This window comes from Pyrus communis, chromosome 16 (genome assembly GCF_041283825.1).
Source record: "Pyrus communis isolate YQ-2024b chromosome 16, ASM4128382v1, whole genome shotgun sequence".
In the NCBI taxonomy this organism is placed as follows: domain Eukaryota; kingdom Viridiplantae; phylum Streptophyta; class Magnoliopsida; order Rosales; family Rosaceae; genus Pyrus; species Pyrus communis.
Genome location: NC_142580.1, coordinates 29,663,275 through 29,773,400, shown reverse-complemented (window position 1 = coordinate 29,773,400; position 110,126 = coordinate 29,663,275). Strand labels below are relative to the sequence as shown.

Below are 110,126 nucleotides of genomic sequence, written 5' to 3'. Positions count from 1 at the left end.
ACTATTGATATTATGTTCAGAATTTTATCGTTAGTGAAAATATTGCTCGGAGTCTATAAAGTCTCTAGAAACTACATAACATCACTCATATTTTAGTTAACCGCATGTAGACATGTAAATTTCGTTGCATACAAATGATGCATGACAAAATTCCGCGTGGCATATGACCCATCACAAATAGACAAGTCATCAATGACATATGGCACAAATCAAACAAATGAAGCTCAAAAACATTCCCAAAATGCAGCAAAGGGGAAGAAATCTCCTTGAAATCAACAAGGGACCCAAATTGCTCCCAAAACCGGAAAGAAAACTAAAGCATCTTCACAAATAGACAAGTCATCAATGACATATGGCATAAATCAAGCAAAGGAAACTCAAAAGCATTCCCAAAACTAGGCAAATGGGAGAAAATCCCTCTTAAAATCAGCAAAGGGTCCAAGTTGCTCCCAAAACCGGAATGAAAGCTAAAGCATATTCACAAAACAAGCAAGAATTGAAGATTGTTCATAAAATAGGCAAGAAAGCATTGTTCACACAATAGGCAAGAAAGCCCTATAATTCGGCCAAGCAAGGGAAAATGGCTGAAATTAAGACACAAAACATGCCTAAATTCTCCCATGGACGAATCAAGACATAAATCAAAGCCAAATCCACCCAAAGGCATGGCTTTGGAAGTTTATAAATACAAGGTCCCAAGATAAGCATAAGGTCGACAATTTCTACATTCAAGGTCGACAATTTCTACATTGAAGGTCCAAAATTCTCACAAAAGGAGAACTTATGCCAAATCTTTGAAGTCTAATACGCTGCCAAAGCTCTCTTTGAAGAACGCATAACCAAAGCCGAAGCTTTCTTTCTACCAAAGCCGAAGAATCAAGAAGCTCAAAACTTGCAACGACATTTGATTCAAGATCAAGTCACCAAGACCCTTGAATCAACGAAATCCTACATCAACATCACCTTTGCCGCAACTTTGAGGTGAAGACTATCCAAGCATCGTTTCAAGCTCAAAAGTTGAAGCAATCATTCAATCGTTTGTCTGAGATCAAGTTATCGCAGCCCTTGGATGAACAACTTATGCATCTACATCAAATTTGAAGATTGAATCAGAGGAAAATTGTAAACAGAGATTGTAACCCTACAAATTCATCAATACAAGTCTACTTTATACATGTGTTCTCGTTTCATTCGTTACAGAATTTTTGTGTTTACATATACTTTGAAAACAACACACAACAGGCACATGCAGAATATTTTTTCACACAAAGTACATGTAGAATCATGTTTTACATAAACGTGTATGCAATATCAGCTTTACCTCCAAATTTTCATTTGCTTCTTTATAGATTTTTTCATGCAAAACTGCCAAATCCCACTTCACTATTGTTGGCAAGCATTTATCCTTTCCTTTTATTGGTTTGATGATTGGGGTGTGATCACAAAACCAATGTTGTAGACAAAATAAAAGTTAAAGATTTGTATATTTTTGTAAAATAAGACAAAACTGATTTTTTTTTTTTATTAGTTTTTGTTTGCTTACTAGTAAAAGCACAATAGCGCCACTGAAGGTTGGTTGTTTGTCTATTTTCCTTTTCTGTGTTCTATCAATTGATTCCATCAAGTATCTTACCGTTTCCTTGGCCCAGTTGTACTAATTTATGTTATTGATGGAGTTACAATTCTTGGCCAAACTACAAGGGAGTTTCCCTGCTGAGCTCCCAAGCAAATTTGTGTTGAGCAAATATAGAATTATAAGGCAGGCTGCATCTTAATTCCCTTATGTTGTCCCAGTATCAAATGCAACTTGAATTGCTTGTGCAATTTCTCTTCTACCGATTATTGTCATTGCTGAGAAGTATTTATCAACAAATCTGTTTTCTTTCGGCTTTGGGATTCTTGAGTCTCTTGTTGACAGATGGGCTTCTCTGCCTCGATTTGGGATCCTAAATATGCATTGGGCATCATCAGCATTTGCTTTGCAATATCCATTTTTGAATTTGAACATCCCTGTTCAATGTCATACCAGTTCACTATATGTATAACATCGCAATCTGATTTCTTCATTTGTAATTCACCTTTTACGTAAGCTTTCACAAGTTTGCAAAAAGGTGACTTATATATGAATGCCAAAACTTCTGGTTTTTCATCAAGTTTTGGCTTGAGCTCTTGTAATAATTCTGCAAAGGCCATGAGATTCAGTCTTATTTGAACATATCATCTGTCGCCCGACGCTTTACGATAGGAGGTTTTTGAGTTGATTTCTTTTTTGTTGCAAAATATTTTACTTTTGGCGACATCTTCATAAAAAAATGAAACGATAATGAGTATAATTTTTAATTAAATAATATGAAGTCATGTAAATGACAAACTAAATGCAAAGGGCAGATGCTTAGCACACAAGCTAGATGCAGCATCACTTAGCACATAAGCTATATGCAACATCACTTAGCGCACAAGTCCATGTAGCATCAATTAGCAAACAAGGTAGATGCAGAATTGGTTGTTAACGCACAATGTAGATGCATACTTGTTTTTAACACAAGCTTGATGCAGATTCCTTTTTTCTTTTTCTACAACATATTTATGTGCAGAACCAATTTACAAACTGAAAGTAGAACCATAATTAATTTACAAAGTGCAGCATCAGTACAAAGTACAGCATCAAACTAGACGGTTAATGTTTTTACTCACAAAATTTAGAAGCATATTCATTTTTTTTTTCAAATGTTGTTGAAGAATCAGTATACATATAAACTAAAAAAGTGAAACCAAAACACTGAAATTGTTTTTTCTCGAATTGGAACACTGAATTTTTTGTAAAATCAAGTGCAAAAACACTTGATAATGCATGCATTTTTGACAGTTTTCCAAAAGTATTTGCAAAAACAAGTGCAAAAACGCTTGATAATGCAACCAAAACTTTGATAATGCATTCATTTTTTACAGAGTTTGAAATATAATCATGCAAACGATTTTGAGTAATAGAAAAACCTTTAAAACACTAATCTTCTAGAAATCTGGCTAAACGTGTGTACCACTTACTGAAAATCCGGCTTGAAAGTATCGCAATCTATGGAGATTTTAGGGTTTTTTTTGCGAAAGTATCTTTTGCATGATAGTGTTTGAAATGATAGGTTTGAGGAAGATGAAGCCATTAGTTTAAGGTATTGAATAAGGGAAACCGGTTCGTTTTTATGGTTTTTTGTCATGTAATGGTTAACATGTATGTTTATTAAAGGTTCGTTTTTATGGTTTTTTTATGTTGGGCTTGGATTTCTGTTATTGGATCTTTTGTCCCTCCTTGAAATGTTTTAAAAGTTGTGGAATTGTGCAAAATATAGTATATATTTGGGACAAGGACCCTCTCCGAATCCTTTTTGTGGGAATTAAGGGGATCAATCAATCGTGTTCGTTCATCATACATCGTGCGGTTAGTTTTTGTTGAGTACTATTTATATTTAATTTTAAAATTAAAATTTAAAATTCACACGATGTATGATGAACAAACATGATTGATTGATTTCTCGGATCCCCACAAAGAGGATCCGGAGAGGATCCTATTCCATATATTTGTGTCTCTTAAAAGGCTCCCAAAAAAAAATATTAATTAATAATTAATTTCTTTGTCAACATTTGAGATATCAAAGAAGCAACATTGCACTGTTAATATCGAACCGATTAATTCCTTACTCTCCCGACAGTCTTTACATTGGAGACTCTCTTTGTTGGTGTGGCGTGCGAAATCCAGACCTCAAAGCATTAAGCATGGCTGCTGTTTCCAATTCGCTGGCTCTTACAGGTAAGTTCCTCCCCCATCATCTAATTAAACTAGAACTCGATTCGTTGTTTTGTTGGATTCTTTTCTCTTTTTTTTTTCCCTAAAAAATCTTTTCTCGATTTACGAGACCCATGATCTTATAGATGCTAGGCTTAGATTTTTCGATGCGATATTCTGTAATCTGGGAGTAAACTGTTGTAGCTTACAGGTGTGCAAGTGGTTCTAGTTTATTCAAAATATCCCCTGCTGATTTAAGGGTTTTACATACATATCGATTTCCATCATCTAAGTCGTGAGTGTTAGAACTCGTTTAACATTCTTGTGACATTTTCCATGTCAGAAAGTAATTGATTTGTGCACTATGTCTGTTTTTGAGCTCGATTTGGAATAATGGTTCGTTTTCTGTTCCTCTGAAATTCTTCGCCAGGATCTTCTCTGAACCCACCACAACAGTATCTTGGGAGTGTGGCCCCGACAAACTTTTCGCTCACTTCAAAACGTATTGGGAAAATTCAACTTTCTAACTCCAAGAGGTCTATCTCAGTTCAGGCTGCATATAGGTATTCCGTTTGGTCTTGCGTTGTGATCACGACTGTTTTTCAGGGCACATGCTACTAGTTTAATGCAAAATCCATGGTTGCTGCTGATTTTCCTTAAGCATGACTTTCTCAGTGGAGTTCTGTTGTGTTGGATTTGTGTCGTTCCCGACAATATGTATATGATGATTATAATTGATCAGATTTCTGGACATGTTAGTTATCATAACTCAAACTATTAAATCGGTAAATGATATAAATGAGATCAAAATTTCGTTTTCTGTAAGATATATTTGCCTAATTACTCGTTGCGGGACTTAAACCAACACCTCACGGCACGAGCTACACATTCCTGTTTCACAAATTGGTTGAAGGATTGGAAAATATATTTTCATGTGTCTTGTCTTCTCCTGTGATGAAAGAATGAGAAATGAGAGAGAATTACAATCTCTCCATTTTGAAATAAAGGAGATAATGGTGACAGACCTTTGAAGTGATGAGAGTATTATTATATGTCACATTGTGTCTCCTCTCCTACACAATGCCCTGTTTAATTTCTCTTTCTCACCATCCAGTGTTGTGTTCAGTAATGAATGGTAATAATTTCATTTTCCCAGCTGTCAGTTGGTGGTGTTTTGACAATCTTACAATATCGTTGATATCAGATATGGTCTTTCGTAATTCAATTTTGTATTTTGGCCATTATATGTCATTTTCAGTTTCACCACATGTTATTTCAGTAATATTGTAATGTCAATCCCTACTTGTGCAATTACAGTGATGGTGGTAGGTCAAACAGTTCGGGTATCTTTGTTAGTGGCTTTGTTTTGGGAGGACTTATAGTTGGCACACTGGGCGCTGTCTATGCACCTCAGGTTGCTGTTCTTATTTTATATTAATTACCTTTTTTCCTCCCCGCAAATTCTCATATGATTGTTATTTTGTTCCGTGCTACTTTGTGTCCATCTTGTTCATCAGTCAATTATTTTAATTTCCTTAATGTTTATATTTTGTTAGTAATGAGTTATCCACTTTAACAAAGCGTTAAGTGTATACTCTGTACCGCACAACTGTTGTGGATTGTGTTCTGTGATATATAAATCTTGCAGTTTGTGGGCTATAGAGTTTTCTTTACTTGGTGCACCCTTGCATTAAGCTAATGAAACCATTTTTCCCACTGAGCGTTTTCCTTTTTAATCAACAGATCAGTAAAGCACTGGCTGGAGCTGACCGAAAGGATCTGATGAGAAAATTGCCTAAGTTCATATATGATGAAGACAAAGCTTTGGAGGTGAGAAGTTTCCCTTGAATGGTTGTCCCGATCTTTACATAATCAATTACGAGGATTATTTGAAATGGCCTTTGCTGCTTTCCGTTTGTTAATTTTCTTTGTTTTTCCCTATATTTACGCATTCTTTGGAGATGCTGAAATGCTATTTTGTTGTTGTTGTTGTGGTTTTGGTCATTTGTTTCAAATTTTATCAATTATCTTCAATAACCATTACTTGCCAAAATGTTAGGTTTATTGTTGACTATAGGGAGAGAGAGACCATTGTGATTCTAATTCCGTAATCTTGTCTCTTTTCTTTCTTTATTTGCAAATTCACATTATTCATCTGTTTTTGCACCAAAATGTTTGGTTATATGTTGACTAGAGGGAGAGAGACCATTGTGATTCTAATCCCATAATCTTCCATCTCTTTTCTTTCTTTATTTGCAAATTCACATTGTTCATCTGTTTTTGCAAATTCAATTATCTTCAATAACCTTTACTTGCCAAAATGTTCCGTTATATGTTGACTATAGGGAGAGAGACCATTGTGATTCTAATCCCGTAATCTTCTGTCTCTTTTCTTTCTTTATTTGCAAATTCACATTATTCATATGTTTTTGCATCGCAGAAAACACGAAAAATACTGGCTGAGAAGATAGCACAGCTGAACTCTGCGATTGATGATGTTTCTGGTCAGCTCCGATCAGAGGACGACCCAGATGAAGTATCTGTGAACTCAGAAGAAGTTGAGGCTGTTGTATGAGTCGCTCTAAATTTCATGAATTTCAGTGTTTCGATATCAATAATCAGTGTAGTATTTCTTTTCTGTGGAATCTCAAAATTTCTAATATTTGGACGATGCAAAATATAGGATTTTTCGCCTTTTCAGCTGTATTTTTTTCTCTAGTAATTTGTACCGTAAAATAATACCATATACTTTATACAAAAACAAAAGGAACAAAATAATACCATATCCATGCTTTGTGGTTGAGATCTTCAGTCCTTAGAGTTGTGGCTATTACATGCCTTTTTTGATATAAGCAAGATTGTTTAAACAACGGAGAGGGGGATTTAAACTCGGGTGCAAAGGAGAGCATACTCTTCTAACTTCTAATAAACTTTGTTGTTGCATGCCTTTTTCTTTCTTTTCTTTTCCTGGAAATAATTTTTCTTGTATTTTTGTTTGTTTTTGGGTCGGATTTCTATATTTGTCTCGAAAGAAATTCGACGAAAGGGCATTCTAGGAAGGGAGGGGTGGAAATAATCCGCCCATAGACATTAGACATGATCTTATCTCCTATGTCTTCATTTACCATGCTATAACCACAGGTTCCTTTAATCCAGTTGCAACCATAATTTAAAATAAGGTAACGTCCACAATGCCAATGGCAAGCATTTCAACTGTGTATAAATAAATAAATATATATATATATATATATATATATGTTGGCAAGTCAGTCCCTTAGCTCTAGTTGCTTGCAGCCATGGCCTCACACGCAGCTCTCACCTCTTTAAGAGTCCCGGCTAATACCAGGCTTCCCTCCAAGCCCTCCCACTCATTTCCCATCCAATGCTTCTCCAAGGTCTCTCTCTTTCTCCTGAGCAGGGTTCATTGCGTCGTGTTATTTATTGGCTTTGCTCGTTTGGTATAATTTGCTTACTCTTTTTTATCTGTGCAGAGGCTTGAAGTTGGTGAGTTTTCAGGACTAAGATCGAGTTCATGTGTGACCTATGCAAGCAATGGCAGAGAACAATCCTTCTTTGATGCTGTGGCTGCCCAGCTTACTCCCAAGGTTTTATCTTCCCATTTTTATTCATTTCATTAGGCAATATATGCAATCTGTTTTACATTTCTTTAGAACATCTCGTATAGATATGATTCACTCGAATTCTGAGCATGCTTCTAAGCTTCAGTTGATTGACTGAACCAGTACCACAAGCACAATAAAGCCATGTCTGAAAACCGTAACTCATATCTGCACTTAACAAACTGAAATGGTGTCGTGTTGCCTCACAACTATTAAGTGCTACATCTACCATGCTTACGATATCGGCTATAACACATTGATTCAGTACAAAGGGTTACATTTCCATTTCCAGAAAATATTTTTGTGGACTCTCGGCAATGGCCAATATGATCCAAGGACGCTAACTTTTGATCGACATTATGCATTGGGTGGTTTTTCTGCTATATTGATTTTGTACTTATAACGTTTGTTTTGTTTGATTCATAGCAGACTGCAGGACCAGCTCCTGTCAAGGGTGAAACAGTGGCCAAATTGAAGGTGGCAATCAATGGATTTGGACGCATTGGCAGGAACTTCCTCCGATGCTGGCATGGCCGCAAGGACTCACCCCTAGAAGTCATTGTTGTTAATGACAGCGGTGGTGTCAAGAATGTAAGGGAACTTAAGAGTATTATTTTCATTTAATATACTTTTGGAGAACCAAATTATTGGAATTATATTAGCTTAAATTAATATGGTTTTGGAAAATGTATATATACTGAAATTTAATTTAATCTGAATGCAGGCTTCGCACTTGCTGAAATATGACTCAATGCTGGGTACTTTCAAAGCAGACGTGAAAATCGTGGACAATGAGACCATCAGTGTTGATGGCAAGCCCGTCAAGGTTGTCTCTAACAGAGATCCCCTGAAGCTTCCATGGACTGAGATGGGCATTGACATTGTTATCGAGGTAACTGAATGCTGTTCTTAATACTGGAATATCAAGACTGAGGTTGCCCAGATATCTATTACAAAATAAGTCTAGTCTTTACTTAGCACGGAGCCTTGGATAGTATTGTAAATAGCACCTTATATAACAGAATTTGAAACCATACAGGGAACAGGAGTCTTTGTCGATGGCCCTGGTGCTGGCAAACATATCCAAGCAGGTGCCAAGAAAGTCATCATTACAGCTCCAGCAAAAGGTGCTGACATTCCTACCTATGTTATGGGGGTGAATGAAAAAGACTATGACCACAACGTTGCCAACATTGTAAGGTCAGTGTTCTCAGATAGAGAGGGGGAAAAGCAAAAAGAAAACAGTTACTGAGCTCGGAGTAAATTCACTTCATGTTGTAGAGGTATGAAAGTTTTATTTGTGTGTGTATCTGCAGCAACGCTTCTTGCACAACAAACTGCCTGGCTCCTTTCGTAAAGGTCCTGGATGAAGAATTCGGTAAGGCGTCATTTGTATGTTCAGCATGAATCGAACGGTACACCTTCGAGGACTAATCATTTCTTACTTATGAAAATTTGCAGGCATTGTCAAGGGAACCATGACAACTACTCATTCCTACACTGGAGACCAGGTAATGAATGGCGCCTACATTCTCCTCTGCATACAGATTTCATTCTTTCGTTTACGATCAAGCATTGACATTGGTGATATATGTAGTTCAATCTTATTGTATATTGGAATTATAATTTTATTCATGGCCTATTCCAGAGGCTTTTGGATGCTTCTCATCGGGACTTAAGGAGAGCTAGAGCGGCAGCGCTAAACATAGTCCCTACAAGCACTGGTGCAGCAAAGGCTGTGTCCCTTGTGCTGCCTCAACTTAAGGGCAAGCTCAACGGCATTGCCCTCCGTGTGCCAACACCTAATGTATCGGTGGTTGACCTTGTGATCAACGTTGCAAAGAAGGGTATTTCAGCAGAAGATGTCAATGCAGCCTTCAGAAAGGCAGCGGACGGGCCACTTAAGGGAATATTGGCAGTCTGCGACGTTCCTCTTGTGTCTGTGGACTTCAGGTGCACGGATGTTTCCTCCACCATAGACTCCTCCTTGACCATGGTCATGGGTGATGATATGGTCAAGGTGGTGGCCTGGTACGACAACGAATGGGGATACAGGTGAGATCAGTCATTACAAATCTACGAAGAGTTGTCCACTAAACAAAGTTAATGTTGCGTCGAATGCTAAGTCACTATCTATGCGATTGAGTGTTGATCTTCCTGTGGATCATTATGTTTTGCAGTCAAAGGGTTGTGGATTTGGCACATTTGATGGCAAGCAAGTGGCCAGGCACGGCACAAGCGGGAAGCGGAGACCCATTGGAGGATTTCTGCAAGACAAACCCGGCTGACGAGGAGTGCAAAGTCTATGAAGCATAGGCTATCTTTTCGGCTAATTGTAGAGGAGCTAGGGTTTAGCAGTATTTGTTATCAGCAAATGCTTGTTTTGTAATGACAATTGTGTTATAACCAATCAAATGTCAAGTGTATATTATATAACAATTTGCACAGTTTTATTTCAAATGGAAAAACTCAACGACAAACACAATATATTAGAACATAAACACTTAATGAGATTATATATAAAATCACAAATCACTGACTTGTTTCTTGAAAATAGAGGCTTGCAGAAGCAATCTCCTAAGACAGAAATTCGTCCCTACACGAGTGCAGCAGTCCTTGGACGTCTATCTTGCAGGATACAACTATCTAATCCAAGTTCTTGCACTCGAACTCGGATTCTTGGCGAATTAGTTGTGGTGTTTCTCTGTAAACTGTGAAGAATTTGATGGAAGATTTGTATCTTGTTTCTGATCCGACAGCCATATATAATGGCATAAACGAGCAGTTGAAACTGTTCATAAACGAGCAGTTGAAACCGTTCATAAACGAGTAGTTGAAACCGTTCATAAATGATCGGTTTTATCATTTCAAAAAAAAAAAAAACTGAATGAAAAGATCAAAAACGTAAAAATGATACTTGGGTTTTTCGTCCATCCGAGCCCATGATCGGTTTTATCATTTCAAAAAAAAAAAAACTGAATGAAAAGATCAAAAACGTAAAAATGATACTTGGGTTTTTCGTCCATCCGAGCCCATGATCGGTTTTATCATTTCAAAAAAAAAAAACTGAATGAAAAGATCAAAAACGTAAAAATGATACTTGGGTTTTTCGTCCATCCGAGCCCATGATCGGTTTTATCATTTCAAAAAAAAAAAAAAACTGAATGAAAAGATCAAAAACGTAAAAATGATACTTGGGTTTTCGAGCCCATGATCGGTTTTATCATTTCAAAAAAAAAAAAACTGAATGAAAAGATCAAAAACGTAAAAATGATACTTGGGTTTTTCGTCCATCCGAGCCCATGATCGGTTTTATCATTTCAAAAAAAAAAAACTGAATGAAAAGATCAAAAACGTAAAAATGATACTTGGGTTTTTCGTCCATCCGAGCCCATGATCGGTTTTATCATTTCAAAAAAAAAAAAAAAACTGAATGAAAAGATCAAAAACGTAAAAATGATACTTGGGTTTTTCGTCCATCCGAGCCCATGATCGGTTTTATCATTTCAAAAAAAAAAAAAACTGAATGAAAAGATCAAAAACGTAAAAATGATATTTGCGTTTTTCGTCCATCCGAGCCCATGATCGGTTTTATCATTTCAAAAAAAAAAAACTGAATGAAAAGATCAAAAACGTAAAAATGATACTTGGGTTTTTCGTCCATCCGAGCCCATGATCGGTTTTATCATTTCAAAAAAAAAAAAAACTGAATGAAAAGATCAAAAACGTAAAAATGATACTTGGGTTTTTCGTCCATCCGAGCCCATGATCGGTTTTATCATTTCAAAAAAAAAAAGACTGAATGAAAAGATCAAAAACGTAAAAATGATACTTGGGTTTTTCGTCCATCCGAGCCCATGATCGGTTTTATCATTTCAAAAAAAAAAAAAACTGAATGAAAAGATCAAAAACGTAAAAATGATACTTGGATTTTTCGTCCATCCGAGCCCATGATCGGTTTTATCATTTCAAAAAAAAAAAAACTGAATGAAAAGATCAAAAACGTAAAAATGATACTTGGGTTTTTCGTCCATCCGAGCCCATGATCGGTTTTATCATTTCAAAAAAAAAAAAAACTGAATGAAAAGATCAAAAACGTAAAAATGATACTTGGATTTTTCGTCCATCCGAGCCCATGATCGGTTTTATCATTTCAAAAAAAAAAAAAACCGAATGAAAAGATCAAAAACGTAAAAATGATACTTGGGTTTTTCGTCCATCCGAGCCCATGATCGGTTGAAAAGATCAAAAACGTAAAAATGATACTTGGGTTTTTCGTCCATCCGAGCCCATGATCGGTTTTATCATTTCAAAAAAAAACACTGAATGAAAAGATCAAAAACGTAAAAATGATACTTGGGTTTTTCGTCCATCCGAGCCCATGATCGGTTTTATCATTTCAAAAAAAAAAAGACTGAATGAAAAGATCAAAAACGTAAAAATGATACTTGGGTTTTTCGTCCATCCGAGCCCATGATCGGTTTTATCATTTCAAAAAAAAAAAAAACTGAATGAAAAGATCAAAAACGTAAAAATGATACTTGGATTTTTCGTCCATCCGAGCCCATGATCGGTTTTATCATTTCAAAAAAAAAAAAACTGAATGAAAAGATCAAAAACGTAAAAATGATACTTGGGTTTTTCGTCCATCCGAGCCCATGATCGGTTTTATCATTTCAAAAAAAAAAAAACTGAATGAAAAGATCAAAAACGTAAAAATGATACTTGGGTTTTTCGTCCATCCGAGCCCATGATCGGTTTTATCATTTCAAAAAAAAAAAAACTGAATGAAAAGATCAAAAACGTAAAAATGATACTTGGATTTTTCGTCCATCCGAGCCCATGATCGGTTTTATCATTTCAAAAAAAAAAAACTGAATGAAAATATCAAAAACGTAAAAATGATACTTGGGTTTTTCGTCCATCCGAGCCCCAAGGCCCAAGGCCCATCTTTGACATTTAATATATGCATCCAAACTCTCCAAGTCTAAGGCCCAAGATCCATGGCTTTAGCCCAAATCAATTCAAACTGTAAGTGAGTCCATTCACTTATAAAGGTGATGTTCAAGGAGTGTTTGGGCAATGTGGGACTCCAAGTCCCACATAAAACACAAGTTCCAACAAATTGAATGACAATTGAGGAGGGGGAACAAAATCATCAAGTAAATTACAAATTAAGACAATTCTCTGAATGATTATCTTTTGAAATAATTATTATCATCAGAGTTTTCTGTGCAAAATTTGAATCAGATTTTGTCCAATCCAACCGCTGCTGTTCAATTTTGTCACATCCTGACTCGGGGCGGATCACTTCCCGGGCCCGCTCCACCACCGTAGCACGATATTGTCCGCTTTGGGCTTACCATTCCCTCACGGTTTTGTTTTTAGGAACTCACGAGCAACTTCCCAGTGGGTCACCCATCATGGGATTGCTCTAGCCCCTTTCTCGCTTAACTTCGGAGTTCCTACGGAACCCGAAGCCAGTGAGCTCCCAAAAGGCCTCGTGCTAGGTAGGGATGAGAATATACATTTGAGGATCACTCCCCTGGGCGATGTGGGATGTCACAATCCACCCCCTTTAAGGGCCCGACGTCCTCGTCGGCACACACGCGACCAGAGTTAGGCTCTGATGCCAATTGTCACATCCTGGCCTTAGGCGGATCACTTCCCGAGCCCGCTCCACCACCGTAGCACGATATTGTCCGCTTTGGGCTTACCATTCCCTCACGGTTTTGTTTTTGGGAACTCACGAGCAACTTCCCAGTGGGTCACCCATCATGGGATTGCTCTAGCCCCCTTCTCGCTTAACTTCGGAGTTCCTACGGAACCCGAAGCCAGTGAGCTCCCAAAAGGCCTCGTGCTAGGTAGGGATGGGAATATACATTTAAGGATCGCTCCCCTGGGCGATGTGGGATGTCACAAATTTAATACAGTTTCCTCACATCTAAAGGTCTTCTTCGCTTAACTCTTCTTGAGCACCCTAAATTGATGGGAGCAAATTGAGCGCAAGCAGTCTACAACGCATAGGCTACCTATTTTGCCTTTTTTAATAGACTATTCATTCGACTCGAATTTAAAACCTTCTATATATAAAATATTGTAACTGGAATAAAAATGATACATCACGTGTTTTTATATAAATGATGAAAAGTATCTCCTACTTCTCTAGCCGCCACATCACCATACTCTCTCTCTCTCTCTCTCTCCCTCCCTTCCTTCATCATGCCACCCCTCATCGCCGCCGCCGCCAAAATTCATCGTGCCACCCCCTCACCGCCGCCGCCACCAAAATTCATCGTGCCACCCCAGTATAGTCATCACCACTCCTGCATTTCAACCACCAACAATTATTCCTTCCCCCCATCTTAATATTCAAACCTCTCTTTACGATTCTCATCAAACAACCCACTTGCAGATCAAGTCTCTCTCTCCCACCACCACGGCCCCACGACCTCCATCTCCATCTCCATACCTCCCTCTTGCACTACGACCTCCAAGCCACCATAGCACCACAATCTGCTCGATTTACCAAAAATGGGTACCCACTTTGTTGATATCAGTTTTGAAATAGCCATTCCGAATTAAACTGAATTATTCCATAAACAACTATGGAGGGTAATTTATCACAAGATCATTCATTCTCCTTATGCAAATGATGTATTGATACTTAAGGGGTTGTATCCAATTGTAATTTTGAGAGATTTTAATTCTTTTAATGAATCTAGGGGTATTCGATTAGAATTTTAAGTGATTCTCTTAAATTTAAGGTGTATTCAATTAGAATTTTAAGATAGTTTATTAAAATCTTTAGAAATCCGGTGTATTCAATTAGGATTTTAAAGAAGTTTATATAACATTATAGGTGTATTCAATTAGAAATTGATTTTAAAGAATTTGAGAAAATTGAAGAATTAGAGGGAATTGGAGATATTTCGTAGTGTATTTTAAGCATTTACAAATCTCACCTCTCCCCATGAGATTTCGAGGGAATCGAATCAAAATTTTATATGGAATCTCAACAAATCAATTAAACTCTATAAAAATCCATGGATTTATAAATCCATTAAAATCTCTCAAATTTTCAATTGAATACACTCTCTTTAATCTAGAAGTAACATATATTAGTGAAAAATGTGCCTTACTATATTTAACACAATATATTAAATCAAATGTTACATTTTTTATGAATATATAGACATGTGCTTGTTCTATTTCAATTAACTTACTAATATCCATGATCTTAGGGCATAATCTGAATATATTTAGCCTGCATAAAGATCACTTACAAAAATGATTTGCATTTACCAATGGAAATAGATCTGGTTGTACAATGCTCAAAGAGGCAAACATTTGTTGCTACAGTTTCAAATGTTTTAGAAATACATATCCTCAGCTAGTCATGAATGTCTTTGATTAAGACCAATGTTCCATTCATATTTGCAAGCCATGTGGTCTACCGTAAAAAACAAACACTCCAACTATCATTTATGAAAATAATGCAACTTGTATTGCTCAAATGAAGAAAATATTCATCAAGGGTGATAAAACTAAATGTATATCTTCAAAGCTTTTCAATACACATAAGCTTAGAAAGGCCAAAGTAATTGAAGTTAAGATAAATTCCAATACCCACTGTAACGATTGGTTCGTTAAACTTATTATAATCAGGAGGAGATATCGATGAGGAGGAGTTTCCACTCCAAAAGTACGCAACTTCAAACATATCGTACGTGTACTATTTTATCACATTGGTCATTTTTCTAACAATGTTGCATTAATGTGATTATCAATAATATGTAGGCATACAAAGAAGAGTGTTGTAATAATATGAATGCGCACACATTGAAAGGAGAAGAAGAAACAAGTGGTGGATGACAAAGCCACCCACAATTCACCTACAAATCACTAACAAAGCCATTTTGTTCGTACTTCACATCATCTACTTAAATAGGTGTGGAGACCTTATTTGTAAACACGTCACCAAGTCCTTTGCCAAAATAAAAATAAAACATAAAAAAAAATAAAAAAAAACACGTCACCAAGTGTTATCATTTCTATGAGAGAACAAGAGGTCTACGCAAGCCAAAGAGGAGAGAAAAATAGTTAGCTACTTTAGTGAGAGTATATCTTTGGACTTGTATTATTTTAGATGATGAAAAAAACTAGTGATCTTGCTTAGAAGGCGTAGGTACACTAACTAAATCTTATAATCGATCATTTTACAACAAATAATACATTTTAATCTGTGAAAAATTCTATAAGAAGCAAATTTTAGACCATCTTTCATGATCATTTGATATGAGAATTAATATTAGACCAAATCATACTATTTACAAAATATAATTTAAAAATTAATCATTTCGGGTCACCGTTAATCTTTCGGACCTCTTTTGATTAAAAAATTCCAAGTATTCAATTTTTATAACAATACTTGCAGCTGAATTTTAAAAATCGGAGAATGTCATCCCCTTTTTTCTTTCTTCGTCGCTTTATCTTCTTTTCCATCATTCAACCCCATTTCATAGCTCTCAGATCGCTCACTCCAACTCAACAGTGCTGCCCTCAGTTGCTCCCTCTGCTTTTCCAACTCTTTTCCTTTCCCTTTTTTATTTTCTCCATTTCTTTTTATTTTCTTTTCAATTCATTCCATATCAATCGTTTCAAATTCGAAATTACTCCTCTCCTCTCGTTTCTCGCCAGCCAAACACGTTCCGTGTCTGGAAATGTCGATCTCATCGACGTATGGTGATTTTGACTGAATATGGTATTCTGTGTTGGGTTGCCCAGAAAACTGAAGGGAAAGGGAAAACCCCGGAAACCAAAAAAAAGGTAAATTCTTAATTTGAATGTTTGTTCTGTGCTTGTTTTCTCATTTTTGTGCAAGTTTAAGTACCTGTCTTTTATCGGTTAATGAGATGTTAATGAATTTAGGAGCCACAAAGATTTGCGAGGTTGTAAAGTCAACCGAGTTTTGTTTGAGTAATCAAATTTCTTTTCTTGTGATTAGACAACGGAATGCTTCAATTTATCTCTTTTTTTTTCGAGGGCATATAGTTTTAAACAACCTAACCAAATGCTAAGTATGCTGCTGCACATGATTTCACCGCTCGTGTTCTATATGAATTTTTGGGAGTGTCAAACGTATGTGCAAGTACGTGCTGAAGTTTACTCAACTCTTGATCAGTATCTTATGTTTGTGGTTTTATTTCATCTTTTAGGGTTGATGACTCTTGCAAGAGAGTGCGTTCTTTTGCTTGCTAATGATTACAGAACAGAATGTACTCTGGGAGACCATCCGGTGAAGAATCTCTTCGTCAAGATGTTGAAGCTTTGAGTGTGTCAAAGCGTCTCATGAGAAGTGTTAGCCAGAAGTTGAGGAAGAAGAATCAGAGATCTGTAGGAGATGAGGATGATGATGATGATGATGATGATGTGAGGGGAATATCTTTGAGATGTCTTACTCTGTATGGTAGGGGTGGAGGTTGCAGAGTAGGCGCTGACACAGGTGACGATTTTGGGGATACCAGTAACAGGAGGAGGCCTTCCAGTGCCAGGGATGATGGCAAAGGATACAGGCCAATATGTGGTACCGATAATTCTGGAGTTGATTGCTTCTCGTATGGGGTGAGGGAGAGATTTTTGAAGAAACATAACAGAAAGGATTTTGAGCTTGAAGAATCAATAAGAAATAGTAGGATGCACATTTTTCTTCCAGATGACATACTGGAAATGTGCTTGGTGAGGCTCCCACTAACCAGTCTCATGACTGCACGCCTCGTGTGCAAGAAATGGAAACACTTGACTACTACAACTCGTTTCCTGCAGATGAGACGGGAAGGCTCACATCAGAACCCATGGTTGTTTCTTTTTGGTGCTGTTAAAGATGGTTATTGCTCTGGGGAGATACATGCATTGGATGTGTCTCTAAACCAATGGCATGGTATAGATGCTGGCATTCTAAAGGGAAGGTTCATGTTTTCTGTTGCTAGTGTCCAGGATGATATTTACATTGTTGGAGGTTGTTCTAGCTTGAACAACTTTGGGAGGGTGGATAGGAGCTCATTTAAGACACACAAAGGGGTGATACTGTTTAGTCCCCTAACAAAATCTTGGCGCAAAGTTGCTCCAATGAAGTATGCAAGATCAATGCCTATTTTAGGAGTTTCGGAGGTAACTTCAGATTTTTCCACCAGTCAAAGTTATCAAAGTCGCCAAGATAGACGTATTTCCAGATCACGGGTAGGTGGAGTGTCAGAGGTTTATGAAGATCCTCACAGGCTTTCTCTTAGGCGTCAACACAGACATTCTGCTGACGACAATGAGTCTTTGGTGTTGCCCAATAGAAAGTCGTATAAATTTTTGAAACAAAAAAGTGATCACTCATCCATGAAGGGTTGTAGAAGGTTTGTGCTCATTGCTGTAGGTGGTCTTGGATCCTGGGATGAACCTTTGGATTCTGGAGAAATATATGATTCCGTTTCAAAGAAATGGACAGAAATTCGAGGGTTGCCTGTGGACTTTGGGTTTGCTTGTTCTGGGGTTGTTTGTAATGGGATGTTTTATGTTTATTCTGAAACTGACAAGCTCGCAGGATATGACATAGAAAGGGGTTTCTGGATTGGAATCCAAACCACTCCTTTCCCACCCCGCGTTCATGAATATTACCCAAAACTGGTATCTTGTAATGGCCGGCTCTTCATGCTTTCTGTCTTCTGGTGCGAAGGGGATGGTCAGATAGGCCGGAGAAACAAGGCCGTTAGAAAAGTATGGGAGCTGGATCTCATGCACCTTAACTGGACCGAGGTCTCAGTACATCCTGACGCTCCAATGGACTGGAATGCTGCGTTTGTGGCAGACAGAAACGTGATATTCGGTATTGAGATGTTCAAAATATTTGGTCAAGTATTGGATTTTTTGACTGCATGTGATGTGTCTGATATGGGGATGAAGTGGAGTCATATCTCAAGGAACTTTGTAACTCGCGAGCTGGATGCTTCTTCGTGCTTGTCCAAGTCAATGGCTGTGCTACATCTGTAAGGTAAAGACTGTAAAGTCCTCTCTACATTGTAAATCACAGAAACAAAATATTACACGCATGATCATCAACGCTGTTGTTCTCTCTTTCTTCTCAAGAGCATTGTGGGCGTACCTGCTACTGGCAATTTCAGTGTTGAACGGTTTGAATGGATGTTCTTGATAAAAACCCCGACCAGTAGGGAAATATATGGTATGCTCGCTCGCTCGCTCATGTAGTCGCGGATGTAATTTGTTCACCAACATTCATGAAATTGATTCTGTAATAATTATTCCCCCCGCATCATGTTCATATGTTGCAATTATATTGAATTGAATTGAATTTTGTTGATTTTATTTTTATTTAACAAGCTTTAATTTGGGGTAAAATTCGGAATATAATTTAAGTTTCAAGGGTATCCCAAAAAAACTTGTAAATTTAAACATAAGCGTCCAAAGACGAAACTCGAGCGTAAACACAACTTTCCTTGGGAATTTCTACGCAAAAAGCAGTTCATTAACAGACCCAAGTCGATGGACACACCACCATGAACCATCCTTAAAAACAAATGAAAAAATCTGTATACAACAAATATATACCCTCCTCCAATTGCACCTTCGCAAACTATAACAATAAAAACCACCGGAAAGATGCCTATCCTGCGTTCGGAAAGACACCAGAGAAGTTCGGTAACCTGTCAACGTGCTTCAGGGCATGTTCAGCAATCTGCCGCGTTTGATAGTCACCATGCTGGAAGGCATCAACAAGTGCGGTGCTCACGTTCGGATCCCCAGAAACTTCATAGGCTATCTCATCACTCCGCAATAGTCTTTCAACTACCCAGACTGCCCTCCTCCTCAGATTCTCTGTCCGTTTCTCTAACAACACGTCAAGAATAGGCTTCACACCCTCTGCTTCACACAACACCATAACCCCTTGTTCAATATCAACCCCATCATCCAACAAAGTAGAGAGTGCTGCAAGTGCTGCTTCGACCACCTTCTCATTTGTGTGGTCGAGAAGAGCTACCAACTTTTCCACAGCATGTCCCTCCAGGAGACAAAAACTTTCTCTAAGTGAACACGTCCCACGATGAAGCCGACACAATCCATTTATGGCAGGTTGTTTGCTAAAACATGGAAAAACTGAAGCACAGAAACTTGGTGTGGGCAACTCGGGCAATCTTGTCAAATTTTTGGATTCTTGTGATAAGTTCTCCAATGCTGCTGCCGAACTCATCTGCACATTCTCCAGTCCATTGGCCTGTACAAGTTCAATGAAAAGTGCAGCAAGATTAAGTTCACGGCACAGAGCAACTGCATCTTGCTCATCAGCCAACACAAGCGTAACCCTTGCTAGAACTCGTACAAGTCCTTCTAAAAATGGCGTCACAAAGCGGCCACCCTTACTCCCCCCTTGGCGGATCTTAACTACTCTAGAATGTATCAGCTTAAAGGCACCATCATCTAGCATTTGCCTGGCAAGGCCTAGATCCCTCTCCGGAAGTTCAGCTACGAGGCCAATGGCTGCTGCTTGCTCTTCAGTGATTGAAATATCTTCTGATATGACTTTAATTAGGCTTCCAAGTTGGCCCACTGTGCCACGTAGGGCATCAGCTAGCTCCTGACCCACATGTGGGGAGAGGTTCTGGAGAAGTTTAATGGAAGCCACACGCAATTCCTTTTGTGGAGCCTCAATAAACTGCACCAAACTAATAATGGCACCGGAGCTTTTAATGGCGGCAACAACACTCAGAACAGCTGAAGGAGAGCAAGTGAGTCCAACAAGAACCTGGAGAAGCTTGCTCTCGATTGCTGGTCCAGTGTTGCTAATGAGATGTAGTAGGTTATGGACAATGTCTTCAGAGACTAGCGTTTGCTGATCAGGTCCAACCAAGATCGAATCAAAATCATAGTCCGAGCTAACAACATTAGCAAGAATTGTTGCAGCAACCTCTTTCAATCGCATAGGAAGCTGGTTAGTCCCAACGGTAAAGAGATCTTTGACCAGAGACGGAAGTATTCCTGCTTCTATCAGCACCTTGGCACTCGCCTCACAAGATGAAATTTGGTTGAGAGCTTTCAAAGCTGCTTCTCTTGACTGCATATTACCACTTCTCATGATATTGATCAAAGCTGAACCAACACTTTTAGCCACTAGGACCTTTACATCATTGTCCAAAACTAATTCACCAAGGAAATTAGCCATCGAAAGTTGGGTTTCTGGAGGGCCTGCAATCATGTCAACAAGGAAATTTGAGTTATGCTCAACATAGTTTTTTTAAGAGAGATAAAACTTAAATATCTTAGTTTAAAACAATAAAAGAAAAGTATAGCTCAAACTAATACCAACAGTCCACCATACAGCAAAACCCCCCCATGAACTACAATATCAGAGGTGGAAATAGAGGAAATTAATGTGTACTCGAGTTTAGACCAAGAAGTCATAGGCTGGACAGCAACATTAATTATTACAAAAAATAAAAAATGGATAGTTGTCTCATAAGTAGGAAAACTCATCTTGGGTCAAATACTCATCAGAATCGTGCAAGCTATGGTGGACTGGAGACGATAGGCAAGGTGCAGAAATTACGATAGTTCAGTTCAGCACGGTTTTTTGTATTGTCTTTGAAAAAAGCATATATATAAAAATAAATGTTTCTTTACCATATTTGCAGGCCTTGTAGCCCATCACTAAGTGCGAAATAAATTGTCCAAAGAGTATTGGCTGTTTGGTTGCCCTACTTCTAGCAACATACTGAGAAAAGTGTAAAGATAAGAGAAAGTACAAGTACCTTCACGAATTTGTGTCAGAAGAGGCTGCAGTCTACCATTTTCAGCCATCTGTCTCACATTGTTCTCATACTTCTCCAGATTCTCCAGTGTTTTGTCAGCGTTCTCAACAGTCAAAATGTTATCTGATTTGCTACTTGTCATTCCAACCAAAATAAGAATCGCTCCATTAATTGAACCAATCTTCTCACATAAGGCTTCAGATTTGGATAGTTCATACAGCAAAGATACAGCTTCCTCCCTCTCTTTGGATTGCTCGTGAGACAAGAACTTCACTATAGTTCGTACTGTGTCCCCATCAGCCAATACTTCCTATAACCAAAACCAAACAGATATTAATATGAGTCCCTACAAAACATCCATGTTTACAATTTCATGGAAAACGAAAAGAGAACCAGAAAAATCTAGGATTACCTTATTATCGGAATCCTCCTCCACCACAGTTTTAAGGGTTTCCAAGGCTTTACACCTTACTTTACGACTGCTGCTCTTCAACATGTCAACTATCATAGGTATCAGCCCTGCATTGCGGGCATCGTGCTTATTTGATCTGCTTTTTTGGCAGATTTGCTGGACAAACTTCAAGGCCAAAAGAACTTCACTTTCTGAGCTGCTCAGATTCATCGACTGTCGAGCCATATCAAGCTGAGCAGATTCATTTCTAGCATTCCACTCTTCAATGGTGTTCCTCAGCGCTATGCTAGGCTTTAGCTCAGCGCTTTGCAATTCTTGTAGTGTCAGTGGGCAGACCAACTTCCTTCCACTCTGCTTGCATTCCCTAAACCACTTTTCAATTGCTTCTCGCTCAAATGTTTGACCGTTTTCTAAGGTAACAGGATTGCGCATAACTTGCTTCGTTAAAGGACAAAAAAATGCATCATAAATAGGCTCTATGTGCATTCTCTCAAATTTATGGCTGTCATCTGACTGACTGCCAGTATCATAGTTTCCATGCCAACTGTCAGCCATCTGACCTAAATCCTCCTACTGCACCAAAGTAAGATAGCACACGGTTAGAACAGCACACCAACAATCACAAACTAGCGGTAAAACTGAATCAGCCCTAAAATCAAAAGAAAACCAAAATGAACGGGTGCAAAGTGTATAGGAAATGAACTGAACTGTTTTCTAACTACACATGTGTAGTATACTGCAAGTGTTGGCATTGCACGAATGTTGTAGACAAACTACACTAGATTGGGTCAGTAAGATACACTAGAGCAGCAAAAATTATCACGTTCGACTAAGAACTGGAAATTAGAATCAAACATTCCAACTTTCCTATATCTTGCGGATCAACAAAACTAATATGTGGAATCACTGAACTCTAGGTGTTGCCAACAGCTTGATGTCAGCTTTTAAGGAAGAAGCTACAAAATGCAATATTTGCATTTCCCACTTGAACTACAAGCAGTAGAAATAGGGAGCAGAGTAAAGTGAAAAAGACACAATCAGAGCATTGGATCGGTAAGATAAAGCACAACAACACCTAACCCAGAAACAATGCGTTCTAAGAAACTGCAAATTCATCATCTTTATGAAGTGTCTTCCACGGGGCCGAGGTGGATCCAGATTGATCACCGCACAGATCAGGGTTTCGATTAGATTAGATTAATCTGGTAATTCAGACAGATTCAACAAAAAGTTGAGTAAATTACATAGTTGTGAATGAAAACCATGCCCAATTATTAAGTTTAGTAAAAGGTTTATGCTTTTTTAAACTAAATTACCAGAAAAGAAAGAAAAAAAAGAAACAAGTGCATACCTAATGCTTTGAGTAGTTATAGAGTTGTGGTGGTCAAGGTCCAAGGATGCTTTGATTTGAGAGAGACCCCTAATCCCTATTCTAATTTAGGTCTAAGAATTTCTTTTTCTTTTTTCTTTTTTCTTTTTTGTAATACGTGGTTGTTGATGATCAAGTATGAAGTTTGATGATCTGAGAAAAAGGAAGAGGGATAGAGAGAGCCAAAAGCCCAAAGGCAAGAACCTAAACAGAAACACAACAGCAGCAGCAATACCAAGTACCAACACGAACAAAATAAAGAAAAGCAGGAGAAAAATTAATTTTGGATATTTGTATGCAACAATTCAAGAGTGAGAGAGAAGGTTGACTTGATGAGAATAGTCATCTCTGCCCTCCCTGCTTCTCTGTGTGCGACGCAGAGCAGAGCGGGCCATAGCTTCACCCGCCTACCACCGATTATTTAACCGCCGATTAAAAAATGATTAAAAACTCTCAAAACACTGCCGTTGGTTACGTCATTTTTTTTCCTTCTGTATAAATCATATATTCATAAAATAAATTGAAATCGAATTTGGCATTCACAATAATTAAATTCAAAACATTTTATTTACAAATTAAAAGAAATATCACTATCGTGTAATATCAAGTGTCACTTACATTTGTGTGTTTCAAATTTAAAAATTAACATATATTTGTTTGTTTGTGAAAGATTTTCCTTATTATTTTCACCACATTTCAGGAGAGAGCTCAAAAGGACTATTAGGTACGTGAATTGGTTTCGAATTGAAGGAGAGTGGGTGAATGGAAATGGAAGGAAGATAAAACTTTAACATTGACACGTCCCGATCTCGATATTCCCCGAATACCAAGGTAAGCACGTGCTGACTGACACTCGAAGGTGATGCAACCCATTTAGAATGCATGAGAACATGAACGTATTAAGAGCATAGAACTAAACTAGAGCTCCAAAAGAATGATATAAAATTGAATGAATGAAAGAGTGGAGACTCTTCTGCATCGGCATCTTCAAGTCATCTCGGTGTAGGACTCATTCCTTGTTCATTCAATTTCTATATTATTTCTTTTAGTGTTCTACATTAGATGTGTATTCTGAACATATTCTTTAAATGCATAGTAATTATATTTAAATTTATAAGTCTTATTTATTCCTTATTCTTAGTATTTGCATTCAATAAATGACTTTCGTCACTCTCAAATATCGACCAGCACGTGCCTATTTTGATGTTCGGAGAATATTAGTATTAGGATGTGTCAAACTTGGTTGTCAGATGACACACCCCGACCGAGATCGGAGCGTGCTGGCCGTCACACGAAGGTGACATAGCCATGTGCACGTGCGGAAGCTGATAAGGTAGTAATATAAAAGTACGAATAATTAAAAACTAGCATACAAAGTCCTAGAACAATTGCTAGCGTAGGTGAAATACAAATTCAGAGCAGGTCTATAGCAGTCCAAACGAAGATTTCAACAATAGTACACCCGAAGGTGACCCTAAAATGGTGAGTGTCTGTCAGAAATGTCGGGAAAAGCCCTCTGGGGAAACCACCGCAACTGCTAAGCAACTAGAACCTGGAGGGGCGCAAAACAAAAGCGTGAGTGGGCAAAAACAAAGCTCTTTGAAAACCATTTAGCAAAATACTTTCTAACCCCTCTCCATAAAACCTGTATACTTCCCAGAAAATAAACATATATACGTATGTATAAATATGCCAAACATGCTCAAGGGTATACCAATCATGCTCAATAATATGCCATGTCGGAACCTCATAATGATATGCAAGTGCTCAGGTATATCTCATAACGATAACATATAATCTGGCAGCCGAAGTCACCTAACGTGACCTGTACGGCTGCATATAGAGCTCAAATCTCAACTCAATAACTGAACCTGCCCACGAGTTGGAACCACTTAAAGTGGTCTGTACGACAGGCCTGGGTGTAATACATATGTACGTTCTAGTGCTACGATCACGTGAAGGCTGTGCGAATAATCGCGGGTCACCTACGAGTCGGAACCACCTAATGTGGTCTGTACGACAAGACTGTGCACCTAACTTGGATCCAAGCTGAGCGTGTGGTGCGGAAGGTGAACATCATGTGAAGGACTGTGCCCTACTCTGGGCGGGAGCACTAACACCGGGGGGTGCAGGTTATGAGCTCTCTAAGCATCTCAAACTACTGCTGAATGTAAATATGAATACCACTTACCTGGCACTTACCTGCGCGTCCACAGCACCCAATATGCATATGTATATATATGCCACTACTAATGCACGTGATGATGCATAAACAATAATAATATGGTGCATGGCATAACGTAAATAACCCTTTTTAATCAATTTCTGGGAATATAAATGTATATAGGTATATACGGAAAACAAAAGCCCACTCACTGATACGTGGAAGGGTCGTAGCCCCCCTACCTTGAGTGACCACGCTCGTCCTCGGGGTACGTGTCACCTATATGCGAAACAACTATAAAAATGTTAACTTTAAAGCACATAACCAACTTCTCGTAACAACTTCTCATACATTGCTCAAAATGGACAAATGAATATACCAACGTGCTCTACACAACCTCAGGATCACAACCATATTTTTAGAAAAATTTTCCTCCGCCGCACGCGCCCCCACGCGCCGGCCAAGGCACGGCCACACGCGCCGGTCACGCGCAGGCACGTGCGGCACACACTGACGGCGTCAACTGACGCCGTGAGGAATATTCCGTTATTTCTAACGGATTCCGTCAACTCTGACGGAATATTCTGTCACCTTCTCCGTTCAATCTCCGGCGCCGGAAAACTGGGTAACCTGCAACTCGAGTTTTCTCACTCGTTTCTCAACTGTTTTTCGTGATTTTTGAACCAAAATGAAGCCCTAGACTAGTAGAATACATCCATACAAGTTTTAAGGGCTAAAACTCACGGGATCATACCTGTCCACACAAACCAAAACCGGCCAACTTCGAACCAGGCCTTCCCGACGTCCAATTTCGTCCAACTAAGTACTCCGAGACTCCTTGTCACACCACCAAGCTATCTACGACCTTAAAAATCCCAAAAACAAGCTAGATTAAGTTTGCATGAATAGTGCTCGAAACTGCCATTGTCGAATCGACGTGAAAACGATGTAATTCTCACCTGAAAATGGTATGGTTGCACTCGCACGAGCTTCACGAGTTCGAAGGTGTCCTTAGTTTCCTCGATCTGTGATGGTTTGAGGGGTTTTGGGTTTGTCCGTACAAGTTTGAAGGGAGAAGAAGAAGAAATGGGAGTACGGGAGAGAGAGAGACAGGGAGAAGACAGAGGGTGAGGGAGAGTGAGACAGTGTGTGTGTGTGTGGCCCTACACTTGCCAACACCACACAAAACAACCAAAACATAACGAGACGAACTAGGGGTAGAAAAGTCATTTCACTAGTACCTTTTAATAATCCCGGAACGGGATGTCACATCAGATATCTCGTCCGCCCAAAGTCACTCAAAAACCTCTCTACAATGTGACAAGGTAGCCCCAGTAAAACTTTTTGAAAGCGAAAGTCCTAACTCATCTGTTGCCTACTCGCTTATTATATGTTTAATGATGGGGCATATATATAATAGAACCACTTTCCCAATCAAATAATTGGACCTATATAAAAATCGGCACTAGATGTGAGGTCCACTTTATATTGAACTTCAACGATCTGAACTGTTTAATTTGTAAGTCTTGATTCATAGATCATTCTTACAAAAATTCAATTCAATCCAAAATCATTTACCTATTTAATTATCAAGATAAAATTTTATTGTTTCTTATATAACAAAGTATTCGTTAATTTTTTTTAACGCAATTAGATGTATTAAATATTTCCGATTTGACTAATATTTTGCAAGGATAATCTATAAGGTGCAATTTGAAAAATAAATGATTCGAATCGTTAAAATTCGATGTCGTGTAGACCCCACAACTATAAAAATGGGGATCCCTTCCCTTAAAGGCTTATAGTACCAAAATTAAAACATAAGGCCTTAATTAAGTTTGGGAAGTAAACCTTGTAATTTGGACGGCATGCAAGACAACAGACAACCCAAATTAAAACCTTGTCTTTTTAGGGCTAATTACATTTTACACTCTTTTAAATTTGCAATGGTTTACATGTTAGGTCATGAGATTTTAATTTTTTCACATTACACCTTAAAATTTTAAATCTGTATCAATTCATGTCTTTTTCCTAACAAATTATTTGAATCTTCATTAGATTGATTGCATGATGAGCCTGGAATCTGTAATTGGGTGGATATGTAAACAACATTTGTGCCAAATTGACTAAAAAAATCATCAATTTATTGAAGAATTAGACATTCAAATGGACAAAAGGTGAAATTTAACACAATTACAAGATCCTAGGGTGCAATAAAAAAGGAAAGTTTCGGGATAAACAATGTGCATCGCTATCACAAAATTGCTTGAGAAAAGGAATTTCATGGCTCCGATTACATTTTCTCACACTCTTCTCTGATTGACTGGAACAAAACGGTGGAGAGATATCGTTCACCAAAGCTCGGAAAGACTACCTGGAAGCAATCAAATTCTCAACTACTTTAATACACAAATAAACGAAAGCAGTAGAGTTTTGCATGCACGCAGATAAGACAAACAAACAGCCCAAAAAACTAGTGAAGTGTGAACAGCCAAGATTACCAGTCCATCATTATATCATGCCTCTCTCTATACGAAAACACAATTCCATAAGTAAAATCACGGTCATGATTTTACCTTGACTACATAGTGTTAGGAATTGGCTCGTCAAAGTTCGTGTCCTATTTTATTGAGGATTGTATTAGGGAAAGTATGGGTGCACCGATTGTTCTCCTAAAACGATTAGGAAAGAATCAAAAGTAGTTTCGACTCCTTTGATGGCTCACTTTAGATTAAGTGGGCAACAGTGTCTTAATTCCACAAAAGAGAAACAACCAATAAAGAAGGTGCTCTATGCTAGTGTCTTGGGCTGCTGTATGCAATGGTATGCACACGACCCAACCTAGCTCAAGCACTCAACATCGTTTCCAAGTACATGACAAATCTAGGAAAACAACGTTGGGATGCAGTCAAGTGGATTCTGCGTTACTTGAAAGGTTCTTGGCGATAAGGGATCATGTTTGAAAAGCTAAAAAAAATGCAGGGTGTTTGGAAATGTGGATGTCTATTATGCAGGGGACTTGGACAAGAGAATGTCAACTTTTGGTTATGCCTTTACATGTGCAGAAGGATAATTAGTTGGAGGGCACTACTACAACCAATTACAACTTTGTCCACCACAAAGGCAGAGCACATTGCTTTGCCCGAAGCTAGAAAGGAAGTAATTGTTGGTGTAAAAGGTTGGCTCGATATAATCCAATATGTGTGTGGAGAGAGTTCCACATTAGAGAAGTACGACAATACTCTAAGGTTTAAATATATGTGTCCACTTCTAATTGCATCGAGGCCTTTCAAGATAAAATCTCACACTTAAGGTTCATTGGGCTAGATACCACCCAAGGGATTGAGCCTAGGTGTTTAAGTAGGGATAATATTGGTGCATGACAGCCGTAGTAGTTGACACTTATGGAGCCCGTGACACAACATTTAGTATCGAGTGCTTGGTTCAAAGTGTTCTACGATGTCAAAAGGAAAGACGACCGTGGACTTAAGGCATGCACTAAAACCTTTTAATGGAAATGATAACTTCACGAACTGGCAAACAATGATGAATAATGTACTAATACTAGGTTATGGATGATGCACTCGTTGGTGAGAAGCCGACAACCATAACATCCCTTTTGATGGCAATGATAACTTCACGAACTGGCAAACAATGATGAATAATGTACTAATACTAGGATTTGGATGATGTACTCGTTGGTGAGAAGCCTACAACCATGACATCAAAGGCATGCATCAAGGTTCTTAAGAAGGCCAAAAACACCATCAAGACCCAACTCACAAGATCAGTTAGGTCCCATATCACAGAAAAGACAATCGTTAAGGAAGCATGGGACAAGTTGAATCATGTTTATATGGGCAAAACTGTGTGCAATGAACTTTTTCTCAAAGATGAATTATTCAGGCTTCGACTAGAAGAAATAGGTGATATTCATATCACATATGCAGGGTCCAGAATTGCATAGCCAATCATCAGAAGGTCGATCAAACTTACAAAGATGATGATATGGCTATCATCTTATTGAGGTCTCTACCTTTGACTTTCAAGCTCTTTCGAACAACTCTAATGTTTGGAAAAGAGTCTCTGAAGCTCGAAGACATAAGTCAAGCCCTTCAGTCCTATGCTAAACTGGATGATATAACTGAGAGCTCTCAAAGCCTTTATGCCAAAGATAAGGATAATGAACGGGAAAAGACAAAAGAAGGTAAGAGCAGCAACATGGGTAGGTCGAAATCCAATAAGAAAAAGGAAATGAAGGAAGGTTGCTTCAATGTGTTTCTGCCAACTCAAATCTTAAAGAAAGGAGTTGAGATTTCTTATACCTTTGTTGAATCCTCTTTGCATAAGTAAAGGCTAATCACCCTTTAGAGAAGGGCCTTCATTCCTAGCTTCTTTACTCCATGAATTTCTTGGAAAAGGATGGAATAATGGATTCTCTAAGTTTCTGAGAGAGGGAACCTCTAAGTTCCGACACCAAGAATGATGAAGGAAGAAGATGAGTGCCATTAGAAGAGTTTGAAGCTAGCGAAATTCCCTCAATGTGGGCGGCCTCTCCTGAAAAGTATAAAAAATCCTAAGAAATTCATGAAAGAATCCATACAAATCTCTAATACAAATCCATATAAATCTGCCAAAGTCCTTTGAGAATTTTTAGATTCTATTAAAATCTTTTGAAATCTGTCACTTTAAAAAATCTATTAAAATTCTCTTAAATTCAAATTGACAACACCCGTAAATTTGTAGTGATTGAAAGTCAAATTAGAGCATCTCCAAAAGAGATGTCAAAATGTCCAAATCAACATCAACAGTCATAAAAGGCAGCAACAAAATTTTTGAACTAAAAGATCAAATATGAATGTGGTATAACCTGGAATAGAAGCCCACACCCTTGCTGTCACCGATCCACCTTCCTTCAAAGAACTGAAAAGGACAAAAATATCATCTTCTTCATCATTTTTAATTCCTTCCACCTACAATTCCAAAAGCTTCAAACTTCTTCGTTCCCGATCCGTAATTCCAACCACATCCCCGTCTCTAATCGTTTGCATAGTCCCCCAAAACTCTTCTCATTGCCCTTGCTTTCTCCCTTTTCGTCGTTGTCTTCTCTCTTTGCGCCTCTGGTCGATCACTTATTGTGTCAGCCGGTCAAGCTCATCTCCATTGTCAAGATGTGATTTGAGGGCTTTTGAAGAGGTGGGGTGGGGTTTGGAAAATCTAGAAGGGGTTGGGATTTGGGTTGACAGGGAAGAAGAAGTGGAATGTGCTAAAATTTGGGAGCCTTCGAAGAGGTGAGGTGAGATTTGTCTTCGATCTTGATCCACACAATCACAAAAGTTCAATTTATGCAATACAAGATTGAAACAAGAAGGAATTCCAACATGACTTGGGTTTCGCAATTGTAAAAGTTAATTTTGATAAATAGGAAAAAATAATGCCAAATCATTCATTACGAACTATTTATATATTTTTTGCTGAAATTATAAAAGTTATTTATATATGTAAAATTTAAAATATAAAAAAAAATATAAAAAAAATAATACAATAAAATAATAATTTAATTTGAATAGAGAACAAAATTTTAAAAGATGTCTGATTGTTATTTAGAGTGTCAAATTTGAATTTTGTGTTTAAGATTTAACATGTTTTTAAGATACTTTTATAAATGAATAATTTGGGCGTTGCCCGAAAAAAAAGTAGAAAGAAAAAACAAAAAGGGTTTGCGCTCCTAATTTTGCCGCCTAAATAACCCCACGGTCTCACACTCATAAAACCCTTCGATTCCTTCATTCCCAGACTTTAATTTCCGCACCAAAGCACCCAAAAATGGTGTCTGCAACTCCCGGAAGAAATCCTAACCCTACCACTAAAACCTCCAAGAATGGGTACCAAATTGGAGGCGTCCAGGTGGAGTTCCCGTACCACCCGTACGGTGCCCAGCTGGCATTCATGAGCAGGGTCATCTCCACTCTCGATCGAGCTCACAGAGACGGTCATTGCCACGCATTGCTCGAGTCCCCGACCGGAACCGGAAAATCGCTTTCTCTTCTCTGCTCCACTCTCGCTTGGCAACAGGCTTATAAGTCCAAGAATCAGTTCGCCAATCTCTTGCATTCCAAGCCCGATCCCAAGGCCATGACCGATCCGGCGGCTCACGGCGGCGGATTTGTTCCCAAAGAGGAACCTTCAAGTGTGTGCCATCACATTAAACCCTAAATTTATATTTTTTTGTTCTTGATTTTCTATTCACCCGTTAGATTCCGATGTCAATTTCAAAGAGTCCACTTAGTTTTTATTGGATACAAATTAAAATACATATAGTATAGATGCTTAAAGCTGCTACTTCTGTTCATTAATTGTTAAATGTGTAATTTTTATTTATAGGTGTTCAGTTATCGGAGAAGGCAAAGACAAAACAATCCTTGGCAAACAATAAGGATGAAAAGAAAAAGGCAACACCTACCATATACTACGCATCGTAAGTTGTTTGCTTATTTAATTTTGTTGCAGAACTAGCCTTAGAGTGAGAAATCTGCTTTCTTATCATGAGAACGAGCCTTTGAAATGAAAGATGTTAGAGATATTTCAATTTTTCAGCATATTGCTTGCTAAACTTGATGCTTCTGGACTTGTTTCACATCTAGTAGCTACATGGAATGATCCTTTGATTTGCTTATCATTTTATTAGTCCAGGTCCAGCAGTAGAATTGATAACTATGAGCTTTGAAGTACCATTGAGTGTCAAATTTATTAGACTAACCTAACGATCATCTATTTTTTCATGTCCATTTAGGAGGACACACTCTCAAATTTCTCAAGTGATACGTGAGTATCGGAAAACTTCCTACCGGGTGCCTATGGCAGTGCTAGTAAGTTTAGTCCATTCCTTTTATGTTCATTCTTAATGTTGATCTGATCGCTCCTATAAAGATTTGTCGTTAAGGAGCATTGATATTTCCAACTACTTCAGCGTTCAGAGTTTACACTTTATTTAAGTTTTAACTCAAAAATGAAGGTTCGAATGTTGAAGTTTGCACAAGCATCTGTCTTTGTAGAAATCTGGATAGGGTCAGATGAAGAGTACTGACATTGCTTAAGATGAATGTTTCAGTTACATGATATCTGTGTATTTAACTATTCACCCAAATGTAGTCCATACAGCAGAAATAATTATTAAGTTCCTCTGTTACTGTTTTTTCATTTTTCTCTCTTTGCTAGAAATTCCTGACTAAGTTTCTACCATCAAAGTTGGTGCAGTCTAAACTTACACTGAGATGCACCACACCTTTCTTGTTTGCATGCTTGTTTTTCACCATTTTTATTTTATCCAGGCGTCAAGGAAGCATTACTGCACAAATGCACAAGTACATGGGAAAGAGAATATTGACGAAGAATGGTGCACTTTTAACATATATTGTTACTCTTTTTTATGATCTCCTTTTATGTTTCAGTCTAAAATCTGTTATTTGATTTGTCAGTAAGCTGCTTTTGAAGAACCGAGAGGTTGGATGCTTAGAATTTAAGTGAGTTACTTTTTTTTTTATTTTTGTGCTTCCATTATCTTATTTGTGTTCGGTTACACAGCAGATGTACTTCAGAGCATTTAGAACAATTAATTAGGAGTGTAATCGTATGACAATCTCTCTTGCTAACAGAAATGTAAACAAAATCAAAGGCCATCCATCACTTCAGAAAGGAGGCTGCCATGAGGCCCATGATATTGAAGATCTTGTAAAAGTTGGAAAATCTGTGAAAGGTCTGCTTTGTTGTTATGTGTCTAGCATGTACACTGTGTATACTGCTATGGTTACATTTGGCTGAGATACTCGTCACTTTTCAGGTTGTTCATATTATGCAGCACGATCTTTGTCAGACGATGCAGAGTTGGTTTTTTGCCCATATAACTACATCATTAATCCAGTAATTCGGGGAGCAATGGAAGTAGATATTAAGGGATCCATTGTTGTTCTCGACGAAGCCCAGTATGTTGTACCACTTTGTGTATATATTTGTTTTCTTTTCTTTTTTTCACCTTGCTCAATTTTCTGAGTATAAGCAATATGAGTTGCAGCATTATTGTGATTGATCTTCTCTTTGTTTCAAACATTCTTTCTACTTGAAGTTATATTCTGTTTGACACCCCTTGTATTTCTTTGCAACACTATTTAAGAGGTAAATGAAGATTCTGCATTTTCCAATTTCCAGTTGTACTTAATCATAAAATGAGGAATTCCCTTGTTAATATTATGCGTTTTCCTGCTACATATCACTTCTATAAATTAGAATATGTTGATTATTAAGTCAAAAGATTCCCCATTAACTTGGTGCTTCATTATATGGATTCTTTTTGGCTGCAGGATACAAAATAAAAGGAGATATTTCCCTATTTTATTTGCGTAAATTTTAAATTTGGAAATGATTTCAACACACCTTTTTTCACCTCTTACACTCCCCTGTTCTAATTTTAGCCCTGACATTGAACAATCAAAGGAAAATCAATGGTTAAAATTAAAATGGGGTGCATAGAATGTGAAATATAGGGTTTGTTGAAATCACTTGCCTTTTAAAATTTTCTGAACTTGTTTTAATTAAGACTTTCATGCTTGGGTCTGTGAGACTTTCTCAATAGGTCTTTTAAATTACTTGTTTGCAGCAATATAGAAGATGTTGCTCGTGATGCTGGCAGTGTTGATATTGACGAAGACATTTTGCACAGTAGGACACTAAACTAGTAATATTTTCTTTCAATGTCACTTTCTATTTCTTATATGGTTGTCATACCTTCTAAAGAAGTGCAGATAGAACTAGAGCAGCTTTGCCCAGTTGATGTTTTGGTATACCAACCTCTATACGAAACAATACAGGTTTGGTTTCATACATACTTCTTGCAATTGTTTCAAGTAACTGTTTTGTGATTCTGTGGTCATTTATGAGTGAAACATATCCATAGGGCCTCATAAGTTGGATTGAGCAAAGGAAAAATAAATTGGAAAAGCGTGAATTTCAGTACTATGTCTCTTGGTAAGAATTTTGGTTGATGTTTTCCTCAATTATCAATTTATCATTGATCCGTTAACTATAATATTTTCAAGTAATTTAAAAAAAAATAATAGTTCATGCAATTATGGGGTACCTTTCACTTTGCAATCTTGTATAAAAAAAATATAAACAAGTAATTTGATCTTTCACTCTTTCTGTTAATTCTTAAAATTTCTTTAAACAATTACCGATAGGGTGAGAAGTGTTTGTATTTCAGGTTTGGAAATCTAGCATTTTGAATAATTTTAGACTGGTCTTTTAATTTTTCTTTGTTTGGTTTTTATTGTATGTCACAGTTGGACTGGCGATAAGGCTTTGAGAGAGCTCCAAGAAGCTAATGTATCACAGCAGTGCTTCCCAATCTTACTTGAATGTGCTGTGAAGGTAATTTAGATACAATAGTTTCTCCCATTACACACTATTTTGTTCTGTGTCAAAGTGTGTTTTCTTTTTCAGGCATTCAAAGCTGCTACAGATACAGAATCAGATATACCACATCTAAGTGGCATGGCTGTTGTGATATTGGAAGGTAAAACCTTGTAGTTTTTAAGTATAAATGTCTTAAGTTTACCCTCGCTAAATATATTGGTTGATCTTCTTTGATAATGTCACACAGGATTGTTCTCTTCGCTTACTTACTTTTTCTCAAGAAATGGCTGTCATATGGTTGATTTTCAGCTTGCTTTACAACGATATGTTAAAAGAGATGCTGGTAAGCAATTAATAGCTGTTATCTGGTTATCTTTGAGGATAGTGATATAGAACACGTGCCTAATCTTTTTCATTGGGTCTTCTCTGTCTAGTAGTTTGATTTTCATCCAAATTAATCGTGTAGTTGGTAAAGCAGAGGCATTTTTCAAATTTGTTTTCATGTTACCCATTAAACATTCTTTCTGTAAAGTATGTCTTTTAGTGGTGGAAGAAAGGCAAGAATGTTGTGGAATTCCACTGTGGTAGCTGTCATTTGGGTAATTTTCTTGGAGAGAAATAGGAATCTTTGAGAGCTATAGTGGGGATGTAGAAGAAAGCTCTTGGGAAAGTTGGATTTGGGCATCATTGTGGGCTTCCTTCTCTAGCCTTCAGGGATCTGTAAGTTCTATTATTTTATTAAATTGGGGAGCTTCTGTAGCTCGTTCGGTGAGTTGAATTACATTGCGAGGGTACTTTGGTTTTGTCCTTGTGGGTTGTATAATTTTTTTGTGGACCTCTAGTTCACTTTTTGTATTGCATTTTTTTTTATCTCATTATTTCTCATAAAAATATCTTTATGGGAGCTGCAGTTTGATAAAATATGGATTCTGATGTTGTATCAGGAGCTTCTGGCGATTGGACGCATACCTTAAGTTTGTGGTGTTTGAATCCTGCTGTTGTGTTTAAAGATATTGCTGATCTTTCCTTGTCAGTCATTTTAACATCAGGGTTAGTATAGTGCAGGCGAATTTGTACAATTGTATTTTTATAACTATTTGTCCAAATGAATGTTTTTGCCTGTTTTATATTGGTGACTGATGCTTCTCATGGTCTGGTTTCCTGCACTTTTGTTGCATTGCTTGCCTCTAGGTAAGATTCTTTTCACAGTAATCATACACCTGACCAATCTTTTTTTTTTTTAACTTAGGACTCTGTCACCTATGAATTCCTTTTCATCTGAGCTTGGTCTTCGGTTTGGAACAACTCTGGAAGCTCCACATGTTATTGATGTTGAATCACAAGTATATTAATTTTTTGTCCCTTACTGGTCATCCATTCTTTCTGCTTGCATAGTTCTTGTAGGTATAAGGTTTTAGCTTTTTCCCTGCAGGTTTGGCCTGCTGTTATTTCTACTGGCCCAGGTAACTTACCATTGAATGCAAGTTATAAGACAGCAGATGAATATGCCTTCCAGGTAGTTTGACCAAATTTTGAAATGATTTATAGTTTAATTTCTGCTTTGTAAACTAATATTGTTATTTTATGTTACTGTGAAGGATGCACTTGGAAAATCCTTGGAAGAAATTTTCAAGATTGTTCCAGGTGGGTGTCTCGTGTTCTTCCCAAGTTATAAGCTGATGGGAAAACTATGCAAGCGTTGGCATGGAACAGGACAATGGTCTCAGTTAAATGAAAAAAAGAACCTTTTTGTTGGTGAGGCTTTTTTTGTTCGCTTACTCACTCACTACTTATATTATGCTTCATAAAACATTCCTTTAGAAATTCCCTTTGAGATTGTGTTTTTACTTTATTCGTTTCATGGTATTTCTGCATGAATGCAAGACTTGGAGCTCATTGTTGATTTTTCTTTATTGTTATTCTGTGTTGGATTGTACTGCTTAGTTGTTATTGCTTAGTGCAGAGCCAAGAGGAGGAGACCAGGAGGAATTTGATGCTGTTTTGAAGGGTTATTATGATTCAATTCGTAAGGGTAATAAACCAGTTTTTGGGGCAAAGAAAAGTGCCAACAAGATAGCAAAAAAAAGTCAGTTTGCTGCGTTCAAGTGTCCACGAAAAAGTAACTCTGATGGAGCTGCTTTTCTTGCTGTGTGCCGAGGAAAGGTGCACACTATTGTGGTCCTACATAAAAAATAATGATAGGGTGTTTTGTTAAGTTTGCACATGCTCAATCATTATGTTTATGCTTGCAGGTTTCAGAAGGAATTGATTTTTCAGATGACAATGCTCGGGCGGTGGTATCCTTTTCTGTCTTTTGGTAGTGTGATTTATATTTCGAGGTGGGGGAGGGAGGGAGGGGGAGAGGGGGAGATTGGTGTTTGCTCTCAATGGGGAGGAGGCTGATGAGCTTAGACATCATAATCTTTGGTTAATTGGATTGGCTAATACAGTAATACAGTGGTCATATATTTATGTGATTGTCTATTTATCTTAACTATCTCAGATAATTGTCGGGATTCCGTTTCCCAACATGTAAGAACTTCTCGTTTTTGTATTTGTTTTGGAACAGATATGTCTTATGAGTAACAGTTCGCTGATTGCTCTCAACCTTTTTTCAGAAATGATATTCAAGTTGTCTTAAAGCAGAAGTATAATGATACACATAAGTCATCCAAAAGCCTTTTGAGTGGGAACGAGTGGTATTGCCAGCAAGCCTTTCGAGCTCTAAATCAAGCTGCAGGTAATCCCTACCTTTTCAAAGTGGATTAACTTAACATATATTTGTGTATAAGATGACTCATCACTAAGCGTAGAAATTTTTCCACCAAACCTCATTTGAAAGTTTTCTGTGCACCATCTGACGATTTATTTTAAATCTGTACTAACTGGCTTCTTTATTTCTGTAGGACGTTGCATTCGCCATAGGTTTGATTATGGAGCTGTCATCTTATTAGGTAACTGTTCTTGAACATATGATCTTATCTCTTAAAATCACAGATAATTTTCTCAACAGAATTAGTTTTTTGGAAAATTTATCAACTAGAATATTTTGTATTCAGACTTTAAACTCTCAGTGTCAGCTCAATGATGTTTCTATGAAAGCTGTTTTTGAATCTCACATTTGGCTAACTTCAGCCTCATCTTTTGTGTGATTTGCTGTCAAACTATTCCATGATATCTTTTTAATTTTTTTTTTGTTGGTTTCCAAGTGCTCACAATGTAAAAGGTTTTTCAAAGTTTTAAACACAATTTCTTTGACATCTTTTTGGTTTTTGGGTGCAATTGATTAGTCTTTTGTTGTTTCTATATCTGCCCTTTAACATTGTTTATACAAATTTAATAATTTATTCCAAGCAGATGAACGCTATCACAAGGAAAGAAATACAGCATATGTGTCAAAGTGGCTAAAGAAATCCATCAGACATTATAACAACTTTGATACGTCAATGGAGGAATTAAAATCCTTTTTCAGTGATGTCAAGGTTTGCTGCATGCTCCCGCTGTTCTTCAGATACTTTTCTTATCCTTGAACAATATTAAGTATTATAAATTGGTTAACCTTCATGCAGGAAAGAGTAAGCAAGAATATGGTTAGTGTTTCACAGAGTTTTGAAGCTAAAGGGGAAATTATTCACCCTATGGGTCAAAATGAAGGAATTACAAAAGTGAAATATCAGAAATTAAAGAAGTTCGATTGTTGCAAACTGCCAGAGAATTCTGAAATGAAGCATGATGGCCAACTGACATCTCAAGGTTGTATGGAAGTTCAGCAATTTGTGCAAATGGATGTGGATGCTGACCATAGCAAGGAAATAATTGATCTAGATTGTTGTCCTCAGAAAAATTCAGGGTAAGTGTCGCTGTGTTTTTCTGAATTAAATAATGATTACTCAAGTGAGATAATGGCCTTGTATTAGTTAAGGGCACCGATAAATCTGCTTTCCTGCACAGTTTCTAATTCTCATTCGGCATTCCGTTACCAATACTCTCCAAAACTCATTTCTTTTCAGGTACCGAATGCCATCTTTGTCCATGGCATTCTCTGATGCAGATCCAGACATCTCCATTGTCAAAGAAACCCCTAACATGGATGGAATCGGTTCTGTATATAGTCCAGGATCCTTAAATAAGGATGAGAATTCTGGTTCAACTTCAACCACAATTGAGGCTTCTTCTAATGAAATGTCATTTCAATCAGTACCCTTGACCAATAGTTGCAGAGCTTCTCCAAAAGCCCAGTGCAGCCTTGTAGCAACTCCTAAAAAGAATGTGACTTTGAACATGCACAGCTCGATACTAGAAACAGAATCATCTTTGAATTTGAGTGTTAATTCTCATACCCAAAAGAGGAGAAAGTCACTGTATTCACCACTGGTCAACTTTGTTAATGGACAGTCTGATGCTCCTGATTCCGAAACTCCAGATTCTACTAGTTCTGTAAAATACTCAATGGCCAGCAGAGATGCGAATCGCAAAATTGAATCTAGTTTTGAGACTAATGGTTCAGAACACAAATCTAAGTCCAATGTTCCTCATGTTCTCACGACTAATAATTGTGTTGCTTCATCCACGTCAGTTGGTTGTGTAATGGATAAAAGACTACAAATTTCTTGCTCACTCTGCAAAACCCCGTTGGGACTTCCTGAGAATCAGCTACATCTAGCATGCTCTGTATCTTCTTCGTCGAAATGTCATTTAGAATCTCTTCGTATGAATGTATTAAAGTTTCACACAGGAAATACATCCTCATCAGGAATACCTGTTATTATAACTGACAGTGCATCAGTTGATCAGAGGCTCTTGAATTCTGAAGGTGCTACTGGACAGGGCATATGGTGTGAAGAGGATGGATGCGTTTTCCGTACCATCTTCTGCCCCTTCTGCAGTAGCCACAACAATTGCCTTGGTGTACAGGTCATGGCAGCTAACATGTCAAATGTTCATTTACTCAACAAGGTAGGTTTCTATTTAACTTTTGTAGGTTACTGGATTACATTTTGCTACAGAATTTAGAGATTTTTCTTTCTCAGAAATTTCCGTAATTAGATTGCTGCTATTAATTAGTTTTGGAATGTTTTCGTAGTCTGCTATTAGTTACTTTTGGAATGTTTTCGCCGTTTCCAAGTGTCAGGGTGATCTTGCTATTTATCCTGTTTTGTTTGTGCTTTTGCAGACTTCATGTCCGCTCTTGTATTTTTATCGTTTCTTTTTGAATAAAAAAACTGGATTGCATGTTGCTACACTAGATTTATTTCCCATTTTGCCTGAATCTTGCAATTTCTGAGAAGTTAATGCAATTTCTTACATCTTTGCGGATACTGGTTGTAGCTGGTATTCTATGGTGCTTTTTTTTTTTCTCACCTGACTCATTGTTTTTTTGGTTTCCTAATTGACGCAGATACTGTTTTACTTAGAACAGTTGCATGTTCAAAATCTTGAAGCATCTAGTGATAGGGCTCCAGAAGACAAGGTAAGTTTGTAATATGTGATCTTACAATTGTATTTGGAATGCTAAAAAGAAACTTAGGACTTGTGTCATCGTAGAATCAGGGATTCACAGTTAAGTTATAACAGTATGTGGAAGTGACCGAGATTTTATATATTGAAATTTGAAATTCCATAGTAAAGTTCTTTTGGCAATATTACTGAAAATCTGATTGAACATGGATTTGCTAGTCTCCCTTAACCATCTTGCAGAGCATTTTTTTGTTTTGTGAAGATTTACAGCATAAATGTCCAAGACCGTCTAAATAACGGTCCTAGTCTGTTTGTATGTAGGATCTCTTGCCTGCAGTTGATTCAAGTAGGGATAAAGCCTCCATTCTAAATTCCTTTGATAGATTCTCATACTCGCCGCAAGAGCAGAACATGGGAGGCTGGAGGACTACAAAATCAAAGGTTAGGAAATAAGGAACATTGTAATCTGATTATAGCGAATTCTTCCAGGGCGGATGTGATAATTAATTTTTGTAACGGTGCAGCTTAAACTACCCAAAAGACGCCTACTTCCTGAAGCAGAGGGCTAACGGCGGGAATTGTCTTTGTATCTGAAATTATTGCACATATCACCTCAGTCGATGCCGTGATGCCGATGTAGATCTCCCTCCTTACATTGTATAAATTACCGAGGCAATATAGGTTCTTGTAAATCAACTGCATTTTTCTTAAGCTATTGTGTAGTGCATTAACAATTTGAGTTTGTTGCTGCCACCTGGACAATGGAGCCGATAACTCCACCCATTGTAATGACTAAAGGTAGCAGCAGGCAGAGCAGTTGATGATTTTGCTGCTGCTTGATTTTCATTAGTTCCGTCGAAAACTTGTCTTGCATTTACATGCATATGATCCACCAAGTTGATTTGGTTCTACCTGCAGCAATGGCGAGAGAGCGGAAGGGCGTGAGGAGGGGAGTAACTCAAATGTACTGTGCATATACTCTCTCTTCCGCATCTTAAGACCATATCGTAAATTACTATGCCAATTTATAGACTGGTAAACAGAAGAATACATTGGTAATGAAATGTGGAGTTTGTGGACAGTGTCGCAAACAACTAGAAGCAACTAAAAAACTACAAGAATTCAGGATACTCAAAAATACAAATACAAGCTGTTCAGATCGATCCCTAGTTTCTTCTAGTCCACGTATCAGATCAGAGATAAGTAGTATAACAAACCAATCAAAGTCATCCACCATAGGCAAATTCACCTTCCTGCAAAGGCAAGCAAGAAAAAGATCAACGAGATGCCCCCAAGTGTGGCAAATTCATGACTCATTCGTTTTGTAATTTGGTGAGATTCAATTTGTGAGTTTGAGAGTTGGAGAACAATTTGGGAGAATCTGCTTCGTCGGTTTTGGGCTCTGTACTCGTTTGGTTTAGGGTTTGTAATTTGTGGGATTTGAGTTGTAAGAATTTAAACACTCTTTTGTAATCTTCATTTGTTTAGTGAAATTTCTCACCATGCCTCGCCTGTGGATGTAATGTTTACTCCAAACCACGCTAATCTCTTGTGTTCTTATTTTGAGATTGATTGTTTCTTCACTTTCGCTTACGATGATATTTAGTACTTTATTAGAATTCGCTTTCTCTTGCGTATAAAAGTATAACAAGTGGCATCAGAGCCCCAGGTTTCGACTTAAACTTTATTTTTCATTCATCATGAACCTCTCTATGTCATTGGGGAAATTTGATATTTGAAGAATTCGATGGGATGAATGACTTTGGTATTTGGCAATTGAAGATGCATGCTGTGTTAGTTCAACAAGGACTTCTAAAAGCGCTAAGAGGAAAAAATGACCTCTAGACACTTGGAGCAATCTTGTTGTTGATGTCAAATTTGCATGGGAGCTATGGCTCAAGTTGTAAAGCTTGTTTACCCATCCTCTTTAGTTGTCTTTGAGCCAATGAATGTTCACTCTGCATTCATAAGGCGAAGTTTGATGTTCGAGACTATGGTGAAGTGTTTGCACTTTTTTTTGGTTCGTTTGTTTGAGCTTTGCATAGATTTTTGGCTCATTTTTGTTAGTTTCTGTAATAGAATTTGTTCGAGAAGGCGTTTGAGGAAATTTCAAGTTTTGAAGACTTTTCAATTTTTTGACTTGTGGTGGAGATCAGTTTTTGAATGAATTTGGTGCACGTTTGTGTTTGTATTTTGGTATCGCAATTTGAAGTTTGTATCTGATTTGGAAGTTTGCTAATTTCTCACCGAGGTGGAGATTGCTGTGATTTACAGCTCAAAATTATGATGATGCAAAAATTAGGTTTGTGTTACCTATTTTATTTTGGTGTCCTATTTGGGTTTGCTTTTGACTTCTTAGTTGGATTCCTTGCTTGGTGGAGAGATTTTGTTAATTACCTATTTGTTTAGGATTAGGATTCTCATTGTAACCTAAGTGCTATGCACTATAAATGGGACCTTAGTGTTTGTTTGTTTTGTGTGTCTCACCATTAGTTTAGAGAATTTTCGCTAATTGGGTTTTGGATGGAGGTCACCATTTGGAGTCATGAGTGTGTGGCAAATTCATGGCTCATTTGTTTGACCATTTGGTGAGAGTCAATTGGTGGGTTTGAGAGTTAGAGAACAATTTTGGAGAATCTCCACTGTTTGTTTTACGTTCTCTACTCGTTTGGTTTAGGGTTTGTAATTTGTGGAATTTGGGTTGTGAGAGTTTAAACACTCTTTTGTAATCTCAATTTGTTTAGTGAAATTCCTCACAGTGCCTCGCCCGTGGACGTAATGTTTACACCAAACCACGTTAATCTCTTGTGTTCTTATTTTTGATATTGGTTGTTTAGTGAAATTCCTCACAGTGCCTCGCCCGTGGACATTATCCAAAGAACATTATCTTATCCAAACCTTATCCTAACCTAATCTTGTTCCACCTTAATTTCAGCTGCAAAAAGGGCTTAATTTTTTATTTATACACTTAAATATATGGTTCTAGAAGACCTTATCTGATACTAAAAGAATGCCGCACCATTTATTCCCTCTAGAAGTCCAATTTCTGCCACAGAAAACATTGTTTCTAGAATCCCTAGAAAGGTGGCGCCTTTCCTTCTTCTAGAAGCCCTAAAACCTACAATCCTTTTCTCCTAGGATTGTGAAATCCTTTTCCTTTCAGATTTTGGTGCACCCTAATCCTTCTCCCACCTGATTTCTACCAAACCCTAACCCTAATCTGATATCCCTTGGGTTTGCCGTGCATTATATATATATATATATATATATATATATATATATATATAAATTCATGTTTGTGCCACAACCCCCCTACCACCCCTCATTCATTCATTCGTTCATTCATTAAGCCATCAACCACCACATCACCCTAGTGCTGCAAGCAAGGAAGGAAGGAGAAGAAGAGTGCCGTGCAATTTGCCATCCAAGGAGGGTTCGAAATCTGCCATTGGAGTGGGGAGTGTTTCTGGGTTCTTTCTATCCTAGGTTTAGTTCAATGTTTATTTTAACTTGGTTTTCAATTATGATGAACATGTGGAACTAATTTCTTTATTGTTGGAGGTGAATTCGAAGCCATGATTATATGTTTTATATGAATTGATTACATCCAGTTATTGTTTCTTTAGTCTTGAATGTGATTTGCTTATCTGAGTTATTAAAACTTGTTTATGTATGTTGGTTGAGGGTTGACACTTAATTTGCATGCATGAATTTGACGCTAGAGTATAAGGGAGTTTCACCTAATCATTATGAACTTATATTCATGAGTAGTGGAGGTTGCTAGTCACAATCGTGTTAAGTGAATCCTTGGCATGAGTCTCATGCGTTTCATAATGATGAATGCCTTGTCAATGCTTATGATTTTCATAGAATTTAATGACTTTTGATATGTATCTCTATCATGCGTTTCATATAGAGAACTTGAGAAAGATAATTTGGTTACGATGCGTATTCCATCCAATTCCACGAGTTAAGGAAAATCTGAAAGTTAATTTATGCTTTTCATGGTTAATTTAGGTCATTGTCATTCATAGTCTAAAGGAATAATAACTGGAGATTGGTTTATATGCATATGTCATGTGTGGAAAAGGACCCTCTAACTAGCCTTTCACCCATTCAATTCACCTAATTTAATGTCTAATCTATTTAGTTTTGCAATCTGCCTAGTTTAATTAATTTCGTCCAAAGCAATTCCCCCTTTTATTAAGTGTGTTAGATTAGTTAGAAAAGTGTTCAAATCTGTCCAATTTAGTGTTTTGAGTCTAAGTTAGTTAAATTTCGTCCAAATAACTCCATAGAGTCAGTTTTGTGTCTATTTGCTAGTATTGTGCTGTTTAGAGTCAATTTAGTGTTTTTAGAGTCTAGTTTGTGTTTCTAAGTTTAGCTAAGTCTAGATTAGCATCCCTAGTTAATCCCTGGCCTAGAACGATCCTTACTTACATATATATTACAATTGTCATCAATAGGGTTTAATTTGTGTGTCAAGTTAATTTTCACATCAAAACCCTTCACATCTGTAGACTGAAAAGAGCCGATATTCACAAAATGTAATACCTTGTTCCATTATAGATTACGTCCAATTAAAAGTTCACATCTGTAGACCGAAAGCCCTAACTGGCAGTGTCTATAATACAAGTTTGTCATTATAATCTGGGATTGAAAAGATGGTTGGCTAGTCTATTAAATGGTTGTATGCTAGACAATAAAATAGAATATCACTTCAATCTTGACATCTTTATGGGTCTTATACCACCACAATCTTGATATGCTTCAGGGCTTGTAAGCAACATATAGTATAAACAAAGTATAAAACTGAACATGAACATGACTTTGAACAACAATCATATTTCACGATTTACTTTATAAATATAATATAATCCTTGTTTTAGACTTCTAGATGCATATAACATACGCTTTGATACCACATCTAAGTCAACTATAATATGCAACTAAAAGTACTAGCCTTGAGAAGCCATTGAATCCAAGCACAAGAATGAATCACGAACACATCAACAAGCAGAGATTTTCTACTCTCTCTACATGCCTTATGCACTCCTATATGGGGTAGAGTTTTGTGTTAGAATATTGTGTATAAGAGTGGGGACCTAAGCCTTATATTTATAGGTGAGAATATCAGGTTTCTTGCCCATAAAGAAATCCCTAATACATATTTTAGCACCTCCATAATCCATGACCTAATAGGAAAGATTTTCTCAATCATTATAGGTTTACTTTACCACCAAGTAATCCAGGATAATCAAATATTTCTTCCTATCTTGTATTCTTAATCAATTAGGACTCCTAAATAGATGTAAGCCCATTAAAAGTCTTACATTTGGTGCACGTTTGCGTTTGTATTTTGGTATCGCAATTTGAAGTTTGTATATGATTTGGAAGTTTGCTAATTTCTTGCCGAGGTGGAGATTGTTGTGATTTACAGCTCAAAATTATGATGATGCAGAAATTAGGTTTGTGTCACATATTTCGTTTTGGTGTCCTATTTGGGTTTACTTTTGACTTCTTAGTTGGATTCCTTGCTTCGTGTTCGTAGGAGCACATCGAGATCCAAGCTTTTGCACGAGAGGTAAAGCATCCCTCTAGTTAATTATAGTCGTCCATCTACTATAAAATATTATCCATTAACCTCACAGTCTGATTCAATTCTATTCAAGCACGAAGTAGGAACGTTAAACATTAATGGCAACATCCAAATACTGAAGATCTTCAGCGGTGGTAAGAATTATACATAGCTTGGTGGAACTTCCATATGATATTGCCAATCAAAATTTTCAAATCCTGTAAAAACAATCTCAAACAAGTTATAAGCAAGCTTGTGCGTGTAACTTTTGTATCTAATTATGAGTGTCAGTACCTAATTCGGAACTTTGAAGGTACATAATTTTAGCCTTGGTGTAGAGTTGTCAAAGTGTAGGATTATAAAAATAATTAAAGTCATAATACACATGTAATTTCAATCAATTAGATAATACCTTAATGTATCAAACACAAGGATCAATAAACAAAGAAGTAAATAGAAAAAAAGTAAGGAATAATTTGACTTGTGATATCAATAGATGCGTGTTGTCACTGTCTTAAAGTCGTAGATGCCTCCGTATGTGCAAGTAATATCGGCTATTTACAACTCCTTGAATCTCATAGAATGTTTGATCCATTAGCACGATTATGGCAGACGAGATGCCATAATAGTGATCAATTGCCTATTGATGATAAAGATAAGTAGGAGGTTAATAAGGGATATAAATAAGTACTGCGGTAGGATGAGAAGGGAAATATTTGAACGTATCTATTATGTTTGAGTAGTTCCCTATTTATAAAACTCTATATAACCTTTGGTAAAGGACATGACTTATCCCATTAGACATGACTCTTCATATTTATTATTTAATTCATAATAAAAAAAAAAACCTTTGAATCTTTAATAAAATAGAGTTAAAACCTCTGAAAGATTCAAAAATCTATAGAAATTGCAAAAACATAAATACATATATATAAATGAAAGAAATTTGTTGCAACTTTTACACCATGCAATAGGTGTAGGTGTCTTTCGGACTTGAACCTACACTTATTGTTAACAATTTTCATATGAAGAAATCATAGTGAACTATGTGTTGAACTAGACACCTTTTGACCAAAATACTAAACGCAACACACATGGTACCGATAAAAAACTTGACAGGGGTTAGCACTATTTATGGCCATTTGCTTTAACAATTTTCAAATCTCAGCTTCTCTATACGATTCTATTGGTTTCTCCACCACAATGCTAACAAGAAATCATTTAAATCAAAGTGGTCCCCTACTACCGCCGCAACAGGTCCTTCAAATTCTCCACCTTTTCTTCATTGTAAACCCTAATTTCCAAATAGTTATTCCTTGATTTCAAAATTTTAATTTTGTATAGGCCGAGTATGATGCGTATTTCTACAAGGTTTTCGAGGTGTACACGCATCTATGAAAATTTCAGCAAGAAAATCGCCAGAAACTCAACCCACGTTCTCTCACTCATCTCTTTGCTCTGTCTCTCTCACTTTTGAGGTACCTACAACTACTTATGGAGTCAAAGCTGATGATTTATTTATTTATTTCAATTTTTCCTCAAAATTTTAGTTTTTCTTTCACGGATTTTAATTTTTTGAAATGGGTTTTTATTGATTCTCTTGATTGTAGTAGGTTATGAAGGGTATTCTTACCTCTTGGAGCTTCTTTGGTGAGTGGGATCTATTACTAGTTAGTATTTATGTTTGTTTTTTCATTTTTTTTGTTCTATATTTTAATCATTTAGAGCCAAATTTTTGCATTTTCTTTGCAAATTGTTAAGGGCCATGTTGTCATATGAAACTTTGACATTGTTTCTAAATTTTGGTAATTTTATCATCAGTAATGAGTTTCAATATATAAAACTAAAAGCAAGTGTTTGTTGCTTAGTTCAAAATGTAAGAATGTTTTTTCAGTTTTTGGTGTTTTTATATATTATTAGTTTTTAATTTTCTTTGTATATATTTTATTTTCGGTTGGCATTTTATTGTTCAAATCTGAAAAGAGTTTTAATTTTTTTACCTAATTTTCAGTTCAAACAAAAAAATTTTAGTAATTTGATTTTGTTATGTGGAATTTTTTTAGCAGTGATTTGAAGTGTTGGATGGTTTGTTGGGTTTCTTACAAAAATATGTTGGTTTTCTTTTTCTTTCTTTTGGCATATGTTTATCTGTTAATGTAAATTTGGGTTATGTTGGACTTTTTCAATTTGATTCTCCAATATATAATTCTTTTTATTCAGCATTCAATTTTCAGGTCTATTGTTGTAGTCTTTGTTTGAGGTGGGAATAGCCACAATTGGTAAGCTATTTGTTCTTATCTTTTCCATATATGTTTCTCCCTTAATAATTTACATCACTGATTTAGTCTTTTCAAATGGATAATTTGATTTGGTTTACCTTTTTCTATTCTGATTCAGATGGTAGATTTTCTAATAATAACTAAGATTTTCCAATGAAGATTCAATTAATTCAATTTTGATAAATGATTGAGAGTTTTTATATGAATGTATTATTGCGTTTGATAAATGATTGAAGAGTTGAGGATGGTTTTTTGCTTATGTTGTGCTTAGGTGTGTACTAAATTGGATGTTGGTCTGATTATTTCCATGCTCTTCATGAGTTTCGATACCCAACGGTGTCTCTTTTTTGCAGAATCCTTCGATTTAATTATTGGGTTATTAATTTATGTTTTTTTATTGAATTTGTTTTGATTCAATGGGTTAGTGAGCTAAAACTGTAATAGGGTTTCTTTTGGTTTTTGGGTTGTTCTTAATTTTTTGTTTCTTGGTTGAATTTGTTTTATTTATGGGGTTAGCCTAGATGGATCTTTTGTGTTGTGTATGTTTAATCATATGTTATATTCTTTCCAGTGCTACAGAGGGCCCAAATTCTTTAATTCAAGAACTTGGTTTGGTTAAATTTAGCTATCAAAGATGAAAGATATAAAGATGCAGGTATTTTATCAGGACTTTATCACTGCTTTCGTAACATATAAATTACTAAGTCGTGCTACATTTTCCCTTCTATTTTTTTCATCAATTTGCTCTGCCATAACCCTTTTACAATGTTTCTCCACCATTGCCCCAATTTTGTTGAAAACAGCAGCATCAACCTCTGACTCTCTTAGCTCAGGATGTGAGCTATATGAACAAATTGATTCGCCTAATTTTTTTAATCCTAATAAGTTTCACAGGATTTTCATGAACCTTGCATTTACTTTAAAAAATGGTTAATTTTTCGGTTTTTAGGTGACCGATTGTCAATGAACTCCCATAGGACTTGCTTCATGCTCTCGCTTCCCAATTGCTTTCTTTGTGGTTGGAAAAGCTACAGACTGCAATGTAAGTCCAAAGTTGATTGAAAGGTTTTAGAAATTTTGAATTTTTTGACGATTAGTTGTCAAAATTCTGATTTTGTTGTCAAAACTATTATTATTATTATTATTATAAAAGTGAAAAAAAAATCTCAATCTTTAAAGTGTCCTGTATACAGAAAAATTGAATATTAATCCCAGTTTCTGCATTCCGCTATTATTCGAGGTCTTCGACTCCCTCGAAGGCCGATAAACACCAACTATAACTACTACACTTTAGGTATAATTAAACAACCATAATTCCCAATTTTTTATTATTTGAGCATTTTTTGTTTTTAGTAAGGTCGTGATTCTGGATGTTGACATGATTATCTATGGGTCGATTGTTCCTTGGAAACTTAGTTCTGCAAAAGTAAGCCTATTGCAGCGTATATGGGTATATTACTATTACTATTTTTTTCTTTCATCAGACGAGCATTGTTTTGCTATCGTATTCTGTATTTTGATTCCCCGGTTTGTATAAGATTTTCTTCTGAGAGATTAAAATTGATTTTGGTTCTTTGAAAGCACTTGCCAAATGGTTTCTAAAGAAGCACCTGCCATATGCTTCAAGAATCATTTCTATGTTTTTTTTTCAGGAAGCATGTGGACTCTAATAGAAACTTTAAACATGTTTCAAATAAAAAAATTTCTAGCAAAAACGCTTAAAAGCGGAAGTGCTTCTTATAGAAGGGGTTTCAAAAGCAGAAGAGCTTCTTATAGAAAGGGTTTCAAATGACTAATGTACCCTTTGTTTCATTACAATTGAAGATTTGGTTTTTGGATTTCAGGTTAAGCTCTCTAAGTACATTGGGAATAAGCATGTGATTCTTTTTTTTTTTTACGCATTGGACTTCACATTTGTTTTGTCTTGTATGTAAGCATGTTTTCAGTCAGCATCTCTGCATATAAATTTTAATCTTTATTTGATGTTGAATGAATCTATCTTAACCTGATTGATTTGTTCAAAAATTTTGAACCCACATTGCAGAGATCACCGCTCTCAACAACCGCCACGCTGAGTTTGCAGAGCTTAACACACAAATCTTGGGTGTTTCAGTTGAAAGTGTGACATGTTGCCCTGCTTCTCACTATCTTCTATAACACAAAAATGGGTTGGAATTTTGCGTCAATAGTTTTGTGTTTTGAAATCCCAAATTGAATGGCGTCAATAGTTTTGTGTTTGGAAATCCCAAATTGAATGAAGTATGTGTTACATATTGATGTAGTAGTTGCAAAGAAATGGTATGTTGATGTAGATAATTAGGAGTTCAATCTATTTGTACTTAAACACAAATAGAGATAATTGCATAAGGTTTTCTCATGTTTGAATTTTTTTGTTTATACATTTGATTCAAGTATTATTTCATACTTTGATCACTTTTCATGTATTCATGTTTATGTTTGTATTAGGACAATTTAATTCAAAGAAACATTGCTGACAATGCACTTGGGATGGTGCAACTTTGATATGCTTTTGTATGTACAAATCTTACTAACATTTTTAATATAAATAATATTATTCTTTTATGAGACATTTTTTATATTGTTCATACAATTTGTTATCACGCAACAATGTGCGGGCAACAATTTCATATACATGTATATATCATGCAAGATGTATCATTTAATGATGTGTCTTAATCATATAGAACATCATAAATTAGACTGATTAAATATACATACTTAATATATAGAGAACTCATCGTCTTTTTCAAAGCGAAGTATGAAAGAACCTATGAAATAGCATATTTCCTCTAAGAAATAGGCTTCTATTTCTTCACAAATGTGGTTACAATATATCCATACCAATGAAAGAGATGCACAACTTCCTAAACACACAACCTGGATATGTCATAACTTTTTCTATTGGAATTCATTGATCCATATATAATTAGAATTTATATGTGCTGCTAAAAGAAAATGCACACCATTTGAAAACCATAGACACCGTGCGTTTCTCAAAACACATGAAAAGTCCATAATTGGTTTTCCAGTATTTATTTGAAATTTAGAGCAGGAAAAATACAAGCATATGCCATCATGCAAAACAATAAGAAATTATCACATCATGTAATGCCAATTAGGAACTAATATGGGTACACATGATGATTATGTTTATAATAACCATAATCATCACGCTTCGGTCATATAGTTTGAATAGTCAAATCATTTCACTGCTTTCACTTTATCCCATAAACCAATTTGTAATAAAATATGTTTAATATGGAAACTGCAATAAACTATTCAAGAATGCAATAATTATATCAATGAGAATGCAAACATTGTCAAATTTATCAAAAGAAATAAGACAAATAATAAACATACGTAAGAAACCATTCCGTAACAAATAAAACTGCCACGTGATATATTTTATGACAATTTCTTAATAACAATTAGTATGCACATAAATTAATCGTAGTCACGCTTCATATATAAAAAGCAAGGACCGTCAGTCTTATAGCAGTAACATACATTTCAAAGAGACATGAAATTCAAAACCCAATGCACCAATCAGACTGATTTTGTTGGTTAAAAACAGCGAAGACTTTTCCATCAAGGGATGTAAAGTCTCTAATCACCAGTTCATGTTGTGTGAGTTCGATGGTTATCTATTTGATCTTCTGCAAGCATGGAGTTCCATTGCCTTCCTTCAAAAATTTCTCAAGGATTTGAAGTTGAGCGGGGTGACCGAGTCTAGTGCTTCCTTGAAGTTAACTTGGCCACAGGTGCCATGAATGGATCAAAATAAAAATTTCCCAGCCTCATTCCTTAATAAAAAAGATTGATGAATGTAAGTAATGGAAGCCTATACCAAGTAAAACAATATCTTTAATAAAAAAAGTACCTTTCATAAGTAGATACCATTTTGAATATATAAACAAGAGAGTTTAAGAGTTTAACTTTTACACTCGCTTTATATGCCATATTTAGAAGCTTTAAAGTCACCCATTCAAATTATGTGAAAATAATTAAGCAAAGAATCGTTGATCATTGGACACCAAGGTTTAAACATGAGTAAAGGCATGGGTAATAGGCACATCAAACACCAGAAATCAGAGAACAAGTATATTCCTTTCCACCATTACCACAAAAAAAATCATAATTTGATATACAAAAACAAATAGTGAAGTTTCGATATAGCCTCCTTACTCCTACATGATCTTCTCATTAGTACTAATCTTCATATGCATGATAAAACCCAAAAGAAACCACAAGTGGCAAAGGCAATGAAAAACAAACCCAATTGAGAACGTCTGAGAATAGCTGAGAACGCCTTGGGGCTCTTAGGCTTGAGCTCTAATAATTAAATTCAATAATTAATATTTTAAATTTTAAATTAATTTCGAATTTAATTAATCTTTGTATTTTTCAATGGACTCATCATTCCGGATGAAGTCTGAGAACATCTGAAAAAGTTTGAGAAAAAGATGAAGCCACACACTATTTACGTTGAACAATAACCTCCCAAAATCATATCTGTTGCAAATTGGTATATGACTACTATAAATAAATGCATTTGCATATCATTCAAAACACCAAAAATTATGTTTTCTTCCATAGAAGCAAACTGAGAGAACCACAAAGAAATTCCCTAGAAACAAAGTTTTCCGACGCAGGAATCCTAGTTTAGAACTTTGAATCCTAGTGAAGTAGATGCCTACAAAACTACAAGCACATTATAGGGATGAATTTCTATTTCAAGGATATTGCGGTATGCAAGCCTCAATCTTCAATTGATCTGTTTAATATTATTTTCGTTTACTCATTCTTTATCAATAGACTCAGTTGTAATTTATTGTTTATTAGCACATTCAAATATATATATATGTCATTGATTGTTGATAAATATCCAACAATCTTGAAACATAAATTATGGATCAACAATCTGTGAATGTGAATGGCATTAGGCCTAAATACATTGAAAAACCAGAGAAATTCAAAAGGCTGGATTTCAAGAGATGGTAACAAAAGATGTTCTTCCTAACAATCATGAATCTCCCTCATGTTGTCAAGGAAGAGGCTCCAAAGTCTAATGAGAATCCAATGATGAAAGAAACTGTGATGGGAATTGAAGCTTGGAATCATTATGAGTTTTGTTGCAAGAACAATATCCTTAATAGTTTGGATGATAATCTCTATGACATCTATGCTATGTACAAGACTGCAAAAGAGATGTGGGAATCCTTGGGGAAAAAGTATAAGATTGGTGATGCTGGTTCAACTAAATTAGTGATCGATAAGTTCCTTAAATATACTACTAACATTTGCCTACACGCTTTGTGTCTATGAGCACATTGTTTTAGAAAATGAGAAAGAGAGAGGAAGAGAGAGAATGTGGGGGGAGTGGGAGGTTTTTTTTTTTTTTTTTTTTTTTTTTTTTTTTTTTTTTTTTATAATATTGGAGGTATTTTAACATTATCTGTAGGTAAGGCTTCAATAAAAATGGTAAAATTTGGACCTGTGAAATTACATTATCACCCATCATTTTTTTTTGTGTGATAGAAGACTAATTTGTCTTTTCACCCTCTTTTGGTTGACAAAGAGGGTTTCATTAATTAGTAGACATAATGAATTCTAAGTCTGTTGTCTCTCAGGTCGAGAAAATCCAGAAATTGATTTGTGGACTGCATTAAGAGGAATATGAGATCAATGAGCATTTTGAAGTCGGCCCTATGATTGAGAAATTGTCAACGTCTTGGAATGACTTTAAAATATATCTAAAGCACAACCGTCGTGAGATTAATATGGAGGATTTGACTCTGAGGCTACAAGTGAAAGTGGACACAGAAAGGCATACCGTACTGATAGGTTTGTTGCCATTAAAGCCAATGCAAATTATGTTGAGGGAGGAAACTCCAAAGCCCAGTTGAAGAAGAATAAGGTTCAGAAACTCAAGCAGTTTGCACAATTGTAAAAATTTGAAGAAGATTAAGGGCTCCTGCTATATTTATGGCAAAATTAGTCAAAAGGCACAGGATTATCATCATTGCAATGATGGAAATCAGGCCAACAAAAACAACAACCAAGCAAACATGACAATCACCAATGAAGAGTTGGTTGATGTTGTGTCTGAAATAGCATAGTCTCAAATGTGAGTGACTGGTTGACGGATACAAGTGTTAGTAAGCACATATGTGCTGACAAAACCTGTTCATTGAGTACCATTCTATTGCCTCTGGAAAAAAAAACTGTATATGGGCAGTTTTGCATCATCCGTAGTGGAGGGCAAAGGCAAAATGATACTCAAACTCGCATATGGGAAGAGTTTGACTTTGCTGAATATGTTGAATGTTCCTGGAATAAGGAGGAACTTAGTTTTTGGGCATATTCTGATTGCTAAGGGTTTCAAACTTGTATTTGAATCCAACAAATACCAAGGGTGAGATGTTTGTTGGAAAGGACTATGTGGTTGATGGCCTTGTGAAACTCATTGTAATTGTTATTGATGATGCTAATAAAATAAATGATTCTACTTATATTACTGAGTCTTTTAATATTTGGCATACAAGATTAGGACATGTTAATTTTCGTTTCATGCACAGAATGGTCAAATTAGAATTATTACCTAAATTCAAAATTGATTTATGTACCGAATCGAAATTTGCTAGGCCGACTAGAAAGTCAATTTTGGAAAGATCAAATGAATCGCTCAGACTAATTTACAGTAATCTTTGTGACTTTAATTCCACACCAACTCGTGGAGGAAAGAATTATTATGTCACTTTCATTGATGATTGCAATAAGTATTGCCATGTTTATTTGATTCATATCAAGGACGAAGCTTTGAATATGTTTCATACATATAAAGCTGAAGTTGAAAATCAATTTAAGAGAAAAATTAAAGCACTTAGATCTGATATAAGAGGAGAGTATAAGTCTATTGTTTTCTCAGATTTATGAGCACAACATGAAATTATACATCAAACAACGGCTCCATATTAGAATCGGCAGATGCAAAATTCTTTGATATATCCTTGCATGGGGTCCAATATCCTAATGGATAGGGTGTTGGGTTTTCATCCATGCATCCTAGGTTCGAAACTCCCCCTCTCCTAAATTATTGTAATAGTTTCAAACCCTCTCCTTAATAATAATAAATAAAAAAAAAGATATATTTCTTTACAAAGAAATGAATCTTGTTCTAAAAAAAATAGGATTCATGATCATAGTCATGATTAGGCTTATTCTTCAAGAGGAAAAAGGAGCAAAGTTTCTAAAACTTTATACCAGATTTCATTACTCACTTGTCCGAGATTGAACCTAGAACTTTCAAAGAAGCAATGTCTTCTTCCGAGGCTCGGAATGAAGCAATTAAAAGTGAGATGAAATCCATTATGGAAAACAACACATGGGAATTGGTTGATTTACACCTTGGTAGTAACCAATTTGTCATAAATGTATTTTCAAAAAGAATTCTGCCTTTTGTCTTTTTGTTCATTAGATATAAGAAAGTTTTGACTCTTCATTTTAGCCACTGGAAACACGTTTCTGCACATCCTTGAATTGAACAGAAACTAGGGATAACCTTTACCCATTATAAATTGGAAGCCAACGTCATAGTAAAGAGATGATTTTTGGGATGCAAACTTACCAGTACCAAACCTTTTCTAGCATGCTCTTTCAACCTCAAGATTAGAGAAGAACATTTTGTTCCTGTTGCAGGAATCCCTCTATCTGCTACAGGAAATTCCTTTTTGACTTCTCACTAGTCCCTTAGGCCTTTTTCTTCCAACTTCCCACTCTCTTGCCTCTAACTCTTTTACTCATAGGTAGTATAAAAGCATCATAGCAAAGTTCCAAGCCTCTATCTTTCTCCCAACACTGCAAATCCATCTTCCAGTGCCGGAAAACTCTCTAAGTTGCTGCAATAATCTAGTAGCAGCATCTTCATATCTTAATACACCATCCTCCAATTCTTTCCTTTTCATCTATTGTAAAAACACCAAATCCACAAACCAAGCCTTAAGTTCCCCATTTTTACTACACATGAACCCAACCACCATGGCCAACTCATCCACAAAAAAAACCTCTTAGAAACCCTCACGCCAAACTTAAGCTTAACCAATACCGAATACCATCTCATTTGCTAAACTTGTGGATCTTTAGCTCCACACCTCAAGCTCTCATGCAAGCCTAATTGTTCTAATGCCCAATATTTGTTAAGATTTCAACAAATCCTCCTCAAACTACTGGAAACACTTCATTAGGTTGGAAGCATTCAACGTGATACCAAATCAAACACATAGGAGCTGTTGAAAGAACTACAAAGCATTCCCTAGGACTTGTGTTAGTTATCCTTCGAGGTGCTTTGGGCCTAGTTCTCGCTGACTTAAAAATATGGGGCATAAAGGCCTTGTTCACCTCTTTACAATTAAGAAAGCCTAACAAAACCTTCAACAAAGAAAGATCCTAACAGGGTTTAGGTTTCTACCCATGTACCCCAAGTTCAAAACTCCTCCTCATGTAAATTAATGTAATTGTTTAAAATCTTTCCCCTCCCTTAATAATAATAATTTTTATTAAAAAAGAAAGAAAGAAGGAATGTATATAAAGTGGAATAAAAACATAATAAAATCATTAAAATTTCTAAAATATTATTTTCCTTTCATCTTCTTCAACTAAGTTACAACAAAAATTAAAAAAATAACAGAGACCACAAAGGAAAATAAAACAGAGAGTCAGAGACATGATTATTTTCATTTTTTGTCATAGACTGGTGAATATTATAACCACAACAACAAAAAGTTGATCATTCGAACAACTCGAGACTTATACACCCATTACCAATATTCACAAAGGGCATCTCTAATGCTAGATACAAAATGCCTCAAAAAGGGATATTTTACATTTTTTGAAAATTCATAAATAACGGAATGTAAGATATCCATCTTTGTTGGAAGGTGTGAGTAAACTTACATTTTTTTTATATTTTTTTATTTTGTATTTTTACACTTTTTTGTTGATGAGGCCTATTAACCAAAGAGAAAAAATTAATGAAATCTCAAATTTGCATACTCTCATCGAATTATAATTTTCATTTATATATGTCGGAAATGTAAAATAAGATATAACTATAATGATTGCATCACACATTTGTATTTGTACGTCTACAGTACGGCCTGACGCGAGGCTGAACTAGTAATTATGTGACCTGCGTACACGTGATTTTGTGTTTGGATCACATAAATGTTTCTCCTTTTGATTTTATAATATTATTAGCAAAATCTGTTAATTTAATGCCAACTAAAACAAGAGAGAATAATAAATCTATCAAAGGAGAAGGATAGAATAGAAATTAACAAACATTGACAGTCGAAAGTGGGGTTTAGGGAAAGAGACACACAGAAGTGGGCAGAGTTAGAGAAGGAGACCCAAACAAACGAACAAACAAACCAACAAACCAACCAACCAACCAGCCGGAGGCTCTGCGGATTCGAAGGTCAAATCTGAATTAGAAGAAGAAGCCGAACAAGGGTTTGCTCTGCTCTGCCGTGCTCGATTGGGGGTGTCAATTTGAAGTTGAAAGCCTGGAGCAGTTGTAAGTGGCGACTCTGAATTTATGTCCTTCTTTCTGTGCTCACTGATTGGTTTTCATTCATGTTCATTAGTTGATTTTAATCTTCTGCGTGAGTGAAATTAGGGATTAATTTTGGTAATTGTGGGTTTCAATTGCGTTAGTAGGATTAAAAATTATGCTGGATATTTCTATTTCTGGTCGATATTACAATTCTCCGATATCCATTGATATTTCGGCTTTTTCAGAGATTCAAAATTTACATTCTGTAATTATAGGTAATATATAATATTTTTTAGGCTCAGCCATGAACCAGTTTGTGTGCTTGGGACCGTGTGCAGATTGAACTACACTTTCTGTGTTAATGAAACACATGGTGCTCTGCTATTTGATTAGCTTGAAAGGTAAGGATTCTATTCTTTAGCATTACACAGTGGGTTTAGTATGGATGTTGGAGTGGTTGGTGTCGAAGGAATGGTGCATTGCGGGATGGCCGATGATGGTGATGCTGAACAAAGTGAAGGTGTAGAACTGAATAATGCCAAAAATTCAGAGGCTCATGATGAAGATGGGATTTCTGAGCCATACGTGGGTATGGAATTTACTTCTGAAGAGGCTGCTAAGACTTTCTACGATGAATACGCCAGGCGTTTGGGTTTTAGCTCTAAAGTTGGTCAATCCAGTCGTTCTAAACCTGATGGGACAACCATAGCTCGGGAGTTTGTATGTGGCAGAGAGGGTTTGAAAAGAAGGCATGCTGATAGTTGTGATGCAATGCTTAGGATAGAGTTAAAGGATCAAGACAAGTGGGTTTCAACGAAATTTGTGAAGGAGCATAGTCATGCATTAGCGAATCCTGCTAAAATGCAATATCTCCGGCCTCGCCGGCATTTTGCTGGTGCAGCAAAGAACGCAGCTGAAACTTATCAAGGAGTAGGGATTGTTCCCAGTGGTGTTATGTATGTATCAATGGATGGAAACCATGGAAACCATACCATTGTAGAGAAAAATCATGTAGTTAGGAATACTTCATCTGCAGAATCAAATAGGCCAATCAAGAATGCTGTAACAGTCGATCATGCTCTTAGGCCTAGTAGTCGAAGGAGGACACTAGGGAAGGATGCTCAGAATTTGCTGGAGTATTTCAAGAAAATGCAGGCTGAGAACCCTGGTTTCTTTTATGCAATACAACTTGATGAAGATAATCACATGGCAAATGTGTTCTGGGCAGATGCGAGGTCAAGAACTGCGTACTGTCATTTTGGTGATTCTGTGACACTGGATACCACATACAGAGTCAATCAGTATAGGGTGCCCTTTGCTCCATTTACCGGAGTGAACCATCATGGTCAAACGGTTTTGTTTGGTTGTGCATTACTTCTAGACGAGTCTGAAGCATCTTTTATTTGGTTGTTCAAGACATTCCTTACAGCAATGAATGATTGCTCTCCTGTTTCGATTATGACTGATCAGGACAGAACCATACAGACAGCAGTTTCTCAGGTGTTTCCAGAAGTCCGTCACTGCATTAGCAAGTGGCATGTTTTAAGAGAAGGCCAGGATAGGTTGGCACATGTATGCCATGCACACCCCAATTTCCAGCTGGAACTTTATAATTGTATCAACTTGACTGAAACTGTTGAGGAGTTTGAATTGTCATGGGATTCTATCCTTGATAAATATGACCTCAGGAGAAATGATTGGCTTCAATCGTTATACCATGCTCGTGCTCAGTGGGTACCTGTGTATTTCCGGGATTCCTTTTTTGCTGCCATATCTCCCAATCAAGGGTACGATGGTTCGTTCTTTGAAGGCTATGTGAATCAACAGACCACATTACCATTGTTCTTTAGGCAATATGAAAGAGCTTTGGAGAATTGGTTTGAAAGGGAAATAGAAGCAGACTTTGATACAATTTGTACAACACCAGTTTTGAGAACACCATCACCCATGGAGAAACAAGCAGCCAATCTTTATACAAGAAAGATTTTTGCAAAATTTCAAGAAGAGCTAGTTGAGACTTTTGTGTACACAGCAAATAGAATTGAAGGTGATGGAGCTATTAGCACATTCAGAGTTGCAAAATTCGAAGACGACAGCAAGGCATACATCGTTACATTTAACTATCCGGAGATGAGAGCTAACTGTAGTTGTCAAATGTTTGAGTATTCAGGCATTCTTTGTAGACATGTTTTGACAGTATTTACTGTAACGAATGTGCTTACATTGCCTTCCTATTACATTTTGAAACGATGGACAAGAAATGCAAAGAATGGAACTAACCCAGATGAACATAGTGGGGAGTTACATGGCCAAGAGTCTCTAACTTTACGGTACAACATTCTGTGTCGAGAAGCCATCAAATATGCAGAGGATGGGGCAACCACTACAGAAACTTTTATTGCAGCAATGACTGCTCTTAAAGATGGTGGGAAGAAGATTTCTGTTGTGAAAAAAAATGTTGCTAAAGTTGCACCTCCTAGCTCTCAGACTAATGTGACTGGCTATGATGACAAGAAAAACTCGACATCAACATCAGATATGACTCCTCTGTTGTGGCCACGCCATGATGAAGTAATGAGGCGTTTTAATTTGAATGATGCTGGTGCACCTGCTCCAAATGTTTCTGACTTGAATTTTCCACGGATGGCCCCGGTATCTCTTCATCGAGATGATGGTACTCCTGAGAACATGGTAAGGAAAATAATTCTTTGTTTTGTTGCTGTACTTCTAGTCCCTTTTGTTCTGAGTGCAAGTTCATGGCATTGATCTGGGCTTTTTTGCAGGTGGTACTTCCATGTCTAAAGTCAATGACTTGGGTCATGGAAAATAAGAATTCAACACCAGGAAATAGAGTAGCTGTCATTAACCTGAAGGTACAAAATGAGAAATGACAATAGTTGTGACATTATGTATTATCAAATAAATTTCATTAGCTGTGACATAATGTATTATCAAATAAATTTAGCTGAAGTTTACCGTATTTGATAATCAGACCCCAGGATGCCTGAGTTACATGAAATCTTTTTAAATCCTTCATCTAGGCTATCTCTTCATATGGTATTATTACTGCACTTAATTCTGAGATGTAGCATTGTTCTAATGGAATGCTCGGGTTTGCACTGTCAAGCTTAGCAAGAGTGTTCTCTTTCTTCCATATTTTTCTTCTTAAACATCTCTATTATGACCACTGCAGTTGCAAGATTATAGCAGAATTCCATCAACTGAATCAGAGGTTAAGTTTCAGCTCTCAAGGGTTTCATTGGAGCCAATGTTAAGGTCCATGTCCTACATCAGTGATCAGCTATCAACACCAGCTAATAAGGTTGCTGTTATAAATTTGAAGGTATGGAGGCAAAGTTTCAAACCTATATCTCCTAAATTTGGTCAGACTGCTTGGTGAACCACTTTTCTCCCTCATGTTGTTTGTTCATTCCCAATACCTTTTGATTCTTTGTGGGTTTCCACTTGGAAATGCCCTTTCATAGCTGGGTCTTCTGCAAGCGGAATTATGGTTAATCAATTCAGAATACTCTAGGCTGTGTTCAATAAGTTTTTCCAATTTTACCTTTCTGTTAACCGGTGTAGGCTGCCTTGGAAAAGCGTATTTCAATCCCTTAATGTGTTGTATTTGAAGCTCCAAGTCACAGCGGGAAAGAGGGAGTGATACTGTTTTTGGAAGGATATATCGGCATGAGATCCCTGTTTTAGTGTTACTTTAGTTTTAATAATGGATTGCACTGTCTCTATTTCCAATCCATACTATAAATTTTGAAAGGCCAAGGTTTTTCCTGAGGTCCAACTTTTGGCTTGGATTGTTGCTCATTGAAGGGTGAATACCTCTGTGGTCCTTCAGTGGAAGAGGCCAAATTTTGTTTATACCCTGACTGGTGCACTCTGTTTAGAGGAACTTCACAGAGCTTTCGTACTCTCTCTATCTCTCTCTCTGGGAAATCCTTTATTGGTAGTGACTTTTTGGGGAGATGCAGGTTATTAGTGACTTTTTGGGGAAGGAAACAGCCTAAGTTGTGAGGGAAGGTTGGGGAGTTTGTGGACTTCTTCTGGGATAAGGCTAGATTTTGGCTTAGGTTTTGTCTTGGTTTCATGATAGCCTTTCTTTTAAATATGGATTGGGAAGCTTCTGTTTCTTAATTTTTCACATGTTTGGTCCTTTTCTAAAAAATGGGAATGCAGTTGCAATGATTTATTTCACACAGTTGCTGATAGGACAGTGGGACATCAACCATTGTAATTTTGGTAGACATGAATTCATTGCATATGTTATTGGTTTCATTGCATGTTTTATTGGTTGTACAATGTAAGTGTTAGAGTAGGGGGACATCAACTAGATTATCAAATGAGACAAGAAGATATAAGAATCACATCATTTAATCAGACATTTCTACTTGTGGCTTTTGGAATTGCAACATATAATCTCTCTCTCTCTCTCTCTCTCTCTCTCTCTCTCTCTCTCTCTCTCTCTCTCACACACACACACACACACACACACACACATTAAATGTTTTGGCCCAATTCTAACTACCTGATTAAAACCGTCCAAAACGTGACAGTTTCTATCCTTGTTGATATGTTTTGTTGGTCTACCATCATCCCGAAAGGCTTGAGCTATTGGGATGTGGAACACCGACTGCTAATTTCGTCTGTCTGCCTGATATGTGGACCCTCACCACCATTTATATTAAATAGCTCAACTTTTATAATTATCTAAAGGTTGCAATTGAAGGGATGTACTATGGTAAGCTTAACATTTCTTAAACCTGTTAAGATGAGGGCTAACACATTGTGTAGGTTGTAACAAATTAAATTTTTAGTCCTCAAATGAAACTAATACTCTCAATGTAAGTCTTACATTAAAGCCTTAAGTCCATCTCTGTTAACTATTCTGGATTTGAAATGAAAATTTTATAGATGTCACTTCTAGAATTGTGATAAGATTTTGTTGTTTTGAAGGTTTTGTTTTCCCGTTTACTTAATGTTTGACAGGTTAAGATGCATAATCTTTTTCTATTTCTTCAGCTTCAAGACACAGAGACAACTTCAGGGGAGTCAGAGGTCAAGTTTCAAGTTTCTAGGGATACATTGGGTGCCATGCTAAGATCAATGGCCTATATCCGTGAGCAGCTTTCAACTGCTGTAAGCTTTCTCAACCAATTCTGCGTTTGATGTCTTGTTTTTGGTTTAGCTACTTCATATATGCTGATTTATGGATCACAAAAAATTTCTGAAATGTTTATGTTCCCTGGTAAATGATTACTAGTTTGAAAGTTAGTGCTTAGAATCAAGTATTTAGGTTGTACGACAGAGAGAATTTAAGAATTTACCGGCCACTATAGGCCCAAAGCTGAAGAGAAAACCTAATCAACCATACAAATAATTTATTGGTAATTTGATTTAGATGATGAACATCTTGCAGGTGTATCTCCAAAATTCCAAATCACATAGATAGTATTGTAATTTATTGGTAATCATCTGGCAATATTTTTTTTTTTAATGGTAAACATAATATTTTATATAAACTAAATAAAAATTATACTAAAGGGATCTCTCTCTCCCCACTTAGTGGGAAAAGGCTTTGTTGTTGTTGTTGGATCTCTCTCTCCCCCTCCCCTTAAATAGATATCTTTTACACTTCATCCTAAATATCTTATTAGGTCCTTTCGGGTGACTTTTTTGTGTTTGGTTATTGTATTTTGATTTGATATTAATAATAGAGAAGGGAAAATGAGACGATACAGAGCGGATATGATGGGTATGAGTGAATCAGTGGTAGGAGAAAATACACATAGAATGATTGTTTAAAATAAACACAAAAAAATTACAATTTTTTTTTTCGTTTTTGTGAAAACGAAATCTGAATCTCCCTTACAGTAGTGGCCATAGCAATTGAATAGATTTCCCTATCTATGCACACTGGTGGATATTGATGCTGTCTTCTATATTGGACCTTAATTTGGGAAACCGAAAGTTCTTAGCATTAAACCCATTGAAGCTAAACTAGCACGCTTCACTCACCCAATGATACTTGATATTTCTCCTTAATTGTTGTTACTTAAGAATTAGCCCCTCTCCTATGTCTTGTTTGAATGGTCGTCACAAGTATTGTCTAGATTCTAAGCACTAGGGTTTCTCGAACTTCTCTGAGGACGGAAGTGAGAATTATCATTAGACTTACCCTCAGAACGGGGTGTGCCAGAACTAGATCCTTCACTAGATTATCCGGAATTGTAGCCACTCTGTTCGAAAGGTTGACTCTACCGGTGATCAAAAGACGACTGCCTCCTGAGCTCTTCCGCTGAGTGCTACCACTCTCATCACCAACATTGTCACTCGGGGCATTTTTGGAATCCTCAACGCGAAGTAAAGCCTTGTAGAATTCCTGGTATGTGGTACACCTGGCAGATGCCGCCAGAGATTGGAGTTGTTTGCAGTTCTCTTTCTTAAATTGGTGGAGCATTCGGATGGGTTGGCAGTGATGGCAGGACATTAGCGGGATAGGTCAGTTAACTTCCGATGGTACTCAACAACTTACATCTTACCCTGCATCAGGTCCATGAACTCGTCTCTCTTCCGGGTCATCATGAACTGAGTAGCAACAGTAAGTTGCTCAAAATGAGGCTAGTCGCCTTCATACCGCCTCAACAACGTCGAGGTGGCAAGACTCAAGGAAGAAACCTAGAACTAACAGAAGATTGATGTTCCACCTTAGGTGTAAAAGCCAAGGGATTCCCAAGACCTTTGCTCTAATACCTAACTGGTATCAGTGCATAACATAACGTGTGTGATGAATGCAGGGCTGCGTAAACCTATTAGAGATCATAACATTAATTTCGGAAACCTAGGCCCTGAAACCAAACCGACACACTCCAACCCAGATATCCAACCCTGGACACCCGAATTGAAGCGTGCTAAGGTGACAAAAGGTCAAGTGTAAAAGAATAAATTAAAGTAATAGTATAAAATAAAGTAGAGAGAACAGAGTACGTAGAGTGTGATGAACCATTAAATAAGTGTATGGGATGAAAAACTAGAGATACCAAACTCACATCGAAGCAACTAAAAATCTAAAGCGGAAGTAAACTAATGTAACACATCCGAAGATGTTAATTACGATTTACTAAGAAAAGTCCCTACAGTGATGTGGGAAGTCTATGCCACCATGCCTCGACGGCAAGAGCACCAAAGCCTACTAAATCCTGGAGGGGCGCAAAACAAAATGGGTTGGTATGTTCGAAAGAGAGATGATTTTTAGAAATCTTTATTTATACTCACACCTTTTGTTTTGCGCCCCTCCAGGATTTAGTAGGCTTTTTGGATCTCTTAACGTTGAGGTGTATTGTCATAGTCTTCCCTCATCAGTGTAGGGACTTGTCTTAGTAAATTGTAATTAACGTCTTCGGATGCGTTACATTAGTTTACGTCCACTTTAGATTTTCAGTTTCTCTGATCTCAGTTTGGTATCTCTGGTTGTCCATATACACTTATTTAAAATGGTTCATCACAATCCCTCTGCTCTCACTACTTCTGGTTGTCCATATACACTTATTTAAAATGGTTCATCACAATCCCTCTGCTCTCACTACTTTATACTCTTACTTTAATTTATTCTTTTACACTTCACACTATGACTTGGTCTCCCAAACAAACAACATGGATTGTTGTGGCTTCCTTGGAGGAAGAGGAGTAGACTTTCGTTGATGACAAAGAATAGGAATGTACGCAGGAACAAGGGGTTGATAGAGTTTATTGATTTACTACACTTATAGATGTATACCCAACATATACTGGGACTGTGCCTTCTTTTATTATTAATACAATGTACTTGATAAAAAGGAACAAGAAAAACAAACGTGGAGTGTGGCAAAATTAAAGTAGGAAATTCCTAGACATTGTGTTTGTGTTGAGTGATTACTCGATTTCTTTTACTGTTTACTTATGTGTAAGTTTAAATTGGCAGGCTGAGATCCAGTCAGAGTCCCTTGCTAAAAAGCAGCGCAAGTAAGGGCATCTTATTATTCTACTTCCCAAACTGTAACCCCAGGTGCATGTGACATCTGGTCTCCACGGGGGAGGGGGAGGGGGAGGGGGAGGTGACGACTTATCAAGTTTGGGGTGCTCGCAGCTGCTACATTTGTCACTTTGCATAGGCCTCCCCTTTTGTGTAAGATTGTTGTCAACATATTTGTACATGTAGCGCAAGAAAATCCAAATCTTCAAAGAGATTTGATAGGTCTATGTGGTGGAAGAAATTAGAGGGTGCCACTATTTGACATGACATGCTTGTTCAGAAGTTTCTTCAAACGGAATTGGTAGGGGTAATTCTAATAGCTGTAAGTTTGCACTTGTGTTTTTTTTTTTGTTTGTTTGTTTTTCTTACGTTGTAGCACAAGATGTGAATTCGATTGTTTTTCTTGACACTGTCAGTTGCAAGGAGAGTAAGGAGTATATAATTTTCTAACCATATTTCGGGGGCTCAGAGATCCATCTCGCTAATGTCTTTTATTAATGTTAGTGGAACTTGTATTTCTCTCTACGATATTGGTTTGTATGCAGTTTGGGAAAATAAAAAAGTAAATTATGGTTTGGATGGTTTCCACTCTTGAATTTTTCAAGGAGCACCTGAGGCTAGCAGTGTTGCTGTTGCTGGTCATGCCCTCGCAAGTCATCGGTACAAGGATCCAGCCCCATGATTTTCCAGCGGATAATCTCAACCCATAGAGGCCATTTTGGGTTCCTGCGATGCCTTGATTTGTCTACAAGCGAAAGCCAAATACACAATGCACTAGATCATATCTACACATTTTGATTAGTTGACTTCAGTTGAGGGATAATTGCTACAATTTACTCTTATTAAAATTATAATGTGGATGTCATGAAAGCAAAACGAACGAGAACGCGAAAAATAAGATAAGTTACACAAAAATATCTCAACTATTTGGCAAACCATAATGTCATAACTTATTGTTTAAATATTGGAATGTTATATATCAACTTATGAAATTATTGCAATGTCAAAGTTACGTTAAATTTTCTATTAAATTGATAGTTAAGTGATAACACAATAGATGCGGATCCCACATTTTTATTGAGGTGGAAGACAAATTTGTGGACAAGTAGATAAAAAATAAATTAAAAAATATTTTAATTATTTAATAATGTAAATGACCAGAAATTAAAAATTTTAATTGTCGGCACTTGGCAGGGGGCCATTTTCGTAATAACGTTCATCTTCCTACCAATGCCCTGAAGGCTCCCAGATCCCATCCCCACCGCCACCGCCTCCCTTTGCTCCTAGTCCTGCAATTTAACGTTCTTTAGAACCTCTTTTAATTCCCAAACGCCGCGCTAAAAACTCTGCTCGCCGTCCTCCTCCTCCTCACCCCCCAACGAATCCGAATTCGGATTTTTAAAATCTAAACCCAGTGGTGGCGCTGAGGGTGGTGGTGTTTTTGTCTGGGTACCCGAAAAATACTACACGAACCCAGGTCTAAATCCAGTAGCACTCTCCTCCTCAACTCCTGGTTGATTCTCATTTGTATCCAGCAATCTATCGACTCCTCCGCCGCCCCATTTCAAATTTCATGGCGTTTCACGGTGCTTTGCAATCGCTGCGATCGCTCAGCAGGGGCCCATCCACCAGGTATTCTTTCCCTTACCTTCCTTCCCCAATTTCATCATCTCACTTCTCAGCCCTTTATGCTCAATCCAATTCGTTGCATGATGACCGTCCGATCAACAACCAATCTACTCCCCACGAACGATTTGTTCTTGATCAACTCTCTAATCTGTTACCAGTACCTCTTAATAATTCGGCTCCAAAACAATTGGAACCGAGTAATTCGGAGAAGCCGATCAATGTTAGGGCCCCTGACGGTTTCTTGTTGCCGGATGAGAAATTGCGTGGTGTTTTTCTTCAGAAATTGAGGGGTACAACTGCAATTGAGCATGCTTTGGACAATGTCGGTGTCGATTTGAGTGTTGATGTTGTTGCACAGGTAGTGAATAGAGGGAATTTAAGCAGCGAAGCGATGCTTATGTTCTTTAATTGGGTGATTAAGAAGCCCGCCATAGCGAAAGATATCCACACGTATCATATAATCCTCAAAGCATTAGGCAGAAGAAAGTTCTTTACACATATGATGCACATTTTGCATAACATGAGGGCACGAGGTATAAGTCCCGATTTGGAGACCATATCGATTGTAATGGATAGTTTCGTGAGGGCTGGATATGTGTCCAAGGCAATTCAAGTGTTCCGAAACTTGGAAGAAGTTGGTTTGGATTGTGATACTGAGTCTTTGAATATGCTTGTACAGTGTTTGTGCCAGCGGTCTCATGTAGGTGCTGCAAATTCGTTTCTCAATTCCGTCAAGGGGAAGATACAGTTCAATGGTACTACGTATAACATTGTCATTGGTGGATGGTCAAGAAATGGAAGAGTTAGTGAAATGGAGAGGATTTTGGAAGTAATGGTAGCAGATGGGTTCAGTCCCGATAATTCGACATTCAGTTTCATTATTGAGGGTTTAGGGAGAGCTGGTCGGATTGATGATGCTGTTGAGATATTTGATAGCATGAAGACCAAAGGTTGTGTGCCAGACGCCAGAGCTTATAATGCCATGATTTCAAACTTTATCTCTGTTAGAGGTTTTGATGAATGTGTGAAGTACTATAAGGGTATGCCAAGTAATAATTGTGATCCAAATATTGATACTTATACCAAATTAATTGATGCTTTCCTTAAAGCCCGGAAAGTGGCTGATGCTCTTGAAATGTTTGATGAGATGTTAGGTCGAGGTTTTCTTCCCAGTACAGGAACATTAACCTCCTTTATTGAACCCTTATGTAACTATGGTCCACCCTATGCTGCGATGATGATCTACCAGAAGGCAAGAAAGGTTGGATGCAGAGTATCATTGAGTGCTTATAAGCTATTGCTTATGCGACTTTCTAGGTTTGGCAAATGTGGAATGCTGCTAAACATTTGGGAGGATATGCAGGAATGTGGATATGGTTCGGATATGGAAGTTTATGATTATATAATTAATGGACTTTGCAACAATGGGCAGCTTGAAAGTGCAGTACTTATCATGGAAGAGTCTGTGCAGAAAGGTTTTTGCCCAACCAGGCTTAGTTATAGCAAACTAAATAACAAACTACTTGCTTCAAATAAAGTAGAGCGGGCTTACAGGCTCTTTTTAAAAGTTAAAGATGCTCGTCGTTATGACACTGCACAGAGATTTTGGCGTGCTAAGGGATGGCATTTCTGAATTGACATCATTGAGGTGTCAAGTAAAGATATTTTATGTTCTTTGAGGGATATGGCAGTATCTTGCTTTTGTTCCTTAAGAGTTGGCTGCAATGTGTTTGACAAAATTCCTACAACTATGTTTCCAAAGGGGAAGTCTATGAACGAATGATAGGCCACTGCATTAGTTCATTTAATCCCCAGGAAGGCTAACCGCTTCTTCATCTTGTCCCCATGACGAACAGTGGATCTGTCTCTGGCTGTTCTAGTAAGTATATGTGTGACTCTTTAAAATTATATGTAATGTGCTTTTGACAGCAATAACTCGTATCTTTAGCATTCAAAATATCAAATTGTTAGTAACTGGATAATTTGAGACTGGGATTTCTGGCGGATGGATATTTCATTATGATAACGCTCGTCGTGTTGATTATGGACCAATAGCTTATTGGTACAGGGTTGTCATCATGTTTGGCTAGTGTACATGAACAGGTTCCTGTCCTGTCTCTTAAGTCATTACTTAAATTAAATTTCTTAACAAAATAATTTCGTTTGCAAGCTTGTCACCTGGAAATCTTTTGTATGAAATAAATGTTGTGTCAATAATGTTTAAACAGAATTTGTGAAACCGACCAATCAGAACCACTTTTGTCAAAGTGGCATGAGAAACTCATTAGACAGGTGATTAGTGGAGTTATTCCTTTTTCAATGATGTCAATTGTCAGGGTTAGCTGTATGACGAGCACTTTTTTATTTCCTGATTCTTTTTCATTGGGTGAACATTACTACATATTAACAGATTTGATTTAACCTTCATGCAGGGAAGGCCAGACAAGACTGCGGTTACTGTATTACAGAGTCCTAAAATAATGATCTGCTATCCATTATATGGATATCAAATTAAGGGATTTACAAGAGTGAGATTTCCAAAATTAAAGTTTGATGGTTGCAGAGAAAAAGAGAGTTCCGAAGTGAAGCATGATGTGCTAGTGCTACTGAAATGCGAAGGTGATTGTGGTTTAGGAACTGGTACAAATGGACGAGGATGCTGACAATACCATGGGAAAGTATTGGTCTAGAATAAAGTCCTGAGAAGGATTCAAGGTAAACATTGATTATCTGATCAGTACTTAATAAATTTGAAATATCTTTTTGGTAGTGGGTTGAAGAGTGGTTTTGTGCGGCGGTGGTTTGTAGTCTTCATTTGAAAGTTTCCAGTTCAAAATATGAGTTGCCCAAACATTTAATGGATGGGCAGGAACCTAGCCTGTTCAGAATGGTTAAGGGGGGGCGTCTCGTCATATAGCAGGCAAGGAAAGACTGAAAACGGAAAACAAGCCAAAAGAGAAACCATTTTGTGAGTTCAGTTGTCTTGCTTATGAAACTTGACCTCTCCAGCCGTCCAGCGTCACTGTCATCGTGACATTTGAAAGAATAGCAATATTGGTGTATCATCAGTTGGGAAGATTCCGGGGCAGCTGCCGGACTTTGTTTTCACCATTAGCAATATTGGTGTTGCTTCCGTAACTAACAGTTGAATTACCAATTAATTAATGTCTAGCTAGCTCGTTCTGCAAATTCAGTGGTCAACTTTTCCCCTTGTATCCTATTAAACTTGCTCACTGTGATACTTAAAAAAATAAACCTCTCGTAAATGATTTTTGCCAAAGCCTAAGGTATTGGTATTCCGCCGTAAGCGCGGCGAGGCGGGTGACGTGAGCATAATTATTCAATTAACATCATGCTTGTGTTCATGGAAAAATAAGTTCAACTTAAGAACACATGCTTTTAGATTAAGTTTAGAATTCCATATCTTAAGATCTCATATGCGGACCAATTCAATATCGATGGGGCTCTTCTAGTACTCACACGAATAGGAAAGTAATCCAAATTTATCTGCAAGGGATTACTTTCCGCACCAATAAGAAACTACTTCAAGCAAAGTATATTTGACGAGTGATAAAGTAATCGGAGCAATGATCATTAAAGGGTAAATTAAATTAAAGGCCAACCTTTATTTCCTTTAAATCTACCCAAGAGGTGTTATTTTTAGGGTACGAATATGGCTCTTTCTGTACGAGCTTTGCCTTTATTTTCTCTCTACATGTCTAGGGAAGAGGATCCTCTTCTAAGCTTAGGATGGGAATTTTCCTGATCAACCTATCTGGGCCGTTCAAATTTAATCCAATGACTTCAAACAGAAGGCCTTCTAAAAATTATAATAATTACAACCGTTGGATAAAATTTGAACGGTTTAAATAGACTGAGCAGGAGGATCCCATCCTGAGCTCAGGAGAGGATCCTCTTCGCATGTCTAGTGCAGACCAAGTGTTGGACGAAATGTCACTTCTGTAATCATGGGTCATAGTTTTCATTCAATGGATTCTCTCTTGTCGGCTACAAATCCCCTTTTGTTCCCTCAAAGTTTTGCAAGAAATGGCCGCCGGCTGGTTGCAGTGGCGCAGCGTTCTAACACAAGGACACGACTTCCCAAGAACCTTCGCTACCCGCGGCGCACCAAGCTTCCTCCGGACCTCCTTGGAATCGACCCCTTCTTGAACAACACAAGCACTTCCACAGACCCTTCATCTCGAACCGAAGAATTCGAGGTGGCAGCAGCAGCAGCAGATGAAGAAGGTAAAGAAGATGGCGTCATTGCGTGGGAATCAGATGAGATTGAAGCTATTTCATCCCTTTTCCAAGGGAGAATACCCCAGAAGCCCGGAATGCTGAATCGACAGAGGCCTTTCCCGCTCCCACTTCCTCACAAGCTTCGACCTTTGAGACTTCCCACGCCCAAGAAACATGTTAAGGTGCCGCCCGTATGCGACCAGGTGTACAAAAACCCTAATGCGCTTGTTGGGTTAGCAAGGGAAATCAGAAGCCTTGGAGCAGACGAAGACGTGGGACGAGTTCTGAACAATTGGGTTCAGTTTCTTAGAAAAGGCTCTCTTTCCATGACAATTAGGGAATTGGGTCATATGGGTCTCCCCGAGAGAGCTCTGCAGACCTTCTCTTGGGCTCAGAAACAGCCTCAACTCTTCCCCGATGACCGCCTTTTGGCTTCAACGGTTGAGGTCCTGGCAAGGCACCACGAGCTTAAACTGCCTTTCAATTTGGACAAGTTTGCTAGTTTGGCAAGTCGTGGAGTGATTGAGGCAATGGCAAGAGGGTTCATTAAAGGAGGAAGCTTGCATCTAGCTTGGAAGCTTGTATTGGTAGCTAAGAATAGTGGAAGAAAGTTGGATCCGGGTTTATATGCTAAGCTGATACTCAAGCTTGGGAAGAATCCCGATAAGCACAGGCTTGTAATGACCTTACTCGACGAGCTTGGAGAAAGGGAAGACATGAATTTAAGTCAGCAGGATTGTACTGCTATTATGAAAGTGTGCATTAGGCTTGGGAAATTTGAAGTTGTGGAGAGTGTTTATGACTGGTTTAGACAATCTGGGCATGATCCAAGTGTCGTTATGTATACAACTCTGATTCATAGCCGCTATTCGCAGAAGAAATACAGGGAGGCTCTAGCTTTGGTTTGGGAAATGGAGGCTTCAAATTGTCTCTTTGATTTTCCAGCTTATCGTGTGGCAGTAAAGCTTTTTGTTGCTCTGAATGATCATCCAAGGGCAGTAAGATATTTCTCAAAGCTTAAGGAAGCAGGTTTCTCTCCAACATATGATGTATATTTAGACATGATTAAAATTTACGTGGTTTCTGGGAGGCTGGCTAAGTGCAGGGATGTATTCAAGGAGGTAGAAATAGCAGGATTGAAGTTAGATAAAGAAACAATGTCTCAGTTGTTGCAATTAGAAAGATAAAAAAAGTTAGGTTTTTGAAATTCCAACTTTCGTGTTGTAACTTGTAACTTGTAACTTGTAATTGCTAATTAGTGATGCTCTCATGTGGAGTAGAAGTTATTTCTGCCCATGTTCATTGGTTTTTGGAGTGGACTTCCGTTATCTTTATGATCTTCTATACATTGTAAAGTTTCATAGAGCCATCAGGGACATCGATTTGTTGGCATTCATATGTGTTCTCATATTTCCGTTCTTAATAATTATATCTAATGGAAGTGATAATGTTTTTGCATTAGATAATGAAATGACCACTCTATCACATCATAGATTTCTCTCAGTTATTGCAGATAATTGCTTTCTGCAGTATTTATTTCCTCTTTTTGTGTGGTAACAGTGAATGCTATCCAAAGCGGGAATTCCAATCCTGTCTCCCGCGCTTGCCTCCCTCGCAATCAAAACAGAAGGATATCTTGTTTGAGTTTAACTACAATATCTAAAACTCTTGAAAAGGTCCAACTGGCATCTGTCTGGTTACTTTTATTTTATATTCTAATTTTCTTTTGGGGTTTTTATGGCTGTCCTTTTTTGAACTTCTGTAAATTAATTTTGAATTCAGCGTGTCTGACCTACTATTGGTGTAACTCCTGCTCCAAATAGATTCATAATGCTGTGATATTCTGTTTTTTATTTTTTTTATTTTTTTTAATTTTTTTAATAATATTAATGATGGCGTACACTTAATCTCTGAACTTTAGGTAAGTTCAGTTGTTGACAAGATATTAACTGATTCTTGATTTCTTGTACATCTCTTCCAAACCTTCCTCTGTGGGATCGTGAGTGTGTATTTGTGTGTGCTCGTGTGTGTATATGTGTTCATGCAGCCGACGGTATACACCTGATCCCAGAACTTAAGTTTTATTGTTGACAAGTTATTAACTTTGCTCTATCCTTCACTTCTGTTAATAACAACCCTCTGTGTGAGAATAAATGCTTATTTTCGATAATGTGCATTGATGCATGTGATGGTTAACTTTTATCTGTAAACTTCAGCCTTCAGGTAACTTCAAAGTGTTGACTAGTTAGAAACTGATGCTCTATGTTTGCAAATGAGTGCGTATTTGTGCATGCATTTGTGTGTGGTGTACATGATGTTTTACTCTTGATCTCTGAACTTCTGGTAAGTTTAACTGTTGACAAGCTATTAACCGATGCTCAATTTTCTTGTACATATGCTACATTCCTTTGTGTGAGCATGAGTGTGTATTTGTGTTTTTGTGTGCTGGGGCAGATGATGGTTCACACTTGATCTCTGAACTTTATGAAAGTTCAATTGTTGACAAGTTATTAGCTGATGCTCTATCCTTTGCACATCTGTTCATAATAATTCTATGTGTGATCTGTGCCTGTTTGCACCAGTGAGTGTTAGTTCAGATGATGCTACTATTACACCTTTATCTTTTATAGCGTTGCTGCTATTATTCATTTGTTAACATCAAAGGTGAACACTGGCTCATCTCGTTCTTCATAATGCTCCACTTTGTGGCCTTTGCAACCACCATTTTTATCATTATTCTTGATTTTATTTTATTTTTATCTGCGTTTAACCTTTTAAGTGAGGTGAGTTTGAGTCGTGAACTTGTGTGAGTTTAGTGGGTTCTCACTGTTTATTTGATTGTTGAAGATGTAGGAAATCAGGGAAGGGAGTTTCAAAATTTACTCTTTCCACTATGTTGAGAGGGGGAGAAAGGGTAAAAGATGGTTTTGGCTGCTGTTATTTTAACATTTTGGGTTTTATTAATGAGTCTTCCAACAATTTTTTTTTGTCGTTGAGTTGGGTATTCTCTGGTTCTTTCTTTTTGTTTTTTTTTCCCAGTGCCATCCCTTTTATACTTCCTCTGCAATTTTAAGAGCATCAAGAGCTAGATACGATTGCATCATTGCTTATTAGAACCTGTACAAGGACCACCCTCGGGTTTTTAATTCTACTGTCAACTTTATTTCTTCTAATAGTGGAGATCACTACAAGTTCTGTTGCAGACAATTTTCTTACTGGTGTTGTGTTCGGCTGAGCTTCTGTGACTTTTGCTGCGTTAAGCTCTTAGTATTTGGAGAGACATTGATAACGAAGAAGCACTGGCGTAATTAATGCTTATTTGAATCTGAGCCAGCCACTGGGTTCATCCTACACTTAGTCACTTGCAGGTGAGTGCTTGGTTTGGTCACTGAAGAATTCATATTGTTTTTCTGTAATCTATACTAGTTCATATCCATTGTTTTGGCTTGTACTTTAGACCTTTGGTCAATTTTCTGACAATAGAACTGGATACTGAATAAAAGAAGGTAGATGTGAGCAAGAGAAGAATATGATAAAACGGACAGGGGGATTGGGATGATTTATTGATTGAGACATTTATGCATAAAAAGTATGGGACAAAGAGTACTTTCAACTGTTGTTTTTGACAACATAGTGAGAGAACTGCAGGAAAAAAATATTGGAGAGCCACTTGAAAGATCGGATGAAAGCTCTCAAACATAATTTTAATGTGAGCACAGGTAGGTCTTCTCGGCTCTTTGCCTCTGGGTCGGTGTGAAGCTCAAGTACATTTGTAAGAAAAGCCAGTCTCCCTCCTCTTGAACAGGCCAACCATGTCCCTCTTGCAACCTCATCTCTTCTGCCTATATCTTGCAGCCTTCCCACCATGCCACTGGTTTTGTAGGCCCATACATACATACATACATGCATATTTGAAGATTAGATAATAAACAACCCCATTAAAACTTGTGAAATCAAATAAAAGTAGATTAATTCTTAAACTTGCCTGTTGTGATATTCATCTCTGTTTTGCAAGAGAAGGAAAGGGTAAAGTGGGTGGGCTTGCCAAAGGAACACTGCTATACACATTGTTGAGACTTGATGCTCGTATAAAAGTGATTTTTCTGACTTATATACATTTATGTACACACACACATACACACACACACACATCCTAAGCTCTCTACATCATACTGAGTATGATTAGTGATTAGTTACCCACACACAATTAATTGGGTAAGCACCAATTCCTCCTCATACAAAGTTTACTCTGCCTATGTTTTGCTTGTTTTCTAGTAATAGCATTTAAAACAGCCTGTTGTGATCGGTTGGTTTGGTAGGTATACTATGTACTAGGCATAAGGATTCAGAGGCCTCGCTTCTTCTATGCAGCATTCCTTGCAATGTTAATTTCTCCTTTTCTAGGGATTGGCTTATCGTTTCAGTCCAATAATATATTGACTTGTGTATATCTTTCTTCTCATCATAATACATTATTGAATCGGAACATCACGTTATGGTGAACTCGTTCGATGTAAGTCATTGTCTTCGAGCCACTAGGTATAAGTTTTAGTCAACCTATGTGGCATTGTACCTCGATTTACCTATCAAAATTTGAGCAATGGATTCCAGGTGGACAACCATTAAAGTTAAATCTATGGATCAATTGCGGTTAAAGTTTCTCTTTTTTTCCCCACTTTTACCCCTATTTAAATCTCCTATGTCACAACCAAATCATTAATTTATCCACCGAAATTACAATCTAATTATTTTGATTATTAATAATATTTTTATATACAAGTTTAGTTTTTTAAGGATTCTCCTTTTTATTTTTGTTTAATTATTTTCCTTGTGGGTGAGGATTGGAGATCAGGAAGTATCAAGGAGCTACCGCTTTTGCTTCCTAGGATCTATCTTGCAAAAAAATGGAGAGTTGGATGGAGACCTCAACCATAGAATACAAGTTGGATGGATGAAGTGGAAGAGTGCATTCGGCGTGTTGTGTGACCATCGTATACCACTAAAGCTCAAGGAAAAATTTTATAGGATGGCAATAAGGTCGACAATGCTTTATGACACGGAATGTTGGGCGGTGAAGCATCAACATGTACATAAAATGGGTGTAGTGAAAAGAATGCTTCGTTGGAAATGTGGGCACACGAGAAATGATAAGATTATGAATGAGGATATCCAAGGTAAAGTAGGAGTAGCCGAAATTGAAGAAAATATGAGAGAAAATCGGTTACGGTGGTTTGGACACGTGAAACGAAGGCCTATTGACGCTTCGGTTAAAAGATGCAATTACATAATAGAGGTTCAAGGCTGAAGGGGTAGAGGAAGATCTAGGAAGACTTAGAGTACTTGGATCTAACGAAAGACATGGCACATAACAAGTGCAATGGGGTTTTAGGATTCATACAGCCGACCCCACTTATTGGGAAAAGACTTTGTAGTTGTTGTATTTTCCTTGTGGTTTTAGGCTCTCGTTACCTTCTTCCTCCTTCCATTATTTTTTACGTCTATTTTTTCATTGTGCTTGCTGCAGACTATTCTTCCCAAGGAAAACAATACATTTGACACACCCTGATCCGGAATGTCCACTTGGACTCTGCATTGAATTGTGCTGGCCAACACCTGGAGGGTGACGAAGCCATAAAGTGTAGTGTAGTGGGGAAAAGGATGTGAATTAATTAAAACCTAAAAGTGCCTAATCAAAAGAGTGCGCGGGTGAGCGGGATTGAACCCATTTCACACGTGATGTCTTGAGCAACAACCTGGTGCTAAAGTGGTATAACCCTCATCCTATTTCTATATTGTCTTATGCTTTGACATCACGTGTGAAATGGGTTCAATCCCGCTCACCTGCACACTCTTTTGATTAGGCACTTTTAGGTTTAAATTAATTCACTTCATTTTCCCCACTACACTACACTTTATGGCTTAATCACCCTCCAGGTGTTGGCCATCACAACTCGATGCGGAGTTCAAGTGGACATTCCAGATTGGGATGTGTCAACATTGGCCAGATGGTACAAGAAAAAAAGAATAGAAGACTGTCTCACATATAAAACTTAAAATTAAAAATCTAAAATTATACATATGTCCAATATTCGCAATTGTGCCTCAAGGGTTTGAGAGAGGCGCAAAGGAAACAAAAACGTCGAATTTACATATGTCAAATATTTGCAATTTGTGTCAAATATTTGCATTTTGTGTCAAATATTATTAGATTTGTCAAATTCAATGGATAATATCAAAGATTTTGTTGGCATATAGGATTTCATTAGGGGTAATAGTGGAAAGAGAAGAAATCTTCTTTTTGAATTATAAACAAGAGAAGATTTTTTTTTTTTTTGAACAAACGATATTATCTACACTAAAAGAGAGGGGGTGAGCTTGTCCTCACAATGAGCTAGCAATAATGTGGTTTAAATTGTCCAGGTAGCATCTATTGAGCGGGGAAAACAAGTTGGAGAAGCAAGTGAGGAAGGTACCTAGCATTCCTCTCAAAATTTTGTCCCTATCAAGGACGAGGAAAAGTAACCCTAACAACAAGTATTGTGAAATGGAAAATATGTATGGCCTCTTGTAAGGGAGAAAGAGGGTGCGGCAGAGAGAGATGAAGAAGGGCTTGAGGAATCAATCACCTCATATGTCAACCAAATCATAAAAATTATCCACCAAAATTGACAAATCTAATTGTTTTAATTATTAATAATATTTTCTGCACAAGTTTAGTATTAGAAGGACTCTCATTTTTATTTTTGTTTAATTCTTTTCCTTTTGGTTTTAGGTTCTTGTTACCTTCTTGGCTTCTTCCATTATTTTTTACGTCTATTTTTCCATTGTGCTTGCTCCAAACTATTCGCCCCAAGAAAAACAATACATTGCCCAGACGGTACAAGAGAAAAAAAAATTCAAAGGTTGTCCCAAATATAAAATTGAACCTGATTAAAATCCAAAATTATATATATGTCAAATATTCGTAATTGTGCCAAATATAATTAAATTTGTCAACTTCGGTAAATAATATTATTTTGGTGACACATAGGATTTAATCAGGGGTAATAGTGGAACGAGATGAAAGAAATTTTAAACACAATTAATACATAATTTCAGGTGTCATGATATTCCACATGGCATTTATTGAGTGAGAAAGCCAAGTTGGAGAAGGCAAGTGGGGGAATGAACCAAGCATTCCTCTCAAAATTTTGTCCCTATCAAAGACAGGGCAAAGTAACTCTAGCAACAATTTGTGAAAGGGAAAATACGTAGGGCCTGTTGTGGCCTATTTTATTGAAGGGAAGAAGGGTGCGGCAAAGAGAGAGATGGAGATGGACTTGAGGAATTTTTTGTGTTATTCCTCATGCCTTGTGTCTTTATTTTTAGTGAACTCGGTAAGATTCTTTGCCTGCGAGTAATACACTCATAAAAGGATATAATATTCTAGTATCCTAATACAATCTACTAGTGATTTACACAAGTGTGCTAGAATATGTCACAACATGACCTAATTTATTTCAATTATTGAAAGTGGAGACATGGAGAATTAATGATGAAAAGGGCACATAGTTATCCAACAGTCAATCGTCACATTACGTGGTCTACAAAATATTGATTATATAGATGGTCTCCCTAACATTTTTCCAAATGCGAGAACTCAAAATCCCTGCAACCTCAAATGGTGGAAGAAGAAGGGAATAAAACATAGAACATGATCGTTGAAACGACTTGCATGACTGCATTACTAATGTGAGTCTCTCATCATCCTTGTACAACTTATAAATGAACTAGAAATTTATGTTTCGTGGCTTTATCTGCATCAGCAAGATCAAGTTTGTAGTCAATCAACTTATATTCGGTCTTACGACCCACTTCACAATGATGTAGTAATCATTGAACATCGACTTTCTTGCCCTCATAAACTGAAAGACGTCAACTTTTTTGGCAATATGCCAATTTGAGTTTGATCTAGGGTGCCATAGGTGACGAACGTGTTTTTTCAATAAAAAAATTAATAGAAAGAAAATAATACCTAAGAGTTTCTCATGATGCTTTTTATAAACGTTTAATTCATTGATGCGAGAAAAAGATAGGCTTTCTGTGACGATCCGTCCCAAATTATTATATATATTTCTCCCCGAGTGTGTACAATGACGAATATGACCTCGTTGGCTAAGTGACGTGGATGTACATATGCAGTTCTAAGTTATTATTTCTATCATCGTAATTAAATCGTACTTGATATCATGGGTACGATGACACAAGTTAGACTTGTATGGGAAGTGTAACAAAAAAGTTACAAATATATATATAGTGCGTAATGGGCCAAAATAAAGAACCAATCATATTAATTCCTATTTCCTTGGCCTCCATTAGCTATTTGGGCTTTTATTTCATTTGGACCAATTAAAATATATCTCTCTCTTCTGCCCAATCAGAACATACACACCCACACTCTCCCTTCTCTCCCTCCTTCTCGAGACTTCCTCTTTCTTCTTCTTCTTGCACCCAAGACACCCCCAGCTCACTTACACCTCTAATCAACATGGATCAAACTGGAAATCACCACCATCACTATCCTTTTGACTTCATGAACCCAGTGGTACCCTTAGTTTCCGAGTTGGTGAGTTGTAACTCTTAACTCGCGAGATCTGAAGGAGCAAAGTTTCTCCGACGTGATCCCGGTAAGATTAAGAGGTTTTAGGAATTGGAAAGGTTCCCACGCAACTTCCCTAGCACTCTAGAGTAGGTTTGAGGTTGCGTTGATGTCGGATCACACGGTTTGGAGGAACTCTAGTTTTGGCCAGAGCTATCAAGGGATTTTCCGACTATTTTCCGTTGGATTTTGGACTTCTAATAGGTACAAACGTGTTCTACTCTTTAAGACCTTCAAATCCATATAAATTTCATGGATTTTGGTTAAGAAATGAAGTAGATATAAACATTTGAAAATTTTCCAGAAACCGTCGAGTGACTGAAGAAGAAGAAGGTATATTCCATTAACTTTAACGGAATATTCTAACGGTGTTAGGTAATGCCGTTACCATTTAACAGAATATTCCGTCTATTTTGACGGAATATTCCGCCTATTTTGACGGAATATTCCTAAAGCTGTTAAGGTTTCTGTCCTGTGTGCCAGGCAGGTGCCTGCGCGTGGCCGGCTTGTGTGGCCGCATCCGACATCCAAAATTTTTTCTAAAAATGTGGTCGAGTAGATCACGTTGGTATATTCAAACACCCCATTTGGGCAATGTATGAGGAATTAATTCTAGGCTTTGTTTATGTGCTATCGAATTAACGTTAAAATAGTTGTATCGCATATGGGTGAGACGTACCCCGAGGACGAGCGTGGACAAGTGAGGCTAGGGGGCTACGATCCTGCTACTTATCAGCGAGTGGGCATTTGTTATATATATGCTTTATGATTTCCAAAAAACATTTTTAAATTAATTTATGCCTTGTATGCCATGTCTATACCGCTTATTACTATATTGTTGCATTAGTATGAATTGTGAATTATACTATTTGATGTTGTGGAGGCTCAGGTAAGCTTCAGGTGAGTTAACATGTGATTGGTCTTATTGCATTGCATAATGCTATGCAATTATGCATTTAGAGCTTATTATGCTGCACCCCGCTGTTAGTGCTCCCGCCCGAGAATAGGGCACAGATTTCACGTGATTGTTCACCTCCTGCACCGCACGCTTACCTTGGATCCAAGTTTTGGTGCTAGCCTGTCGTACAGACCACAATAGGTGGTTTCGACTCATAGGGGACCCGCGATCTATCGCACATCTTTTCACGTGATCATAGCACTTGAGCATACTTATTTACACCCAGCCTATCATACAGGTCACATAAGGTGACTTCGACTCATGTGTAGACATATGTTGATGAGCTATAGGTCCAATTGTACAGGTCATGTTAGGTGACTCCGGCTGGCATGCTAATTTATATTGACTTTTCACCTGGCTTACATATTTTAGTGCTGAACGTTATGACATGGCATAATTCTGTTTTCACTACTCTTGAACATTGCTTTTATATATGTGCATATTACTATTTCTTGGAAATTATACGGGTTTTACAGAGAGGGGTGATTATGTTCATAAAGATAAATGTGTTTTTCTAAAGCTTTGTCTTTGCCCACTTACCCTTTTGTTTTGTGCCCCTTCAAGTTCTAGGTAGATACTCGTCTTTGGTGGCTCACGAGGACTACACGGCGGTTCTAACATTTCCTTAAATAATAGTAGGGATCTTCTCCCTGTTTGTACAATTAGTACTTAGTTAGTTCGACTGCACTTTCGTTTTACCTATGCTTTGATATGCATGTATCTTATATTTGATCACTTTCACACCCTTATATTCTATCTTTAGTTTAAATAAGTTTAGCTTAGGTTTTTAATTATTCACATTTCTTTTATTAGTATCTCTTCTATTGCGCATTTGGCTATGTCACTCTCACGTGACGGCTAGCACGTCTCGACTCCGGTCAGGGTGTGTCACTTTCATCCAAACACTTCATTGCAACTGCTCGAACTCGTTTTCGACATGCATGAGGGTTAGGAAGGATCTAACACATAGCACCGAGCCGTAATCAATGCATGCCTAGAACGAGCACAAGCTTTGGTTCCAAAGCCCTCTTAATCGTCAAAGGAGGGACAAACTTTTTCATCACCGCCGCATGAACTAACTCTCAACATGTTAGTGCACTGTGAGGGCCATTTCAGACCATACAACGCTGAACCGACACTAGCATTGACAAGAACAAGCCCGAGCATTGGTCATTACAAAGCCTGTCCAAAATCGAGGCAACATGGACAACTGAAAGAGAGGGATAAGTTTCTTCATCATCAGAACAAAAACAAATCTTCAACATGCTAGTGAACTAGATGAGCCATTTGGAAAACAAACGTCTATGGACCCTATAACCGTGAGCCCACAAGCATGCCTAGGACAAGCCTAAGCATTGGTTCATCCAAGGCCAACCCTTCACTAATATCCAACTCAATTCCGAAGGCAACAAAGAAGAAATCCACTACCGGGATTAATTTTGATAAGCTTATGAGTGGTACTTGCATTCCTAAAAGTGCTAGCATTCCCACGGACAAGCATGTTGAAAAAAATCCACTCATGAATTCTCATCCCCTCCCATGGCTCCACCGTCCTCGCCACCACCATGGGGCTGGAGAAGAAATTTGGGGGCACATAATTTTCACTCATCCTTAGCCCTCCAAAACCGGCCACCCTTTAAAGAAAGGGTCTTTTGGGCCTTTCTTGCAATTACATGAAGTTTTATACTTTTGTGTCTTTACATTTCCATCCAAAAGTTTATACTTTCATATTTATGTTCTCATCACTGTTCTAAAAATCCTTGCCTAGCACCACATAGGCCCCCGCCCCAATTAATGCCTAGGCATTTGAAAATTAAGAAAGGATACCTAGACCTGCTGAGGTGCCCACCTAGACCGCCTAGGCACCTGCCTAGGTTGCGACTTACTTAGATAGAAAATAGATAACTTTCATTTTGCATTTTATTTTTTTTTCAATAAATTGTAAGAGGCTTGGTGAATACTTAAATGAAATACATTATATGCTTGTTCCCGATGTTTTAATTGCGTTCCAATACTTCATAATATGTATGTATGTATGTACATATATATATATATATATATATATATATATATATATATCATTCTACTTTTAGTTTATGATGGAAATTATATATGATTTAAGTATAAACAGATACTTATTTACATGAAATATAATAGATTTACTTAAATCCGCCTAGTCCACCTAAGCGCCCGACTAGGCCCCGCCTAGCCGCCTAGGCACTAGGCCTCAGCCTGCCAGCCAACTAGCATCTAGCGTCTTTTAGAACCTTGGTTCTCATTCACTAAAGGGCAAATAGTTTAGTCCTTCTTAATAAAATTTTATTTGGTCATGAATATTTTGGGTCCTTGTTGTAATAACTTGAAAGTTTTGAAGTTTTGAGTATTATTCACTCTTTTTAGCTTATCACACACCTTTTTTCTTTTATTTTTTTTATTTATGGTCATCAGATTGAATAAATCAAATGAAATCAATGATCAAAATTAAACATAAGCGTGTGAGAGGATAAAAAATGTGTATAAAAATCACTTCTTAATTTGAATTTGAAGTAATAGAGAGAGGAGGGAGGATGGAAACTTTTGCATGTCATTTTTTAACATAACACGTGTCACTTTTCCACTAATCTTTGCATTTTGCCTTTCTTATATTTTCACAAAACGTGTTATTTTTTACACAAAAACAGACTTTTAATGCTTTTGGCTAAGAATTAAATAAATAAAAAAATAGAAAACATAATTTTAAAAGCAATAAATGTTTGGATTTTTGTAGAAAAAAAAACGACACGACATTTGTTAAATTGAGAATGTTCCAATTCAAAAGTTAGTGTAAAAGTTGCTAACATTTAGGATGTATTTTTGCTCACCGTTATAACTATAGCGTATGCTTACCATACATCGAATCATTTGTCATGTGTCATTTCACTTAATTTTAGTTAATTTTTGCATTAAATGCTACTTTTTTCAATTTTGAAAAAAATTAATCGAAATTAAGTGAAAAGACACATGACAAATGATTAAGTGTATGGTAAGCATACACTATGGTGATGAGCAAAAATGTACCCTAGCATTTATCATAATAGAATGGTAAGTGAGGTTTATGCCCACCCATTAGTTAAAGGGTAGTTTTATCTACACACTCATTTTTACTTCTTGTATACCCTTTCAAGTTTTTGGTCGTTGGATTGAATAAATTGAAGAAAATTAATGATGAAAAATTAATAAGGGTGTGTGACACACCACGACCGAAATCAAGGCGTGCTGTCTGTCACGTGAGGGTGACATAACCATGTGCACAGTGCGGAAGCTAAGAATAATAATAAAGTACGAATAAATAAAAATCAAACTACCCACAGAGTAGTTAACATACATGTGCAAGCGTAAGTGGGAAACACAATATTCAGAGCACAGAAAACCTAGTGCAGTCCAGAGGAACAAATACTAACTAAATACAACCAGAGGGGGTCCTACACTGGTGATAATCTGTCAGATATACCGTGGATTCCTCATGAGCCACCAAAACAGCAATCCAAACTAAAACCTGAAGGGGCGCAAAACAGAAAGTGTGAGTGGGCAAAAACAAAGCCTTTCAAAATCGTTTCAATATCAAAAGTTCTAACCCCTCGCCATAAAACCTGTATAGTTTCCCAGAAAATAGAATATACACATATATCGAAAACATGCTTGGAGATATGCCATGTCGAATGCCTCTACATAAACTGTAAGTAACCCAGGTAATGTCAATCAATGCAATGTAATATGTCAGCCGGAGTCACCTAACGTGACCTGTAAGGCTGAATCTAGAGCTCAAATCTCCAACTCACTAACTATACCTACACACGAGTCGGAACCACCTAAAGTGGTCTGTACGACAGGACTGGGTGTAAATAAATACGCTTAAGTGCTACGATCACGTGAAGACTAGGCGAATAATCGCGGGTCACCTATGAGTCGGAACCACCTAAAGTGGTCTGTACAACAGGACTTTGCACCTAACTTGGATCCAAGATGAGCGTGTGGTGCGGGAGGTGAAATCACGTGAAGGATTGTGCCCTACTCTGAGCTGGAGCACTAACACCGGGGGTGCAGGTTATGAGTTCTTTATGCATCTCACATAACTACTAATCATCAACATAAACCATACCTTGCTTGGCACTTACCTATGCGTCCGTAGCAACAAACATACATATATGCAACTACTAATGAATAAATAAATAGGCAAACGCAATGCATGACATTTAAAACATATAAACATTCCATTTCATTTTCTGGGAAAAACCACAAGTAAATAGGTATATACGGAAAACAAAAAGCCCACTCACTGGTATGTGGAAGGGTTGTAACCCTCCTGCCTTGAGTGACCGCGCTTGTCATCGGGATAGGTCTCACCTACGTGCGAAACAACTATAAAAATGTTAATTTAAAGCACTTAACCAAAACTAGGTGATAACTTCTCACACAATGCTCAAATGGGGTGTATGAATATACCAACGTGATCTACTCAACCTCACGAACATCCCCATATTTTTAAAATAATTTTCTGACCTCCCACGCGTTGCCACGCGCCGGCCACGTGCGGGCACGTGCCTGGCGCTGTTGTGGCAACCCTAACGGCGTTAGGGAATATTCCGTTAAAACCAACAGATTCCGTTAAAGTTAACCTGACGCCATTAAGAATATTTCGTCTTCTTCTCCGGTACACCTCCAATGTCGTCGCCGGAATACCGGAAAATTTTCAAACCTTCGTTTCTCACTCGTTTCTCAACCAAATTTCATGAAATTAGCACCAAAATGAAGCTTACAACAAGTAGAACAAAACCTTACCACTTTCAAGCCCTGAAATTCACGAAATCACGCCGTAAAAACTTCACAAAATCAAGCTAAGCCTGCAACTCATGATCCTGACGTCCAAAACCTTCCAACGAACCACCCCGAGCTTCTTAAGGACCTCACTAAGCTTCCTACAAGCTTCAAATTCCCTGAAAAACAACATTTCACGTGTGCATGAATAGTGACCAAAATCGGGGTTCCATGTTTCAACGTGAAGTCGAATGATTCCTTACCTGAAATTGGTATGGTTGAACTCATATGGTCCTCACGAACACAAAGGTAAGACTTTCCACCTCGATCTGCAATAGTTGCAAGGGTTTTGGTACTTGTCCGTACGAAAGAGCAAGAAAAGGGAGAGAGAGAGGGAGAGACACAGGAATGAGATAAGGATAAGAGTGTACGTGTGGTCAAGATACAGCCAACAAGCCCACAAAACAAACACCCCAAAATGAAACATAACCACTAGGGGCAAAATCGTCATTTCACACCTACGCTACAAATAATTTGGGACAAGCTGTCACAACCTACCCACCTGGATAAAATTTCGTCCCAAAATTCATAACAACCACTCACACCAACCACTAGCGATCAAAGAACAACTGAGGATACAAATCTCTCATTCGATCTTCAGTTTCCCAAGTAGCTTCCTTCGCTAAGTGATTCCTCCACAAAACTTTCACTAAATTCACAGTCTTGTTCCTCAGAACCTTTTCCTTCCAATCCGGAATCGTTACTGGTTCCCCATCATAAGTCAAATCCAGGTTAATCTCCAATGGTTGAGGAGGTATCACATACGACGGATCCGCAACGTAATGACAAAGCATGGACACATGAAAAACATTATGCACTTTAGCCAGTTCAGAAGGTAACTCAAGCTTGTAAGCCACTTCACCAACTCACTCGGTGATCATATACGGTTCGATATACCTGGGACTTAGCTTACCTTTCTTTCCAAACTGTACAACACCTCTCCACGGTGAAAGCTTCAGAAACACCCAATCACCCACTTCATACACTCTTTCAGTAGCATGCCAATCCGTTGAGCTCTTTTGTCGATCCTGGACCGCTTTCAGGTTAGACTTAATTACCTGAACATTTTGAGTAGTCTCCTCAACAATCTCGGGGCCCACCAAAACTCTTTCTCCGACCTCTGACTAACATAAGGGTGTACAACAAGATTTACCATACAATGCCTCAAATGGTGACATGCCGATACTCGAATGAAAACTGTTGTTGTAGGCAAATTCCATTAAATCCAACCGCTTATGCCAAGCATCGCCAAACTGCAACACCGAAGATCTCAACATATCCTCAAACGTCTGAATGGTCCTCTCAGATTGTCCATCTGTTTGAGGATGATATGCCGTACTATAGAGTAATCTTGTACCCAAAGCTTCCTAAAAAGCCACCCAAAATTTAGAAGTAAATCTTGGGTCACGATCTGAGACAGTACTCACTGGAACACCATGGTATTTCACAATCTTCGATATGAATAATTCAGCTAATTGGCCCAAATAATACTTTTCCCTCACTGGAATAAAATGCACTGACTTAGTAAGCTGATCAACTATCACCTAAATGCCGTCAAAACCATTATGTGTATGCGGAAGCTTGTACACAAAATCCATAGTAATGTTTTCCCATTTCCACTCTGGAACGGGAAGCGGCTGCAACAACCCAAACGGCTTCTTCCTTTCAGCTTTAACTTGTTGGCATATGGCACGCCTACTCACATACTCAGCCATCTCTCTTTTCATACCCGGCCAATAATAAAATGGTCGAATGGTATGATACATTTTAGTAGCTCCTGGATGCATCACATAAGCTGAGATATGCGCTTCATCAAGAATTGCTTTCTTTAAATCCAAATTATTCGGCACAAACATTCTACTCTCCTGCATAAGCATGCCATCCGATTCTCGAACTCTGAAGTCTTTCTTTTTCCCCTGATTCCTTGCTTGAATTATTTCCTGAGTCTCTTCATCAACCATCTGGGCTTCAAGTACACGATCAATTAAAATTGGCCTAACTTGAAAATTAGCAAGTAAGGCTACCTCCTGATCTTCTACCTCTAACCTCACTCCAGTTGATCTCAAGTCTGCCATAAGAGGAACACGACTAGGGTACAACGCATTGATACGGCCTTGAGATTTCCTACTAAGTGCATCAGCTATCACATTCGCACGACCATGGTGATAATCAATTGTGCAATCATAATCACTAAGCAGTTCCAACCATCTCCGCTGACGAAGATTAAGATCCCTCTGTGTGAAAAGATATTGAAGACTCTTATGATCTGTAAAGATCTTGCATTTTTCTCCATAGAGATAATGTCTCCACATCTTCAAAGCAAAGATAATGGCCGCTAACTCCAAATCATACGTAGGGTAATTCAACTCATGAAGCTTTGATAGGAGCATATTTAGGCGACTTACTTAGCTTGTTTTCGTGCATTTATATTGTTAATCCATAGTTGTTTTAGTAGTTTAAGCTATTTTCGTGTGTTTTTAGGTTCATATGGCTAAGGAAGCAAAAAGATGCATTTTGGGGCCTTTTGGAGCACTTTTGGGCTAATGATGGATAGCTTATGCTTGGAGCCAAAGTGTTGGACGAAATTGAAGGCCTTGTATGCACTCTAGGACATAAAACAAAGGGCCTAGCCCATTCTAATACCTTGCCATGCAACCATCTCAACCATTCACCCTAGAAACCATCTCAACCATTCACTCAAACACCCTAAAACTACAACCTTGCACATGCTTTCCCATTTCATTATTCATTCACTTTGCATTCATTCAATTCAGCCACATGCACTTATTCTTTCATCATTGCACCATCAATTCAACACATGCACCCATCACCTAACACAAATCATCCTAACCCATGCATAACCTAAGAATTTCAGCCACATGCACACAAAACCCATTCTTGCCGTGCCTTCCCTTGCCATTTTCAGCCATCACACTTCATCATTGCAGCCACCATTCACCCTAGTTGTCAATCACATACTTTCCCATTGTATAATTCATCCACATGCATCTTTAATCATTCACTCACAAGCTTTAACCAACAAACAAATCAGCCACAACACACAAACACAACCATGCCGTACCCACCCTTGCATTTCCAGCATTCCCATTTGCATTTTTAGATTTCCACCAACCAATCTAGTTGTCAATACACATGCATTCCCTTCTTTAATCATTCCTAGCTGCCATTCACATGTTCTCCCATCCATTCTCTCCCTATAAAACCATGCATTGCATTCATACAATTCATTACATTCACCACAACACAACACACAACACAAATACCTTTGCCGTGCATCCCCTTCCAATTTTCCAGCATTCTCTCCTCCATTGCAGCCACTCCAACCACTCCCCATTCCTCCAAAACACTTCACACCACCCCAAAACCTATCCTTAGTCCTTGTGCCGCAACAAAGAGGAAGAGAAGAGGGCCTAAACGTTCATACAATTCAAGTTTGAGTTGTTGGAATGTTTAGGTGTTTCTTTGATTTCAATGTTTAAATTTACTTATCTTTGTCTTGTACGTATGAGGAACTAAACCCCCTTTAGCTAGGGGGTGATTCGAAACCATGTTTATGCTTGCAATATGAATTGATTACTTTTGGTTGGAATTTCATAAGTTGTGGATTCAATTTGTTTAACTGTTTGATTGATAACTTATTTATGTATGTTTATTGAGAGTGCACGCTTAATTTTCATGCATGAATATGACGCTAGAATATAAGTGAGTTTCACCTAATAGTTATGAACTTATATTCACAAGTAGTGGAGATTGCTTATAAACAATCGCGTTAAATGAATTCTTGGCACTAGTTTCATGCTTTTCATAGTAACGAAGGCCTCGTCAACACTTATAGTTTTCATGATGCTTAATGATCTTTGATCGTATCTTTATTGTGCTGTTCACGTAAAGGACTTTTGGAGAATGTTGTGAATTGCGTTGCGCAAAACCATCCAATTCATTAACTTAAGGAGAACTTGACGGTTAATTTAAGCGAACCTAATTAACCCGGGGTGTTGAGTTTCATAACTTATCGAAAGACCAACTGAAAATCAATCTTGTATGCAAGTGTAACATGTGTGGAGAAGAACCCCTTGCCTATTCCATCATCCATATTTTCATCACATTCATATTTACATTTTGCCCTTAATTATAATCTGTCCATTTAATTTAATCTCATCCAAACACAACCCCCCCCCTTACTTTATTGTTCAATTTAATTAGAAATCAATTTAGTTTGTGTTTTTAAAGTGTTTGAGTCTTTTGGTTTGTTTTAGTGTTTTACGCGTTTAGTTTCGCATTCTTTGAGTCTAGTTTAGTGTTTTAAACTTTATTTTACGTTTTTGAGTCAACTCCAAGTGATTAACAATCCCTCCTAATCCCCGGTCCAGAACGATCCCTACTTACATACTTACTACAATTGATAAAAAGAGGGTTTAATTTGTGTGCGTATAATTCTCGCATCAAATTTTGGCACCGTTGCCGGGGATTAGCAACTTTGCTAATCCCTTGGTTCTTTTCTTTTCGGTTTAGTTGTTTTCGTTTTAGTTTCTAACTTAGTGTTGTTTTCTTTGTTTGTTGTTACTTTTGATATTTGATTTAGTTCTCTTTCTTTGATTTTAGGTACTAAAGAAGTAAGATATGGATTTTGCTAGCATTCAAGCTCAATTGGCAAATCTTACTTCTCAATTGTCGCCGTATGCCGAAAGGACCACAATGCAGAGTGTCCCTACATTTGGTGCTTCATATAGGCAAGGATTTCAAGCCAATCAATGTCCACAAAGAGATTGGAGGGATCATTAAAACTCTATGTGGTGGGAAGCTCAACAAGTTCAACGTGAAGCATATTGGCAGCCATATGAGGAGTTCTATTCAAGACCTATGCAGCCACCACAACTTCATATGCAATATGCTCAATTAAATTCAAGTTCGTCAATAGATTATAATCAAAAGCTTGATGAATTAATTTGTTTGGTGCAGGGCTTACAAATTCAAGAGCAAAGTGAACTCTCCAACTCAACTATTGAAAACTCGAAGGAAGATTTTGAAATCCATAATGCTATCACTTCGGGAAGTGCTATGGAGGTTGGAGCTGACCTAAAAATGTCCAAACATAGCCTAGAAGTGGATGAGGAGCTGCTAATTGAGGAGGAGGAAGAAGACATGCACACGACAAGGGTAGAACAACCCTTGCCGCAGCCCCCTAATCCCTCTAAACCACCCACCACAAGTAAGGACGTCCCAATTCCATGTTATTCTGATGTTATTCCACCCAATGTCCCTTTTCCTAGCAGGTTTTTGATTCCCAACCAAGAAGAGAGTAAAAGGGACATCGTGGAAGCCTTCCCAAAGGTGCAAAATGCTATTCCAATTCTTGGTACAACACAGCAAGTTTTAGATGGTGTTGAATTCTTCAAAGGACTTTGTACACCAAGAAGAATGATTCAAGATAAGGTAGTGGCTGGAGAAGATGTAGAAGGCATCAAAGAGGACATATTTGAAACCACAATTCCCAAAGAAGTTGGATTTTATGACACGGGACAAGTCATAACTTTCGAAGGGGTGTTTATTCTTAAGTTCATTTCGGAGAACACAGGTAAGCCGCCTCCCCGAATTTCAATTTTCTTTTATACTAACATGTTGTTAATGATTCAGGCACCCAATCTTGAATTTAAACTATTACCGGATCATTTCAAGTATCACCTTCCATTCAAAGATAAAGTCCATGCCATTTGATTCAAAAAAAAAAAAAAAATAAAAGAAAAATAAAAGAATGTAACTTTCATAAAGGTTGTTTGCTTGATGCCCCACTACTTGGCAAAACTCTCAAAGCAGGAGGCATCGGAGCTAGATCATTCGAGGCCACAATACTTGGTGGAACGCTGGATGACCCAGGAAAAAGGTGCCTCTGGAGATAAGCCGCAAGCCTTTGACGGTCACTTTGAATCCGACCTTCAGATTCTTGCAGCTCATCAAGCTTCCTCTTCATGCCCATCGAATAATTGTTGGCAAGCACGTGCAAACTTCTATTCTCGTGCTTAAGCTATTTGACCTCTTGCTTGAGATTTTCCACCTCTGCCATCAACGATTCAACCTGACGGGAGCGAGCAAGTAGGCGTTGGCCCATGTTGGACACAGAGCCTGCACACTGAACGCTGAGAGCGAGGGACTCTTGAACGGCCAACTCATCGGACCGTCCTGAAAGCAGCCTACTATCCTTAGGAGTGAGGAGGTTTCTAGCTACTATCGTAGCTGTTGTTGCATCCGTCATCATGGAGTCTTCACCTGTAAGAGGACCGTTAGAAGATAAAAAAGAAGGGCGCCATACATTACCTTGACAGGGCGCAACCGGATCACTGCTGAGACTCAAATCTAAGCAAAGGTTCGATGGGTTAGTCATTTTTCGGGTTAGTCATTTTTCAAAGGTGTTCAAAGAGAAGGGTTGGATGGAGTGAAATTTCAAAGGGCCGGAGAAGATTTTCAAGAATGGGCAATCTTCAGGTGTGTATGTTGGGGTGATTGATACCTCTATAAAAAGCCAAGGCGCCACGACCACCGATTCAAATAGCCAGATTTTCCTGCGTAAAGTTCGGCGACGATCTCTCGGCTTTTCAGAAAACGCGTTCAACTTTGTCAAAAGATCTCTGACAAAGTTGAAAACACGTGGAGGCCATCATCGCAACTACACACTTTTGCCGACAAGCGCAAAGTTCGGCGACGCTTTCTCTGCTTTTCTGAAAACGCGTGCAACTTTGTCAAAAGATCTCTGACAGAGCCGCATCCGCACTACTACGTGTCGTTCAGAAATCGAAGGGGCGTCGTTCAGAAATCGAAGAGGCGTATTCAAAGATCGAAAAGTCGTCACTATTTCAAAAAGCCGGATTTACGGGATCAAAACGTCTGTCAACAAGGGTAAAAGAACAGTACCACCACTTGCTATTGGGAAATCCCTATATATGTCGACCTTCATCTTTTATGGCAAGGCAGACCTGAAGAAAATGCCTAACTCTTTCTCACCTCTGAGGGCGCACTCCCAGCAAAGCCTTTCGAAGTGCTCAATTTTTTCTTCTTCCCCAAAGATGATACTAGATGCCTGGAGTAGAGATGACCCAGGAGGAAACAGTAGATTGAAGCATGTGGAGACAAGCACAACAAATACATGTGCTGATTCTTTCACCGCTTCTTCAAAGGCAAAGGTATCTCATATCATCAAGGTCAAAAGCAAAAGTATCTCATATCATGCTCTTTCCCTGTCTTTTTCTTTGTCCTTGTTCTTACTCGCATAGCAAAGTGAAAGAAGCAATCAGCCGGCACTTGGAGTCAGTCTTCCGATCTGGAGCCAACTGCCTGGAATCTATTCCTGATTGCTTACCTAGCGTTGCTCTCGAGTAGTCATCTTCAACGGTTGATACACTTCCAGAGAAGGGATCACTTCTGCAAAGGGGAGCAAGTAAGGCAAGTGAAAATGATACATTGAAGCATGTAGAGACAAGCAACAACTGCATATGCTGAGCTATCCTCTAACCCTCTTCAATACGAATTGGAGAGATTGAACAAAGAAACAGATAAAAGGAGTAAGCTCAGACCTTCGGGGAAGACCAAAAGAATCCTGCTGCCCAGTTCAAGAGTAGCACAAAGGAAAATCAACGATGGGAGGAAACCAGTTCAAGATTAAGCCTGTGGAATCACCAAGATCAACCCATGCATTCAACAAAGGAAGACCGAGAAAGCACTCCAATTCCAGATTTGCGTCCCTAAACTCTTCTCTTTGTTGGTTACATTCTGCCATGTTTAGTATGTCTAAATGCTGTTTGTGTGTTTACTTATGTTTTATGTAAATCTATGCTTAAAACATTGAGGACAATGTTTGATTTAAGTGTGGGGGGGGGGGGGGTAACTAAGTATATTTGATGCAAATTCGTGGGATTTTATCACCCATAACTTCAAATGTTGTTCCTTACTGTTTTAAGGTGTTTTTAAGTTGTTTTAGAGTGTTTTAGTATGTTTTGTTTTTATAACTCCGAAAATCACATAAAAATTTGAAAAAACATGTTTTGAAAAGCCTAAAAAGAGTGTTTTGAGTCGTTTTTGTGTGTTTATGTCTTAGGGTACCTTCCAACACAATGATAAGGATTTGGTTTTAATTGCATGACTATTAAAGAATGTTGCAAACATGGCTGGAAGTTGATTTGTGCTTTGGTATATTCTTGGTTATGGTTATAGCTTATGAATTCGCATGTAATCACAAAAAGAGAAAATCAGTTTTTGTAACATGCTTGAAGGAAGAAACTCAAACTAAAGGTACATCCTTGTGAGACTTGAGCCTATAACGTTCTTTGGAGAGTATAAATCTGTGATTTCTTGTTTTCTAAAGTCGTTGCATGATCTCATCATTCTTTGCTTGGTTGCTACTTGGAATGCATTTCATTATAGTTCCAAATACTAGAACTCATGCCCATTTCATTCAAAGCATGATATTGATTGCATAACATACAATAAGATGAAGTTGTTAGTCAAGCCAAAGCAAAAAAAAAAAAAGCCTATCCCTTTTAACATGTATTGTAGGATTACCCCTTTTTGAGCCTTTTCAAGCTTATTTTCTTTGTTAGCCACATTATCCTTACCTAGCCTAGATTAGGACTTCCCATACCCTTGTTCTTAAAGGATAGTGAAGCATGATTTAGAATGAACTCCTTTTGATCAATATATTGCAGAAAATGAGTGTGGGGGAAGATAGTAGGGCACGGCCAAAGAATAAAAAAAAAAAAAAAAGAGTTGAAAAATATGTGAGAATGCTCTCACAAGTGTTGGTTATTGAAGGAAGGGTCCAAAAAAGTGAATTTGACCCTAATTGTGCATGAATCTTCCCTTGTGTTTAAAAGTTGATTTCTGCCATTAAAAGTGAGTTTAAGTGTCAATTTCATTACTTTGCTTCCTATTGCTTTAAGAACCTTTGTTTGTCCTTTGCTTTTCCTTGTTAGCCATTACCCTTAGCCCCGTTACAACCCTCAACTTCTATCTTGATGTTATGTATTCAATATGTGGAGTTTGAATTTGGTATGAGCATATGGAATCACTGGTTCTCGTTCTAAGTAGTAGCATTCCATTCATGAGATCATATTCATGTCATTGTCTTAATTCCAGAAAATGCTTTCTTTGATATAACATATGTGAGTGTTAGAATTCATATTTACATCAATCTTCTCACATATACCTAGTGTAGGGTGTGAAGTTAGAAAATCTGTGTGAAAATAGAGTGCATTCTAGTGAGGAATTGAGGAAATTCTCTAAGGCATGTTACTACATTCCAAATGTGTTTTAATTGATTAAATGCGAACTAGTGAATGGTAACTATGATTAAGTGTTTGTTGAAGTGTAAAGAAAGCTAAATGTTGTGGGAATGATGTTCTATTTTGTGTCATGTTCGTTTGAAATCCCTGAGATACATGTTGGAAGGTTTAGATTGTGTTTTGTTTTGTTTTTGGTTTCTTTTGTTTTGTTTTGCTCGAGGACTAGCAAAAGCTAAGTGTGGGGGAATTTGATAGGAGCATATTTAGGCGACTTACTTAGCTTGTTTTCGTGCATTTATATTGTTAATCCATAGTTGTTTTAGTAGTTTAAGCCATTTTCGTGTGTTTTTAGGTTCATATGGCTAAGGAAGCAAAAAGATGCATTTTGGGGCCTTTTGGAGCACTTTTGGGCTAATGATGGATAGCTTATGCTTGGAGCCAAAGTGTTGGACGAAATTGAAGGCCTTGTATGCACTCTAGGACATAAAACAAAGGGCCTAGCCCATTCTAATACCTTGCCATGCAAACATACCATCTCAACCATTCACTCAAACACCCTAAAACTACAACCTTGCACATGCTTTCCCATTTCATTATTCATTCACTTTGCATTCATTCAATTCAGCCACATGCACTTATTCTTTCATCATTGCACCACCAATTCAACACATGCACCCATCACCTAACACAAATCATCCTAACCCATGCATAACCTAAGAATTTCAGCCACATGCACACAAAACCCATTCTTGCCGTGCCTTCACTTGCCATTTTCAGCCATCACACTTCATCATTGCAGCCACCATTCACCCTAGTTGTCAATTGATGCGAGATTTATACGCGCACAAATTAAACCCTCTTTTTGTCGATTTGTAGTATAAGTATAAGTAGGGATCGTTCTGGACCGGGGATTAGGAGGGATTGCAAATCTCTTGGAAACTGACTCAAAAACTTAAAAACACAGTTTAAAACACTAAACTAGACTCAAAGAATACAAAATTAAAGTTTAAAACACTAAGACAAACCAAAAACTCAAAATGCTTTAAAAACACAAACTAAATTGATTTCTAACTAATTTGACATTAAAGTAAAGGGGGATTTAGGTTTTGACAAAATTAAACTAAATGAACAAATTACAATTAAAACAGAATGTAAATATGAAATTGATGAAATAGAATGGATGAATGCTAGCTAAGGGGGTCATCTCCACATATGTTACACTTGCATAATAAAAAGATTTCCAATTACATTTCAATAAATTATGAAACTCATCACCCCGGGTTAATTAGGTCCGCTTAAATTAACCGTCAAGTTTTCCTTAAGTTAATGAATTGGATGGGTTAGCGCAACGCAATTCACAACATTCTCCAAAAGTCCTTTACGTGAACAGCACAATAAAGATACAATCAAAGATCATTAAGCATTATGAAAACTATAAGTGTTGACGAGGCATTCGTTACTATGATGAGCATGAAACTCGTGCCAAGAATTCATTTAATGCGATTGTTTATAAGCAACCTCCACTACTTGTGAATATAAGTTCATAACGATTAGGTGAAAATCACTTATATTCTAGCGTCATATTCATGCATGAAAATTAAGCGCGCATTCTTAATAAACATACATAAATAAGTTATCAATCAAACGGTTAAACAAATTGAATCAACAACTTATGAAATGCAATTAGAAGTAATCAAATCAAAATGCAAGCATAAACATATATTTCGAATCACCCCCTAGCTAAAGGGGGTTTAGTTTATTATAACTTTGAAATCAAAGAAATATCTAAACATTCCAACAACTCAAACTTGAATTGTATGAACGTTTAGGCACTCTTCTCTTCCATTCCTCATACGTACAAACAAAGAGAATTGAATTTAAACATTGAAATCAAAGAAACACCTAAACATTCCAACAACTCAAACTTGAATTGTATGAACGTTTAGGCACTCTTCTCTTCCTCGTTGTTGTAGCACAAGGTCTAAGGATAGTTTGATGGTGTGAATGGTTTGGGGAGTGGTGTTTGGATTAATAGGGAAATGGAAAAATGGTGTTTGGATTACAAGGGAAATGGAAAAATGGTGTGTTGTGTATGAAATGAGATGTCCATGAATGAATGAATGCAAGGGTATTTATAGGAGTAGTGGAGGGAACATATGGCTATGTCATTTGTAGGTGAAGTAGGTGGATGTTGTAGGTGAAGTAGGTGGATGTTGTAGGTGAAGTGGATGTTGTAGGTGAAGTAGGTGGATGTTGTAGGTGAAGTGGGTGGATGTTGTAGGTGAAGTAGGTGGATGTTGTAGGTGAAGTGGGTGGATGTTGTAGGTGAAGTGGATGTTGTAGGTGAAGTAGGTGGATGTTATTTTAAGTGATAAGTGATAAGTGATATGATATGTGGTTATGATATGATAAGTGGTTAAGTGATGATGATAAGTGATAAGTGATTAAGTGATATGATATGTGGTGATGATAAGTGATAAGTGCATGTGGGTTAACTAATGAAGGAAATGCATGTGCAATGACAATGTGTTAGAATGGATGTGTGTTATGCATGGCATGATTGGGATTAGGAAAGGTTTAAATGTCCTAAAACTAAAGAGAACAAGGTTCCAACACTTTGGCTCCAATTAGGTCTTCAATTTCGTCCAACACTTTGGCTTCAAGCATAAGCTATCCGTCCTTAGCCCAAAAGTGCTCCAAAAGTCTCCAAAATGCATCTTTTTGCTCCTTTAGCCCTTTGGACCTACAAACACACGAAAATAGCTTAAAGTACTAAAATAACTAAAGAAACATAACGTAAATGTACGAGAACAAGCCATTTAAGTCGCATAAATATGATCCTATCAAATACCCCCACACTTAGCTTTTGCTAGTCCTCGAGCAAAACAGAAAAACAAAACAAAAAGAACAAAACACAACCTACACCTTCCAACAATCGTATCAGGGACTTCCAATGCACATGACAAGTTAAAAATCATTATTCTCACAGATTTGAGCCATCTTTACACTTAAGTACATTCTTAATCATAGTCACCACATACTAGTTCACAATTAAGCATTTAAAACCTTGTTTTGAATGTAGTAGCATGCCTTAGAGAATTCCCTCAATTTCTTACTAGATGTACTCTCGTTTTTCACACAGATTTTCTGACTACACACCCTACACTAGATATATGTGAGAAGATTGATGTAAACATGTAGACGAACACTCACATATGTTATAATAAGGAAAGCATTTTCTGGAGTTAATAAGCATGTTTAGATATGATCTCATGAATGGAATGCTACTACTTAGACGCGAGAACCAGTGACACCATAAGCTCATACCAAGTTCAAACTCCACAATTGAAATACATAACACTCAATATAGAAGTCAAGGGTTGTAACGGGGCTTGGGATAATTGGCTAAAAATGAAAGGTAAGGATAACAAACATTCTTCAAGCAATAGTGAGCAAAGCATTGAATTAGGCACTTAGAATTTCCTTTAGAATGCAGAAGTCAACTTTGATCACCCAAGGGGGAATTACACAGAACTTAGGGCCATATTCATTTTTTTTTTTGGACCCTTTCTTCAACCATCAACGCTCGTGAGTTCATTTTCACTTATTTTCATTTTTTTTTTTAAGCTCTTTTTTCTTTCTTTCTTTCTTTTTTCTTTTCTTTTTTTTTTTTTCTTTTCTTTTTCTTTTCTTTTGAATCTCAAAACATAAACACTTAAACATTCTCTCCCCCACACTTATTTTCTTTCATAATGTAACTCAAAAGGAATTCAATTAAATCATGCTCACTATCTTTTAAGAACAAGGGTGGGGATTGTCCTAAACTAGGCTAGGTGAGGAAAATGTGGGTAAACAAAGAATAAAGGCTAAACAAGGCTCAACGGGGTTAAAACTTACAACATATACGAAGTATGGAAAGTAAGGCTATTTGGCTATGGTGGTGGTCACTACACAACTTCTTCTTGAATATGTGTTATGCAAATCAATAACATGCTTTGAATGAAATGGGCATGAGTTCTAGCATTTGGAACTATATGATAAAACGCCTTCTAGGTAGTAACCAAGCAAAGAATAATGAGATCATACAACGACTTTAGAAAACAAGAAATCACAGATTATACTCTCCAAAGAACGTTATAGGCTCAAGTCTCTCAGGGTTGTAGCGTTTGTTTGAGTTCCTTCCTTCAAGCATGTTACAAAAACGAATTTTTTTTTTCTTTTATGATTGCATGTGAAGTCATACATTATAACCATAACCAAGCATATACCAAGAGTAAATCAAACTTTTCTCTATGTTTATAACTCTTTCTAACCGTCATGCAATTATAAACCAAATCCTTATCATTGTGTTGGAAGGTACCCTAAGACACAAACACACACACAAAAACAACTTTAAAACAACTCTTTTTGGGTTTTTCAAAACAATTTTTCAAATTTTTATGGGATTTTCGAATTATAAAACAAAACACACTAAAACACTCTAAAACAACTTAAAAACACCTTAAAATAGCAAGGAACAACATTAGAAGTTATGGTGGATAAAACCCTACGAATTTGCATCAAAACACTTTAGTTACCCCCCCACACTTAAATCAAACATTGTCCTCAATGTTTTAAGCATAGATTCACACAAAACATAAGTAAACACACAAAAAACATTTAAACATACTAAACATGGCAGAATGTAATTAACAAAGAGAAGAGTTTAGGGACGCAAATCTGGTTATGGAGTGTAAATTCCCTCTTCTCCTTGGTGATTGCATTGAGGCTTTGATCTTTGTGATTCCACAGGCTTACTCTTGAACTGGTTTCTGCCCATCGTTGATTTTCCTTTGTGCTACTTCTTGAACTGGGCAGCAGGATGGTTCTTTTGGTTTCCCCCGAAGGTCTGAGCTTCCTCCTGTTATCTGTTTCTTTGTTCAATCTTTGCAGGAGTGGTCCCTTCTCTGGAAGTGTAACAACCGTTGAAGATGACTACTCGAGAGCAACGCTAGGTAAGCAATCAGGAATAGATTCCAGGCAGTTGGCTCCAGATCAGAAGACTGACTCCAAGTGCCGGCTGATTGCTTCTTTTACTTTGCCATGCAAGTAAGAACAAGGACAAAGAAAAAGACAGGGAAAGAGCATGATATGAGATACTTTTGCTTTTGACCTTGATGATATGAGATACCTTTGCTTTGAAGAAGCGGTGAATGAATCAGCACATGCTTCAATCCGCCGTTTCCTCCTGGGACATATGTACTCCAGGCATCTGGTATCATCTTTGGGGAAGAAGAAAGAATTGAGTATTTTGAAAGGCTTTGCTGGGAGTGCACCCTCAGAGGTGAGGGAGAGTTGGGCATTTTCTTCAGGTTTGCCCTGCCATAAAAGACGAAGGTCGACATATATAGAGATAATATCAAGTGGTGGTACTTTTTACCCTTGTCGACAAACGTTTTGATCCCGCAAATCCGGCTCTTTGAAATAGTGGCGCCTCTTCGATCTTTGAATACGCCTCTTCGATTTCTGAGCAGGCGCCCCTTCGATTTCTGAACGACGCCCCTTTGCTTTCTGAACGACACGTGGTAGTGCAGATGCGGCTCCTTTTGACAAAGCTGCACGCGTCTTCTGAAAAGTAGAGAAAGCGTCGCCGAACTTTGCGCTTGTCGGCTAAAGATGTGTAGATGCGATGATGGCCTCCACGTGTTTTCAGCTTTGTCAGAAATCTTTTGACAAAGTTGAACGCGTTTTCTGAAAAGCCGAGGGAGCGTCGCCTAAATTACGCCGGAAAATCCGGCTCTTTGAATCGGTGGACGCGTCGTCTTGGCTTTTTATAGAGCTATCAATCACCCCAACACACACACTCTGAAGATTTCCCATTCCTGAAACTCGACTCCGGCCCTTTGTGAAATTTTAACTCCATCCACCCCTTCTCTTTGAACACTTTTGAAAAAAATGGCAAACTCATCGAACCTTAGCTTAGATTTGAGTCTCAGCAGCGATCCGGTTGCGCCCCGTCAAGGTAATGTATGGCGCCCTTCTTTTTTATCTTCTAACGGTCCTCTTTCAGGTGAAGACTCTGTGATGCAGGACGCCACAACAGCTACAATAGTAGCTAAAAACCTCCTCACTCCAAAAGATAGTAGGCTGCTGTCAGGACGGTCCGATGAGTTGGCCGTTCAAGAGTCCCTCGCACTTAGTGTTCAGTGTGCGAGTTCTGTGTCCAACATGGGCCAACGCCTGCTTGCTCGGTCCCGCCAAGTGGAATCGTTGATGGCAGAGGTGGAAAGACTTAAGCAAGAGATCCAGCAGCTTAAGTACGAGAATAGAAGTTTGCATGTGCTTGCAAATAACTATTCGTCGGGGATGAAGAGGAAGCTTGATGAGCTGCAAGAATCTGAGGGTCGAATTCACAGTGACCGTCAAAGGCTTGCGTCTTATCTCCAGAGGCACCTTTTTCCTGGGTCATCCAGCGCTTGGCCAAGTATTGAGGCCTGGAATGCTCTAGCTCCGATGCCTCCCGCTTCGATGGCTTCTGCTCCGATGCCTCCCGCTTCTATGCCTCCCGCTTCTATGCCTTCCGCTTCTGCGCCTCGTAGTGGGGCTTCACGCAAACAACCTTTGTGAAGCTCCACCTTTCTCCATGTTTAGTATCTTTCTTTCTTTTTTTTTTTTTTTTCTTTTTTTTTTTTTTTTTTTTTTATTAACATAAATAAAATCAAACGGCATGGAATTGGTCCTTGAATGGAAGATGATACTTGAAGTGAACCGGCAATGGTTTGAATTCTAGTGTAGGTGCCTGATTCATAAAAAACAGCAAGTTAGTATAAAATGTAATGGAATTTGAAAAAAATGACTTACTTGTTTTGTCTGACAAGAACTCAATGACAAACACCACTCCTTTGAAAGTTTCAGGGATATTGGACTTGGCCAGATTGCATGTGATGGTTATGACTTGTCCAATGTCATCAAATTCAACTTCTTTGGGCATTGTTGTCTCAAGTATATCCCCTTTGATGAATTCATGAAATTCCCTACTTTGCACCTTTTGAAGGTCTTCCAAGATGTCTTTTTCACTTTCTTCTTCCTTGGAATTCATGAACCTGCAAGGAATAGGGATATTAGGTGGAATGGGGTTAGAACTAATTGGAACAACCTTACTTGAATTAGATGGCGTAGGAGCAATAAGTGCTTCCGGCAAAGGTGCTTCAAATCCTCCCTTCGGATTTACAATGGTTGAACTAGGGAGTTTGCCTTGGTCGCAAAATTGTCCTACGAACTCCGCTATCTGCCCAATTTGCTTTTCCAAGTGATCCAACCTTTTGTCTTCTTGTCGAGCCTCATTGTCTTGATTTTGTGAGCCCTGCACCAAACAAATTAATTCGTTAAGCTTTTGATTATAATCTATTGATGAACTTAAATTTGGTTGGGCATATTGAATATGAGGTTGTGGTGGCTGCCAATATCCTCCTTGTTGAGCATTTTGAGGTTCCCACCACATAGAGTTTGAATGATCACTCCAATCCGAATTGTAAGTATTGGAAAACACGTTATTCCTTGATTGAAGATTAGATATATCAACTCTTTGCATTTGGGACCTTTCCATGAGCTGTGACAAAAGAGAAGCGTTATCAAGTGCCATGTTGTTCTTAACAAACAAAACACAAATAAAAACTAAATCTAAAAGACAATACAGAAACAAACAATCCAAGGGATTAGCAAATTTTCTAGTCCCCGGCAACGGCGCCAAAATTTGATGCGAGATTTATACGCGCACAAATTAAACCCTCTTTTTGTCGATTTGTAGTATAAGTATAAGTAGGGATCGTTCTGGACCGGGGATTAGGAGGGATTGCAAATCTCTTGGAAACTGACTCAAAAACTTAAAAACACAGTTTAAAACACTAAACTAGACTCAAAGAATACAAAATTAAAGTTTAAAACACTAAGACAAACCAAAAACTCAAAATGCTTTAAAAACACAAACTAAATTGATTTCTAACTAATTTGACATTAAAGTAAAGGGGGATTTAGGTTTTGACAAAATTAAACTAAATGAACAAATTACAATTAAAACAGAATGTAAATATGAAATTGATGAAATAGAATGGATGAATGCTAGCTAAGGGGGTCATCTCCACATATGTTACACTTGCATAATAAAAAGATTTCCAATTACATTTCAATAAATTATGAAACTCATCACCCCGGGTTAATTAGGTCCGCTTAAATTAACCGTCAAGTTTTCCTTAAGTTAATGAATTGGATGGGTTAGCGCAACGCAATTCACAACATTCTCCAAAAGTCCTTTACGTGAACAGCACAATAAAGATACAATCAAAGATCATTAAGCATTATGAAAACTATAAGTGTTGACGAGGCATTCGTTACTATGATGAGCATGAAACTCGTGCCAAGAATTCATTTAATGCGATTGTTTATAAGCAACCTCCACTACTTGTGAATATAAGTTCATAACGATTAGGTGAAAATCACTTATATTCTAGCGTCATATTCATGCATGAAAATTAAGCGCGCATTCTTAATAAACATACATAAATAAGTTATCAATCAAACGGTTAAACAAATTGAATCAACAACTTATGAAATGCAATTAGAAGTAATCAAATCAAAATGCAAGCATAAACATATATTTCGAATCACCCCCTAGCTAAAGGGGGTTTAGTTTATTATAACTTTGAAATCAAAGAAATATCTAAACATTCCAACAACTCAAACTTGAATTGTATGAACGTTTAGGCACTCTTCTCTTCCATTCCTCATACGTACAAACAAAGAGAATTGAATTTAAACATTGAAATCAAAGAAACACCTAAACATTCCAACAACTCAAACTTGAATTGTATGAACGTTTAGGCACTCTTCTCTTCCTCGTTGTTGTAGCACAAGGTCTAAGGATAGTTTGATGGTGTGAATGGTTTGGGGAGTGGTGTTTGGATTAATAGGGAAATGGAAAAATGGTGTTTGGATTACAAGGGAAATGGAAAAATGGTGTGTTGTGTATGAAATGAGATGTCCATGAATGAATGAATGCAAGGGTATTTATAGGAGTAGTGGAGGGAACATATGGCTATGTCATTTGTAGGTGAAGTAGGTGGATGTTGTAGGTGAAGTAGGTGGATGTTGTAGGTGAAGTGGATGTTGTAGGTGAAGTAGGTGGATGTTGTAGGTGAAGTGGATGTTGTAGGTGAAGTAGGTGGATGTTGTAGGTGAAGTGGGTGGATGTTGTAGGTGAAGTAGGTGGATGTTGTAGGTGAAGTGGGTGGATGTTGTAGGTGAAGTAGGTGGATGTTGTAGGTGAAGTGGATGTTGTAGGTGAAGTAGGTGGATGTTATTTTAAGTGATAAGTGATAAGTGATATGATATGTGGTTATGATATGATAAGTGGTTAAGTGGTGATGATAAGTGATAAGTGATTAAGTGATATGATATGTGGTGATGATAAGTGATAAGTGCATGTGGGTTAACTAATGAAGGAAATGCATGTGCAATGACAATGTGTTAGAATGGATGTGTGTTATGCATGGCATGATTGGGATTAGGAAAGGTTTAAATGTCCTAAAACTAAAGAGAACAAGGTTCCAACACTTTGGCTCCAATTAGGTCTTCAATTTCGTCCAACACTTTGGCTTCAAGCATAAGCTATCCGTCCTTAGCCCAAAAGTGCTCCAAAAGTCTCCAAAATGCATCTTTTTGCTCCTTTAGCCCTTTGGACCTACAAACACACGAAAATAGCTTAAAGTACTAAAATAACTAAAGAAACATAACGTAAATGTACGAGAACAAGCCATTTAAGTCGCATAAATATGATCCTATCATCAATCACATACTTTCCCATTGTATAATTCATCCACATGCATCTTTAATCATTCACTCACAAGCTTTAACCAACAAACAAATCAGCCACAACACACAAACATAACCATGCCGTACCCACCCTTGCATTTCCAGCATTCCCATTTGCATTTTTAGATTTCCACCAACCAATCTAGTTGTCATTACACATGCATTCCCTTCTTTAATCATTCCTAGCTGCCATTCACATGTTCTCCCATCCATTCTCTCCCTATAAAACCATGCATTGCATTCATACAATTCATTCCATTCACCACAACACAACACACAACACAAATACCTTTGCCGTGCATCCCCTTCCAGTTTTCCAGCATTCTCTCCTCCATTGCAGCCACTCCAACCACTCCCCATTCCTCCAAAACACTTCACACCACCCCAAAACCTATCCTTAGTCCTTGTGCCGCAACAAAGAGGAAGAGAAGAGGGCCTAAACGTTCATACAATTCAAGTTTGAGTTGTTGGAATGTTTAGGTGTTTCTTTGATTTCAATGTTTAAATTTACTTATCTTTGTCTTGTACGTATGAGGAACTAAACCCCCTTTAGCTAGGGGGTGATTCGAAACCATGTTTATGCTTGCAATATGAATTGATTACTTTTGGTTGGAATTTCATAAGTTGTGGATTCAATTTGTTTAACTGTTTGATTGATAACTTATTTATGTATGTTTATTGAGAGTGCACGCTTAATTTTCATGCATGAATATGACGCTAGAATATAAGTGAGTTTCACCTAATAGTTATGAATATTCACAAGTAGTGGAGCTTGCTTATAAACAATCGCGTTAAATGAATTCTTGGCACTAGTTTCATGCTTTTCATAGTAACGAAGGTCTCGTCAACACTTATAGTTTTCATGATGCTTAATGATCTTTGATTGTATCATTATTGTGCTGTTCACGTAAAGGACTTTTGGAGAATGTTGTGAATTGCGTTGCGCAAAACCATCCAATTCATTAACTTAAGGAGAACTTGACGGTTAATTTAAGCGGACCTAATTAACCCGGGGTGTTGAGTTTCATAACTTATCGAAAGACCAACTGAAAATCAATCTTGTATGCAAGTGTAACATGTGTGGAGAAGAACCCCTTGGCTATTCCATCATCCATATTTTCATCACATTCATATTTACATTTTGCCCTTAATTATAATCTGTCCATTTAATTTAATCTCATCCAAACACAACCCCCCCCCCTTTACTTTATTGTTCAATTTAATTAGAAATCAATTTAGTTTGTGTTTTTAAAGTGTTTGAGTCTTTTGGTTTGTTTTAGTGTTTTAAGCGTTTAGTTTCGCATTCTTTGAGTCTAGTTTAATGTTTTAAACTTTATTTTACGTTTTTGAGTCAACTCCAAGTGATTAACAATCCCTCCTAATCCCTGGTCCAGAACGATCCCTACTTATATACTTACTACAATTGATAAAAAGAGGGTTTAATTTGTGTGCGTATAATTCTCGCATCAAGCTTCAATTGTCGTGAAGCATAAGCAATCACCCTACCATGTTGCATCAGCACACATCCCAAACCATTTAAGAAAGCATCACTATAGACTTCGAAATTACCACTCTCGTCTTGAAGTGCCGAAACAGGTGCATGAGTGAGACAATACTTCAATTGCAGGAAACTCTACTCACAATTATCATCCCACTTAAATTTAACATCCTTCCTCGTTAAACTTGTCAGTAGTAAAGCAATCACGGAAAAATCCTTAACAAACCGTCAGTAATACCCTGCTAAGCCAAGAAAACTCCTCACCTCAGTGATGGTACGTGGTTGCTCCCACTTCTCCACTGCTGCAACCTTTTGAGGATCCACCAAAATACCTTAAGTAGATATGACGTGTCCCAAAAATGCCATTCTAACCAAAATTGGCACTTGCTAAACTTAGCATATAGTTGGTGTTTCCTCAACCTCTTCAACACCAAAGTAAGATGTCGAACATGCTCAGATTTAGACTTAGAGTATACCAGGATATCGTCAATAAAGACAATGACAAACTTATCCAAATACGGCTGGAATACTCGATTCATCAAATCCATAAAAGTTGTTGGTGCATTCGTTAATCCAAATGGCATTACCAGAAACTCGTAATGACCATAACGAGTCCTGAAAGCTTTCTTAGGGACATCTTCACTACTAATCTTCAACTGATAATAACCAGACCTCAAATCAATCTTGGAAAATACGTAAGCACCTCGAAGCTGATCAAACAAATCATCTATACGCGGCAATGGATGACGATTTTTAATTGTTACCCGATTCAATTGCCGGTAATCAATGCATAGCCTCAAATCCCGTCCTTCTTTCTCACAAACAACACTAGAGCTCCCCAGGGTGAAGTACTAGGTTGAATAAAACCTTTATCCACTAATTCCTGCAACTGGATTTTCAATTCCCTCAACTCAGCATGAGCCATACGATAAGGAGTCAAGGATATAGGATTAGTACCTGGAAGCAAATCAATGGTGAACTCCACATCTCGGTCTGGCAGCAATCTAGGTAAATCATCAGGGAAAACATCAGGAAAATGCCTGACTACTCTTACGTCCTCCACGCTACTAGGAGCAATATCGTTCAACACCATATGAGCTAAGTATCCCTGGCAACCTTTCGATAACAACCTTTTTGCTCGCACAGCAGAAATAACGCCATGTCTCACCCCACTCTGCTCACCCACAAAAGTAACCACAAGTAATCCAGGATGATGGACGGTAACTATTTTCTCGTAACAATCTATATTGGCACAATTAAAATGCAACCAATATGTGCCTAAAATCACATCAAAATCAACAATATCTAACGGGATAAGGTCTGCTGGCATAACTACATCCTTCACCATCACTGGACGTCCTGGATACACACAATCAATAATACATCTCTCCCTTCTAGGCATAGTAAACTCTAAATCATACCTAAAGGTGTAGGGTGAGGTTGCGTCACTTGAGCAAATGTATGAGAAATAACAGAATGTGTAGCACCACAGTCAATCAATACTCTAGCAAAATAACCAAGGATATTTAACGTACCCATGATCAAGTTTGGATTATTCTGAGCATCCTCCAGAGAAATGTTGTGGATACGTTCCTGGGTTTGCTGTCGTCCACCATGACCTCTACTAGTCTGACCACCTCGACGTTGCACATTACGCCCCTGACTAGGCTGACCAGACTGCCTTGAAGATCCTGCACTACTAGCAGCAATCTCTCCCTGCTAAGGCTGTCCTCCCTAGTACCACTAAGATCCACCCGTTGGAATGGGAGGATACGGCATATAACCACCAGAAAACTGAGGATACCCACTGTGAGAATAAGGATCTTGGGGATACGGATATTGTCCTGGAGCATAAGGAATGGCTTCACCCTGATAATAGTAGGCACCACCACAACCCGTCTGACCAAAACTACCAGGGCCAGGAACCTGCTGGATTGGTGCAGGTGGTGGCAAAAAAGATTGTTGGGGCCTCTGCTGACTCTGGGGACAATTTGCAGCTCGATGTCCCATCTACCCACAAGTGAAACAACCACCACTGCGTCTCCTGCACTCTCCAAAATGCCGATTGTTACATCTTCGGCAAACCGGAGCTTCCTCTACCAGTATCACCCTGCCTTTGGCCTCTAGGACCCTTAGCAAATCTACCTCCTCTTCCCTGACCAGTAGCACTAAAACCACTGTTGGAAGAACTGGAACTAGTCCCACCTCGCTTAAAACTCTTGGTCTTGCGAGGTCCTAGAGATGTCTGACCCTTGCCTTTGTCGTCTTTCCTTTGATTGCCATCTTTTTCTTCCTCCTCACTCTCGCTGGGCATGTTCTCGGAATCCTCAATCCTCAACAGAATCTCATAGAACTCCTGGTAAGAGTCCCAAGGGGTAGTGGTCGCCATAGAACGCCACTTCTTCTTAGTACCCAACCGAAAACGATGAAGCATCTCATCCGGATTGGTAGCAACCTCCAGATAATAACGGGATAAATCAGTGAACCTCCGATAATACTCGTTCGCCGTCAATTTCCCTTGCCTTAATTCAGTAAATTCTTGCTTTTTACGATCAATGTACTCAGGAGGCATAAACATTTTCCTAAATAACTGCTTAAACACTTCCCAGTCAGCCCTTTCCTTTAGGGTCAAACGACGGACCTCCTGTTCCCACCAGGATGATGATTCCTTACCCAAGAACCATGATGTCGTCTCAACCCACTTCTCAACAGAGAGATTCCCCTGATTATACAATACACGAAAGATCTTTTCAATATGCTCTAGCCACCACTCAGCACCCTCAAAACCCTTGTGGCCCTCAAACTTATCCAGCTTCAAATTGTACATGGTCTCCAGAAGAGTCCTCTGGGAGGGCGGAGCGCCGACTGAATAGCGGTAGCGATAGCTTCCCCCAATTGAGCTATATCGGGGAAACTAGGCTCAACAAAGCAATGTGGTTCCCTATGAGGCATCATAGTTCTGACAGAAGACACCAAAACAATTAGAACACTCACAAAATATACAGGACTGCCAAACCTAGGCTCTGATACCAAACTGACACACCCCAACCAAAATCAAGGCGTGCTGGCCGTCACGTGAGGGTGACGTAACCATGTGCACAGTGCGGAAGCTAAGAATAATAATAAAAGTATGCATAAATAAAAATCAAACTACCCATAGAGTAGTTAACATACATGTGCAAGCGTAAGTGGGAAACACAATATTCAGACCACAGAAAACCTAGTGCAATCTAGAGGAACAAATACTAACTAAATACAACTAGAGGGGGTCCTACACTGGTGATAATCTGTCAGATATACCGTGGATTCCTCATGAGCCACCAAAAGAGCAATTCAAACTAGAACCTGGAGGGGCGCAAAACAGAAAGTGTGAGTGGGCAAAAACAAAGCTTTTCAAAATCATTTCAATATCAAAAGTTCTAACCCCTTGCCATAAAACCTGTATAGTTTCCCAGAAAATAGAATATACACATATATCGAAAACATGCTCAGAGATATGCCATGTCGAATGCCTCTACATAAACTGTAAGTAACCCAGGTAATGTCAATCAATGCAATGTAAATATGTCAGTCGGAGTCACCTAACGTGACCTGTATGGCTGAATCTAGAGCTCAAATCTCCAACTCACTAACTATACCTACACACGAGTCGAAACCACCTAAAGTGGTCTGTACGACAGGACTGGGTGTAAATAAATATG

The 110,126-nt window shown here is 37.7% G+C and overlaps 8 protein-coding genes, 2 long non-coding RNA genes and 3 other non-coding genes across 20 annotated transcripts; 11 read left to right on the top strand and 2 right to left on the bottom strand.

Annotated features, from left to right (window-relative positions):
- The first annotated feature begins 3,644 nt into the window (after positions 1-3,644).
- LOC137732229 (uncharacterized) lies at positions 3,645-6,589 on the top strand. Its single transcript, XM_068471531.2, has 5 exons — positions 3,645-3,802; positions 4,209-4,341; positions 5,096-5,192; positions 5,522-5,608; positions 6,219-6,589. Exons 1-5 carry the CDS (start codon positions 3,769-3,771, stop codon positions 6,351-6,353), a joined length of 486 nt encoding a protein of 161 aa, XP_068327632.2. The 5' UTR covers positions 3,645-3,768; the 3' UTR covers positions 6,354-6,589.
- Positions 6,590-6,745: 156 nt separating this feature from the next.
- LOC137732228 (glyceraldehyde-3-phosphate dehydrogenase B, chloroplastic) lies at positions 6,746-9,790 on the top strand. The gene is made up of 10 exons (XM_068471530.2): positions 6,746-6,957; positions 7,073-7,173; positions 7,270-7,383; positions 7,828-7,989; positions 8,123-8,290; positions 8,438-8,598; positions 8,715-8,776; positions 8,860-8,909; positions 9,047-9,453; positions 9,579-9,790. The coding sequence occupies exons 2-10, from the start codon at positions 7,075-7,077 to the stop codon at positions 9,712-9,714; spliced, it is 1,359 nt and encodes a 452-aa protein (XP_068327631.2). The 5' UTR covers positions 6,746-6,957; positions 7,073-7,074; the 3' UTR covers positions 9,715-9,790.
- A 5,796-nt stretch (positions 9,791-15,586) lies between these two features.
- LOC137730960 (F-box/kelch-repeat protein At5g42360) lies at positions 15,587-18,768 on the top strand. Its single transcript, XM_068469980.2, has 2 exons — positions 15,587-16,227; positions 16,617-18,768. The coding sequence occupies exon 2, from the start codon at positions 16,675-16,677 to the stop codon at positions 18,433-18,435; it is 1,761 nt and encodes a 586-aa protein (XP_068326081.2). The 5' UTR covers positions 15,587-16,227; positions 16,617-16,674; the 3' UTR covers positions 18,436-18,768.
- Positions 18,769-18,884: 116 nt separating this feature from the next.
- On the bottom strand, positions 18,885-23,474 carry LOC137730959 (U-box domain-containing protein 44). 5 transcript variants are annotated; one of them, XM_088687450.1, is made up of 5 exons: positions 22,970-23,453; positions 22,694-22,820; positions 21,619-22,191; positions 21,207-21,516; positions 18,885-20,643 (listed from the first exon to the last, which is right to left on the bottom strand). In XM_088687450.1, the coding sequence occupies exons 3-5, from the start codon at positions 22,171-22,173 to the stop codon at positions 19,067-19,069; spliced, it is 2,442 nt and encodes an 813-aa protein (XP_088543576.1). In that variant the 5' UTR covers positions 22,174-22,191; positions 22,694-22,820; positions 22,970-23,453; the 3' UTR covers positions 18,885-19,066. The 5 variants fall into 5 exon arrangements, with proteins under 5 accessions (XP_088543576.1, XP_088543575.1, XP_088543577.1 ...); XM_088687449.1 differs by having other exon boundaries at positions 22,699-22,820; positions 22,970-23,402; XM_088687451.1 differs by having other exon boundaries at positions 22,327-22,820; positions 22,970-23,380.
- A 3,840-nt stretch (positions 23,475-27,314) lies between these two features.
- On the bottom strand, positions 27,315-30,556 carry LOC148690255 (uncharacterized). Of its 2 annotated transcripts, none has more exons than XR_015957656.1 (3): positions 30,022-30,556; positions 29,188-29,708; positions 27,315-27,525 (listed from the first exon to the last, which is right to left on the bottom strand). It is a non-coding gene; the product is annotated as an uncharacterized LOC148690255 (long non-coding RNA). The 2 variants fall into 2 exon arrangements; XR_015957655.1 differs by having other exon boundaries at positions 29,477-29,708; positions 30,022-30,555.
- Positions 30,557-30,827: 271 nt separating this feature from the next.
- Positions 30,828-40,878, top strand: LOC137732959 (RAD3-like DNA-binding helicase protein). 2 transcript variants are annotated; one of them, XM_068472190.2, is made up of 28 exons: positions 30,828-31,341; positions 31,536-31,629; positions 31,945-32,020; positions 32,483-32,547; positions 32,630-32,674; positions 32,807-32,907; positions 32,992-33,133; positions 33,805-33,866; positions 33,942-34,015; positions 34,102-34,172; positions 34,487-34,574; positions 34,647-34,719; positions 34,807-34,902; positions 35,504-35,609; positions 35,809-35,902; positions 35,992-36,075; positions 36,158-36,314; positions 36,523-36,722; positions 36,812-36,856; positions 37,063-37,091; positions 37,178-37,299; positions 37,466-37,513; positions 37,917-38,041; positions 38,129-38,409; positions 38,570-39,515; positions 39,958-40,029; positions 40,338-40,457; positions 40,541-40,878. In XM_068472190.2, the coding sequence occupies exons 1-28, from the start codon at positions 30,978-30,980 to the stop codon at positions 40,583-40,585; spliced, it is 3,825 nt and encodes a 1,274-aa protein (XP_068328291.2). In that variant the 5' UTR covers positions 30,828-30,977; the 3' UTR covers positions 40,586-40,878. The 2 variants fall into 2 exon arrangements, with proteins under 2 accessions (XP_068328291.2, XP_088544187.1); XM_088688061.1 differs by having other exon boundaries at positions 30,850-31,341; positions 33,945-34,015.
- Positions 40,879-46,822: 5,944 nt separating this feature from the next.
- On the top strand, positions 46,823-50,463 carry LOC137730529 (uncharacterized). The gene is made up of 4 exons (XR_011068170.2): positions 46,823-47,072; positions 48,445-48,528; positions 48,823-48,915; positions 49,920-50,463. It is a non-coding gene; the product is annotated as an uncharacterized LOC137730529 (long non-coding RNA).
- Positions 50,464-57,099: 6,636 nt separating this feature from the next.
- LOC137731668 (protein FAR1-RELATED SEQUENCE 3) lies at positions 57,100-65,923 on the top strand. 2 transcript variants are annotated; one of them, XM_088687400.1, is made up of 6 exons: positions 57,100-57,468; positions 57,786-60,138; positions 60,231-60,320; positions 60,641-60,790; positions 62,482-62,598; positions 65,420-65,923. In XM_088687400.1, exons 2-6 carry the CDS (start codon positions 57,889-57,891, stop codon positions 65,462-65,464), a joined length of 2,652 nt encoding a protein of 883 aa, XP_088543526.1. In that variant the 5' UTR covers positions 57,100-57,468; positions 57,786-57,888; the 3' UTR covers positions 65,465-65,923. The 2 variants fall into 2 exon arrangements, with proteins under 2 accessions (XP_088543526.1, XP_088543527.1); XM_088687401.1 differs by having other exon boundaries at positions 57,245-57,468; positions 57,744-60,138.
- Positions 65,924-66,660: 737 nt separating this feature from the next.
- On the top strand, positions 66,661-70,379 carry LOC137731879 (Pentatricopeptide repeat (PPR) superfamily protein). The gene is made up of 2 exons (XM_068471124.2): positions 66,661-68,978; positions 69,532-70,379. Exon 1 carries the CDS (start codon positions 67,044-67,046, stop codon positions 68,730-68,732), a length of 1,689 nt encoding a protein of 562 aa, XP_068327225.2. The 5' UTR covers positions 66,661-67,043; the 3' UTR covers positions 68,733-68,978; positions 69,532-70,379.
- A 584-nt stretch (positions 70,380-70,963) lies between these two features.
- On the top strand, positions 70,964-72,799 carry EMB975 (Tetratricopeptide repeat (TPR)-like superfamily protein). Its single transcript, XM_068471575.2, has one exon. The coding sequence runs from the start codon at positions 71,068-71,070 to the stop codon at positions 72,526-72,528; it is 1,461 nt and encodes a 486-aa protein (XP_068327676.1). The 5' UTR covers positions 70,964-71,067; the 3' UTR covers positions 72,529-72,799.
- A 436-nt stretch (positions 72,800-73,235) lies between these two features.
- LOC137733076 (small nucleolar RNA snoR101) lies at positions 73,236-73,298 on the top strand. The gene has a single exon (XR_011068394.1). It is a non-coding gene; the product is annotated as a small nucleolar RNA snoR101 (small nucleolar RNA).
- A 359-nt stretch (positions 73,299-73,657) lies between these two features.
- LOC137733077 (small nucleolar RNA snoR101) lies at positions 73,658-73,720 on the top strand. The gene has a single exon (XR_011068395.1). It is a non-coding gene; the product is annotated as a small nucleolar RNA snoR101 (small nucleolar RNA).
- Positions 73,721-73,800: 80 nt separating this feature from the next.
- Positions 73,801-73,863, top strand: LOC137733075 (small nucleolar RNA snoR101). Its single transcript, XR_011068393.1, has one exon. It is a non-coding gene; the product is annotated as a small nucleolar RNA snoR101 (small nucleolar RNA).
- Positions 73,864-110,126: the final 36,263 nt, after the last annotated feature.

Excerpts from the sequence above, each read along its gene's own strand:
- LOC137732229 (XM_068471531.2), top strand. The coding sequence starts at position 3,769 with ATGGCTGCTGTTTCCAATTCGCTGGCTCTTACAG. Across the intron at positions 4,342-5,095 it reads TCAGTTCAGGCTGCATATAG|TGATGGTGGTAGGTCAAACA; the intron begins GTATTCCGTTTG and ends GTGCAATTACAG. Across the intron at positions 5,609-6,218 it reads ATGAAGACAAAGCTTTGGAG|AAAACACGAAAAATACTGGC; the intron begins GTGAGAAGTTTC and ends TTTGCATCGCAG.
- LOC137732228 (XM_068471530.2), top strand. The coding sequence starts at position 7,075 with ATGGCCTCACACGCAGCTCTCACCTCTTTAAGAGTCCCGGCTAATACC. Across the intron at positions 7,174-7,269 it reads CCATCCAATGCTTCTCCAAG|AGGCTTGAAGTTGGTGAGTT; the intron begins GTCTCTCTCTTT and ends TTATCTGTGCAG. Across the intron at positions 8,291-8,437 it reads GCATTGACATTGTTATCGAG|GGAACAGGAGTCTTTGTCGA; the intron begins GTAACTGAATGC and ends GAAACCATACAG.
- LOC137730960 (XM_068469980.2), top strand. The coding sequence starts at position 16,675 with ATGTACTCTGGGAGACCATCCGGTGAAGAATCTCTTCGTCAAGATGTT.
- LOC137730959 (XM_068469977.2), bottom strand. The coding sequence starts at position 22,173 with ATGGCTGACAGTTGGCATGGAAACTATGATACTGGCAGTCAGTCAGAT. Across the intron at positions 21,517-21,618 it reads AGGAGGATTCCGATAATAAG|GAAGTATTGGCTGATGGGGA; the intron begins GTAATCCTAGAT and ends TTTTGGTTATAG. Across the intron at positions 20,644-21,206 it reads TCTGACACAAATTCGTGAAG|GCCCTCCAGAAACCCAACTT; the intron begins GTACTTGTACTT and ends ACATGATTGCAG.
- LOC137732959 (XM_068472190.2), top strand. The coding sequence starts at position 30,978 with ATGGTGTCTGCAACTCCCGGAAGAAATCCTAACCCTACCACTAAAACC. Across the intron at positions 33,134-33,804 it reads GTTGTTCTCGACGAAGCCCA|CAATATAGAAGATGTTGCTC; the intron begins GTATGTTGTACC and ends ACTTGTTTGCAG. Across the intron at positions 36,723-36,811 it reads TTGCTGTGTGCCGAGGAAAG|GTTTCAGAAGGAATTGATTT; the intron begins GTGCACACTATT and ends TTATGCTTGCAG.
- LOC137731668 (XM_088687400.1), top strand. The coding sequence starts at position 57,889 with ATGGATGTTGGAGTGGTTGGTGTCGAAGGAATGGTGCATTGCGGGATG. Across the intron at positions 60,321-60,640 it reads TAGCTGTCATTAACCTGAAG|TTGCAAGATTATAGCAGAAT; the intron begins GTACAAAATGAG and ends TGACCACTGCAG. Across the intron at positions 62,599-65,419 it reads GTGAGCAGCTTTCAACTGCT|GCTGAGATCCAGTCAGAGTC; the intron begins GTAAGCTTTCTC and ends TTAAATTGGCAG.
- LOC137731879 (XM_068471124.2), top strand. The coding sequence starts at position 67,044 with ATGGCGTTTCACGGTGCTTTGCAATCGCTGCGATCGCTCAGCAGGGGC.
- EMB975 (XM_068471575.2), top strand. The coding sequence starts at position 71,068 with ATGGGTCATAGTTTTCATTCAATGGATTCTCTCTTGTCGGCTACAAAT.